A 144,179-nucleotide genomic window follows, 5' to 3' on the forward strand; every position below is an offset into this window, starting at 1 on the left:
GTCTCTTCTGACATAACCGTTTTAGAAGTTTCTCACAGGCTGCTCATCATTGATTCCTTCCCACTCCCCATCATTTACAGTGAACACACCAATATCAATTAGTCTTGAGCTGCTTGTTATTTTTTGACCTTTAAAAAGGCCAAGTCCTTCCATTTATTTGTTTTCAGCTGTGTACTTGACAATGTTGTTTCCCTGATGGAGGGTCATGGGTCGATTCTGATTTGATAACTTAGAATTTTTCCTCTCAATTTTGTAACTCAATGAATTTTTGACAATTTCAATTTATCGACTCTGTGCACATGTTCCTTGACTTGAGCTTCTTCTTGAGTTTCTGATTTTATACTGAAATATAGTCGCGCTTGGGAATCATTCTGAAAAGTCATTATATCTGCCTAATTCTTACTCAAAACACTGCACTCTTTCTTCATCCTCTCACATTACCAAGGTCACACCATCTCATATCTTCTGCATAGACTACTATTCACTATCTTTAGAAAACTAAAGATTTGAACAAGTAAACTGACTCATAATCAGAGGGAACACAATATTCTTCATTCATTGAGGGTACCTACTTCTTTGCAAATTTCCATTGATATTGCACTTGTCACAAAAGACGAGTTCAAAATGTTGACCATTGCCACCGTATATCTAGCTCTATGTGATAGAAAAAGGTTGAAGAAATTAGTGCACTTTTGGGATTTTAACCTTTTGTGTTAGATTGAATTGTATGAAATGTCTGCTTTTATAATTCAAAAACAGTTGAACATCAATGATTTATTATGGCCCTATACGACCTACATTTTAATGATGCCTTAATACTTACATCCATCTATACCTTACTCCAGACACAATATTAAAAACCTAATGCCAGGTCTGTAGCTCCTAGCTAGATTTCCTGTAGGCACTGTATTCATCTTCTATTAATGCATTATAAATAACCACAAATTTAGTGCCTAAAATAATACCCATTTATTATCTTGCAGTTCTGTAGGACACACAGTTCTGTAGCTTGACTGGCTGTGCTGGGCTCTCTGCTTAGGTTCTCACAGAGCTATTATCAAAGTATTGTCTGGGCTGTACTTTCATCTGGTGGATCTGAGGAAGAATTTGCTTCCAAGTTCATGTGGTTTGTTGGAAGAACACAGTTCCATGAGATTGTAGTACTGAGGTACCCATTTACTAGCTTGCTTTCAGTCGGGGTCTCAGTTTCTCTAGGCTTCTAGAAGCAGCACACATTTTTGTTATATAGCCCCTTCATCTTTAAACTAGCAATAAATCCTTCTTTAACTGAAAATCTTTTTGACTTCCCCTTCTGCCACCATCCAGAGTACTCTTCTTTTAAAGGGTGTGCATCTTCCTTTTCCCAAGTGATATAACATCATCATGGGAGTGATGATATATCATCATATTCACAGATTCCACCCATACGCAAACAAAAGGGAGAGTCTTTGGGGGTCAATCTTAGACTCTTGTCTACCATAGGCACTTTACAATCGATACCTTCAAAAGTGAAGTATTGACCTCACTCAAAGAGCATCAGTCCTATTATTCTGCTCTTTTCTCAGTTAAGTTGATAATACTATCAGCAGAGTTACCAGTGGCAGAATTGAAGGAGTGAGTCCCTATTTCCTCACTTTCTCCTGATTTCAACCAATTAATCCTTCACCATATTCTACATACTTAAAATATTACTTGAATGTACCCTCTTCACTTTATTGTTATTGCTATTGCATTCAACCTAGCCCTCAGCATTTATCTACCATATTGCATTATTCCAGCATATCTTTACCTTACTGCCAGAATAAATATCAATACACAAAACTAAGCATAGCACACCTCTACCCTAAGTCACTTGATGAATGGTTTTCAGTGGTATGGTGCAAGAGGTATATCAGAATAAACTTGGGATATTTTTCCAAATGCTTCTGCCTCCTTACCCCACCCCTTTATTCTTATATTTTAACCCAGTCTCACACTGATAATCTGCTTGATGATGGCTGTTTAATGGTTCTCTGATTTTTAGATGAAGTTCAACTTTCACAGAGTCGTAATAGAGCCTCTATGATCTGATTTTTGTCTCTAGCTTGATTTTCTACTCCTCCACGTCTGATATTTCACTATTTCTGGTACTTATTACAGTTATGTCATTATATTTAAACTTGGCATTACCACTCATAAAGTTTACTTTCTAGAATTTCTTGGCTCTCTTGTCTTTTCAGATTACTTCTCATTTTGGGTGGTTACTTCATATACTAACTTCTCTAGGTTGATATTCATGATCTCTTCTTCCATTTGTTCTCCATAGAGCAAATTAGGTCCCTCTTGTCTATAGTTTTCATTTTGGACTGTGTTTGTCTTGGGTCTTAGAAGTTTGATTGGCATTTCTATTTATTTCAGTCTCTGTGGTGGTCAAACTCTAAGGTGGCCTTCAATGGTCCCCAGTGCCTGGTGTCCATGACTTTATGTAGTCCTCTTCCTTGGATGTGGGCAGAGATGTGAATTTCTTCTAATGAATAGAATATGGCAAAAGTGTTGGGGTGTCACTCTCATTATGTTATGTTATTTAAGATCCTGCCTTGTTATAGCAAGCTTGCCCTAGTGATTTTCCTTGCTGACTTAATGAAGTAAGTGGCCATGTTGAGAATGCATCACGTGGCAAGAAACTGTGGGAGCCCTCTAGGAACTGCAGATAACCTTTAGAAGCTGAGGGTGGCCTCTAGATACTGAGAGCAGACTCCAGCAGGAAAAATGCATTAATAAGTCAGAGCCCTCAGTCCTATAACCTGAGGAAATAAATCTTCTCAACACTTGAGTGATTTTGAAAGCACTCTAGTTAAACATAAGATAAAAACACAAACTGGCTGACACCCTGCTATCCACCTTTTGAGACCCTGAGAAGGGGATTCTTCTAAACCATGTCCAGGTCCTGAACCAGACACTGAACCACAGAAACTGTGAGATAGCAAATGTATGATTTTAAATCAAGCTGCTAATGTTTGGCAATTTGTTATGCAGCTATAGGAAACTAATGCGTCTCCAATGCTAAATATTGACATCCTCAAGAGTAGATTTTTCTTAACCATTGTTGTGTATCCACTATCTGCAGTAGAGTCTAATAAACAGTAAATGCTGTGTGAAGGATTTTTGAAAGGATATGAGTTATACAGAAGACATAGACACTAGCATCCTTTCTTCTGTTTTCTGTTTAAAACCAGTTCATCCACCCAGAACTTCCTGTCTTTTAAATGCAAAGAGCCCTGAACCTCAACAAGCTCAATGCTGACTTTCATATGCTTGTTTTTATCTTTCTGACCTTGATTCTTGATTCGAATCTATACCTTAATGTTTCCTTCAGTGCAATACACTCAGACTTTTGTCTTAACTTCTTGAGATTTCGATTTCCAGGATAATGTCATAACACCTTGATTTTAGATATTTATATCGTGTCACTAAAGAAACCTCCTGATTCCAAACCCCTTTCTTTCAGAGCTATTCTGCTTGCCAGATGGGATACAAAGGGAATTCAGATAGCTGTTTCCTGATAATCCATGGTTCTAAATTTTATCATTTTTCTCTGAGAGTCAGCTGTTCTTCAGTCCATCTCCATTGAAAAGAATTTGTTATGGGCAAAAGAGCACCATGAACAGATGCTTATATTTATACTAAAGAGAACAGATGTGAATATAAAGTAGTTGGTGCTGTGTTTCTAGTCACCACTGACCTAAGTGCCTCTTTTCCTACTAGATGCAATCAGAAAGGTGTGGAAAAAAGCCATACTATTATTTTTTTTCTATAATTACAGTGATATAAGAACACAAAAGTCTATTGTTTTTAAGGGACTCTAAGCTGATGGGTTTCTTCAAATCTCACCAATTTAATGATAGACCCCTCCCCTATCCATTACTCATGCATCCCCCCAACAACTATATTGATTAGGATTTCTAGTTGTTTAACACTGAAGGATACACAGCAGAAAAAAAGGCTTGATGGAGACCTGAATATACTGATTTTAAAACAGACCCCTTCTCAAGTCAGAAAAGAGAAAACCCACAATCTTAGCTAGCTACCTGAACCTTCTTCCTGATGACAAACATAGAATACGTATACTACCATATTAGTTGGTAATATCTGCATTTTGGCTTGAAATATCCCATCTATAGAAACCTCTGACCTAACTCTTTAAAAATCCCACACCCTGTTCTTCCACTCCAAGTAGTGCTAATAGCATAGCCCTCAGGTCTCATCAGTTTTAGTTTTGTTGCTCCCCTCTTGATCCTAAACAGGGAACAGTTTGACATAACAAGAACTTGGCCTTTTCCTAGGATTCATAGAATAATGATATTAGTCTTTTCTCTATCTACTTTTATATTCGTAGGAACTAAATTTTCCTAGAGAAGGATGACCTTATTTTTCCCCCAACTATGGCTGTGGCATTGCTTTTCAAATTCTGATCATTCCTGCCCCAATCCTGCCCTGTCCTCGACATGCATTCTTTCAACCTTACAGTGAAAGTTACCTTGTTTCAAGCTAATTTTGCAAAAGAAACTTTGTGTATTCACTTACAAAATGGTATCCTGGTATAAATTATCACACTTGGATCATAAAAAGCTGAGATCATTGCTGTCTTCAAGTTTAGGAGGGATTTACCCACAAAATTTTACGCTAGCACCATGAAGATGTCATTCTCTTTGTCTTGCCTAGATTCCCCATCTATTTTCTCTGCAAGAACGCCAAGACAGTTTTTGAAAATACTGTTCAAAGTCTTCTATATATGCATTTTTTACATTCCCATTGTTCATTACCTGCAGATTAATAGAATTTCCGTAGGATTTTGTTAGCACACATGCTCTACAGAGTCAAGAAAGAACATAATAAATCCACTTAACTTACCAAATCAGAATTGTATATACCAATTGACCATAGTCTTCTGGCAAATACATTCTACTCCACTCAGTTTATGCCTTCTCTGCTTCCTCCTTTCAATAGCAAACAAAACCACCAAAATAATAAACATAACATCTGTTCAGTATATAGTGATTCTTTATGACAAAAGAGCAGGATACAGAATGTCTTACATATTCCAAGTCATAAATTATTTTTCTTTAGCTTGTCGTATTTTGTTTTCTCAAATGTTGCTTATTAAACACCTAGCATCGTAGCATATGTCCATGTATTCAGATTCATAAACTATTCGTAATAAACTAAAAGAATCCATGTGATATTGACCAAGATGACCTTAACATCCTCCTCACCTTGACTAAACTTTAGACCAATTTCTTCCTGACTCTAGATCTCTGGCCACTGTTTTCTTACAGTTTTACTTTAGAAGACGTGTAACTGCAAATTCTTTTTCAGCTCCTTTGAAATGGAGATAAATCCCCCAGTTTATTGTCAGTTTTATAACCCAGGAATGTCTTTCTCAAGGACCTGGGAGCTATTCCACTGAAATTTAACCATCAAGAAAGATAGGATTCCTCTCTCACAGTCTCTGTGTAAGGGCAGGAGTCTAACTTCAGTAAGTGCCAATTAGCAAAAACATACGGCCTAATCACACTGACCAACCTTCTTCCTAGTGTTCTTCATTACTTTTTCTTTTTCACTAGCTAACCCAGGGTTTAAAAACTATACTGTCTTTCGTTTCAATGGAGTTGAGTTCATTCTCTCTTCCCTATTACAGTAGTCTCACTCCTTATTGCAATAGTCTTGAATAAAATCTTCCTTCTTTATTTAACTCTATCCAGTGCAAGTTTTCTTTGACAGTATCCATAAGTCCTTATAAATTTAATAACATGAAATAAGTTTTCCATTGTGTGATGAGAAACTAATAAATCTAGACTGTGTCTATGGAATAACTATCAGCAATTTTATTCAGCGACTGATCTTATATACAGTACTTAATCTGCAATATTTTGTACAATTTCCATATTTAATTATTATTAGATTTAATTATATTTTGATTCCAAATTCTGCATTTATGAGAGCTGATAACATTATAACCTAAGTAAAAGCACTACAGAGCCCTTACTGAAGCTAATTCCAGATGGGCCATGGAAAATGGTTAAAATGCAGTCATGTTAATGAAAACAAAAAGCTTTACCTAGTCAGCTTTCAGAATATACAGCACAAGCAAAACATAGTTTGTCTAGTTTTTTTGTTTTGGATAATAGCCAAATTAAGTATAATTTGGATACTAGTAAGTTTAGTTGTTAGCCAAAGAACCTAATTTACTTTTAGAAATAGAATTTTCTTCATATTGATGTTATGAGAAAGAAAAATTAATAGATTTATATCCTCTCTTTAAAAAAGAAAAGGCTAGGGCTTCCCTGGTGGAGCAGTGGTTGAGAGTCTGCCTGCCGATGCAGGGGACACGGGCTTGTGCCCTGGTCCGGGAAGATCCCATATGCCACAGAGCGGCTAGGCCTGTGAGCCGTGGCTGCTGAGCCTGCACATACGGAGCCTGTGCTCTGCAACGGGAGAGGCCACAACAGTGAGAGGCCTGCATACCACAAAAAAAAAAAAAAAAAAAGAAAAGGCTAGTCTAGGCTATAGGTAAACCAACTTTTACTATACCTACACCTAGTTGATTGACAAAATATGCCTCTTTTGTTTATGTGGGAATGTTTGGTATCTAAAATCATTACTTAAATACTCAAAAATAATTTTATTATGCTTTTTAGAAAATACTAAAGGAAAATACTAAAATTTTAAATTATGCTATATTTAAACTGCTCTAAAATATTTTGAGTGGGGCTCTCTATATAATAGGAATTGCCTTTTCATTTTCTACATATATCGACTGTGCCAAAGAGTAACTTACTGAATGTCTTCAGACATAACTAGAGAACATAAAGCCTTATCTTACAAGTATTATCTAAACATTCCTCACTGGATAAAGGGAGATAGGCTAAGAAGTTATAACCTTCCAACCATCAGGATTTAAAGAGCTATCGTTTATCTCGTATATGACTGGCACTGAATATTGATCTATGCATTAGAAAGACTTAACCACGTTTCTCAGTGATATGTGTAACAGGTGTTGATGGTACTTAGTAGAACAGCTTTTTGACAAGAAAATTACACATGTCTAATATAATCATTCAGATTCTGACAGTTCAAACGCTTATCCTAACAGAGATGACTTTGCTCTTGCTAGTAAATGAAACTGACATATGGGTTGCTGAAGGAAATAAAATATGCGGCATTCCAATTTCAATGTTAAAAACAGTCTTCTCATTTTGCTTAAGAATTCTGAGATCCATATGGTGATTAAAAACCTAGAAAATTTGAAAACATTATGTTTTGTTTCAACCTACACATTTTAAATATTCACTGAGTAGTCAAAAGGATTTATAGTAATACAGGAATGTCTGTGTAATATATTATGATAAGATTCTTGAATGAATTTGGAAAAATGCAAATGAATAAAAGGTTTGAAATCATTCAAAATCTGGCCACATATTTAGAGGTTGAAGTTCAAATATCTCTCCAGATACAGAGAGCTTTTGAGAGTTAGTTGAGTATCTTAATTTCTTAAAATAATCTGTGATTGTAAATAAAGGACAATTATATGGATATTAGAAGATGACAATTATTATTGGAGATTAAATTTTCAGAGAGAATCCCTATAATTATTGAAGACTTAACTTTTAGAATAGTTAATAAGTGTACTGAAGGAGAAAGTTAGTTTAATGGGAGAAACGTATTTTCAGTACAGGCATACCTCCTTTAATTGCACTTTGCTTTATTGTGCTTCACAGATAGTGCATTTTTTAACAAATTGAAGTTCTGTGGCAACCATGCATCAAGCAAGTCTATAGGTGCCATTTTTCCAACAGCATTTGCTCACCCTGTGTTTCTGTGTCACATTTTGATAATTCTCACAATATTTCAAACTTTTTAATTACTATTATATTTGTTATGATGATCTGTGATCATTGATCTTTGATGTTACTACTGAGACTTGGTGAAGGCTCAGATGGCTAGCAGGTTTTTAGTAATAACGTATTTTTTAATTAAGGTCTGTAATTTTTTATAAAACATTCCACGTAACAAGAACAGAATATATAGTCTTCTCAATTGCACATGTAACATTATCCATTATAGACCATATTATGGGCCATAGAGCAAAACAACAATTAAAAAAATAGACATCATGCAAAGTGTGTTCTCAGACTATAAAAGAAACTAGAAGTCAATAACAAAATTATATCTGGAAAATTTGGCAATTATGAATAAAGCTGCTATAAATATCCTTGTGCAAGTTTTTGCGTGTACACAAATTTCAGATTTCTTGGGGCAAATACCAAGGATCACAATTGCTGGATTATATGGTAAAATTGTGTTTAGTTTTGTAAGAAACTGCCAAACTGTCTTCTGAAGTGGTTGTACTACTTTGCATTCCCACTAGCAATGAATGAAATTTTCTGTGGCCATCCTTGCCAGTGTTTCATGCTGTCAGTGTTCCTGATTTTGGCCCTTCTGATAGGTGTGTAGTGGTATCTAATTATTGCTTTCATTAGTATTTTGCTGATAATATATGATATGGAACATCTTTTCATATGCTTGTTTGCCATCTGTATATATTCTTTGGTAAGGTGTCTATTAAGGTCTTTGATCCATTTATTAATCAGGTTGTTTGTTTTCTTTTTCTTACTGCTGAGTTTTAAGAGTTCTTTGTATATTTTACCCTGAGAAAACCATAATTCAAAAAGAGTCATGTACCACAATGTTCATTGCAGCTCTGTTTACAATAACCAGGACATGGAAGCAACCTAAGTGTCCATCAACCCATGAATGGATAAAGAAGATGTGGCACATATATACAATGGAATATTACTCAGCCATAAAAAGAAATGAAATTGAGTTATTTGTAGTGAGGTGGATGGACCTAGAGTCTGTCATACAGAGTGAAGTAAGTCAGAAAGAGAAAAACAAATACCGTATGCTAACACATATATATGGAATCTAACAACAACAAAAAAATGGTTCTGAAGAACCTAGGGTCAGGACAGGAATAAAACACAGACATAGAGAATGGACTTGAGGACTCGGGGAGGGGGAAGGGTAAACTGGGACAAAGTGAGAGAGTGGTATGGACTTAACTATACTATCAAATGTAAAATAGTTAGCTAGCGGGAAGCAGCCGAATAGCACAGGGAGATCAGCTCGGTGGTTTGTGACCACCTAGAGGGGTGGGATAGAGATGCAAGAGGGAGGAGATATGGGGATATAGGTATATGTATAGCTGATTCACTTTGTTATAAAGCAGAAACTAACACACCATTGTAAAGCAATTATACTCCCATAAAGATGTTAAAAAAAAAGAGTCCTTTGTATATTTTAGATAAAAGCCCTTTATCTGAAGGGCTGTGTGTTTTTTTTTTCTTCCAAATATTTTCACTCAATCTGTGGCTTGTCTTCTAATTAGCTTGACTTTGTCTTCTGAAGGGCAGATTTTTTTTTCTAAAGTCTTTATTGAACTTTTTGCAACATTGCTTCTGTTCTGTGTTTTGGCTTCTTGGCCACCAGGCATGAGGGATCCCAGCTCCCCAACCAGAGATCGAACCTGCGCCCCCAGTATTGGAAGGCAAAGTCCCAACCACTGGACTGCCAGGGCAGTCCCGTGAAGAGCAGATATTTTTAATTTTAATGAAGTCTTATTATTTCTGATATTTTGTATCAATGACAGATGAAACTGGTACATAAAATCCTAGATTTCTCCCAAACTCAGGACAGTTATGATGGGCCATCCCAGCTGAGTGCTTTTCATGAAATTGACTAAGACCTTAGGAGGGCCTACATTACAGCTAAACTTTTCTCTCTGTTCAACTCTACTTACTTGCCCTCCTTTCCAAATGTGTTGATCCATAATATTTTACATGTTAATTTGTCTCAGATTTCACTTTTCCAAGAAAACGGCTTGAAATGGAGATTATCAAAACAGCGGGTCAGCTTTTCAGATTCTTGTCTAATGATTTTGGGATTAACTAGAGGAAGATGGCTGGGTTTCAGCCTTCTCTTTCTAGTCTTGATCCTTAAACCCTACAGTGACTTATCAGCTTCCCAGTACCTTTAAACAAATTTTTAAAATAAATTATTCAGCTCTTCTAAATAACATTAGGAAGAGGGCCAATCAAAATGACCTAATCTTCCATTCCCATAAAGCTATTCCTTTATTCAGCAAAGCAATTTAAAATTTAACTCTAGTATTATACATGTTTAGATAACACAGTGTATGTTGGTGCCATTGTCAGTATTTAGATGGATAAAATATAGATCTGATTAATGTCTCATATTCTTATGCATGTCCTCAATAATATTTATACCAAATGTTTTTTCCTTTTATTCTAATATAAATTTTTAATTAAAACTAGTATAATTGTTTGTAAATACAATATTATTTGTTTCTGAAAGAGAACTTTGGAAACCTCTATTTTATGTAAGAATTTAGGTCACAATTTTAACATGTATATATATTTTAAAATAAAATAGATACATATATATTTATACACACAGATATTCTCTCTCTTTCTGCATTTATGATGACCTTTCTTCCCTTTCACATCTTAGATTTTAAAGCATTATCTGTATTACCTTCCTTAGGACCCTACTGTAAGTAAAGTAGGAATTGTTTTGTTTATATTGGCTTCTTTGAGTTTTAGTTACCTGTTTTTCTCATATTCATGTCCAGAAAAATTTAGCTTAAAAGTAAAAATTGCATTTGGTTTCATTCTTGAATCAATTAGCTGTTCATTTTTGAATTATTAGACCGTTGTTCTTGGGATCAGATAATTGTCACAAATTCAGTACATTGCCTCCTATAGAATTTTAATTTCTCTTTCTTAAGTTTAAAAAAATATTGTGTGCATATCTCTGTTTCTTCAGTTTCCTCCAACTGCCCCAACTCCCAGACACAGCCCTTCCATGCACATATAGCAGTACCTAGAATTTAGTTTGAAAAGAAGTAAGTGATTACATATTGTGTCTTTATGAACTGAATTAAAGGATAATGACTGACTATATGATTGTCAGGGAGCACCATATATTTTAATTAGCACTTTTTACAAAAGGATTATAAATGTTGAAAATGATCATGAATAATGTGCCTATTAGACAACAGTACTTTATTCTTCTAATGTTGATAGCAGTCATAGTGCAACAGAAATTCATTTAAAGACGTTGACAGATTATGTACAGAAACATGTCTTTTTACTTAAGTATACAATTGTAAGCATTAACGAGTTTTGAGAATGTTTTCTATGTTTGTGTTTCTCCATATCTACATAAAAATTGACATTGCATGTTGTCATGTATCACCTTGACTTCTTTAAATAGATAAAAATGGAGCTTCTTTCCTAGTCCTCAAACAAGGAGGAATTGTCCCTTACATATTGACTCCCTGTCACATTTCATAGGCCATGACATAAATATCCAGACTCCATAACATTTAATTGGAATAATCAGTCGTATGCTCTCTTTTTGATGAAATTCCAGTGAATATGTAGGTGTACCATTCCCAGAATAAACAACAATAAATTTAATGTTATAACACATATATTTACTTCATATAATTTGGTTTCATAATTTTTTCATGTCAAAACTACTTTTATAAACCTTAAAAAATTTATTGTAGAATTACATAAAAAATATTCACTAGGAGAGAACATGTTAAACCTTTTAAAGTAAATAATTTAATCACACAAAGAAATAATTTCCATGTCACATGGGTACAGTACTAATATACTCAAAGTAGATACATTAAATTTTCAAAATTTTAGATTTTAATTCTTTTAACTTCAGGACCTATAATTTATTAAGTGAAGCACAGTGTTTTTGGCTGAAAAACACTCTTCAAGTTGGTATTTATTTTATATTTCTATGATGGCTCTTGTATTATAGAAGAAAAACTAAGAAGGCTATTAGGTCACAGAATTGAGTTTACATTGTAGGTCTTATTAATTCTATGACCTTGAGTAATTCTGAGGCTTTTATTCTTCTATAAGGTAAAGATAATAGAATCTGTTGGTTTTTTTCTAAAAGATTTTGTGGAGACCAAATGAAATAATTTATAAAAAGTTCTGTAATTATTAGATGCCACTACTACTAAGTAATAAATTTTATCAATAATAAATTTGCATTATCCTTAATGCCTTCTATGTTATAAACTAGCAAAACAAATAGAAAATTTAGAGTATATTTAGTTAAGATCTTATTTTTAACATACTGACTGTATCTTTTCATTCTGTGGTTTGAAGTTAGTAAAACTTCATGGTTATTTTTGAAGGAAAATATAAAAGCATTTAATTAAATTCAAAAACATTGACTGAAGGTCCATGAGACACTATGAGATATATAAACATATGCAAAACTGAATAACGTGTTACTTCCTTCAAAATTACTGAGTATACTAAGAACGTGATGATGAAGAAGACAGAGATATGTCAGTAAATAATTACAATAACAAGTTCAAAAGAAAGAATTGCTCAATAATATGAAGCTTACCATAATGCGACTGAGCAAGGAGGCGGTATTTTTTAATATTAAAACTAAAGGAATATTTCCTAGAAGTAATGAAAATTTACTTAGACTGTGAAAATTAAAAAAAAAAAAATAGTAGAGAGCATAGGAGAGAAACAAGGGAAAACAGAATAAAGCTTTAGTGAAGGTAGGACATTACAAAAGTGCTTATCCAGAGAACAATTCTGGTGTAGTTGGAGAGAGGGTATGATTTGCAGAACTGGAGTAGCTTCAAAGATATGAATTTGTCTATTTGCTAGATGGCCATGCAGGTCCTATTAAGGATTATGAACATTTTTTTTCTATAAAGAATGGAGAGCTATTGAGAATTTTAAAAAGAAGATATGGATTTTTTGTTTGTATTTGTGGCAAGTAACTTAAACTGGGGTCAATAAAAATTGGCAAATGGAATATTTGGGTAAATAAAGTCAAGTGAGGAAATTAGTACAGTAAATCAGTTGTGAAATAATGAGATCTGAATTGGAATTTAACAAGAATATATAGTTGACCAATATACATTGTGGAATTAATGTCTGACTGAATTGCATAGGGATGAAAAAGAGAGAGTATTTGAAGGTAGCTTTGAAATTGCATAACAATGAGAAAACTTTAAATGATGTAGGAAGTAGTAAATAAAAGAAGAAACTTGGGGTGAAGAGAGGATGAGGAATGATTAAAAGTATTTACTTATTCATTTTACAAGTATTTGTAGCACTCCTAATATATGCCAGACAGCTTATCAGGCCTTGGGGATAGATGGCAAAGTGTATGGACTGCTGTTAGCTGTGTCTCTATCTTCTGCCATGTCCTCATTGCCTGAAATGGGCCAGGAAAAGACTCAATAGCCATATTAACAGACGACAGGCCCAGCATTAATGACCAATGTTAATTAGTGACCAGAGGCTTCACTTCCTCTTGCTCCATTCCTGTGTTCTCATGTTACATAAGCCTCAGGAAAGAAGCTACACAAATGACTATTTTGAACTCCCTTGTAAAGTTTGCAAGTGGGAACACAGAGCCAGATACAGTCAGTTTTATGTAATAAAAAAAAAATAGCCTACATTGTTAAGATATAACATAGTAATATTTACCTGTTACACATTTTAAGCCTAAGTGACTCTAATTTGACATTTTCCACATCTATTTTCCGAATATAGAACTGATCATTTTACATCAGAAAAAATGATTGAAACACATATTTTATGGTATTATTATGAAAGTACAATTTACATATAAAATATGTAATGGCAGTATACATTAAAGATAAGGTTTGAAAATATTTAATTCTTTTTTTCCTCTCAAGTTTAAATTCTAATAAATAAAATATGGTACCAAAGAGAATATATGTATGATAGTGTGTTGTATTAGTTTGCTCAGGCTGCTATAAAAAAAAATGCCATGGACTGGGTGGCTTAAATGATAGACATTTATGTGCTCCCTGTTCTAGAGGCTAGATGTCTAAGATCAAGGTTCTAACTGATTCGGTCTCTGGTAAGAGCTCTCTTCCTGGCTTGCAGGCAGCCGTCTTCTCCCTCTGTTCTCACATGGTCTTTCCTGGTAAGAGCGCGCGCGCGCGCGCACACACACACACACACACACACACACACACACACACAGAATGCTCTGATGTCTCTTCTTATGAAGACAATAATCCTATCAGAGCAGGGCTTCATCCCTATGACTCATTTAACCTTAATTACTTCCTTAGAAGCCCTACCTCCAAATACAACCACACACTATGCATTAGGGCTTTAACATGTGAATTTTGAGGGGATACAAACATTCAGTCCATACATGTGTCTTGAAAGTGAATAATTGATTTGAGTTGAAATTATTTAATCTACAGTGAGAATTATTCATTTTTAATAATTTCACTATAGTGTTCTCCAGAAGGTTTATTTTCTTGAAATTTATTTTTCTTTATAGAGTGTTATATATTGATGGCTGTTATATCTCATTGTTACTCCTGGAGGAATAGTAAATATAAAGTTATGTTATATTTTCTTCATCATAAGGTTGGAAATAAAGAATGTTTCCTAAATTCACGGCATAATGATAAGTGATTATACTACATTATAATATCATTGTACGTGCCCATGCACTTACTCATGGATCTTCCCATAGCATTGTAAAATGAAGGCATGATTCTTTTTTTTCTCATGTACACTGTGACATATTGGGGGCCTGAAAGGTTTACAAATGCAATTATTTGTGGAGACAGCAGGCAGCCTCAGAACAAATTCAAGAAGAATGTATACTCTCAAGGATGCTCGTTTTGGAAGTTCACTTTTCTTGTTTTGTTTTGCTTTTCTAATTGGAGTGGTTTACATGGAGGAAAAGATAGGCATTTAAATTGAAGCAAAGCCAAGTGTAAAATTTAGGTATTAGTTCATTGTCAGTCTGAGATCAATGAAAGCCTTATCTAGAAAGAGATTCAGAGAAGACAGAAGTCAAGAAAGAGGAAACAAGATGCAAAAAAATAAACACACACACACACACACACGTACATATGTATTAAGTTGAGAGATAGGAAACCAAAAATATATCAGAATCAATAGTCAGATGGCAAGCACAGAGGTCTGATTTTAGCAATGAAATAAATTGCTTCTGACAAATTCTCCAAGATTACAAGAGTAAAGAATTTGTCTTGGAGTGATTCCTATACACAACTATCCCCATATACAATTGTGATAATAATAGTGTAACATGATTAGGTCTGGTGCCGTGACAGATTATTTCCCATTTAGTCTCAGAGACTAAAAGTGACAACTGAAAATAAAGCCACTAAGTGCACTGCATTCAATGACTCATAAGCTCCTAGTGTCACCACCTGCAGCAGAACGTCACTACCTTAGTTTTGTCATTTCAGCAGATTTGGTGCTCCAGACTCCTACTCCCCATTATTGATATAGGAAGAGTACTTGATGCAAAGATAGGCTATCCTCTGGGAGAGCTCAGTGTTAGTGTAGTCATTTCCTTTCATTTTGGGAGGAGGGGTGATCACTGAGTAGTTGCAAACCCAAAGAAGCTAAGGAGGATCCAGGAGAATCTCTTAAAAGTTAGAGTAAATCGGATGCAAAGAGAGATTGACATCCAAGTCCTTGAGTGACCGGCTGCTCAGTCATCATGCTTACAACCATTCTTTGTGGTACAGAATTGGGAAAGGGCTTAGAGGCAAATGATATGATGGTATATTCAGGTAGAAAAGAGAACAGTCCCACACATGCAAGCTCATAGTTTATGAAAAATATGGTACCTGGAACTCATATGTGCATTTGATTTCTAAAAGTAGAGGAGTACAAGAGATATTCAGTGAGACTGTGGGCTGCAGGTTTTCTTGTAACAGCCAGAGCATGGAACAAAAGGTTAAGCACATGAGAGAAAGCAGGTGCATGGCCACAGGACTATGAAAAAAGAACCATTTTTACCTAAGAGAGTTGCAGGGAACTAGATTGGAATGTCTAATAAAAGAGACTACTATTGATGGACATCAAGCTTTCTGGCAATGAACTATATAATGAGCAGTGATCCCAGCAGACTTTACTATAACCTCATGATAGCATTCATTTGAGGAATTACATCATGCCAGTCAAATATAAGTAGATAAGCAAGAAAAAGTATATATATATAGATATATATAAATATATATATATAATTTATTTATATAATGTAAGTATATATAACAGATAAAATTTTCTCTTTCTTCAATATTACCCTTCCTGAATTATGTAAATAATTATATTGAATCTTAATTACTTGGTGATAGAAAGGGAAACAAGAATCTATTAATAAACACCCCCTTTACTTTTTCCATTGTTGGTTAAAGGCAGGGATTATCTCTCCTCAAAAATAGTAACTTCACCAAAACACCAATATTTTATCAATTTAAACCCCTGTTTATATCATATAAAATCCATCATAACATTTAGGACTTTCTTCTTTCTGGTGTGTATAAGAGATGAAGAGAGGGGATAGCAAGTATACAGTGTAATGCCAGATGCTGCAAAAAATAACTCCACAAAAACCCAGTAAAACCACTAAGGTCTAAAACATGTCCTTTTAATTTGTAGGAGGATCTTCTCTGAAGTATAAATAAGATACTCGGTATTAATGCCTCTTTGGCTCCTCCGATACATAACTTCAAAGTTCTCTGTATTGCTTTGCATACAGCTAGCTGGAGAAAAGGAAATGGTATGATGATCAAATGTGGAAGATAGTAGTAGGCCCTACTCTGAGACAACACTTGTACTCATATTCCAATGGCTAGAATTAAGGTATATGGCCACATCTTATTGCGAGGGAAGCTGGTAATTTCAATCCAACTATGTGCCCAAGAAGAAGAGGAAAAGAACTAGAATAACCAGTTACTCAGTTTCTTCTCTGGTTTGCCAGTTTGTCTTCCTGGCCTCTTTATAACCCGTACAAATGATATTCACTTAATTCTCAAGGGACTCAAGCAGAATGTATCAGAATAATTTAGGCTATGCTCATTAACTGACAAAGGCAGTGTCTCAGTGGCTTAATGCCACTTAAATTTATTTGTCAGTCCACAATACATGCCTGATCCAGTTCAGCAGAGGGGTTCTGATTATAGTGATCACTTAGGGAGTCAGTTAGGTGGAAGCCTCATAAAGACATATACTTCCATGATCAGAACATGGCAGGGGGAGCAGAACATGGAACTCACACAACTTCTGCCAGCATTTCATTGGCTAAAGCAAACTACTTGTCCATAACAGCTTCCAAAATTGCAGGAAAATATGTGCCCAAAAGGAGGAGAAATGCAATATATATTTTAGATCTTTATGATCTTTCATAATTCCAGTTATTACATTCAGTTCAAAGTCCCAAATATCCAGTAGCTGTGAAGCACTTTCCATTAGGTCATTGTTTGTATGGTTCCTCATGAATTGTCAAGCTGTGAACTAAAAAGAAAAGTTATTTGTCCTACTCACCCAATATGTAATGGTGAACAAAGAGAAAATGACCACTGTGCACACTCCCTTTCAGAAGAGTGGAGATGGGAAATCACACACAGCTATCATTTGTTTATAACAATCAGGAAATCCTACTGAATAGCCTTTGTAAAAATTTCCTTCCCTGTGGGCGGTCTCTAGTTCTTTAACTAGATTCAGATTCTGCTGTTTGGAAGGAATAGCATTGTCAAGTCTCTTCAATGTCGTGTGTGTGTGTGTGTGTGTGTGTGTGTGTGTGTGCGCGCGCGCGCATGCGCGCACGTGCATGCACACACGTGTGCGTGTGTATACCCACCTTAGTTATACCCTTCCTCACTCATCTTCCTTTATGGCATCATCTAAAGTGGTTACTTGGAAATATGTTCTCATTGGGGTCTGCACAGCTTCCACTGCTTTTATCCTACCACTGAAAGTTTGGGGTCAAAGGAATAGTTTAATACTTAATAGACAAAGACACTTTTACATTAAGCTCTTGCTGTTCTTGGTAACACAGTTTCTTCAAGAAAAAAAAAATAGAAAGCTTTGTCTGTTTTCTTCTAGAAATGTTTGTGTTCCAGTAAGCATTTTTTTCCCTAGACATAGGTTTTAAGTTGGCTTTATTTCTCAACTTCTTTAGATCTATTCATTCTCTTTCAACACAAGGCTATTTGAAATTATCGATTTAGGTGGGAAGGAAAGACCCTTAGTTTGTACTTTGTTACAAGGCTGAGTGATCTTATTTAATGGGAAACTTAATGGACATTTATCACTCAAACAACTTTTGTCTCATTTACTAGATTTTGAGGCCAGAAGCAGCTGGGTTTTCAAACTGGCAAGCCCACACATTTCTGGACTTTATTTATTCTCTTACATTTCTGCCTGAAAATCATCAACTATTTTCTGTGCTTGAGCTCATTTCTCTTGTTTAGTACTCTGGTAAAAGCAGGAAATAAATGCCAACAAATACTATCATTCCATTTCTTTCCAAACACTTCCCACAGAGCTGCAAGCTTGTTAGGAACATGGACTGCCTTCCAAGTTACCAACCGTAATAATTTTTCCAACTGTGTTGTTTCCACATAAAATGGATCTTTTGTTTTCTAACTGTTGATACCAGTTTCCTCACAGATCACTACTAAAATGCTTTTCTAATTGTATCAGTTACTATGGTACTCTGACCATCAAATAATTTCTTCATTAGTTAAAGAAACTCTGAAGCCTGAAACAAATAGCTCCAACATGAATAATGGTACAAACTGCACAAAACTACTTTCTAACTAATATGTTCTAAACACATATTCCTAGTCTGTAGTGTATTCTTTAAAAATATGTTTGTATTTCCCAGGAAACCAAGTATATATCAGCTGATATGAACAAACATTTTATCTTTTCAACACAGAGCACAATATGACACAATACAGTTTTTATCCCACCATCTCCTTTGTGCTGTTATTCACAAATATATTTCTATATGCTATAGCCCCAGCAATGTAGTATATGCATATAGTTTTTTAAAATTGTTAAATCCATTACAAGAAGAATGAATAGTTCCTTTATCATGTCTTTTATAATTATATGATTACCTGTACTGTTTTTCTTGTTTTTCATGTGAATTCATATCACTGTGTGGGGTCACTTGCTTTCAGCCTAAAGAGCATCCTTCAGTATTTCTTATAAAGCAGATCTGCTAGCAGTTTTTGTCCATATGGGAATGTCTTTATTTTTCCTTCATTTTTGAAAGATAGCAGATAGCTTTCCTCAGTATAGAATTCTATTTGACAAGTTTTGTTTGCTTGCTTTTTCCCTTTGAAGACTTCGAATATGTCATCCCACTTTTTCATGACTTCCATTGTTTCTGATGAGAAATAAGCAGATAATCTTAGTGGCGTCCACTTTTAAGTGAGTAATCAATTCTCCTACTACTTTCAAGATTTCCTCTTTGACTTTGTGCTTCAACATTTTTACTACAATGTTTCTACTTGCAAATATCTCATTCATCCTACTTGGAGTTTGTTGAAGTTTCTAGATGTGTAGGTTAATGTTTTTCAAAACATACAGAAGTTTTATTTCTTTAAACATTTTTCTACTTCTTTCCTTCTCTCATATCGGGTACTACCATTATGTATATAGGCATACCTTGGAGATATTACAGGCTCAGTTCCAGACCACCTCAATAAAGTGAATATTGCAATAAAGCAAGTTACACAAATTTTTTGGTTTCCTAGTGCATGTAAAAATTATGTTTACATTATACTGTAGTCTATTAAGTGTGCAATAGCATTATGTCTAATAAAACCAATATTTTCATACCTTAATTAAAAATAATTTATTGCTAAAAATTGCTAACCATCATCTGAGTCTTCAGTGAGTCAAAATATTTTTGCTGGTAGAGGGTTTGAAAAATTTTAAGAATTACCAAAATATTACAGAGATACAAACTGAGCAAATGCTGTTGGAAAAATGGCTCTGATAGACTTGTTCAATGCAGGGCTGCCACAAACCTTCAATTTTCAAAAAATGCAATATCTGAAAAGTACAATAAAGTGATGTGCAATAAAACAAGATATACCTGTATGTTGATGTGCTTAATGGTGTCCAACATTTTAAAAGTTTCTTTTCTTTTTTCTTCATTCTTTTATCTCTCTGTTCTTCAGATTGCATGATCTTCATCACCCTATTATCAAGTTGACTAAATCTTTCTTCTATCAGTTCAAATATACTGTTAAACCACTCTAGTAAATTTATTATGTTTCTATTTTACTTTTCAACTCTGTAATTTCCATTTTATTCTTTTTGAGTTATAATTTCTACATTTTTGTAGATATTCTTTATCTGATATTACACTGTCATTATACCTTTCTTTACCTCTTTAAGCATGCTTTTCTTTAGTTCTGTAAGTATATTTATACTTGCTAATATAAAGTCTTTCTTTAAATCCAACATTGGATGACTCTAGCAGACAGCTTTTGTTGCCTGCTTATTTTCTTTGGTGTATGGGTCATACTTTCCTGTTTCTTTGGCATATCTCTCTCTTTTTTTTTTTTTTGATTGGAAACTGGACATTTTATATAGTATATTATGGCAATGAAGTGTTTTAATTTGCTTTATGCCATCCAGTCCACTTCCAGGGAATTTAAATCTTGCTATTCTATTTTATCATTCTTACCAGTTTTACTTGGGAGCAGAACCATGGAACTATGTCTTTATATAGTATATTATAGTATATTATGGCATAATATAGTATATTATGTATTTTATATAGTATATTATGGCAATTTTAAGGAATTTGAGGCAACCTTAGGTAGAATTCCTCCCCCCAGTCTGGGCCTTGTTATTGTTATTTGTTTATTTCCTTGTTTAGTGACTGACTGGATTATTCTGGTGAGATTTATTCCAACTCCCTCCACCCTCCAGTGTGAAGCATCTTATGTTACTCCTAAGGGGTATATCCTAGGGTATGTCCATAGTCACTGTAGAATGCCAGTGATTTTGGCAGAGCTCTCTTCAACTGTCTTTCTCTGACCATATTAATTGCTAGCTGGTTGCCTTATTGTTTTTAACAGTATTCTGGGGCATACTGTGCTTCACAGACTAATCCAGTCAAATTAAGGCTCCTTACAAGGGAAAGTTTCAAAAGTCAGTATTTGAGATTTGTTCTGATCTCACAAGTGCTCTTCTCAGCTATGTCTTTCACTATTACTCTCTGAAAAACTGGCAGGCATACAGTTTAGCCTATATCTCCAATGAATCTATACATTTCCCTTAATTACTTCTTACTACCACTCCCACCATTTCTGAGGGTAGTGTTAGGCATAAACTTCTGCACAGTCTGTGTCAAATGAAGCCGTCTCTTTTGGAGAGTATTGCACCTGTTTGTTCTATGGCTTTTTCTCCGCCCAGGAAAATTTTCTAAGCCATAGCACTGGTGCTGTGGATGGAGAAAATGCCATTCTTCTCTCTAAGTGACACTCCTGCTTTAGGTGCTGAATGCTCAGTTCATGGGGGAAACAGTCTTAAGTCTCCTTAGTTTGCCTATCTTGGCATGGGACTCCCATATGATTAGCCGAGCAAAGGGTAATCAGTATCCGAATATTACCAGTTGCATCCTACCTACCTTAGGTAGAATTTCTGTTACACAAATGGGGGATGGACAGAATTAGAGAGTCCCCACCTTTCGGTTTTATTTTCTAGAACCTAGCCTGAAAGCGGGTTACAAAATGCTGATATCTTTCCCCTCCTGAGCAGATAGTCCTCTGACTGGGAGGTAGAAGGGAGAGGGAGCCCTGTCTTACTGGCTGTAACCAGTCTAGAGTAGAGTTTCTGCCTCAGTGAGCTCAGAGGAGGAGGGATGGCATGGGTCTTGGTTAATATAGAATAGACTCTTACAGTTCTTACTGACTTTTAGTATATTTTCTTGGACAAGTGTTTTAATTTGCTTTATGCCATCCAGTCCACTTCCAGGGAATTTAAATCTTGCTATTTTATTTTATCATTCTTACCAGTTTTACTTGGGAGCAGAACCATGGAACTCCTTACATGATCATGGTGCAATTATCTTTTAAATGAAAATTTCCCAAATGCCTCACTTACTGCTGTAGTTACTGGAACCAGGCTTCAATCCATAAGAGACTAAAATGTATTTCTTTAATCATTATATACACATGGCCCATTGACAGTGACAGAATTGATGCTCATCATATTCAGTTCGTTAGCAGCTCTCAGCTCAAACTATTTATGCTATTAGGAAGCCAAGAGACTTACCCCAGGTCCAGGGTGACTCCTCGGGATGACAAATTCTAATTATAGTCTCTGAATGAAGACTTTTTAAAATATGTTAGAAGAGACCAGTTTAGATGAACAAGTTAAAATATGTGTGTTTATTTTAGTGATTTTAACAGCAACCCTTTCAGATCAAAAAACATTTATTTGATTTTGATAAAAATATGCAGATTGAACTTGTCTTTAACACATCTCACTTCCAAACTTCTAGATAAATGATAAATGGGTGGTAGAGGCACATTGGGACTAATATAAAAGGAGAGGAAACAATAGTGGAAAACAAATTTTAATAAATTGGGGGAATATATAAAAGATGGAAGAGTAAGTGGTAAGTGGTGAGCACAATGGGGAAACATATCTATAGGGAGATGTTAAAGTTCATCTACATTGTAGAACACTAAATTTTAAGGAATTTGAGGCATCAGTTTCCATTGGAAGCAATAATAAGAAAGGGTTTAAACTTTAGGTGATAATTTGGATTTATTGTGTCCCTCTAAAATTCACATGTTGAAGCCCTAACCTTCAGCACCTCAGAATGTGACTGTATTTGGAGACAGGGCTTTTATGGAGGTAATTAAGTTAAAATGAGGCCACAATTCTGAGCCCTAATCCAACCTGACTGGATTAGGACATAGAGAGAAACATCAGGGATGTGTATACAGAGGGATAGCCACGAAATGAGGCAGCAAGAGGGTGACGGTATGCAAGTGATGGAGAGAGTCTTCAGGAGAAACCAACTGTTTTGGCACCTTGATCTTTGACTTTGAGCTGCCAAAGCTATACAAAAACAAATTTCTGTTGTTTAAGCCATACAGTCTGTGGTGTTTTGTATGGCAGCCTTCACAAACTGATACAAATGATGGGGTGAATTTTTTTTTTTTTTTTTTTTTTTCTGTACGTGGGCCTCCCCGTTGCGGAGCACAGGCTCCGGACGCGCAGGCTCAGCAGCCATGGCTTACGGACCCAGCCGCCCCGCGGCATGTGGGATCTTCCTGGACCGGGGCACGAACCCGTGTCCCCTGCATCGGCAGGCGGACTCTCAACCGCTGCGCCACCAGGGAAGCCCGGGGTGAAATTTTTGTACACAAAGGTTGATGATATGCAGCAAGGAATTATCTCATTCTCCCACTGGTTCTTTCCTATGTAACAGAAATGAAGAATACCTTCCATAGGCTTATTAAGAGGCTGGACGTGGCTAAGAGAATCTCTGAGCTAGAGGATATATTAATAGATCCCTTGAAACCCAAAAGCAAAGGGAACAAAGACTGAAAAAAGAAGCCAAACAGAATATCCAAGACCTGAGTGACAACTACAAATGCTGTAACATTCACATAATAGGAACGCTAGGAGAAAAGAGAAAATACCAGAAGAAATATTTCAAACAATAATGGACGAGAATTTTCCCAAATTAATGTCAAACACCAAACCATAGATTCAGGAAGCTCAGATAACACCAGCAGGATTAATGCCCCCACCAAACGGCCCCCTACAAAAAACAACAACAACAACAAAAAACCCACGACTCCTAGGCCTATCATTTTCAAACTATGGAAAATCAAGGAGAAAGTTCTGAAAGAAGTCAGAGGAAAAAACACTTTACATATAGAAGAATGAATTTATTTATTTATTTTTATTTATTTATATTTTTTAACATCTTTATTGGAGTATAATTGCTTCACAATGGTGTGTTAGTTTCTGTTCCACAACAAAGTGAATCAGCTATACATATACATATGTCCCCATATCTCTTCCCTCTTGCATCTCCCTCCCTCCCACCCTCCCCATCCCACCCCCCTAGGTGGTCACAAAGCACCAAGCTGATCTCCCTGTGCTATGTGGCTGCTTCCCACTAGCTATCTCTTTTATGTTTGGTAGTGTATATATGTCCATGCCACTGTCTCACTTTGTCCCAGATTACCCTTCCCCCTCCCCGTATCCTCAAGTCCATTCTGTAGTAGGTCTACATCTTGATTCCCGTCTTGCCCCTAGGTTCTTCTGATCATTTTTTTTTCTTTTTTTTTCAGAATCCATATATATGTGTTAGCATATGGTATTTGTTTTTCTCTTCTGACTTACTTCACTCTGTATGACAGTCTCTAGGTCCATCCACCTCACTACAAATAACTCAGTTTCATTCCTTTTTATGGCTGAGTAATATAGAAGAATGAATTTAAGACTCACTTCTGACTTCTCCTCAGCCCATGCAAGCAAGAAGAGAGTGGAGTGAAATAAAGTGTTGAGAGAAAAAAGTACAACAATCTAAAATTCAGTACACTGAGAAATTATTCTTTAAAAATGAAGGAGATATAAAGACTTTCCCAGGCAAACAGAAAATGAGGGAATTTGTTGCTAGTAGATCTGCCTTACAAGAAATGTTAAAAGTTCTTTAGAGAGAAGGAAAATGGTATGTCATAAACTTGAATCTACATAAAGAAAGGAAGAGCATCAAAGAGTAAATAGATGAAGGTAAAATATAAACTTTAATTTTTTTCATCCTTAATTGATCTAACAACAGTTGGTTCAACATAATGATACCAACAATGTGTTTGATTTTGTAAGCTATGCATGTCACGAAAAAAATGTGTTAATGTACACTTATTGTAGGTGAAATGAATGATAGCAATAAAACAAGGGATGAGAGGGATGATATAGGATTATTTTGTTGTTATTAAGTCCTCACACTACCTGTCAAGTGATGTAGTGCAATTTTAAAGTAGACTTTGATTAGCAACACATATAAAGGTAAAAATAGGAACTATAAGAGATATTGTAATAAAGGAGAAAAAATGGAATCATGTAAACTGTTAAACCACAAAAGGCAGAAAAAGAGTGGAAGTCGAAAATAGAAATGAAGAAAAAGAACAACAAATGAAAACAGTAAGAAATATGGCAGATCCACCAATAATCATTTTGAATGTCAATGGTGTAAATGCACCAATTAAAGACATTGTCATAGTGGGTGAGAAAACAAGACTCAAATATATTTTATTATTATTATTTTAAATGATGAAACAAGGAGTGCTTCCCGTGTGGCCAAGAGGTATTAACGTAGACCAGATTTACCCTCCCATGTAAATCAACTAAAAAACTCCAACCAATCACACACACAAAAAAGGCAAAATACTTGAAATAATGTAATGTGTGTTATATGGTCATGTAAACAAAATAATCTAAGGTAGAAAATGAAGAATCCCATGAAGAGTCAGATGTGCTTCATATGTTATTTGAATTTTAAAGGCGGGGTTTAATTGATAGAATCGCTGTTACCTGTTGGTGTCGTGTATGTGTAGATTATGGAGGGATGACAAATAGCACCCTTTTTTAATGCCCAAGTTTGGAACCATTTTGGAGCTAGAAGAAAAATCAAAATTTAGTTTTTTCCTGATAAATCTAAACTGGAGAAGGTGTAATGGACTTGTGGCCTAATGGGCCTCTTGATGTATATTTCAGACAAGAGAACTACTATGCCCCAGACAGTGCTGGACTGCTGACTGTCACCACAGATCCCAAGTACCCTCTCTGCAGGCAGGCAGTTTCCAAAGAGAGAGCTCCCAATGGCACAGTCATATTTACTTCCCTCTCCAGTTGCATGAATCAGCTAAATAACTCATCCGTCCTGGGAAAAAGTGGAGGCTTAGAGTCTCTGGAATGTTCCTCTCCTGCTGTTCTTTCCTGAAATGGAATGAAAAGTCCCTTCTCATATTGCAAACACAGGGGTAAGGCTTGTGTCCTCTGTCATGTGTAAAGAGAAAATGCTGACTTGTCTCCGAAGTAAAACACAAGAAGCCAAAGTCAAACATTATTTACTTTTTCTATTTCTTCATGTAAAAAAAAAAATTCTTAAAAGAGGTACTTGGGAGGTCAAATTCAAGTTATTATTTCATCTTATTTGTCACATACAAAGCTACCCTTCGTTTAATTATTTTTAATTTTTCCCCTCATGAAGATGTAGTAATCTTTTTACCATTAGTTACTTTAATTTGATTTTGTTGGCTTTTGTGCTTCGAGCAATTTGAATTTGACAGTTCACTTATGGAGAATTAATAAGGAGAGTCAGTTAAACATCTGTCCAAATTATCCCTTATATATACAGCAGTGGAATGTAAATTTGCATTACAGTAAGATTTATTAGAAAAGTTTAGCTTGCTATCGCCTACTCTTACTGCCTTTTTTTTAAAATGAGAGATTCAGCCAAATGCTGTTAGAGTTGATGAAGGCAAATATTATAAAACAATATATTACAGTCAAATACACTAAGTGTTATTTTAGAGGCTATCGAAAATATATATTAGTTGAAATGATGATTTAAAATCTTTCCTTATTCTCTGCAGTTGTTCTTTCAAGATATCTTTTTCAGTCACCTAAAAACATATATACATTAGCACACTTGTTTGTACAACTCAGACAGGTTTTTAAAACTCTCAGCTTAGTCACTATAAGTAGCTACCAGAATGATTATCAGGTTTCCAAAAAAAATCATAAAAGAATATTAATGTCAAATTGTATCCTTGAGTTTCACGTGATGGAATGACTTTTTCTTTCATGTATTGCTTTACTCAGCTGAAAATTTAATTTGTTTCCACCAGAATGATTTCAGATTCATTAGTTCATAATGCCTTGGTCCTTCTATATAAAATATGATTTGAGGATTTGTTCATTCAAATTCCTGACACATGAAAAATTTTAGAGTCTCTTCAGAGGTGCCTTTGAGTCCATAACTACTTGTTAGCTGTGCAAAAACTAGGAATTGTTGTCCCTATTAAGCCTTCAGATATTCTGTGTATTCTCTTCTAACGTAATGTGCTCATCCCCTGAGCTTTCCCCAGATGATGAGTTTCATGAGGGCATAAACCTAACTTTTGTAGCTTCAACATCTAGCAGTGTTTGCATGTGTTAGATGACCCAAACATTTACAGAATGAGGAATGAGTATGTTTAGCCTTGTAACTAGTCATCTCTTGCAGGTTGCTGAGTGATTTATATGCCTCCCTTTTAAACCTTTTGAGATTGACGAAGAAATATTTGTTATATAGGTCCATTGGATTTCATGCATTTTTCTCTTCTTTATTGATGTTTAACTTTGATGCTTGAATGGTTTCTACTTAAGGAAGACTTCCAATCTAAATGCTTTAGTCTGATGAGGCATAAACCTCAAACTCTTCAACAGCACAATAAAATATGTGAAAGCACTAATCTTTTTTCATGAAAAATAAAATATTGGCATGAAATACTATTCCACTACATAGATATACCATAATTTGTTGCACTACTCCCACTGTTTAATATATAGTTTTTTCCCATTAGTTTGCCCTTATAAATAATTCTGTAATGTGTGTACATAAATGTTTGCTGTATTGACTTGCTATTCAGAGGTTTCCAGCCATTGGTATTATTGGGCAATATTTAGGGACAGGTTAGAACTACAGGGTGTCCAATTTTATTAAATTCACACCAGTTCATGGATGCAGATAGGTGTTAAATGTCTAAATTTTTTTTTGTTTTTTCTAAACTGTTATTTAACCATTCTTTATATGCATGTAGCATGTGAGACTATTGCCTATCATACACAAGAGGTGTACAAGACTTAAATTATATTAATTTAGTCTGCCTTTGGAGAGTAGCTGCTCTGAAAATTAAATCTGAAAGCTGCTGAAAGCCATAAATAGCTAAAAAATATTAAAGTATTTCCATTTAAATTCTGCAGGGATAAAGGTTTGAATTTTATCCTAAATAATATTAGACATGAGCAATCACTGAAGTAATTCCCTCAGTTCCAAGATCATAAAATAACAATCTATCAATCAAAACAAATTCTTGCTTGTTATTGTCTGTTTACAGCTCCATAAAGGATTACATTAGTGATCAAAGGGCACATATTTTGATGCTGACACTGAAAGCCAAATATTCAAAGAATTTACACTTTGAGGATGTGATATCCTTCAGATAAGAGACTGACATCTTGAAACATGATAATGGTGTATGACAGTTTGAAGTGCAGGGTCCTGACTGTATTAAATACAAGGGTTCAGGGGGTTTTAAGTCTTTTATGCTAACTGGCTTGTCAAGATGACATGTCTTGTCAAAGAAAGGTTGGAAAACAGATCCTGTGGTAAATTAAGACAGTTTTAATTTTTTATCAATATTTCTAACCCACTGGTTTGATGTTTCATGATTTTTATAAACTCATGTTAAAAGAAACTCGGATTGTAATTTAAATTTATTCTGAATATATTAAAAACATTATAAACTTTTATAATTAGGTTATAAATTTTTAAAAAATTTTTCTCAGAAAATGTTTTACAGAAACTTAAAGTCTGAAGGCAAAACCAAAAAGATGGAAGCCACTTTCCTTAAAGTCGTGTATAACCATAACCATGAACTTGAACAAATTTACTATTTTCAGTCCATTATTCATTTATAAATTAGTGAAATGCAGAAAATCTTAGAATATTTACTCTAGAGGAAAAATTTCCTTTCCTATTTAAGGAGAATAATGTAGCTACCAGATACACTGCTTCTAATTTTGATACCTTCTTCACAAAGCAATTATGATAATACTGCTTGGACTTTTAATTTTTTCAGCGTGTATATACACCTAGAGTTTTAAGGATAAACTCATGCATTTGTCCATCATGAGACCATTATTAAAACTTGAAGAAAATAAAAATACCTGATTATATACACTTAATACATTGACATATCAATCACATACCATATCAAAACAAATGTTTCTTTTATGGCAATACATGCATTATATCAAACACATTTACTCAAATAATATTACCTCTAGACTCGTGTATATTCACACAATGATTTACCCTAGTGTATTCCTTTTCTTGGTTATTATTATCACTATTCATCTAATTAATGTATGCATCATGGGACAGTTTGCATAAAGACTCACTTGGTTAATCATGTGCCCTTCAGACAATCCTAAAGTAAGGAAAAGCTAAATTTCACTATTGGAAATAAAATGATGCATAAAAAAGATGTTTAAAATATATATCAAGGGACTTCCCTGGTGGCGCAGTGGTTAAGACTCTGTGCTCCCAATGCCGGGGGCCTGTGTACCATCCCCAGTCAGGGAACTAGATCCCACATGCATGCTGCAACTAAGAGCCTGCATGCTGCAACAAAGGAGCCCACCTGCTGCAACTAAGGAGCCCACCTGCTGCAACTAAGACCCGGCACAACCAAATAAAATAAATAAATATAAAAATAAATAAATAAAAATATATATCAAGGGTTATACCTGTTAATTCAAGTTTTGAACAGATGATTGCATCCTAGTCTCTTACCTTAAAGAACATGATGGAGAATGGAATAAAGCTAAACATATCAGAATGAAATTGGACTCTCCTACTTTATAAATTTATAATGAAGTACACATAATCTGATAGAATAGATAAGAACAGAACTTCGTATATAGAATCTAGCAGGCAAAAATGAGAAGATTCTTAAATTCAAATAGTTTTACATTTTATTCTCAGAAGGTTCACAGACATATGCTTGGTCAGTCATTCATATACATGCTTAAGGCAGGATTTCGTTTCTATTCCCTATTTGCACAGCGTGGAAGAAAGGTAAACTATTCTCTGTTTTACATAGAAGTGATTAAGATTAAACACACACACACACACACAAATAAATAGCTCAGTAAACAGTGGAAAAGTACTTTTCTATTCTATTTGTCTGAGTTAATGGAGAAAATTTCAGTTTAAATACCAAAGACAACATTTGGCAACTAGATACTTTTTAAACTGTTGGTTCTCCACTCATGCTACACATCAGGATCAACTTAAGGAACTTTATAAATATACTGATGCCAAGACTTTACACCAGAGGTTTTTATCCATTGTTCCTGGGCCTAGGTCTTTATTAGAATAAAGAGTGAATGTACAGGCAGGTTGAGAACCACTGTTTTAAGCCATTCTCAGGGGTAGACAATTACTTGAAATATTACATATAGTGGGAAACACCTTAGAAGCAGGATCAATACTTGTATCTGCTAAGCTGCCAAGTAAGTGTGTGGCCTTGGGCTAGGTAGGACCTGTTCTCGTTGGGCCTCACCTTCCTTATGTTTAAAATAAATAGTTTGAACTAAACGATGTTTTAAAAATTCCAGCTCTAAAACTTCTGATGTTGTAATCACTTATACATACATTTACAGTATTTGATAGGAGCCCAGTGACAAATAAAATTGCAGATAACTTATAACTTATTAGCAGTTGTTGACATGGTTTGTTTATTGGCAACACTTTGCTCTGAAAGTTACTAATATTAAGTATATTATATTTTTATAGGTGAGAATTATGATGAAATAAAAAATTATATTTGGCATCATAAGACTGGTTTAAATTTCAGCTCTGCCATGTACATCTTATACAGCCTTGTATATGTGGTTTGATCTTATTAAACCCTGGTGTCCTTATCTTTAAAGTGGTGGTGGGTAGGATAATACATGGCATAATTATTCAGAGAGCTGTTATGAAAATGGCAATGGCATTGTATGTTTAAATTTCTTTTATAAATTATTAGAGTTGAATTTTTAAGAATTGAGAGAGTCTTACAAGATGGGAGATAGAATGTGAAACTCTGAAGATTAAAAAGTAAAACAGTAGTTTATAAATTGGTAGACAGTTCATTTGGAAATGATTTATTGATTGCAGCTTTGGGCTTTCAAGGGAAGGTTAATCGAGCAACCCTAGACAAGTTTTTAAGATCATATAAAATATACTTCACCTATGATTTAGTTTGGGGGCTGCTTTTATTGTCTTTAGTTTTATTTATTTTATATCAGTGGACATATGATATTGGCTTTGTGGGATCAATGTATCTCAGAATGAAACAGGAATAAGACCCTCAAGTAGTTGTAAATATGTTACCTTGATGATTGATGAGTACAAAAAGAAGATGTTTTTCTGGATATATGAGTATGTTCTTAAGATCTTTTGGTCCAGCCACAACACATCTGTGAAACACTATACAAAGTGAGTTATGATGATAAAAATAATAAGTTCATTCATTTATTTGTTCTTTGAGCGATTATTGACTAGGCACCTACTATATACATTAGGAAATGAACAAACAATATACAGGGTCCCTGATCTCATAGAGATTTCACAGTAGAGGAGGAGCTAGACATTATCATAAAATCATTAAAATAAATTTCCAATTTTAAATGTTACAAGTGCTAGGTAGTAAAGTGCTTGAGAGCATGAGGGCATTTATGAAGAAGAGATAGTGTAACTAAGTTCTGAAAACGAGTAGGAGTAATTATTTGAGAGGGAGGGGAGAGCATCCTAGATAGAGGTACTTCACAAATCTCTACCTGGCTTCAGATGGCTTCTGCCCTCACACTCTGCACACCTCCATTTCCTCTTTGGTGTCCTGATACCTTATCTGGCTTGTGTGCAATAACGGAGTGCCTGATGCCTCTCTCTAGGATCCAACTCTCTTTCAGTTTACTTTATCTCAACCCAGAGAAATTTTTATTTTTAATGGAGAGGTGTAGTATTTCCCGGGAAATTTTCCAATGTTTTGCCCATTCTTTTCTCACATACTTTAAATTGATATCCTGAATTTTCCAAGTTTTGCAAAGTGAACGCAAAATCCAAAAAGAGCTCCACATTTATTTTCCTCTTTCTGCATTTCTGATCCCTCACTTTAGGCAAGGTACATCTTTGCTTGAAAGGCAGGAAGGGAAGTAGACTAATACCTGCTAAAAGAACATGAATATATCAAAAACTTATTCTGCTAAATAGCTTGAAATGCCTTTTGGACATTTGAGTGAATATGTAAAATATGCAATTAAAAATATAAATACAGAGGTCAGAAAAGAGGCTTAGGTTGAATATAGAAATTTGTGTTGATTTTGATGTTACCTATATTTGTCTATACAAATACAGACATTTGTGTTGATGCCAATGTTATATATTGTTGATGAAATATATATCTCTATATATACATATATATTTTTTAAATTACCACATCAGTACCTCTGACTTTGCAATGAATAATATATTATGTACTATAGCATACATGTTTAGCAAGACTAATATAAAATTAGAAGACTACTCAGTGTTCAGAGTGTTCTAGGAGAATCTTTGAGAGTGATGATAATATCCACGTTCACTCCTTTAATCGTACAGAATTTCTGACCTTTGAAGAATATATTGGATTATAGTTGTTGAACATGACAACCAAAGTAATGAACACTCATTCTCCTGCTCGAAGTAAGAATTAGTCATTAATGATATGAATGATGTACTATTAATAAAATTTCAATACAAAGTTTATAGTTACTACCTTAAGTTACTTCTGATACTACTGTGTCACTCTGGACCCCTTTCCATAAGATTTGTAGCTCTCAGGAGCCTGGGTATCTCATCATTCCATCCTCACTCGCACCACATGGATCATGCCTCTTGGCCAACCATTCTGGTGCTCAGCTCTTTTGACACTCCTTAGGAAATGGTAAGGAGACATCTTTTATATTCAAAATTATTTTAAACATTTTCAGAATAAGATTATCAACTCTACACAAACTAAGGCTAAACTTAGGTGCAGTTTATTTATTGAGAAAAGCAACCTGCTGGCAGCAATTTAGGGAAAAGGAACATGATGCAGGGGAAAAGTAAAATCTAACACACACACACACACACACGCACACATGTATGGAATTGAAACATGCTGAACACTAAGTCATTTATAGAATTGAAATTTATAAAATTTTCAGCCTAGAAGTATATTTTGTTTTTCAGGGAAGAACATTATAATACAACCTCTGTTCCTCGATACTAGGCCTCTAGACTTGGCTCTGCCAGTTAACTGTAAGTTCTTGCTATATCACTCAACATTTCTGGGACTCACTTTTCTTCTTTATTAAATAATATATTGATTGGATTACTGGCTTCTATCACTGGTTGAACAACAGAATCACTGAGGAACTGATATTTTAAAAGCCCAAACTGATGTTTTGAGGCCCAAAATAAGTTCTACTGGATAAAGTAGTGCCTAGTAAACTGTATTATTGCTATTTTGAATTTCCAAGGTTTTTGAAATGAGCCGTCTCTTTTGAGACTTCCTAGACTAGATTACTACTACTACCACTTCTGTTCTCAGCATCTTAGGAGTCTGTGACTGTGCTAGAAATAAGAAATTAATATCACTACACTGTTAAAATTACATGCTTCAAATGCTTCTTATCATTGGTGTCACAATATTGTACTTTTAGCTTTTGAAATAAAAAATAATGATAAGAAAGTTGAATGTTTATACATACAACCTGTTTTAGACCCATTTCTTCTAGGACACAAAGGGTCTGTAAATTGAGAGCTACATGTATATACAATGCCTGTTTACTTTCAGCCAATGGGATTTGAAATTCTCAAAGTATTATACTTCTACAATTTTACTTTATTAATTTGACATTAATTCAAAGCACACAATATTAAATAATTTATTTAAAATATTTCACATTTGAAGGAGTGAATTATGCCAATTGGACAAACCTAGCCTAATAAACAAAATTTTAAGATTATTTGCTTTGTTTTGAATCCATTTGTTTGTAACTACATATATAAAATTAGTAAGAAAACACATAATTAATCTAACCTAGAGAGTAGTCTCCACATCTGCACCTATTTCCACTCAAGTCCATTAAAATGGAGTTACTTTTAGATGTCATCACTATATTCTATTTGCTCTAAAATCTTCCTAAAAAATCTGATGAATTAGAATATAAATTGTGAATCCACCATGCTTCTGTTTGCACCCAAATATGAAATATAATATTTTACTCTACTGCAAAATACAATGTTATATCCTGTATCTTTAACAGCAGTTATGAACAGATTTACATATTAATGTATGTATAACAGAACATATACTGAATGATCAATTTGCTTTTCTCTGTGGATAACAGACATATCTAAATGTCCCTTGCATTCACACAAACAAAAAGATTGCCTGTATGGTATTTGAAAGGTTGCTGAAGCTCAGTGAGGTGCTCATCGTTAAAGGAGAACCCACGCATAAAGCTCTCATAAATGTAATAGAAGTGAGAAATATTTTACTCTATTTAGCATTTATGCAGCACTTTTGAAAAGTACATTTTATTTTTTCGGTATGCGGGCCTCTCATTGTTGTGGCCTCTCCCGTTGTGGAGCACAGGCTGCGCAGCCATGGCTCACGGGCCCAGCCGCTCTGCGGCATGTAGGATCTTCCCGGACCGGGGCACGAACCCGTGTCCCCTGCATCCGCAGGCGGACTCTCAACCACTGCGCCACCAGGGAAGCCCTGAAAAGTACATTTTTATTAGAGTCTCCTCACAACAGTCTTGTGAGCTTCATCTCGTTGTATTATGCTCACTTAGAAATGGATAAATTAAGGGCCACAGAAGCCAGGTATTGTTCAAGGTCATGTGGCAGCCAGGCAGCAGAGGAAGCCCAAATGATGACTCTGAGACCTGACATTTCCTTCATGTTGTTTTTCTTCCATGAGGCACACTACCCACTTTTTCCTCAGAGGAAACATTTTTAGGTAAAATCAGAAATATAGCATTTATATGTAAAGTTGGTAATTTACAGGTAACTGTTTTCAAAAAGGCAAATGATGGCAAACTGTCACCATTATCACTTATGTGTGTAACACCTATTCTTAGCTCATGGTGACTCTTCTAATCGTAGATCTAACAGCTTATTGTATATTTTAAGGTAATTTATAGGTTTTATATATTATTTTAAGGTACCTTAGAATATCTGCTTCCTTTGGGGGAAACAGTAAACAAGATTCCAAGACAGGAACTGATCATGCAAGTGAGAAAACAAACAGGCAATATTGGAGGCGGACTGGTAGAAAATAATCAGTCTTAAAAACTGGAGTGGTTGGGCTTCCCTGGTGGCGCAGTGGTTGAGAGTCCGCCTGCCGATGCAGGGGACATGGGTTCGTGCCCCGGTCCGGGAAGATCCCACAAGCCGCGGAGCGGCTGGGCCCATGAGCCATGGCCGCTGAGCCTGCGCGTCCGGAGCCTGTGCTCTGCAACAGGAGAGGCCACAGCAGTGAGAGGCCCGCATACTACAAAACAAACAAACAAAAAAAAAAACAAAAAAACAAAACTGGAGTGGCATATTTTTCTGGGTTTTAATGAGGTCTAATATACCTTTATGAGCCACTAGTGATTCTGAAGAATTGATACAGCATGCAGATAAATTCCAGTTTCTGCAGTGCCAAACAAAAGTCCAAGAGAGTCTGTTAGTTTTATTCAGTAATGTAAGAAGCATGAGCACAATAATGCTTCTTGTGAATGGCACATTTCTATATTGACCTGAACAAATGTCTCTTTTAACTTGTGATAGTCCTCATATGTCTGCCATAGGAGACAGATCTTGAAATTATTTTTTTCCTTAGCATAAATGCCTTCTACTTTTGAATTCTAGCTTCATTTCTTAGAACAACCGTTATTCTTTGGCCTACTTTCATTCATTTTTACATAAGATACGACCTGGAGCAGGAAGAATGTGAAAATATTAGTCCTTATGGAATTACTTTTTTTTCTTGATAACTCGTTCAAAGATTTTTATTATGGGGATACTGCTTTTCTGTGCTCAGTTGTGCTTTTTACTAAATTTTCTTTTTGCCCTCTCTACCTTCACTTTGGTAATTCCTAACTCTTTATCCAAACTTTGAAATATATAGAACTTACAATATAGTTTTAAGCAATAAGGATGTGCCAAACACATACCTCATAACTGCACTTTGGTTCTCTAAAGGGGGGGTTTTCAACCTCAGCACAATTGGCATTTGGGGCCTAATAATTTATTGTTCTGAGAGATACTTTCCTGTGCATTGTGAGTTGTTTAGCAGCATACCTGGCCTCTACTCACTAGATGCCAGAAGCATTATCCTTCCCCCTTCCCCAGGTCATGATAATCAGATATCTTCAGACATTACCAGATGTCCCCAGGTGGAGAAAGGCAAAGTCTCCCCAGACTGAGAACCTCTTTCTAAAGGTCATTCCAGCCTCTTCTCTGCAATTCAACTGCTTATCATGTACTATCACAAGTTCATTTACTCAAAGATTATTATATCACATGTTGGCTTACTTATGATTAGTTTATTTGTACCTGACAAGGCCTTACACAATGTGGTTCTTGGTTATTTCTCTGACATTTTCTTTGCTTTTAACTTGCTTTGTTACAGCCTCACTAGCCTCTTTGCTTTTGTTTAAACATGGCAGGCAACTGAGAGTCTTTGTTTTCCAGCATCTTAAATACCTTAGTCCCAGTTAGCTACATGGCTTAAGGACTCACTAACTTCAAACCTTTGCTCCAATCGCACCTTTTCAATAAGGCCTACCCTTAACGCACATTTAAATTATAAACCCTCCCACCCGTATTTCCAAATTCATTTATTTTACACAATTCTGTCTGTATTAGTTTTCTGTTCATTATACTACATAATTTATTAATTCTAACGTATTATATAATTTATTTATTGCTATTAACAGTCTCACCACATAGGAATGTAAGTAAGCTCCAATATTTTCAAAATTTATGTCTGTTTTTTTTTCACTGTTGTAATCTGAGTGCCTACATTAGGTTCTAGCCCACAGCAGATGCTTAATAGGTATTTGTTTAATTAATTAATTAACATAAAATTTTGGACCTCATTCCCCATCATTCACCTTGAGCTAAGTATAAGTCAAACATCAAAAAATTCTCTGAAAGTACCATCCCTGTCTTCTTCTAGGAGACAAAGTGCACACACATTTGGTGACTGAAGTAGTGGCATAAACTGTTGCATGGTGAAGGATGAAAGGACACGAGGGAAAAATTAAGCACTCAAAAAAAAACTCTACTGATTATAGCAGAAGGACTGACACTAGTGATGTTACTCTGTTCTTTAAAAAATGGATGAAAACAAGTATATGCATATCCTATAAAATCATTTAGTCCTGGACTTGAGAACACTCTATTTGGATTGCACACTTTCACCAAGTTGCACTCTTCAAAGGCATGCACTACCTGAAATACATCTATAATACTGATTCCACATTCCTTAACAACTCTAGGAGTTAAGTAAGTCAAACAGCTACATTTCTGTTCTCAGGGAGCAAACATTGTAAAAATCAACAATGAGCATGAAAATAAAAGATGATCAAGATTGTTGTATACGGTGGTGAGTGTCATGAGAATGATTTCTGATAGAAAATGAGGAGGTATTATTGGAGCTGTTACCAGAAGGGCAAGAAGGGGCCAATCATATTTTCATAGGGGAGTGAGGGATTGAGGAGGAAAAGCACTCCAGAGAGGAAATAGTACTGCTAAGGCCCTAGAGCAGCAGTGAGCATATCTTCCTAGAATAACTGGCCAGAGCATATTTAACAAAGAGTATTAGAGAAGTGAGCCAAGGGCATTTTATAAAGATATATTTTATTACCATTGATGTGAATGAACATTCATCTTTTAATATCTTAACTAATGACTCATTTCTCAAATGATGAATAATTTTTTAGGGTAAATACAGTCCCATTACAAAGGTATTTTATTTTTTAGTTTATAAACCCCTTTTGCAATCCTTATGTGTTTTAAGTATCTGCAACAAAAATGAGTGTGTATAAATATTATTCTCCTTTGGCGATCTGAAAAAGGTAAAGGGAAGAGCAAATTCCTCAGAAATCAATTCTCTCAAGAATTTAAATCAAGAACTATGATTCAGAATGAAAAGTACTTAAAAATAAAACCTATATTTCAAAAATAAAAGCATTAAATCATTTAAGAAAACAGTGCATCATAGGGTATTTTTTTCCTTAGAAATTATAAAAATGTAAAAGGTCCTCTTAGTACTAAATGAAAACTATAAACAGCAATAAAAGAATATCTCTAAAGAATTAAGGAAATTTCCAACAATATTTTTTAACATCTTTATTGGAGTATAATTGCTTTACAATGTTGTGTTAGTTTCTGCTGTATAACAAAGTGAATCAGCTATATGTATAAATATATGCCCATATCCACTCCCTCTTGCAACTCCTCCCACCCTCCCTATCCCACCCCTCTAGATGGTTACAGTGAACCAAGCTTATCTCCCTGTGCTATGTAGCTGCTTCCCACTAGCTATCTATTTTACATTTGGTAGTATATATATGTCAGTGCTACTCTCTCACTTCATCCCAGCTTACCATTGACCCTCCCCATGTTCTCAAGTCCATTCTCTAAGTCTGCGTCTTTATTCGTGTCCTGCCCCTAGGTTCTTCATGACCATTTTTTTTTTTAAGATTCCATGTATATGTGTTAGCATATGGTATTTGTTTTTCTCTTTCTGACTTACTTCACTCTGTATGACAGACTCTAGGTCCATCCACCTCACTGCAAATAACTCAATTTGGTTTCTTTTTGTGGCTGAGTAATATTCCATTGTACATATGTGCCGCAGCTTCTTTATCCATTCATCTGTCAGTGGACACCTAGGTTGTTGCCATGTCCTGGTTATTGTAAATAGTGCCACAATGAACATTGTGGTACATGACTCTTTTTTGACTTATGGTTTTCTCAGGGTATATGCCCCATAGTGGGATTGCTGGGTCACATGGTAGTTCTAATTTTAGTTTTTTAAGAAACCTCCATACTGTTCTCCATAGTGGCTGTATCAATTTACATTCTCACCAGCAGTGCAAGAGGGTTCCCTTTGCTCGACACCTTCTCCAGCATTTATTATTTGTAGATTTTTTGATGATGGCCATTCTGACCACTGTGAGGTGATACCTCATTGTAGTTTAGATTTACATTTCTCTAATGATTAGTGATATTGAACATCCTTTCATGTGTTAGTTGGCAATCTGTATATCTTCTTTGGAGAAATGCATATTTACGTTTTCTGCCCATTTTTGGATTGGGTTGCTTGTTTTTTTGATATTGAGCTTCATGAGCTGCTTGTATATATAGGAGATTAATCCTTTGTCAGTTGCTTCATTTGCAAATATTTTCTCCCATTCTGAGGCTTGTCTTTTGGTCTTGTTTATGGTTTACTTTGTTGTGCAAAAGCTTTAAGTTTCATTAGGTCCCATTTGTTTATTTTTGTTTTTATTTCCATTTCTCTAGGAGGTGGGTCACAAAGGATCTTGCTGTGATTTATGTCATAGAGTATTCTGCCTATGTTTTTCTCTAAGAGTTTTACAGTGTCTGTCCTTACATTTAGGTCTTTAATCCATTTTGAGTTTTTATTTTTCTGTATGGTGTTAGGGAGTGTTCTCATTTCATTCTTTTACATGTAGCTGTCCAGTTTTCCAAGCACCACTTATTGAAGAGGCTGTATTTTCTCCTTGTATATTCTTGCCTCCTTTATCAAAAATAAGGTGACCATATATGCGTGGGTTTATCTCTGGGCTTTCCTGTTACATTGATCTATAGTTCTGTTTTTGTGCCCATACCATACTGTCTTGATTACCATAGCTTTGTAGTAAAGTCTGAAATCTGGGAGCCTGATTCCTTCAGCTATGTTTTTCTTTATCACGATTCTTTTAGCTATTCGGGGTCTTCTGTGTTTCCATAAAAATTGTGAAATTCTTTGTTCTAGTTCTGTGAAAAATGTCATTGGTAGTTTGATAGGGATTGCATTGAATCTGTAGATTGCTTTGGGTAGTATAGTCATTTTCACAATGTTGGTTCTTCCAATCCAAGAACATGGTGTATCTCTCCATCTGTTTGTATCATCTTTGATTTCTTTCATCAGTGTCTTTATAGTTTTCTGCATACAGGTCTTTTGTCTCCTTAGGTAGGTTTAGTCCTAGGTATTTTATTCTTTTGGTTGCAGTGGTAAATGTGAGTGCTTCCTTAATTTCTCTTTCAGATATTTCATAATTAGTGTATAGGAATGCAAGAGATTTCTGTGCATTAATTTTGTATTCTGCTACTTTACCAAATTCATTGATGAGCTCTCGTAGTTTTCCGGTAGCATCTTTAGGATTCTCTATGTATAGTATCATGTCATATGCAAACAGTGACAGCTTTACTTCTTCTTTTCTGACTTGGTTTCCTTTTATTTCTTTTTCTTCTCTGACTGCAGTGGCTAAAACTTCCAAAACTATGGTGAGTAATAGTGGTGAGAGAGGGCATCCTTGTCTTGTTCCTGATCTTAGAGGAAATGGTTTCAGTTTTTCACCATTGAGAATGATGTTCGCTATGGGTTTGTCACATTTGGCCTTTATTATGTTGAGGTAAGTTCCCTCTATGCCTACTTTCTGCAGGGTTTTTATCATAAATGGGTGTTGAATTTTGTCAAAAGCTTTTTCTGCATCTATTGAGATGATCATATGGTTTTTCTCCTTCAATTTGTTAATATGGTGTATCGCATTGATTGATTTGCATTTATTGAAGAATCCTTGCATTCCTGGCATAAACCCCACTTGATCATGGTGTATGATCCTTTTAATGTGCTGTTGAATTCTGTTTGCTAGTATTTTGTTGAGGATTTTTGCATCTATGTTCATCAGTGATATTGGCCTTAGTTTTCCTTCTTTGTGACATCTTTGTCTGGTTTGGGTATCAGGGTGATGGTGGCCTCATAGAATGAGTTTGGGTGTTCCTCCCTCTACTATATTTTGTAAGAGTTTGAGAAGGATAGGTGTTAGCTCTTCTCTAAATGTTTGATCGAATTCGCCTGTGAAGCCATCTGGTCCTGGGCTTTTATTTGTTGGAAGAATTTTAATCACAGTTTCAATTTCAGTGCTTGTGATTGGTCTGTTTATATTTTCTATTTCTTCCTGGTTCAGCCTTGGGAAGTTGTGCTTTTCTAAGAATTTGTCCATTTCTTCCAGGTTGTCCATTTTATTGGCATATAGTTGCTTGTAGTAATCTCTCATGATCCTTTGTGTTTCTGCAGTGTCACTTGTTACTTCTCCTTTTTCATTTCTAATTCTATTGATTTGAGTCTTCTCCCTTTTTTTCTTAATGAGTCTATCTAATGGATTATCAATTTTTTTATCTTCTCAAAGAACCAGCTTTTAGTTTTATTGATCTTTGCTATTGTTTACTTCATTTCTTTTTCATTTATTTCTTATCTGATCTTTATGATTTCTTTCCTTCTGCTAACTTTGGTGTTTTTTTATTTGTTCTTCTTTCTCTAATTGTTTTAGGTATTTAGGTATTGCTTAAAGTTGTTTACTTGAGTTGCTTCTTGTTTCTTGAGGTAGGATTGTATTGCTCTAAAGTTCCCTCTTAGAAATGCTTTTGCTGCATCCCATAGGTTTTGGGTCATCGTGTTTTCATTGTCATTTGTTTCTAGGTATTTTTTGATTTCCTCTTTGATTTCTTCAGTGATCTCTTGGTTATTTAGTAGCATATTGTTTAGCCTCCATGTGTTTATATTTTTTACTGACCTTTTTCCTGTAATTGATATCTAGTCTCATAGTGTTGTTGTCAGAAAACGTACTTGATACGATTTCAATTTTCTTAAATTTACCAAGGCTTGATTTGTGACCCAAGATATGATCTACTCTGGAGAATGTTCCATGAGTACTTGAGAAGAAAGTGTATTCTGTTGTTTTTCAATGGAATGTCCTATAAATGCCAGTTAAGTCCATCTTGTTTAATGTATCATTTAAAGCTTGTGTTTCCTTATGTATTTTCATTTTGGATATTTGACCTGACCAAAACTTATTTAACAAAATAATGCTAGCATACAAATATGTATAAGGAAATTATGTTTAAAAACTAACAAAAATCTTCTAGTATTGAATTGATATCTCCCTCAGGTGTCTGTCAGCTGGAGCTGAATAGCACCTTCCTTTTTTATAAAGGTGGGTCAGGAGAGCTTTCCACTGGTTTGCACAGTTATGTTACCCACCAGGCCCTGTAAGCATTTGTATAATCCCATTCTCTGTCTGAAAGAGCTCTAAACTGATCCAAGAATGGAAGTACCTGCAATAAAATTAATGTTAAAAAAGAATCTCTTCAGACCCTGGGATGCTTTCTTTTATCTGATAAAAAGGTTTATATACTACATTATTTCTTTTTTTCAGGTTATCAGAAATTTAAATGTAACTATAAGCAAAATAGTGTACTCTCTACTGTATTAATTCATCATTTCCCATGATTTTATTGTATACTTAATAGTTTTATTCCATGTATTATCTTAGTCATCAATCAACAATATTTCCTGTGTACCTACTATGTGCTAGGGATTGCATCTATGCCTTTAACTGTAGTGTTTCTATAAATTTTGTTTGGAAGAGGAAAAGAATAAAATACAACTTGTAAATAAAACATTTAGCCAATGGTATTTTGAATTATATAGATTGTTGACACAATCTTTGTTTTCTTTTCTCTCCCAGCTTGTAGAAAGCCATTGCCACAGTCATAATATCCCTAATGTATCCACTTTAGAGAATAAGCTGTGACCAATCTGTGTGGCTTTGCTATGTCTTATGTGGATGGTGAGGTCATGTGTGAAATGGTCTGCTTTCCTTGAGTGCACTTCTTCGATGGGCCCTTGAACATGTCAAATTCAGTTCATTGAACACTGATATAGAAGGTTCAGACACTTCACTGAAATACAACCCGTTTTCTAAATATGCTTTTATCAGTTATCCAAACTGCAGAGATATTAACATGGAGGAGTTTTATCTTGAAGGATAACATCTTGGATGTGTTTGCTCTGTGCCTATAAAACCTAACTACTCTTGACATTATAGGCTTCCTGAAAATCTCAGTTATTCCTGATTATGTAGGATATACAATTGCAAGAGGAGTCAATCAAATGCTCTCGATGTTATAATTTATAACTATGTAGGATAACAGATAAAATGTTGCCTAAATATTAAAAATAATAATCCAATAGTATTCATATTTATATCTCCAGAGTTCAGAATAGTTTCAGTCTCACTGTAGATACTCTAAAATATTTGATAAGTATTTTTAGGTCTTCACAATGCATCAGCCATGCAATTTATTCTTTACCCTAGTGTCTAAATCCATGTCATACCCTTAACATGAAATACCTTTGGTTCCATTCCTAACTGAACTTTTGTAGCTCTATTACCTCCTGTTAGCATTTTACCTTGAATTACAATTTTTAATATTATAGATGTGGTTGTTATTATATCATTATCACCCTGGAGACAATATCTTGTTCATTTATTTACCGTTGCCATTTAAGCGGCTAGTATACAGAAATTATTCTGTTTAGTATTTATGAGCTTGCGCTTTGAGCCTCCTGTGAGGATTAGAAAAGATTCATTTATTCATTCTTTTTTTTTTTTACTTACTCAAAAGTGTTTATTCAGTAATTACAGTGAGTGAGGTACTATTCTATGTGTTTTCTATACATCAGTGTACATGCAAGGAAAAGATTGTTGTGCTTTTGGGGCCTGCATTCTAGCAGGCAAAACAGATAAAAACAGGAAAACATGGTCAATAATTATATTGTATGTTAAAGGTGAGAAGAGCTGCAAAAAATTAGAGCAAGAAAGGCAGGCAGGGGGGATGTTTCACTGTTAATTAGGTCAACCAAGGTGTTCTTCATTGAGAACATTGAGGGATTTGAGCAAACCTTGAAGAAAGTGAGAGAGTTTACCAAGGGGATATTGGGAAAAGAGCATTCAAGGCAGAGGGAACAGTTATTTAAATTCTCTAAGACCTGGGTACACCTGGGTACAGAAAGGAAGCTGTGGGTTGGATGAATGAAATCAGAAGCTTATGGGGGGCTGAGTTCATAAAAATGTAGGGAATTTATAAAATTGTTGGGATTTTGGATTTTCCTTGAAGTGAAATATGGAACCACCAAATGCTGAGCAAACTTAACATGGCCTGTGATTTAAAATTATCAAACTAGGTGCTTTATTTGAGCTAGACTCTGGGGAGGGAGGGAAGGGAAGAAAGAGAAAACATATCAGGTGGCTACGACAGTAATTCAGGTAAGACGTTATAGTGAATTTATTAAAAATAATAAAAAGTAGATGGGTCCCAGACATATTTAGAAAGTAGAGATTCTAGGATTAATTTTAAGATTAGGGGAATAGCCAAGGATAACTCAAAGGATTCTGCCTGGCAGGTTGAATTGCCATAAATTGAGATAAGAAAAGATATGTGTGAGGTGTGGGAAGATGGTTTGGGAAGAATTTTGTGTGGGAAGATGGGACATTCAGTTTTGGATGTGTTGACATCGAGTTGTTTTTAGATTTTAAAATGATTTGTTGCACAGGAATTTGAATATATGAATAGAGATTGGGTGAGAGGTCTTGGCTAGAGATAAAATCGGGAAGTCAACAGCATAGAGGTGGCATTTAAAAACATGAGACAGAATGAGATCACCAATAGAGCAAGTGTAGATATTAAGAAAGTTACAAGGATTGTCTTCTGAATTTTCAAACTGTAACAAATAGAGGAGACGGAAATGAACCAGAAAAAGACTAAGAAAGCGTCATCATAGAGGAGAAAAACCAAAAGTTTATTGTCCTGGAATTCAAGTTTTCAAGGTGGTGTTTTTGCTTGGTTTTCTTTGTTCTTGTTTTTGCTAGAGGAGCAGAGCTATCTGACTGTATCTAAAAATGTGGTAGGAGAAGAGAAGATTTCAAGATGGATGTAATACCTACAAAACATTACTAGAAACACAGCTAATCAAAATATAGAAGAGGGAGGGAAGAATTTCTGGAGTGATGCCCTTAAGTAGGTCAGAGACACATAAGGGAAGGGATTGGGTCTATGTAGGACAGAGCATACCTCAACTTTGGTTATAGGTGAAATGGGAAGGCAGTTGCTGGTAGGACAGTACATGTAGTGGTGGAAGTCAAAGTTTTTCTTTGCTTTAAGTTTCTCAATGAAGAGGAGATCAAGGTCATCATCTGTTTTTTATTTGAGAGGAAAGTGAAATTGTTATTTAGGAATGTGAGAGAGCAGTACTAAGATCTCGTAAAGCATACTGTGGTATCCTGGCAGAATTATTGGCGTATGTGAGCTTCAGGGTCATTAATTCATACTAGATCAGTTAACATGGTTGTGTTTCTTTCTTTATCCAGTTTCAACTGTGTCGGTGCATGTGAAAAGAAGGTAAACAATAGCATTTAAGCTGAGTGGTGGTGCTTCCACATAAATGCAACAAAGCCAGAAAAGTAAATCATTTTATGTATTAATATTCTGGAGTGTTTGAGAGAGGGTAAGTGAGAAATCCATACTTAGAATTTAAGAACTCACAAAATGGGAAAATTACAGAAAACCACAAATAATGTCAGCTATCTACTCAAACAGATAGTTCACAAAATGATACACAGAAGTGAATGGAAACTGCATATCCTCCCTGTACCTGTCTGTAAGTGCTACTGAAGAATAATAGTTTCTCATCCTCTCCAGCCTCCCAAATATTACATGAGGGCCTCCTATTGATGAAAAATAATCAAGAGTCTGCTCAGAAGATAGCAAGAGAGAAACTGCACTGGGGAAAAATAGGGTATGAAGGTCAATAGGATACATTTAACATATATGCATGAATTATATCCAAGAGCACAGCCATTAATTGTTTTGCTTGAACTGGACATATGCATTCTGATATTAAAAACACATGAAACAGTGTTCTGAAGTTGACTTTAGAGCACAATTTTATTCATTCTTTCAGTTAATATTTTAGATGGCCTACTATGAGCTGAGTATTGCTCTAAGCAGTGTAAGTACAGTATTTAACAAAACAAATTTCCAATGCTCATGCAGGTTACACTTCACTGGGAGAAGATGCATACAACAATCACCATATAAGTGAATTATATGTAATGTTATCAAAAAACAATAAGTAATATGGAGATAAAGAAAGCACAAAAAAGGAGGTGCAGAGGAGAAGGGGTTTGGAATTTTAAATAGGCAATATTTAATCAAAAGTCCAAACGGGATGGAGTGAAGGGCATGGAGACTGCCTGGAGAGCCTTCCAGGAAGAAACGAGGCACAGAAGAGGTGGTATGTCTTGTCTGCTCCAGGAACAGCAAGGGCACCAATTGTGCCTGGGAGAGAATGAGCAAGGGAGAATATAGTAGGTATTATGGGGAGAAAGGTACCACAGGGCCAGATCATCCAGAACAGAAATGTTTATATTGATATAGTCTAGAAAGGAGCCTAAGAGGTGGTTGTTTCATGAGGAAAAAAGGAAGTCATTGCTTTAGAGAAAGAGAGATTGATGAAGGATCGCATTGATATATGGATAGCCCTATATAAAATACACAGTTTTCATCTGTATGCTTTGATGAGTGCCAGATATTTAAAAAAAAAAAAAGAAAGAACAAGATAGCAAACAAAATGAAAGCCCTGTCATTCCTTAGAAGAGACTCTTACCTAGGGCATGGAATAAATAATACATTTCTATTTACAATAAAGCCATTAGAGGCCACTCTGAATAGAACCAACACAAAATATTCTAAAACATTTTTTTAAACTATGCATTTTCAAGTTTCAGTAATTTCTGTTCTGTTCTTTTGAGTACGCTATATTCTGGTATTAAAGGCATGTGATATAATTTATTTGCCATTGCTTATTAACTGTAACACTATGGGATATTTGATACTTTTATATTGCATTTTAGTTTCCTAGGGCTGCTGCAACAAATTACCACAAACCTTGTGGCTTAAACACCAGAAATTTATTCTCTAATAAATTCTGGAGGCTGGAATTCTGATATCAAGTTGTCAGCAGGTTTGCACTCCCTCTGGAGGCTCTGGGAGGACTCCTGTGCCTCTTCTAGTTCTGGGGGTTGTGGCATTTCTTGGCTTGTTGTAGCGTAACTATAATCCCTGCCTGTCTTCGCGTGGCTTTCTCCTCTGTGTCTCTTCATTTGTGTCTAAGAACACGTTATTGGATTTAGGATGTACCCTAATCCAGTACCATCTCATTTTGAGATTCTTACCTAATAACATCAGCAAAGACCTCATTCCAAATAAAGTAATACTCTGAGGTTCCAGATGGACTTATCTTTTTAAGGGACGCTATTCAACCTAGTACATCTTATTATATCAGTCCTCTATGTTGTTCTCTTTCAGAATCAATGCTTCTTCATTATGATTAAACCTTATTAACCTAAGGTAAAACATATTGAAAGTATCAGTAATATATTCAGTGTTTCCATTAACTCTGTTTCCAGTTTGCATATATTTTACAAAGATATAGAGCATCAAAGGTCTGTAATCTGTACAACTGTTCTTATTCACAGGCTTTCCCTAACAGGTCCCATCCCTGTGACAGTGGTGCTAAAAGCCTTTCCATGTGAACAGCACGATCCTTCGAGTTAGCAACTTTAAAAACGAGGACTTTGCATACATCAATCTTTTCTCAATCTGGTATTGGCATTTTCTACACCTGCTTCACTCACTTTGTCACCAAGACCACTCTTAGTGACCTGGGTTTAAAATCAGTTTTACTCCCCACCCTTAATTAAGATGCCTGATGATCTAGTATTTTAATACATACTTTGTAAGTTTTGTCATTTCCATAAGTAAAATTCAAAGACTAAAAGGGGGCAAATCATGATACAGAAATAGCTGAATATTAGTGCCATACCAATCCTAAAAAAACAGTGGCATCATACTTAAGAGTGCTTCCCATGAATAGCTTAGGGACAGAACATTTAATTTTTGCACACTTTTTGGTATTTCTATGCTAAGAAATAAGACTATATAGGTTATAGATTTTACTTTGTTGTCACATTAAAGTAAAAGAAATAATAATTTGTTTTTTGAAATATACACAACCTTACTTTTCTAAACCATATTTAATATAACTTTAGACCACCACTGCTATCATGGTGGAAATCTTAATCTGTTATCATTGTGCATTCTATTGCTTCTTGAAAAGATCTCAGATTTAAAAGTTTTAAACGCCTAAGGAAGGTCCTTCTGCTCTTTAATCCACATAGGCTATTCTTGGATCAGTTTGTCCAAATCCATGTGATCTTATACACTTGATTGGTTATGGGTTGTTTGCTAAACTGGAATAAGGTTGGTAGCTCTGATTCCCCAAATGAGTATCCCTAGATGAGCAAATCTATCTTGAGAATATCTTCCATTTCCCTACTGTATTGCTTCTGTGCCCACCTGTCCAACCATGTCTTTCTATTCTGGCTTTCTGTGGAAGAATACAGTATATCAGTATATTTTCTTTCAGTTGTTCTTGAGAAACCAAACTGGTCATTTTCTTTTAATGGAAGATGGAGGATACAGACAGCATTTCTTTAAAAAAAAAATATATATATATATATATAAAATCTGTCAGGTTTTATAACTTTATATACATTGATATATTTATTTCTTTCATAACTGACCTCTTCCTGAATCCCTTCCTCTATTTCTTGTATTGTTAGTCCTATAAGCTTATTGTTAGTCTCTAATGAATCAGTTAAGTTATTGTGAGTCTAGGAAGATCAAGAACATGTATGATATCTCCTTGATGCTGAAAAAGAACAAAACAGTCCCCGATGTCAGGGAACTGATCTGACCTCATATCTAGGCTTCAGTGTTATTCCAGTTGATATGAGGTTTACAGCTAAATCATATAGTTCTCCTGTTGGACATAAAGAATATCACAGAACACCTGTATCAAACGAGACCACTCTGAGACCATGATAAATTGAGACAAAAATGGGATCACTTTTATGAAACCCATAAAATGCCAAACATCCCTTCCTCTTACTAATGAGTGACTGCTACTTCTTCAGAAATCAAGGTTTCATCCTTACTCTAGTATTCTCTCCCTATAGATAAGATTTATTGAGATACCTAGTCATAAAATTGGCCTCACCTTCTGATACCATCCAATCCAGAGCAATCCCTCACATACATAGACTCTCCCAGAAGCTACCCAACCAAGCCACAAATCCTATAACAGGTCTTGATATGACTCTATTTCTGAGATGCCCAGTAGTTCCCCATGGTGTATGCTCTCCCTTGCTGCTATCAGTACTAAACCCAATGTGTTCAACTGCAGGAGTTGCTGGTAGCTGTTAGTTGAAGGGCATTATCAGAACAAATCACAGCATTATACCAATTCAGAGGAATGCAGTGCCTATTTCACAAGGAAACCATTGAGCAAACAATGAGGTCAGTTTCAAACCAATCTTTCTGCCAACAGAACTGCACCATGTAATCCATTCTACATACCAAGGATTTAATTCCTTTTCTAAAATAAAGACATAACATGTTACTTCCATGCCAATTTAATTTTTAAGATTTCACCTGCACATGGTGGCAGTGCTATTAAAATGTTATTCAATATCTGTAAGCTGAAAAGTTTTGACTATAAAGAAAATATAAGGGCCTTTATTGACTGAATTGAAAACTAATGTGTATATAAATATACACAAATCTTGGGTCTGCTGCTTGTTACACTTTTACAAAATGAATATATCTGTATAAGCACTAGCCAAATATAAAATATTACCCACACTTCAGAAGCCTTCTTCCTTTAATGTTCAATAGCAGCTTGACCATAATATTCCTAGGGATTTTTAATATATAGATATTATCTTCTTTGGTGTTTATAGCAACTCTTGACTTTGTGGCTTGTTATCATATGAAGCTTGGGGAAATTCGTAGGCAGTATCTATTCAAATATACTTCTGCCTCATTCCCCTTAACTTTGATACTGATATTCAAATTAGATGTACATTTTTACTTTTACCATGATCCATATTGTATTTTATGTTTTCTCCTGTATTCAGTATCTTTTTCTTGTATGCAGTTCAATTTGGATTATTTTACACTGATTTATCTTTTAGAAATATGAATTCCCTTTTCTGCTGTGTCCAACTGAACTGCCTTTAATGTATCTATTAAATTCTTTCAGTTTCTTTATTTTTCAGTTCTAGTATTCTCTTTTGATGTATTTCTTAAACATTACAGTTCTCTAGTAAATTGCTTTATCCTTTCCTCTACTTTTATATACACATTAGTCTTAGTTATATTAAAGCCCACTTTTACTAGTGCTAATACTGGAGTTATTTATGCTTTTATAATATATAAAAATATATACAGTTATATGTAATAATTATGAATTTATTTACTGTCTCTTGTTTTTTCTCTTGGATTTTTTGTTGTGATGTATCTGGTAATTTTATTATATATGTAATATATCAAATATGAGATATCTAATATATCAATATATCAAGTGTGAGATATTATGATTGAAAATAGAGTCTCTAGGTGATATTATATTCTTTCAGACAGGATTATTTTTCTTCTGGCAGGCAGGGAATATGGATAGATGCGATTGATCCAGTGAGAAACTGAAATACTTTCAGGCTGCATTTCTGGATTTTTTTTTCTTTTGATGGCTGGTACATCTCCACTTTGCCCTTACTCCTGGGGCTTAGGCTTTTTGAGTTCTCAGCTGAAAGCCAGGAGTTTTTAACTGGTTTGCTTTTTCTTGGCAGACCCTTAGCTCCAGTTGTTGAGTTCTCAGCAATGAGAGATGGCAAAAAAAAAAAATCTCAACTTTGCTTTGTAACCCCTTAATACCTATTTTCTGTTCAGTTTTTCAGCCTCTTATCATGGTCCACGTGGAGATTAGAAATTCCTAAATGCCTTGAGGTAGAATCATGTGCAGAATATTTTATTCCTTTCTCTGAAATTTCATTTTCTGTAAAACTCTGACTCAAAATATTTTGTAGCCCTGTATGTGTTTATCAGTAAGTGTTTTGTAGAGGAAAAGCAGCAGTGAAGAGAAGGTCCACATCACTGGACTTACTTTCTGTCTGAGATCTTGGATTCTCAAGTCTTGGGTGCCTTGTTTTTTCTCTGATACATTCAAAGAGCTGTTTCTGTATTTTTTACATATATTATTTTTATTATCAGCAGAAGTGTTATTTGATATCAACCATCCAGCTATCACTGAATATGACCATCTTACATGTTTTTACTTAGTCATATTCTGTAAATAAGTGGTCCCCGGTATTGTTCTACAAGTTGAACATTAAGGATATTGGATCTTGAAGTCTTCTGAGTGTTAGGTTTGAATCATAGGGTGCCCCCTCGTGGTTATAAGATAGCTAATCTAGCTTTAGATGTCATGGCCTCTCATAACAGAACCGGAGGCCAGAATGGAAGAAAAGAGAACAAAAAAGGATTTTCACTTTGTAGATTTCTTTCCTTTAATAGAGTGAAGATTCCAGCATTCTGAGAAGTCTACAGTAGACATACTTGGTCAGAAAAGTTTCACCTCCTCTTTCAGGCCAATAACTAGCAAAGAGGAAGGGGCTACCATATTTAGTTTAGACCGATTATAATTTATTCCCTGGGCTAGGCAACTTGCTAGCTCCTGAACATTGGGTTCAGTTAGCAAAGAAGAAATGAGAATGACTATTCATTAGGCAAGCAGACCCTGTCACACAAAACATTTCACAAGCTTTACTTATTCCATTTTTTCCAACTTCATCTTCTACTCTAATTGCCATGTCTCCTGTGTTCTAGATCAGTTGTTCAACCTTGGCACTGTTGACATTTAGGGCCAGATAGTTCTTTGTTGTGGTTGTCCTGGTCATTGTAGGATGTTTAGCAGCATTCCTGACCTCTAAACACTAGATGCTAGTAGCATTCCCCCCTCACTCATTTGAGAAAGCAAAAATATCTCCAGATGTCACCAAGTGTCCTCTGAGAGGCAAAATCTCCCTTATTTGAAAGTCACTTATTTAGATGGTTAGAGTATAATGAAATAGAAAAGATGTCTTGAAAAATGGAATTTGTCAACAGAATTAAACATCCATCCAGAGGATATATGTATATATTTATAGAATAAATTAAAGCACTTTGAAAAAAAAGATAACTCTGTGCTTGCTGTTTCTGAATAATAAACTTTTCAATCACACAGAAGTAGTAAAATGCTTAATCCATTTGCTAGCTCAGCCTGCTATAGATGTTAATGGGATGACTCATTCACCAATAAAGGAATATATAAGAAAAATACTTGACAAATCAAAATTAGGAACTGTGGGAACTCTGGAGTTCCAGTAATCTCCCTTTAAGGTGAAGGAATCTAAGAGGAGTTTAGCAGTCCTAGACCTAGACTGTTAACAGTCTCTAGGAATATATTTTCCATTTTGCATACTTAGAAAGTTACGTGGCGTCTAGTCAAATGCCACTACCAACTTTGGATACCCTATGGCAACATACAGTGGTCTGCCAGGCACAGGTCTTCCCAATGTTTCCACTACTACCTGCTAAAGTGTTAAGAGAAACATAATTTAGAGAAGCAGTCCAGCAGTCATTTATTATGACTCTTGAAATGAAAGTCCGGTAATTAGTTTCAGAATATATCTGCCCAATATTTAGACTCAAATGTTCTCTGTTAGATAGATTTGAAGCAAAGGTACTCTGAAAAACACCATTTATTCATCTTGGACAGACACTAGTTCAAATTTTCAATTATATGGGAAGAGATCTGCATTAATTTGTACAAAGTATTACTAAGAATAGGGAAAGATGTTTCCTACAAAGTTTTATATACTACTCTAATAACTTTTACTTTTTACACATGGAACCAAAGTTGTTGCTTAGTGTCTAATGTTTTTATGTTTGAATTTCAGTAGTTCTTTTTTAAAATTGATTTACTTCCTCCTGTTCTTTTCTTTATCCTCCTCTGAGAGAATTTGTTTGTGATCTCATTTTATATTTTTATTTTCTTTACATTAATCTTACAGTATTGATGAATAACTTCCCCTTTAGCATACTTTGTAAGCTAGTGAATGGTATGAGAAATTCCTTACATCTTTAATCGTAATTCCCTTCACGATATTTGTAACTACTTACCCTTCAAAATCCATTGTTATGTAACTATCGAAAGTCCCATTTACAAGGAACTTATAAGAACAATTATTGGCCATGAAAACAAATAAGAAAACTACAGATGATAAATGCAGTTAGTAGTCTTATGGCTATATAAGCTCCATCCAAGAATCTTGAGATATCCATTCACAAAGGGATTCTTTTTATACATTGATTTAGTTTTAGTTTTTTTCCTCTCATAAGTATGCATTTATTTTGGGGGTTTGCTTAACATCTGTTTTCCTAAGAGGTGGAAGTTCCTTAGAGAGCTAGTTTTGGCATAATACCATTATAAAATAAGCATTCGATATATTTGTTAAATGAATAAAGTATAGCTTAACCAATCATACATTTGGACTGTGGATAACTCAGTTTGTTCTTCTGTGACAGCCTATAGATTATATGCATGTTACTCTTAATACCATTTGTTCTTATATTGCTATACTTTTTTATTTCTTATATATGATGCCATTTATCAAACATATGACAGTCAGTGCACTAAGGGAATCTCCTATATTATTCAAAGTAATCACATAATGATTAACTTATATACTAACATTAGAAAATGTGGCTATAATTTCCTATTCACAGATGAAGAAAAGAGGCTAAGAAAGATTGTGTCTTGCTAAGGGTATGCAAAAGTATTGGAGGTGCTAAAATGTAACCTAGGCAATTTGATTCCAAAACTAGCACTGCATGCATTTACCAGTTTTTGCAATCCAAATGGATTCTTGGAAAGATCACACTAACCAAAGTATTGCTTGCTAAATTCCACTTTTAGATTACATCACCGATCATATTTATATACCCCTTAACCTGGTAAGATTAATTTTAAATCATCTTTCTCATACCTCAAGAATATTTTTCAATAAGAATAAAAAGGAGAAGGAGAGGGAGAAGAATCACTCCAGTATGAAAGTAGAAATATCCCTGACAATCCCTGGGTTCACATTGCAATGGAATTTTGTCGGAAATATTTTTTGATGGAATATCACAGTTAATTCCAATGCAGTTTAAGTGAAACTATTCAGACTACTAACAGTTGCCATAATCCAAATATCACATTGCATTGCACCTTCAGTCATCTTAGAAGTAGAATAAACCCCACAAAAGTAGAATGTGTACATCATTTGTATTTAAGTGCACATACACAGAGACACACAAATGCACATGTGTATGTGCAAAACCATGAACTAATTAGAAAGAGAAAATATGATTAATTTTTATTCTTTCAAATATGCTCCATAGACTTTTTGTGAGAGACACAGATATAACATTGATGACTACACCATAAAATATTAAAAATAAAATATATAAAAATGTATTTAATTTTGCTAAAAATACCTTTAAAATAACTAATAAGTCATTTCAGTTTGGAATGATTTCAGAAGCGAATGCAAGAATTGAGCTTCTGTAAACAAGTGTATAAAGTGTTAGCACAGAATCCACATTCTAAAGCAATGTTCTTAACTATTAATCTGTGATATTTGGACCTATAGTTCAACTCCATGTATCAAATCCTACCAGATCCTTTTGTATTTCGAATGTGTTCACAGTTGTCAGTCTTCATTAAAACATTCTTTCCTGTATCACTAGTTTTACATTTTGTGTTACATGCACCTGTCTTTCACCACAGGATGTTTTCATGCTTGTTAAATCAATCTCACCAATAGGAATTCTTCCTTGCTCAGTTTAAATTTATGAAATAAGACATCAGCCTTTCAGGACTGTATCCAGCTATTGAGAATTCCATTTATTCTGTCCAAATAACATTCTTCAATTACATGCCATAATTTCTATGACCTTTTTTTTGGAGAAGGATGGCAATATAATACAGAGCCATTCAAAAAGTACACAAAGTTCCTATAACTAATGACAATTTTAGTCTCACATAAATTACATACCTCTTCATCTGTGGTTTTTATTTAGGTTTAAACAGCTTCCTGCTCCCAGTAGAAAGAAAAGCTATCAAATAAACAGGTTTCTTATTCTTCCTTCTACCCTGAAGCAATGAATTTCCCAGGAGACAACCCACTGGAGCTTTTGAAAGTTCTCTTTTCCTCTGTTGGCCCACTCGCTGTGGGTGTTGAGCAAAGCTACATCTTTTCATCTTATCCCCCGTGAAGATTTGTACTTGAAAGGTTATGGCAAATGAAAAATTAGTCTATCCCTCTCCCTGAAAGTTGTGTAGAAGCAACTTTTCTCCTTAGAAGGAAACATGAAAAAATGGTATTCAAACCAAAAAAAAAAAAAAAAATTAAGTACTATTTTTTTATTTAGAAGGGCATATCATATATATTTTATTTAGAAGGATCATGCAGCTCATATTTTGTCACATCTGATACTTTGCAAAGATTTATTGATGTTAGGTAATTAAAATATATTGAGTATTCTCTCATTTTAATGAAAAAAAAAAATCTACTCTGTAACCAAATGGTCTAGAAGTTAAAGAAATGGTGCAATGTTAGTTAATAATTTTTGATCTCCAAAAATGCATGGTTTGCTATACTATCAGAATCATAATTTCTTAGTAATAAAATAATATACAGTTAGAACAAGTTTAGGAGCAAATTGATTTCTTAGGTGTATATTGAAACGCTATTTTTTACTAGTGTGAATATTTAAATGTAAATTTTTACTTAAACTCATTGAAACATATTTTCATTTATTTTTTGCTTTATTTTATTTTAAAATAAAATTATATATAAGGTGCACAACATGATGATTTGACATACATATACATAGTGACACAATTATTAGTCAAACTAGTTAGCATATCTCCTCATATAGTTACCAAAAATTTTGTGTGATTACAGGAACTGAAATATACAGTTTTAGCAAAATTTCCAGTATTCAATACAGTATTACTCAGATATAAGTATAGTCTCCATGCTGTAATTTAGATCCCTAGACTTATTCATCTCACATAACTGCAACTTTCTATCCTTCATTTATTTTTGACAAAATATTACTTCATCCTGTAAAATGTAAAACTTAGAATTTCATGGCCACCAAAAATGAAGAAAATTTTATTTTATTTTTTTTATACTGCATGTTCTTATTAGTTATCCATTTTATACATATCAGTGTATATATGTCAATCCAAATCTCCCTGTTCATCGCACCACCACCAGCCCCCCCGGCCACTTTCCCCCCCTTGGTATCCATACATTTGTTCTCTACATCTGTGTCTCTATTTCTGCCCTGCAAACCGATTCATCTGTACCATTTTTGTAGGTTCCACATGTATGCATTAATATACGAAATTTGTTTTTCTCTTTCTGACTTACTTCACTCTGTATGACAGTCTCTAGATCCATCCCCGTCTCTACAAATGACCCAATTTCGTTCCTTTTTATAGCTGAGTAATATTCCATTGTATATATGTACCACATCTTCTTTATCCATTCGTCTGTTGATAGGCATTTAGGTTGCTTTCATGACCTGGCTATTGTAAATAGTGCTGCATTGAACACTGGGGGGTGCATGTGTCTTTTTGAATTATGGTTTTCTCTGGGTATATGCCCAGTAGTGGGATTGCTGGGTCATATAGTAATTAACTAAAAATGAAGAGAATTTTAAAGTTTTAATGTAAATTTTAAAGTTGAAGAAAAATAGTATTTAGTGACCAATAAACTTTTGATATTTTTATTAGGGTAAATTCAAGGAGTAAAAGTAGTGAGTTAAAATTTACAACTGTTAAAGAAAATATTTTTATTTTATTTCAAGTAAATAATTGTTTGAATCAATTTGCTATGGAATTTAGATTCTGCTGGATACATTTTATGGTAAAGAAAAGTTTCTTTAAAAATGTCAGTTTTTTTAAATATGCAGATATTCTATTATTTGCAACTATTTAAACTTCAAACAAAAAAATAGAAATCAATATAATGATGTCTGAGGACAGATACAAATTTCCACAATTATTTTTAGAAGGCACGAGAGAAAAGATTTTGAAGGTCCTTGTATTGTCTCGCAAAATGTTGCTTCTATCTCCTAAATCAATCACAAATGCCAACTCCTGTCTATTCCCACTTTCAGAATTTTAATTCGAGTCCATATTATCTAATTTCTCACACTGATTATTAATGTCCTTCACGTGAACATCCCTCACATTCTTGCCAGAATAAACTTTTGCATAGGAAGTATGAAAATATAACTATGTTACCTGATGATCGGGTCTTTATTTTTTCAGCAGCATTCTCCCTTTTTCAAAAGCAATTGTGCACAAATACCTAGTTATGTGTGTACATTTGTACCCAAAAAATGTGGAAATTGGTTAAATTGAGGAGTGAATCCTAAAACTGCACCTGTTCATCATTTTTCTCACATAAGTTAGAGACCCTGAGAGGCTTCTGTGAAATAACTGGATTCTATGGAAAATAATTAGAAAACCACTCTTTATACTGATTTGAAATCCAAGCTTTGAGAGCTAGAAAAGGACTTTCCTAATCTAACTCTAGGAATATGTTCTACTTCATTCTTGCCACTTCTCCACATAAGCCTCTGTCACAGCCAGGCATAAACGGTTCTATTTTCCAAAACGTGCCACAGTGTTGTGCGTCTCCTAGCTTTTATAAGTGTTCATCCTCTGCCTTGAATGTAATTTTCTCTCTTGTTCCACTATCTTAAGTTGCCTTTAATAGTCGGTGCAAATGGCTGATGGCCCTGCCCTAGTATATGTAGGAAAGTTAAGTATACTTCTCTCTTTACTCCTTCCAGACCTGTCCATAACTATATTTTTAGCATTTACTATGCTTTGTTTTCATCTTTATCTTCCCTGATATTACAGATCTCCTGAGAGAATTATGTTCTAATTATCTCTGTGTTTCCAGCAACTGGTGGAATTCCAGATACTTCATAAGACAATAAGTGCCTAATAAATCAAGTAAATTTTGATTTTAAAAGGCAGTGTTCTTTAATTTGAAGGCATTCTCTTTCTTGTTAATTTATTCAATCTTATATAGTCTATAAAATAATGGATATATCTAACTAACAATATACACAAATCAAAAATATTGAGCACTGACTCTATGCCAGGCATTCTGATGTACGTTTTATATGCATTAGGACATTTAATCTGCTCCAGACATTACGAGGTAGATGCAACTAGTAACCATAGAGAAACCTGAGGCCCCTGAGGCTATCTAAATTACCCAAGGCCACACAGGTAGAAAGTGACATAGTTGGTATTTAAACATATCTTGTCAGATTACTGAACATGCTTTCACCACTACTGTCTTCTCTAAATCACAGAGCACCGAATTTATGGCACGCTGTAGAGGCTTAATGCCATTTGTTTCAACAAAGAATCAAAACAGAAGTAATTTACCAAACCACTTTTACATTTATTTCCTAGTTTGGTCCATTTTATCTCTGTTTATAACAAGTTCTAGCCAACGCTTTCATCAGGAATACTGTCTGCAGTAAATCAGGGGCACAGTTATTGAACTTGGTTCAATGCCTTAATGATGTCAGTTACAGTATCTTCCTGATTCCCCTCAACTAATTTTTTCCTTCCAGTTAGCAAAATGATTTTCTAGCTTCAGACGTTAAATCGATGCTCAAGGTCAGGTGAATAAGAAAGGGCAATGATAGGTAAGTCTATTTCTTTTATCAGTAGAGCAGAACATTTCCCAGAATCCTTATTAGACTTCCATTTTCATCTTATTGACCAAAACTGAGTAACATGGCATCCAACTATGAGTTGAAGCAGGTTTTCTTTATCATCTATCTGCATTTTATATATTTGTTGGTTCAGTTCATCAGCCCTTATTATTTTATTTTCCCAGAGCATCATCCTTTTAGGACTCTAGAACTTCAAATGACAGATTTGTTCCCTGAAAATTCATCAGACTTCTTTTACATTACCATTAGTAACTTCATTAAGAGGTTTTTAACTTTTGTGTAAAGATTCCTGTCTACAATAGGTTCTGCTTCTGCTCAGTTGACTTGCAAAGTAACGACTAATGTGTATACAAACACCTCATTTATCTTGAGATTTGATAGCAGTAACCTCACAATAGAGGCAAGAGCCCCCCAAAAGAAAGTTATTTTTAACTTCAGAGAAGGCTAATACAATGCCTTCCTATTCACTAAAAATGTGTACTCATTATGGTCATAGACATTGCTTTCAACACCTTATGGAGAGATTCTAACTAGATATATTAACAGTATCAGTCATGAGTTTTATTTGATTTCCAAGTATAGAACATTGTAGAGGCAGATTTGAAAAAAGGCCAATTAGAAATAAGCAGACATTATTATCACAGAAGCTAGAACAGTGCTAACTCATAGATGGAAAAAAGAAAGCAAGTACGTGAATTTTAAAAGCACCAAAGTATGCTAAGATTAAATCTAGTCTTTTGTTATAGTATAAAATACACACATTCCAGCAAAGCATTATAAGCAGTGTTCATTAAAATAACATAATCACCAAATAAAAGTCAATTGCATATTTGAGAACTTCTGAAAAAAATCATAGAAATATTTAACATTTTAGAAATATTTTCATAAAAATAGTTGATAATAATACTGGGCTTCAGGAGTTAAAGTTATTAAAATTCCATTTTACAAAAAATTCACTTTTATAAAACACCTTTTTCTTGGGATGACAGACCATTGTGACACTATTGTGGATAATTTGTGAACTCTCAGTTCTCAAAGGAACTCATAGTAAAAGCATAATGTATAATTCCTCATCTGATGTTACTAAAAAAATGAATAAGACTAATGAAGCAAAGGCATGGTAAATTGATTTTAGTTAAAGAAATCATGCATTTTTTATTTGATAATGCAGTAGAAATTTTCAAGTTTTCTCAAAGTAATCTATGTTATTTTAAATCCAATATGCTGGATTTTATAATATAATATCCTATATAATGCATATTTAATACTATTAACTATTATGGTCATTTAATTAGTTTTATATCATAAGAATTTAAATATGCCCAGTATTATAAAAAATATTAAATTCCTCTGAAATATTTAATGACCTAAAAATGTCATCAGTATAAATAAGAAAATAATGGATCCATTTCAGATTGTTTCGTGTTTTCTGAAACTTCAATTTTTGTAATAGCTTTGATGACTCAGCTTTCAAAGTGACTAAAAAGAAGAAAAAATGTCCTTGGTATATTTTCTAATGGCTTTACAACAGTATGTGTGTCTACTATCTAGGAGAAATTTCAAATAATTCATGTTTTGTTTACTCTGGACAAAGTCAAATGAAAATATGGTATCCACTACAAAAATGGATCTTGGCCTCCAGTAAGATATATTGTTTTTATTTTATTTTTATTGTATTTTTTTTTAAAGAATAGTTTTTTACTTACAATCTGTGACTTCCAGGTTCAAATACCAAAGAGCAAACTAAGTATCCTTCTCATTTTAAGATGTGATAAAATAATTTAAGAATACCTGTATTTCCCCAACACCGGCATATACCTTCTATATGCCGGTTTCAGAACACTGTAATGGTTTCAGAACACTGTAATAAAGTGAGTCATTCAATTTTTTTGGCTTTCCAGTGCATATAAAATTTATGTTTACACTATGCTGCTATTACCTGAGCATCCCTGTGATTCTTCAGTAGGAAGTGGAGACTGCTACCTTTTTCATGCTACCTGAAAATAGAGATTCTCCAAGTTTAGAAATGACTTCATAGCTGTCATAGAGCTCAAAGTAAAGAGTGATTTTTGTTTGTATGTCACTTTTTCCTGCCCATCTTTGTATTTCCACTCACCAGCATCAGTATGAGATTTTACTTTCTTCCAAATCTTTGGAATAGTTTTTCTTTTCAATCCATGCATTTTTCTTCCTCATCCTTGAGTTTAATTAATAATATAGAACTGTGCCTTAAGTTATTTCATCTCCTTTAGCTGATATACACACAAAAAATTATCTAATACTTGGAAATGAAACAAATGATGATTGTGAGGCTTTTAATATCATGCTAAATCGTACCCTAATAAGCCTCTCTCATAGCCATCTGTCTCTTTTATGGAATTTAACTTTGTTGGAATAACTTCAAAATTGATTGGGATTATGCTATTTCACAACCCTGTATAGTTATAGCTTAACTTTGCAGAAAAGTGTAAGGGGCGATTTTTTTTCTTTCCCGTAGAAAAAAGGAAGTCAACAGTCCAGTTAGCCTACAGGCCATTAACCAGTTTGTGCACAACTTAGTAATTGTATCCTGTTACTTTTCCTAGTTAACTGTACATCTCTGTGTTTCAAAAAATTTTGGGAACATCTCATGTCATTCTGCTGAGATCATCACTTAATGAATTCAATGAATCTTCAATATGTACTCACTATCTATTTGTGTGAAAATTAGGTTGTAACAATTTGAGAAATATGCTTTTGCAAAGCTCTTGCAATATATAGTGTGTATAACAGGAGATTATAAGTAGGATAAAAACAGATCCGAAGTCCTTCATGCCGCTAGAATAGTTCCTTCAATGACCACACTGCATCTCAAATTTGAAGTATAATTCCTTCAAAATTTGTCTACCAAACTGGCCTGAAATCGCCCTGAAGTCAGCCTTAGAGATTACAGTTCTGATATAATATCAACTTTCACAGCTCATCTATACAAAAACTTCTTAACAACAATGTTCCAAGTCACTTCATTCTCCTTCCTTCTTTCCTTTATTTTATTTTGTCCTAAGGTTCTGTGTTTTGGGGACCTCAGTAATATGAGAATTTCTAAAATCTACTGAATGTATTTCAGAGGCTTAAGTCATGTGGTTTTCCTTCCTCTAAAATATGAAAACAGTAAATAGCATTCCAAATTTCTTCATAGTAAGTATGTAAGAAATACCATGTTGTGTAAAATTGATCTAAATTTCTCTGCAAGGAACTTTTAAACATTTTTAGGGAACAGCATAGAAATAGCCTTACAAGGTGAAATTTTCCAAAGATGAGGAATGTACACCTTTTGTAATATTCTGTTGTGGATCTGTTATGGCTTTTTCAGTTCCTTCTTGAATTCATTTTTATAAGGAGCTTCATGTACCTTTTGAAGCTTATAATTCACAGAGTAAATTAAAATTTATTTTCACTGACCTCTAAAGATGCACCAACGTGTGTTTACCCCATGTGACACACTGACTAAACTCTCACACAGTCAGAACATAGGTTACTCTTTCCTTTTCCTGGATCTCATGGTTAATAGGCACTGTATTAGTCTAACTCTAGGTAAACACAGTGAAAATTTCATGTATAGTGATAACAAAAGAAGCCTTCCTATGTTGAGACTATTTTAGCAGTGCTTCTCTGGGTTTTTCCTAGTTCTGTTACGACTTCCTAAGAAGATATCCAGGGCTCCATGTTCAAAGTGCATTGACAACAATACTTTGTATCATAACATTTTATTTTCTTGTAATAATGTTATAGCACAATGACCCAAAATCAAATTTTTCTCTCAAACAAGGATTTATCCATAAAAACTAAAGGAAAAATATAAGGAATACTTATGGAATAAGTATAAGAAATACATACTGGAATATACTTATGAATATACTTATGAAAAAGCAGATCATTTTTAGATATCACAGATTATGCAATGATAAGAATTAACGTAAGCAAAATGAATACACTGAAAGTAACTGAAGAGGAGATGCGATCCAGGCTAGGGATAGGCAAGGTAGGCTTCCTGGGGCAGGTGGACATTTTGCTGAAGTTTAGAGAACAGTCCTGGGAAATAGGAATGTCCTAAAAACCAGAGGGGATTGCTAATAACAACTGTCATTATTTGAGAACTGACCACATGTCCCATGTGCCACGTTTGTTCAATATTTATATAACCTCATTTAATCTTTACAATGACCTGATAAATTGGGGACAATTATTCTTATTTTAAAGAAAAAAATAAGATAGATTAAATAACTTTTTTCCAAGACAACTCTGCATTTAAATGATGTCTCTAAGAATTGAACTAAGACCATCTAACTCCGATGATTATATTCATTAGGACTCGGTTCAGTTTCATTATTTAAACATTTACTTGTTATCTTTTATGTCATAGCCACCGACCCTTCAGTTCTAGAGAAATGAAGGCAAGTAAGATGGAGTCATTGCCTGGAAGGAACTCATTAGTGTGGCTCATTCTGTCATTGTATTGCCTGCCCATTTTGAACAACTGAAGAAGTCAATTCAGTTTAAAAATAAATGTTCATTCAGTTTTCAAAATACAAAACAGGTATACTTCAGTTCATCACAGTAATTTGGGAATGTGCTTAATTATTTGTGTGATTTTAATAACCTCTTATAACATTGTTCATAAATTATTTCTATGTATAGCCATTTAAATCATTCTATTATTTTCTCCTCTTTTATTTTGAAATTCTTGGTAAGCCCCATGGTACTTAGGACTTTCATATCTAGCATATAAACTAACATCAAAAAACATCGCTGATGCTAACGTGAAGGTATTATTATCATTCTTGTGAATAGCCTTTCCAACCCATTAACAGCTTGCTTGCATTGCTACATTTTTAAAATTCAGTACAGATGATTATCACTTTGTTTGCTTCAAGGCTCCCATACTTGATTTCCCCAATTTAGATGAAAATGTATGTGATTTGAAAGTTTTCAACTTAACACTCCTTTTATTATGATGTGATTCCACACACATTTGTAAACACATACTGTAGAGTTATGGTTTGCCTTAGGTGACCAGTTATTTAAAATTATGCAAGTGGACAAGGCTGACTTTTTTTTTAAATTGTAGACAGAATTTAATCTTTTTATTGTGGTAAAATATACATAACATTTAACATTTTAGCCATTTTTAAGTATACAGTTCAGTGGTGTTAAATACATTCATAATATTGTGCAACCATCACTGTCATCCATCTCCAACACTCTCTTCATCTTGTGAAACTGAAACTCTGTACCCACTAAACAACTACTCCGTATTCCCCCCTCCTCCCAATGCCTGGAAACCATTCTGTTTTCTGTCTCTAAATAGGATTTTTTTCTTGGGGGCGAGTGGTGGTGGCTGTGCCGTGGGGCTTGCGGTATCTCAGTTCCCTGACCAGGGACTGAACCCGGGCCACAGCAGGGAAAGCTTGAATCCTGCCACTAGACCACCAAGGAACGCCCATCTAAATAGCATATTTTTAAAAACTGATTTTAAAAAGGAAATTAAACATTTAAAAATCTTAAGACATGACCTTCGAGGCTGACTTTTAGGGTGCTGAGACACCGTGTGTTTCCTCTCTCCCAGAAGAGAGGCTTTTCCCGTAATCATGCTGTGGGAGCAGACAGGGGTCAATGTAAATGGCAAGGAATCATGGGAAAATGACACCCCTCTAGAGCTGTATAGCATTCTCATTTATACAGTTGCTGTAGAGCTCTGGAGTTGTTTTGTTGTTGTTTTTCTTCTGTTTTTTAACACAGTATCTCATGTTTTGATGGCCTCATTCTTTCCTTTAATTCATGAGGAGAGAGCTACTCAGCCTCAGTTGCCCTATGAACCACACCTCTTCTTCATCGGAGGCCCTTGTATAAGCAGCAGATCTCAGGATCCAGCTGGAGCAGTGTTTTCAAGTACATTTAATATATATTTGGAAGCTACAAATAATGATTCGGTATTTTTAGGCCACTTCCTCACAAATGCCTTTTCTTCCTTCTCATAAGCAACCGTCAGTACAAAAGACACATTTGCGCACAAGAAAAACAAGTGAGATCCTGTTTTGAAATATAGAAAATGTTCTTGAAGGTGTTTTGTTTAAAGCTGACTCCTCTGATCATGGGGCTGAACCTGAACACACGTGTGTTCTTAGCCAGCATATGGGCCATTTATACTAAAGCACCCATACTCAGATGCTGGGGTCTTCTTCACTCATTAGTCATATTCGGTTTTAGTATGGATAGATGTGATAAGTGGTAACTAGTTCTGTCTCATGTTGAATAGAAATTCTGAAGCAATTGTTGCTGCCTCTCAGTGACTCCAAAAGGGTGGCGTTTTCCTCATGAGCGACCTCTGCAGTGTGGAGCCCTGCTTTGGGAGTTCTGCACTCACCCCTACTTGCTTTGCTTACAAAATTGCTTAGTAAATAGTTCTGAATAAATGAACAAATCATATGAATATCATGTTTTTAGTATTTTCTATGTATTTTAACCTGAGTCATTTATTTAGCTATAATTATAAATGCCTAGTTTGCTGCTAAACTGGGAGTTTGGGATATCTTAGGAAAACAGACAAACTCTTACCCATCCAGATGCTTCATTTCTAAGAAACCCTTATTTGAATTCTTGACTTTTGAAATAATCTGATAAATGAATTTAAGTCAAGCAAAAGAGATCTGCATTCTTACAAATCAAAAAAATTAAGTCTTGAAAAGTATGTTCTTATGTTTGTCTATTTGATTTTGAAATACTTAAAAGACATCTTGAGACTGAGTTTACACGTCAAACTAAAAGCAAAGACATTTCAGAACTTTTTTTTTCTTTTTTTGGTTAACTCTCCATAGATATGGTCACCCCTCTTTTCGTCAGGTTGCTGGAAGTGTTGTCTCAATTAGGTTACCATGTTGATAGAGACAATCTGTTCATTAAAAAGAACTACTGGAGGCACCCAAGATAAGAGGATATACAGCTACCTTTTCATCATTAGTGCCTGTTGAGAAAAGTAGCAGAGACACTTATAATTCAGAGATTTTTTTTATTACTTTTTTTAGATCAGTTTTAGGTTCACAACAAAATTGAGATGAAAGTACAGAGAATTCAGATACATTCCTTAGCCCCACACATGCATAGTCTCCTGAAATTTCAACATTACTCACTAGAATGTCACATTTGTTACCAAGAGTAAACCTGCATCATTGACACACTGTAATCACCCCAAACCCAGAATTTACTCTTGTTGTTGTACATTCTGTGGGTTTGTACAAATGTATAATGACATATACCATCATAATAATTTCATATGAAGTAGTTTCACTGTAATGAAAATTTTCTGTGCTCTGCTTATTTATCCCCTTTTCCTTCCTCACCTCTGGCAACTACTGATTTTTTTTTTTTTTTTGAGTCTCCATAGTTTTACCTTTTCTGGAATGTCATATAGTTGGAATTATAAAGTATCTATTATTTTCATATTGGCTTCTTTAACTTAGTAATATGTATTTAAGTTTCCTCCGTGTATTTTCATGGCTTGATAGCTCATTTCTTTTTAGTGCCAAATAATATTACATTGTGTGGATGGACCACTGTTGATTTATCTACTCACCTACTAAAGGACATCTTTGTTCCTTCCAAGTTTTGGCAATTATGAATAAAGCTTATATGAACAACTGTGTGCAGATTTTTGTGTGGACTTAAGTTTTCAACTCCTCTGGGTAAATACCAAGGAGCACAAGTCCTGGATCACATGGTAAAAAATATGTTTGGTTTTGTAAGAAACTGCCGAACTGTCTTTCAAAGTGGCCGTACCATTTTGCATTCCCTCCAGCAATGAATAGGAGTTCATGTTGGTCCATGTTTCATCCAGCATTTGGTGTTGTCAGTGTTCTGGATTTTGGCTGTTCCGATAGGTGTGTAGTGGTATCTTGTTTTAATTAACATTTCCATGATGATATAGAAAGTGGAGCATCTTTTTACACTTTTATTTGGCATATGTATATCTTCTTTGGTGAGGTATCCATTAAGGTCTTTGGCCCATTTCTTAATTGGACTGTTTGCTTATTGTTAAGTTTTAGATCTTTTTGTATATGTTGGATAATAGTCCTTTATCAGATGTAACTTTTGCAAATATATTTTCCCAATCTGTGGCTGTTCTTCTCTTGACATTGTCTTTCACAGAGCAAAATTTTTAAATTTTATTGAATTTAAGCTTTTCAATTTTTTTCATCAATAGTGCCTTTGGTATTATATCAAAAAGGCATTGGCATACCCTAGGTCATCTGGATTTTCTTTTATGTTATCTTCTAGCAGATTTATAGTTTTGAATTTTACATTGAGGTCCACGATACATATTGAGTTAATTTTTGTGAAGAGGGTAAGTTCTCTGTCTAGGTTCATTTTTTTTTAATTTATTTTTTTCTTGTATGTGGATGTCCAGCACCATTTATTGAAGATACTACCTTGGCTCCTTTGTATTCCTTTGCTCCTTTGTCAAAGATCAGTTGACTATATTTATACAAGTCAATTTCTAGCTTCTTTATTCTGTCCCATTTATCTATTTGTTTATTATTTTGCCAATACCACACTGTCCTGATTTTTGTAGCTTAATAGTAAGTCTTGAAGCTGAGAAAAGTCATTCCTCCAGCTTTGTTCTGCTCCTTCAACATTGTGTTGACTATTTGAGGATCTTTTGCCTCTCCCTATAAACTTTAGAATCAGTTTGTTGACATCCATAAAGTAATATTCTGGGATTTTGATTGGGACCGCATTGTGATCTATAGATCAAGTTGGGAAGAACTGACATCTAGACAATACAGGCATACCTCATTTTATTGCACCTTGCTTTTTGCAGATACTGTTTTTTTTACAATTAAAAGTTTATGATAACCCTGCATTGAGCAAGTCTGTCAGCACTATTTTTCTAACAGCACTTGCTCACGTTGTCTCTGTCACATTTTGGTAATTCTCACAATATTTCAAAGTATTTTTATTATTAATATATTTGTTACAGTTACCAGTGATGAGCAATCTTTTTTTTTTTTGTTTTTGTGGTACGCGGGCCTCTCACTGTTGTGGCCTCTCGCGTTGCGGAGCACAGGCTCCGGATGCGCTGGCTCAGCGGCCATGGCTCACGGGCCCAGCCGCTCCGCGGCATGTGGGATCTTCCTGGACCGGGGCACGAACCTGTGTCCCCTGCATCGGCAGGCGGACTCTCAACCACTGCGCCACCAGGGAAGCCCACGATCAGCAATCTTTGATGTTACTACTATGACTCACTAAAGGCTCAGATGATGGTTAACATTTTTTAGCAATAAAGCTTATTTTAATTAAGGTATGTACATGGCTTTTTAAGGCATAATGCTATTATACACTTAACAGACTACAGTATTATATAAACATAACTTTTATATGCACTGGGAAACCAAATAATTTGTGTGACTTGCTTTATTGTGATATTCACTTTATTGAGTGGTCTCGAACTGAACCCACAATGTTTCCAAGGTATGCCTGTATTGAGTCTTCTTATCCATGAATTTGGACTCTCTCTCCCTTTATTTAGTTCTTCCTTGATATCATTTATCAGAGTTTTGTAGTTTTCCTTTTATAGATCTCATACACATTTTGTTAGGTTTATACCTAAGTATTTCATTTTGGGGGGTAGTAATGTAAATGGTATTATATTTTTAATTTCAAATTCTACTTGTTTAGTTTTAGTATTAATGCAGAGATTTTAAGACTGAAAATCTATTAGAAGTTATGAGTTCTAGCCCATTCTCACTTCATGGCTTTTCACTGGCCACATAATTTCCTTTGCCTCCTGTCATTGCTGTTTATAGCTAATGTGCATCTTAGTTTCAGACTGTCAGGAGTCTACTGAGAATATAACTGGTGAATGAGGGCTAAGAGTGTGTCCCCTCCTGGCATTTTTTTGTACTTATTCTTACATTACTAACTACTATAAATTGAATTGTGTCCATTCTCAATTCATATGTTCAAGCCCTAACCCCCAATGTGACTGCATTTAGAAAGAGAGCCTTGAAGGATAAATTTAAGTTAAATGAGGTTATAAGGGTGGAGCACTACTATCCAATATGACTGATGTCCTTATTAGAAGAGGAAGAGAGACCAGGGATGTGTGTGTATGGAAACAAGGCTATGGGAGGATACTTGAGAAGTGACCATCTGCAAGCAAAGGAGAGATGCCTCAGGAGAAATTAAACCTGTCAACACCTTGATCTTAGACTTTCAGCTTCCAGAACTTTAAAAAAAAAAAATGTTGTCTAAGCCACCCAGTCTGTGGTATCTTATTATGGCAGCAGCCTCAGCGAGTGATATACTAACCTGTTGATGACATCCAGATCCTTAGTTCTGCTCTCCTGACTTAAACATGAAACACTAGTTTTCTTCTGGCTCTGACATTGTATGGGTCTTTGAATTGCTTTTTATTCCTCTCAACATCATCACTCCAATCATCACTTCCATCAGGATTATTGGAATAGGCCCCAGTAATCTGTATTGTTTAAGACCTGACAGCCAGACATTAGTATTAAGTCTGAAATTCACCCAGGCTTTCACTGAAAGAGATCAGCCACAAATAGGTCTTGAGATATTTTAGAGGTTCTGTCTTAATATTTACCATTGGATTTAATCTTTATGTAAGTACCTTTGTTTGTTATGGCATCGTGGTCTTTCCCTTCAAAACAGTTATCAAAACTTTTAATTATTTATCTGCAAGCCTATTTGCAACTAGCCATAAAATATAGTTTTCAGTAATATATATAGTATCTAACATATCCTTTCAAAGAGTATTTTTAGGATAAGCGGAAAAATAAGACACTCATTTAAAATTGTGTGAAGGCTAACAGTATTTAGTAGAGTAACATATACTGCAATGACATGAATGTTACAGCAGTTATGGTATTTGAGAAACAAATTGTTTAATAATCACTTGATTACACTTGAACCTTTGGCTTTTGCCTTTATAAGGTGAGCATAATTTGAAATGTTTTCTTTGAGTAATCTGTGCAATTAAATTTTGATTCTTGTAAACATTCTGATAGGTAAATACTTAGATTTGAACTATCCTGGGAAACATTGCTATATTAATAATGCGTTTCAAATCGTTAAAGAGCTAATCTAACCAAATACAAAAGGATCATTAAAGTTGTTCATTTTATCCCAGTTTTACACACATTTATACACCATAAAAAGATAGGTTAAATTAGCAAAATATCATGAATATAATAATCAAAGTAATTTTTCACATCAGACGAGTAATAAAACATAAAAAAAAATTCTGAACTTATTAGACTTAATGTGATGCTTCATATTAAATGAAATAGGTAATAAAATGCCTAGAACAGTTCATGCCACAAAGCAGATTGTTAATATTTGGTAATCATGGTCCCATTTTATGAGAATTACATATATGTACGTATATATATATACATATATATTACAATCAATAAATTCTTTTCTTTAAAAGATAACCATAAATATAAATTTATATATAAATATAAATTTATATATATATATACACACACATATATATATACACATACATATATATATGTATATATAGATATACATATATACATATCCATAAAACTTATATATACCTATGGGTAAGTTTTGTGGATATACACATGTTCATTTATACTTATGGTTATCTTTTAAATGAAAAGAATTTCTTGATTATTATTTATGGCCTAAATGAAATGTTTGTGAAAATACCCAATATCATTTTTTTTAATTTTGAAGAGACTGAAAGACCTACTATTTATTTATTTTCTAGTTACAGACTTAACTTATGAATTGAAAAAATATAGCAAAAAACGAATTTGTTTCTGTTCTTTTAAAAAATATTTATTATAGAGAAATAATTGAATGGGATCAAAGCAAACTTTTTAGTCACATATAAAGAACAATTAGGTATTGCTACTAGAAGTAGAAACCGACTAATCTCAGTTTCATTGCAACAATGCACCCTGTCACCAATTAAAGCAGACCATTGACCAGATCAAAAGATATGGGGAAATGCCAAACTTTTAGCAATTGAGTGATAAGTCATTTACTTGAGTCTTTTTTAGGAAAAACAATACATAAGTTGTACAAAGACATTTTTTTAAACTAGAAGTCTAGATACAGCTCCAGGTATTATTTCAATAAATTAAAAGCACTGATGGCAAAGAAGATTAAGTAGGATTCTGTGCCAAGAAAAAGACTAACTTTCATACATTTATTTTGTTGTAAAATAGTATGACTGAAATTAAAATATTATTGTTATGTATGATATAAATACCTAAGTGATGCAAAACATCAGTATATACCTTGAAAGACAATAAATAAGGTCCTTTGAAATATAACAGCTCTTTTTACACTATCTCATGCATCTACGTGGTTTAATTTGTTGTAAATTAGAACTCATTTGATAGTCTTTTAAAAAAAATTTTAAGTAATTAACTCATCTCTAAGAGTAACTCAACATGATAGGTACTAGAAGTTTTTGAAGACATTTTGATGCCATTAGGAACTAGTGTAGGATATCTAAAGGTGAAATGTGGCATATTTTATATGACTTACATGTCAAGTAAACCCTGTTAGTTATAAGGTACAGAGATGTTGATTACATAATAATGAGACACTGAAAAGTAGAACTTTAAAGTAACACTTTAATTCACCTCTGTGTAAATGCTCACATCCTCCCACAGAGCTGGTAACTAGGACTGATTGATTCTGGCCCCCACTGAATTCATTGCCAGCTTGTTCTGAAGTTATTTATTGCCACAACCAAGAAGCAAAAAGAGACAACAAAGCTTTCAACAAAGATCAAACCCATGCTTAGAGAATGGAATGAGCACCGGGATCCACTTGTTATAAACCACCCAAAGTAATGTGACAGTCAGACTATCAAAATGTTTTAGTGGGCACCAGCTAGTGAATGACCAGGGCAGAATTGTCCAGAAAGTTTATAATGTACACCCAAGAAATGAAGAAGAACGCAATATGCTGCCATTCTGAAGCCAACCAATCAAAATATATCACAGTATATAGACTAGAAATGGACTAATGATTTATTACTGAGTATTCTATGTTGACAGGTAGATTAAATAAACAACATGTCACAGATTGGAGTTGACTATTGCAAAAGGAAATCTGCTAACTGAACTTGAAATTGATGTTATCAAAATGAAGTTTCAGAGTTGGAATTTAACCAAATGACCAATGGAGATGTCTCTTCTGGTGCAGAAGCAGAAAGCAAACATTATAATGAAGAAGGAAGTTGAATAAAGGAGGAGCCAAGAACAACCAGTGAAAAGCATGAGCGTTTAGTTGTACATCCTTTCCACTAAGCAGACAGCTTAAAAGCACCAGCCACGGTCTTAAAGTATAAGTCCAGCATCATACAGTCTCATATTTGAATTCCAGGGATAATTTAAAGTTCTTGTCCAAATCGTGAACAAATAGTATATACCAGAGAAAGATACCTTAGTATTTTTATAAATGCCATTTGTATGATAGGTGAAAAAAATTATTTGAGAGATTTACCATTAGCAAGGAACAAATAATTCAAGATTTGCTATAAGAGAAATCTTATAAGTAGCCTGACTTCCTTCCTATATCAGCCTAATTACATTGAGTAAGTAAATTGTTTAATGTATGGCTAAAATTTTTAAAAAGTGCTTGGTAAAACTGAACAGGATGCTGCAGTGTTTCATAATGACAAGATTGTTAAATTTACCATGTGAAATTAATAAAGAAAATAATGTATTGTAAAGAACTATAATTATTTTCTAAATTAATATTTAACAAGACACATTAGGAAGGCAAAGAAAATAAGATGAATATAATGTTTTAAATGTTTACTATCTATTTATAACATTAATATTAAACATAATTGGAACAAGATAGAGTAATATCTAAGCTCTGACTACTCTCCTTGTTTCAATGTCAACACATTAATTTTGCCTCAACTTTAACTTTTATGGAGACATGTAAATGCATGTATTTACTTTAGGTGTTATGCTCTAATAAATTATGTAAAAATATTGCACAATTATGGGTCTGTATTGAGAAATGTAAAGTCAAAATAGTATCCAAATGCTTAAGAATTTACAGCATGCCCTTCTATGAAGTCACTAATTATTGTAATAAATCAAGGGGACGTTGCTTTTTGTTCTAGTGAAAGAGGTAAAGCAAATATATAACTCTGAAACCATAACGTTAGTATATCTTTATTAAAATTGGGATAAATAGAGATGTCTGACATTTTAATAGTTGGGTATTTTTTAATGGAAAGAATAGTTAAAATAATCCAATATGTAACTAGGAAGTTGTACTCTAAGTTTTTATATGAGTCTGCTTAATAAGGATGATATGCTTATGAGTTCATCTGAATTAAGAAAAATACATTATACTCATACTTAAAGTGTGGAAGTGAACAAAGAATTTAAATAGTTTTCTCATAATTATAAAGTGATGTTTTATACAAAAAATTCTGCTACTTAGGACATTTATATTTATTAAAAACCAAGTGTATTGCATGCATACTTCCCATTTTTTGTTACAATGAAAGAAATATATTGCAAATATCTTGGTTTGTGACTTTTCTGTCTTGTACCATCGGGTTATAGGATACTATTTCCTGTTGATGAGAAAATTATAAAATGTAGTTCAGAATGTGACTCATGATCTGATAGAACATAATTAGTTTTCAGTGATTATCTAGATTCCTCTCTCAGAAGTCTATCTACAAACTTCATGGAGAGGCCACAAAACGCCTTTGTGAACCCATAAGCACTTACTTAAACATAACGTTTTAGCTGAGGTTCACACAGAAATTAAACATCAAAACAAAGACTTAGCCAAGCAGTAGAAAAAAATACTTTCACAAGACTTTTAAAAATATACCTTTTACTTTACTTGGAAACACTTCAAATAGGAATAGAAGGGATGTGGTATGGTATTTTAATCTCTATTGCCAACCCCCTCACATGAAAGCAGAAATAAAGATGATCTATTAGCTTGAGTGTAGGCTTGAAAAATCAGGTAAATGACAGGTAGATCTGACATCCCATTTCAAACTGGAGTTCATTTGGAACATCACACTTTCCATGAAATTTAAATTTTCAGAAAACCTGTTCCTAATAACTGAAGTCCAGAAAATTACAGAAGAATTTACCAAGATAGAAGTAGGGACTAAAATTTAAGCAATAGTTGGGAATTATGATCAGTGGAAAATCTTTATTGAGGTTCTGATAAGTCTGTGCTATACCATATGAAATCTTACGAAGCAGAAAGGTAAAATAAATACCTTGCTGATTGCCTAGGGTTCCAAAATCACTACCATTTATTCAAATCAAGAAAAAATGAGAAAATAAAGTTTTCATTTAAGCTAAAGTAGGTTACTGCTTGAGGGTGAGGAAGCCATGAGTAGTAAACCTTGGGAGAAATCAAATACTTCTTGATGGAATTAGATGTCAGGGCCATTAGTACTACACATGGACCATGAGAATTTGACTAGATGTTCCAGCAGGAATTGCAGAATACAACTTACAAAGGAAAATTCTCTTCTGTCTGATGAGATATCATCTTCTATTAACAATAATGCTTTGGAAGATATCCTCAAAGAGTGATAGGAAGAACTGGAAATCAAGTAGCCACATCAGAAACCAACATAGGAGGTAAATTGAAAGGGACATGTTACAACCAGGGAGGAAAAAGGAAACAAAATAAATTAAAAAATCCTACTTAGATTATTGATTCTGTAGAGAAATAAACATAATTTGCTGTTTCTCAAAATCTGTGGAGTAAATAGATATTTATTTTATCCTAAATTTGAGATTGGTAATAATAATACCAACATATTATACTCATTAGTAGAATTTAATATACTTTAAATTATTTAGTGTTATTTTCTTGATTCTATTACTTGATGATGTACCATAGTTAAGAAAGCCAGATGAAATCATTGATATAAAAATACTCTGAAAAGTTGAAAGTATTGTGCAAAATTGATATTTTTATTCAAATGACTTGAGTGTTACCTAGCTGTGAGTCCCTATGAGTTTGCCAGTGACCCCTTAATTTCACAGAGCAACCCCCCTGAGTCTTAGGCTGACATGACCAAAGTCATCATTTTGCTCAATACAGTTTTCTGTGGAGCAGAATGGTTTACAAGTAAAGGGAAGCACAACTATAATGAAGTAAGCACTTCTTCAAACATATTTTACAATTGCACTGATGTTCAGAATATTTTCTACTGCTGAATATTTGTCCCTTGGGCTTCAGCTAAAAAAAAGAAAATTAGCTTTCTTTAACGTATAATGTTTTCTATCAGTGGTGGCTATTGGATTGCTTTCCTTACATAACTATCAGCAAGAAATGTGTGGTGTGTAAAATAAAGTATTCTTTCTTGCCAAGACATAATTTCTCTTCCAAACTGAAGTTGTAATTCAAAGTTCTGACCCAAAGCAACTATATTTTGTAAAGTTCCAAAAGTTAGCAGTGTAAAGCTAAATGATAAAAATCATTAGTGAATGATGTTTTCAGTTGTGCATTTTAGTTACTTTAGCAGATGCAATATTGGCTTCTTCATTTCACAGTAAATTAGATATGCAATTACTAGAAGCAAGAAGTAGATTTAAATTATGTAAAAATGGTTTTCATAAGCTTAATTATGAACAGAGAACTAAAAATGTGCCAGTATTGAAATAGCACTACCATGGGGACATTCAGATCCAAATGATTAAATTAGCCTTGTGGCTAGATGATAACTACTGCCCAGTCATCAAATTAGTAAAATGCAGGAATCAAAAGTGATGACTTTTCTTAAAATAAGAAGACTGATACCAGGTTTTTACACCTTTATGGGGCAGCATATGATTTTATCTGTTATGAATTATTCTTTCACCATTTTATTCATATATATTCATATAAAATTATGATAAGGCAAACTAGAAAGTTTGTTCAGTTACCTACGATCTGGTTTCACAGTCTTGCTAACAGTTATGATTTAGATCAGTTCTATTTGGAACAACTTGGACAAAATGCATATTTTAATTTTTATAAATCCCACTTTATATATTTCCATTTCCTTAGTCTTAAGGAACACATTTTATATGTGGGAAACTGGAGGCATTGTAAAATTGATTATGACCATGCATTCCTTGCACGGTCCATTGCCACTAGACGTAGATCACTAGACATAGATCTCTTTAGGCCTGAACAATGACTGTATTGTTCAATGTGATATTTTCAGCAGCTACAACACCTGACAAATTTGTTCTATGAATTATTAAATTACATAAAATAATATATTGTGATATAATGAGAAATATGTTATAAAGTAAATACCTCCTTTGCTCTAGCACGGTTCATGTGACATAAAGAAAATTCACTTTTATACATTTTCACTGTCATATTTACCCTTATGCTATATTGTGCTATATTGATTTTTATTTTAATAAAATTCTAAAATTTCACACTGAGACTATTCAAAAATCACTATATTAAAAAAAAAAAAAAAAGACTACACTTTAATCATTCCAAAAAAGTAGATTCTCGGGCTTCCCTGGTGGTGCAGTGGTTGAGGGTCCGCCTGCCGATGCAGGTGACACGGGTTCATGCCCCGGTCCGGGAAGATCCCACATGCCGTGGGGCGGCTGGGCCTGTGAGCCATGGCCGCTGAACCTGCGTGTCCGGAGCCTGTGCTCCACAATGGGAGAGGCCACAACAGTGAGAGGCCCGCAAACCACAAAAAACAAAAAAAAAAGTAGATTCTTTTTTATTTACTTGTGCACTGAATATTATTGAGTGTCTACCATAAAGCACCTACCATAGAAAGCTTCTTCTAGGCTCTGGGATATACCAGCAAACAGACAGACAAAACATCTCAAGTTTACATTATGAAGACAGAATATGAACAAGGAAATCAGTAGACCATATAGTTGGGGAGATGGCAATAAGAACCATGGAAACAAAGGAGGGTTAACAAAAGGAGTGATGGGGAAGGGGGAATGCATTTTGCAATTTAAAGTAGTCAGGGAAGGCCTCATTCAACATTGAAACATAGGCCTAAAAAAGAGGGGAGATGAGCCTTGGTGATACCTGGAGAAAGAATGTTCCAGAAAGTATAATAGGAAAAACAGGGTAAAGTTCCTGAGATATGAGCATTCCTCGCACTGTCCAGATATGAAAAAGAGGTTAATGTGACTATATATTTGTAAATGAAGTGGAGAATAATAAGAGATGAAGAGAGAGAAGAAAGAAATAGGCTAAGAGTAATGGGGTAATGGGGACAGCCATCATGGAGAAAAAATCATTGGAAACACTTAAGAGTAGAAAGATACTTGGAGCCACTAGCATTGTTGAGCACAGAAGCGACATAAACGGACTTAAGGTGTTTTTTTTTTAAAGTTAAATATATATCTCTGTATGTGTGTGTATACATATATACACACACACATATACATTTATATATACACATGTATTAAATTATCTCACAATTAAATAGATGTTTTTCTTTAGAGTTTTATGAATTTTAACCATTATATATTAATATGAAAACTACCACAACACTTAAGGACTTTTAATGGATCATTCTGGCTGCTTTTCTAAGAATAAAACATAGGGCAGCAAAACAAGAAGCAGGAAAAACAATGAGGTGTCTATAGCAATAATCCAAGTGAAAGATGTCAGTGACTTGGACAGGAGTAGTAGCAATAGAGATGTTTGACAGCAGTCAGATGCTAGAATTTTGAAGATAGTTTCAATGGCCTAGATGACATGAAAGAAAGAGGAGAATCAAACGTGCTGCGAGTGGGGCTTCCGGGGCTTCCCTGGTGGCACAGTGGTTAAGAGTCCGCCTGCCGATGCAGGGGACAGGGGATCGTGCCCCGGTCCGGGAAGATCCCACGTGCTGCGGAGCGGCTGGGCCCGTGAGCCATGGCCGCTGGGCCTGTGCATCCAGAGCCTGTGCTCTGCAGCGGGAGAGGCCACAACAGTGGGAGGCCCGTGTACCACAAAAAAAAAAAGAATAGGAAAAGGTAGTATAAAGTAGTTGGGCATATGAGCCTGGAGTTGAGAAGGCAGGTTATGCTGGAAATACGAAGATAAGAGTCATTATTTATAGAGAAAGACCATGAGACCAGATAAAATCACCAAGGGAGAGAGTATAGATAGATCAAGAAACAAACAAATAAATAAATGCATGACTGTTCTAAAGATAAAATTTTGGAAAAATGAGGCGTAAACAGCAAAAGAGACTTATTTTTTTTTTAAATTTGCTGCTAAAGTTAGATAAAATCAGGACAGCAAGGTGAGAGAAATCAACTTTGTCAAATGGTAATGACAGTCCAATATTGACATTTATAAGAGTACTTTCCATGAAATGCTGAGGGCTTTTCCATGAAAAGCTTCACAGAAATTGGCTTGAGAGAAAGAGGAGAGAAATTAGAAGTTGAGATTCTATAGTCAATTATTTCCAGAAATTTTGCTATAAAGAGGAGCAGAGAAAAATGCAGAAACTAGAAGGAAATATGGATGAAGAGTTTTTATGGATCGTTGTTTTAGTTGTCATCAAGAAATGGTCTGCTTTCAATCAATCTCTCAGTACAAGAAGGTGAAGGAAATGTCTAAAGATAAGGTTGAGAATATAATTCTTTGTGCTTTCCACAGAGCATGGTGAAATAGGTTTAGGAATCAGTGGCAGATGGGCAATGGATCCAGAAGTGGAGATTAAAAAGGCTTGATTAGAGTTTGAGGCGAGGGGAGGATGACCAGGCTGTCCTCATAATAATTTTCATTTTCAGATTGTTCCCACATAACATAATTAAATCTTCAAATTCAAATACCTTTCTGTTTATTATTTTTTGTCCTATATGTTTGCCCAAATACAGAAGTGTGATTTAATATTAGTGCTATTAATTTTTTTGATATATAGTTGAATTGATGTGTGGGTACAGTAGAGGTGCTGCTGATTAGTGATTTTGCAAAAATAAAAACATTGCAAGTTTTTCAAGTAATTACAAATAAGGCTTATGTCTTGCATTTATTCTCTATCTTTTTCAGCATGTAGTATGAATATAATTTGTATATCCTGGTTTAGTAGCAGACAGTTGGAATTGACAGGGAATTACCGGGGTAGGATCTAGGACAATCAGCAAGGTGATGTAAAATCTCAGGGTCTTAGTATTAGAATATGGTCATGACATACATACTTAGAGACAGATCTACAGGATATGACTTGGTAAAATAAATATGCAAGTAGGTCAATCCAGGAGGTGAAAGAAGTCTGACCTCAACCGCCCAGTCAAACGTCACCAGAATATTACCTTTGTTGTAAAGCAACAGGATTATGTTGTAGGATAGTGCAGTTAAGCTAACAGAAACTCGATATTAAGCAAGAACAAAATTCGTGAAAGAGAAAAGCTTCCTAATGAATGCATCACTGATGAGCAGTAAGACTGAAACATCTCATTTTAACCAGAGTCTTCTATAAATAGTCTATATTTCTGATTTATTGGTTCCTTTTTTTCAAGATGTATTTTCACATAAGACTCTCCACTACCTTCTGTTTTTTATTGTTTCCATTCACATTGAAACCAGTTTTTTAAACTCCGTATTAAATATTATGCTAATTAAAATGACAGCTAGATGTTTGTTTTGAAATTTTGGAACTAAAGATTCTCTATGATAGTGAACATTTAAGATTAGGCAATTGATTATGGGGGGAAAAAAGTGAGGTAGATTTCATTCTCCTACTTTAAATTATATTGTAAACCTAGAATGGTAAACTAGTTCAGTGTACTTGGACAAATAACCAGAGCAGAAAAATACCCAGAAATAGATTTCAATATATATTAGAGGTAATGTTAGAAGTGACATTTCAATGTGGGGGAAAATGATGTTATTTGGAAATAAGATAAAGCTGGTTTCTAGTTCAGTCCTACACCAAAATGTATTCTAGAGGGATCAAAATTTAACATAAATTTGCAACTTTAAATATAAAAAAGAAAATATGGGGGAATATCTCCTTATGTTACAGAAGGGAATACCTTTATAAGCATAACAAGGAAAAGGTGATAAACTTTACCACAAAAAAATTTAAAACTTTTATATGGTGAAAAAATATCACAGATAAAAATAAAACAACCAACCCAAAAGAAACACTGAAATTTTTTTGCAGCTCATATCACATAGGAAAAATATGCTTAACATTAAAAGATATCAAGGTAAATGTGAACAAGTTCACAGAATAATAGCCAAAGAATATCTAAGCAAATCAGTGCCTCTATTAGCTATTGTGATAGTTTGCTTTGAATTAGAAAAAGCTCCCCTTCCTCAGGCAGCAAAAAACCCACCACAGCACATAGGTTGGGAGGCTGTTTGTAGCCTACATTTCAGCTCTAAGTCATCCTCTCAGCTGGGCATCTCTGGGTAGTGAATAGTAATGGTGGTCCTGAAAAAGGTGCTCAACTTCTTTTATAATCAAATAATGCACATTAAAACAATATGATATTTTTCACCTATCATATTGGCAAGACCAAGAAGCTTGGTAATACTAGGTATTGGTGAGGTTAATAAATATTCTTAGCCTGGGTAGATGGTAGAATTAATTGGTGCAAGTGAAGGAAATTTTGGTAACTATCAAAATTTAAGAAAAAATGTATTATTCGATTGAGCCATTCCATCTCCATACACTACCTGTAATTATAATCTCATATCTATGCACATACATATGGTACAATGAAGTTTATTGTAGGATTGTTCTTAAAAGCAAAACTTTGAATCAAACTATCCATCAACAGAGGACCAGGTAAATAAATTATTTGCATCTGTTTAGAGGAGTGCTACTGACAGTAAATATATAGATATGTGCATTATTCAGAGGGGTTCTATTGATAGAAAATATCTACACAAACATATATATATGTGTGTGTGTGTTTATATAATTTGAATATAGTTAAATCTTACTACTACTTCTAAAAAGTCTTAGAGGTCTACTTTGTATTTCAGTGCGTTAAATAAAAATAAAAATACACCAAATCTATATAATGTAATCTCATTGTAGACTTAAAAATATTCCTGTTTACCTTACAAAGGAACACTTAATAGGATTACTATAGAAGGAAGTAATTAAAAACCTGACATGGGGAGAATATGTTTTACAGTGTTAATTTTTATTTGAGTAAAACAATATTTCAATCGTATATTCTAATTACAAAATCATAGCATATTGTATTATATTTCTACTTAGCATCTTTCTTCCAATTTTTATGGACAAGGTCCCCGAAACTTAAATTAATCCAATAACATTTCAAAACACTTCCTTTTATAAATGAATATTAAAATTTATTCTTATTTGTAGAAAAATCATTTTACTTATACATTTTCATCACATAGCTATATATATATTTATATATATATATATAGTGAATATATATATTTCACAATACAGTATATATGTAAACAGTATAAGGACTTTCTTCTCACTTCCAGGTCCTCCTCATCTCTTGCTTGGATCCCTACTGCATCAACCCTATCTCCCTTTCTTTAGCTTTGATCTTATAATCCATGTTCCAAACAGCCTTCTGGACTGATTTTCCTAAAATGTAAATCTCATCATGTTACCCTCTATTTAAAATCCTCGCTGGTTTCCAACAGCTCTCAAATGAAGTCTAACAATATTAGATTGGTCCACTGGGGTGTCTGTGATCTGGCCCTGGCTTATATCTTCAATTTCATTATTTCCTTCTTGATAATTCGTAGGAAACTTCCATGAAAAAACTTGTTCGCTTCCAGGGCTCTGACAGTTCTATTTCCTCAGCCTGGGAACTGTTCTATCCTTTCTCCCTACACTGTCATTTCCTCCACATTGCATAGCTAACCATTACCTATCCTTTTACTTTCACTTTCATGTTACTTCCTAGAGAACCCACTAATCAAGGTAAAATGCTTTCCTATGTTCAAGAGTTCCATGTTGATCCTCTAGTAGAGTATACCAGTGTGTATAATAATTATCTTTTTACTTGCCTCTCTCCTCCACTTGAATATAAGCTCTTGAGAGCAGGACTCTCACTCATCTTCGTATTTCTAGAAACTTGCCCTTTGCATGACCAGTAGGCATGTACAAAATTAATATGTTAAACAATTTACTAATTCTTTTTGTAACATTTCACATTCTCACACCAAAGCTCAAAGGAGACACATTAAAGAAAAATAAATGATCAGTAGAGCAGTATTTTTCAAAGTGATATCAGAGAACTCCACAAAGAGAGTCCCGTTGGCAAATGTTGGCAAATGTTGGCAAATAATGTTGTTCCCTTCTCCCCATTCCTCGTTCCCCGCTTCCTCCTCCTCCTTCCCCCTTTACTTTTCCTTCTTCCCCCACCATTTTCCTCCCCCTCCCCCTCCCCCTCCCCCTCCTTCTTCTTCTTCTTTTCTTTTTTTCTTTTTTTATTTTTTTAAACATCTTTATTGGAGTATAATTGCTTTACAATGGTATGTTAGTTTCAGCTTCACAACAAATGAATCAGTTATATATACACATATGTTCCCATATCTCTTCCCGCTTGCGTCTCCCTCCCTCCCACCCTCCCTATCCCACCCCTCCAGGCGGTCACAAAGCACCGAGCTGATCTCCCTGTGCTATGCGGCTGCTTCCCACTAGCTATCTACCTTACGTTTGGTAGTGTATATATGTCCATGCCTCTTTATCGCTTTGTCACCGTTTACCCTTCCCCCTCCCCATAGCCTCAAGTCCATTCTCTAGTAAGTCTGTGTCTTTATTCCTGTTTCACCCCTAGGTTTTTCATGACATTTTTTTTTTCTTAAATTCCATATATATGTGTTAGCATACGGTATTTGTCTCTCTCTTTCTGACTTACTTCACTCTGTATGACAGACTCTAGGTCTATCCACCTCAATACAAATAGCTCAATTTCATCTCTTTTTATGGCTGAGTAATATTCCATTGTATATATGTGCCACATCTTCTTTATCCATTCATCCGATGATGGACACTTAGGTTGTTTCCATCTCTGGGCTATTGTAAATAGAGCTGCAATGAACATTTTGGTACATGACTCTTTTTGAATTATGGTTTTCTCAGGGTATATGCCCAGTAGTGGGATTGCTGGGTCATATGGTAGTTCTATTTGTAGCTTTTTAAGGAACCTCCATACTGTTCTCCACAGTGGCTGTATCAATTTACATTCCCACCAACAGTGTAAGAGGGTTCCCTTTTCTCCACACCCTCTCCAGCATTTATTGTTTCTAGATTTTTTGATGATGGCCATTCTGACTGGTGTGAGATGATATCTCATTGTCGTTTTGATTTGCATTTCTCTAATGATTAGTGATGTTGAGCATTCTTTCATGTGTTTGTTGGCACTCTGTATATCTTCTTTGGAGAAATGTCTATTTAGGTCTTCTGCCCATTTTTGGATTGGGTTGTTTGTTTTTTTGTTATTAAGCTGCATGAGCTGCTTGTAAATTTTGGAGATTAATCCTTTGTCAGTTGCTTCATTTGCAAATATTTTCTCCCATTCTGAGGGTTGTCTTTTTGTCTTCTTTATGGTTTCCTTTGCTGTGCAAAAGCTTTTAAGTTTCATTAGGTCCCATTTGTTTACTTTTGTTTTTATTTCCATTTCTCTAGGAGGTGGGTCAAAAAGGACCTTGCTGTGATTTATGTCATAGAGTGTTCTGCCTATGTTTTCCTCTAAGAGTTTGATAGTTTCTGGCCTTACATTTAGGTCTTTAATCCATTTTGAGCTTATTTTTGTGTATGGTGTTAGGGAGTGATCTAATCTCATACTTTTACATGTAGCTGTCCAGTTTTCCCAGCACCACTTATTGAATAGGCTGTCCTTTCTCCACTGTACATTTCTGCCTCCTTTGTCAAAGATAAGGTGACCATATGTGCGTGGGTTTATCTCTGGGCTTTCTATCCTGTTCCATTGATCTATATTTCTGTTTTTGTGCCAGTACCATACTGTCTTGATTACTGTAGCTTTGTAGTATAGTCTGAAGTCAGGAAACCTGATTCCTCCAGCTCCATTTTTCGTTCTCAAGATTGCTTTGGCTATTCGGGGTCTTTTGTGTTTCCATACAAATTGTGAAATTTTTTGTTCTAGTTCTGTGAAAAATGCCAGTGGTAGTTTCATAGGGATTGCATTGAATCTGTAGATTGCTTTGGGTAGTAGAGTCATTTTCACAATGTTGATTCTTCCAATCCAAGAACATGGTATATCTCTCCATCTATTTGTATCATTTTTAATTTCTTTCATCAGTGTCTTATAATTTTCTGCATACAGGTCTTTTGTCTCCTTAGGTAGGTTTATTCCTAGATATTTTATTCTTTTTGTTGCAATGGTAAATGGGAGTGTTTTCTTGATTTCACTTTCAGATTTTTCATCCTTAGTGTATAGGAATGCCAGAGATTTCTGTGCATTAATTTTGTATCCTGCTACTTTACCAAATTCATTGGTTAGCTCTAGTAGTTTTCTGGTAGCATCTTTAGGATTCTCTATGTATAGGATCATGTCATCTGCAAACAGTGACAGCTTTACTTCTTCTTTTCCGATTTGGATTCCTTTTATTTCCTTTTCTTCTCTGATTGCTGTGGCTAAAACTTCCAAAACTATGTTGAATAAGAGTGGTGAGAGTGGGCAACCTTGTCTTGTTCCTGATCTTAGTGGAAATGCTTTCAGTTTTTCACCATTGAGGACGATGTTGGCTGTGGGTTTGTCATATATGGCCTTTATTATGTTGAGGAAAGTTCCCTCTAAGCCTACTTTCTGCAGGGTTTTTATCATAAATGGGTGTTGAATTTTGTCGAAAGCTTTCTCTGCATCTATTGAGATGATCATATGGTTTTTCTCCTTCAATTTGTTAATATGGTGTATCACGTTGATTGATTTGCGTATATTGAAGAATCCTTGCATTCCTGGAATAAACCCCACTTGATCATGGTGTATGATCCGTTTAATGTGCTGTTGGATTCTGTTTGCTAGTATTTTGTTGAGGATCTTTGCATCTATGTTCATCAGTGATATTGGCCTGTAGTTTTCTTTGTGACATCCTTGTCTGGTTTTGGTATCAGGGTGATGGTGGCCTCGTAGAATGAGTTGGGGAGTGTTCCTCCCTCTGCTATATTTTGGAAGAGTCTGAGAAGGATAGGTGATAGCTCTTCTCTAAATGTTTGATAGAATTCGCCTGTGAAGCCATCTGGTCCTGGGCTTTTGCTTGTTGGAAGATTTTTAATCACAGTTTCAATTTCAGTGCTTGTGATTGGTCTGTTCATATTTTCTATTTCTTCCTGATTCAGTCTTGGCAGGTTGTGCCTTTCTAAGAATTTGTCCATTTCTTCCAGGTTGTCCATTTTATTGGCATAGAGTTGCTTGTAGTAATCTCTCATGATCTTTTGTATTTCTGCAGTGTCAGTTGTTACTTCTCCTTTTTCATTTCTAATTCTATTGATTTGAGTCTTCTCCCTTTTTTTCTTGATGAGTCTAGCTAATGGTTTATCAATTTTGTTTATCCTTTCAAAGAACCAGCTTTTAGTTTTATTGATCTTTGCTATCGTTTCCTTCATTTCTTTTTCATTTATTTCTGATCTGATTTTTATGATTTCTTTCCTCCTGCTAACTTTGGGGTTTTTTTGTTCTTCTTTCTCTAATTGCTTGAGGTGCAAGGTTAGGTTGTTTATTCTAGATGTTTCCTGCTTCTTAAGGTGGGCTTGTATTGCTATAAACTTCCCCCTTAGAACTGCTTTTGCTGCATCCCACAGGTTTTGGGTCGTTGTGTCTCCATTGTCATTTGTTTCTAGGTATTTTTTGATTTCCTCTTTGATTTCTTCAGTGATCACTTCATTATTAAGTAGTGTATTGTTTAGCCTCCATGTGTTTGTATTTTTTACAGATCTTTTCCTGTAATTGATATCTAGTCTCATGGCGTTGTGGTCAGAAAAGATACTTGATACAATTTCAATTTTCTTAAATTTACCAAGGCTTGATTTGTGACCTAAGATATGATCTATCCTGGAGAATGTTCCATGGGCACTTGAGAAAAATGTGTATTCTGTTGTTTTTGGATGGAGTGTCCTATAAATATCAATTAAGTCCATCTTGTTTAATGTATCATTTAAAGCTTGTGTTTCCTTATTTATTTTCATTTTGGATGATCTGTCCATGGGTGAAAGTGGGGTGTTAAAGTCCCCTACTATGAATGTGTTACTGTCGATTTCCCCTTTTATGGCTGTTAGTATTTGCCTTATGTATTGAGGTGCTCCTATGTTGGGTGCATAAATATTTACAATTGTTATATCTTCTTCTTGGATCGATCCCTTGATCATTATGTAGTGTCCTTCTTTGTCTCTTTTAATAGTCCTTATTTTAAAGTCTATTTTGTCTGATATGAGAATTGCTACTCCAGCTTTCTTTTGGTTTCCATTTGCATGGAATATCTTTTTCCATCCCCTTACTTTCAGTCTGTATGTGTCTCTAGGTCTGAAGTGGGTCTCTTGTAGACAGCATATATAAGGGTCTTGTTTTTGTATCCATTCAGCTAATCTGTGTCTTTTGGTGGGAGCATTTAGTCCATTTACATTTAAGGTAATTATCGATATGTATGTTCCTATTCCCATTTTCTAAATTGTTTTGGGTTCGTTATTATAGGTCTTTTCCTTCTCTTGTGTTTCTTGCCTAGAGAAGATCCTTTAGCATTTGTTGTAAAGCTGGTTTGGTGGTGCTGAACTCTCTCAGCTTTTGCTTGTCTGTAAAGGTTTTAATTTCTCCATCAAATCTGAATGAGATCCTTGCTGGGTAGAGTAGTCTTGGCTGCAGGTTTTTCTCCTTCATCACTTTCAGTATGTCCTGCCACTCCCTTCTGGCTTGTAGGGTTTCTGCTGAGAGATCAGCTGTTAACCTTATGGGGATTCCCTTATGTGTTATTTGTTGTTTTTCCCTTGCTGCTTTTAATATGTTTTCTTTGTATTTAATTTTTGACAGTTTGATTAATATGTGTCTTGGCGTATTTCTCCTTGGATTTATCCTGTATGGGACTCTCTGTGCTTCCTGGACTTGATTAACTATTTCCTTTCCCATATTAGGGAAGTTTTCAACTATAATCTCTTCAAATATTTTCTCAGTCCCTTTCTTTTTCTCTTCTTCTTCTGGAACACCTATAATTCGAATGTTGGTGCATTTAATGTTGTCCCAGAGGTCTCTGAGACTGTCCTCAGTTCTTTTCATTCTTTTTTCTTTATTCTGCTCTGCATTAGTTATTTCCACTATTTTATCTTCCAGGTCACTTATCCGTTCTTCTGCCTCAGTTATTCTGCTATTGATCCCATCTAGAGTACTTTTAATTTCATTTATTGTGTTGTTCATAATTGCTTGTTTCATCTTTAGTTCTTCTAGGTCCTTGTTAACTGATTCTTGCATTTTGTCCATTCTATTGTCCATTCTATCTCCAAGATTTCGGATCAACCTTACTATCATTATTCTGAATTCTTTTTCAGGTTGACTGCCTATTTCCTCTTCATTTGTTAGGTCTGGTGGGTTTTTATCTTGCTCCTTCATCTGCGGTGTGTTTTTCTGTCTTTTCATTTTGCTTATCTTACTGTGTTTGGGGTCTCCTTTTTTGCAGGCTGAAGGTTCGTAGTTCCTGTTGTTTTTGGTGTCTGTCCCCAGTGGCTAAGGTTGGTTCAGTGGGTTGTGTAGGCTTCCTGGTGGAGGGGACTAGGGCCTGTGTTCTGGTGGATGAGGCTGGATCTTGTCTTTCTGGTGGGCAGGTCCACGTCTGGTGATGTGTTTTGGGGTGTCTGTAGACTTATTATGATTTTGGGCAGCCTCTCTGCTAATGGGTGGGGTTGTGTTCCTGTCTTGCTAGTTGTTTGGCATAGGATGTCCAGCCCTGTGGCTTGCTGGTCGTTGAGTGAAGCTGGGTGCTGGCGTTGAGATGGAGATCTCTCCGAGATTTTTGCTGTTTGATATTATGTGCAGCTGGGAGGCCTCTTGTGGACCAGTGTCCTGAAGTTGGTTCTCCCACCTCAGAGGCACAGCACTGACTCCTGGCTGCAGCCCCAAGAGCCTTTCATCCACAGGGCTTCTTAATTTGGGATGATTCCTTGTCTATTCAGGTATTCCACAGATGCAGGGTATATCAAGTTGATTGTGGAGCTTTAATCCGCTGCTTCTGAGGCTGCTGGGAGAGATTTCCCTTTCTCTTCTTTGCTCTCACAGTTCCCAGGGGCTCAGCTCTGGACCTGGCCCCGCCTGTGCGTGCAGGTCGCGGAGGGCGCCCGTTCCCTGCTCAGACAGGACGGGGTTAAAGGAGCCGCCGATTCGGAGGCCCTGGCTCACTCAGGCCGGGGAGTAGGGAGGGTCACGGAGTGCGGGGCGGGCCTGCTGCGGCAGAGGCCGGCGTGACGTTGCAGCCTGAGGCGCGCCCTGCGTTCTCCCGGGGGAGCCGTCCCTGGATCCCGGGACCCCGGCAGTGGCGGGCTGCACAGGCTCCCCGGAAGGGCGTGTGGCTAGTGACCTGTGTTCGCACACAGGCCTCCTGGTGGCGGCAGCAGCGGCCCTAGCGTCTCATGTCTGTCTCTGGGCTCCGCACTTCTAGCCGCGGCTAGCGCCCGTCCCTGGAGCCCTCTCAAGCAGCGTTCTCAATCCCCTCTCCTCGTGCACCAGGAAACAAAGAGGGACGTAAAAGTCTCTTGCCTCTTCGGCAGGTCCAGACTCCTCCCCGGACTCTCTCGCGGTGCACTAACGCCCTGCAGGCTGTGTTCACGCCGCCAACCCCAGTCCTCTCCCGGCGCTCCGACCGAAGCCCGAGCCTCAGCTCCCAGTCCCGCCCGCCCCGGCGGGCGAGCAGACAAGCCTCTCGGCTGGCGAGTTCCGGTCGGCCCGATCCTCTGCGCTGGAATCTGTCCGCTTTGCCCTCCGCACCCCTGCTGCTGCGCTCTCCTCCGCGGCTCCCAAGCTCCCCCACTCCGCCTCCCGAAGCCTCCACCCGCGAAGGGGCTTCCTAGTGTGTGGACACTTTTCCTCCTTCACAGCTCTCTCCCGCTGGCGCAGGACCCGTCCCCATCCTTTTGTCTCTGTTTAGTTTTTTCTTTTGCCCTAACCAGGTACGTGGGGGGTTCCTTGCCTTTTGGGAGGTCTGAGGTCCTCTGCCAGCGTTCAGCAGGTGCTCCGCAGGAGTTGTTCCACGCGTAGATGTATTTCTGGTGTATCTGTGGGGAGGAAGGTGATCTCCGCGTCTTACTCTTCCGCCATCTTCCCGGAAGTCCTTTCTTCTTTTCTTTTTCTATCCTACTTTATAAAATCAAAATCTCTGTTATTGGGGATCTAAGGGATTCTATCCAAGTATTATGCATACAGTTTTTTCAATAAACTTGTAACATTTAATTTACACTGGCATTCTATAATTAATTCCAGATGTTTTTAATGTAATGAAGAATGAAAATCGCTGAATAACTGTCTTTACATAAATGAAATAGTATTTAAATTGTATACGATTCAGGTGTTTTGAACATTATTTCTATTTCCTACATCTGGAGGAAACATATAAGGACACATCATTCAATAGAATAAAATGAAAAGTTATGAATAATTACTCAGATTATTCTTTAAGTTTCCAAAAATGGTATCCTCAGACTATGTGTTTCACCTATTTCTTCCAGCTAAAGTTTCTCAAATCATGAATATATATCAAGTAGAGACAAACCTCTTCTGTCAGTATCTTCAGTATAGTTTCTCAACTCACTTTTCGCCAAGAGCTCAAGATACAAAATATGTACATGAATATGTACAAACTAGCAAATATGCATATATACCCACATAAACAGATAAAATTGTAAATATATCTTTTTTTTAAATCCCCATTACAATATCAGTAGTCCCCCATTAAGGAAATATACTGTTTTCCATATCACTAGTCACATAAAAAAGTAGACAGTGGCTGAGATATATTGTTATCATTTTGGGATGTTTGGGACAGCTGATGAATATAAATGGGAAAAAAAAATGAAAGGAAAAAAACTAATCATATATAGCCCTTTATCATAAAGTAAGAGGAACAATGTAGGCTCAGCTTGGAGAGTACAGTCAAATTCGTGTTCAGCAGGCAAGAACGAGGGTATCTATGTGTATTCCTAGAGGGTGTGTTAGAGGAGAATGGACAAGATAAATTTACATGGCACACAGTAAGATTGAAACAAAGAAAACTAAAAATGTTTAGGGCTGTTTCCCATTGGAATAATTTCTGTGGCCTGCTTAACGATTTGAATCAAAGTGTCAATATGGTATTGTCATGTATTTAGGATTAACATCATGGAGCATTATTGACTCACAGAGATATTTCAAGAAACCTTGAATGTATTCTATTTTCTTGAAGATAGGGCAGCAGCCATGCATTTTGAGGTTGCTTTCTAGTGTGATTTAACAACTGTTGTCTTTCAGTCAAGCTAAATAGCATTGTTTGTTAGTGTTTACAAAATTTGATTTATGTAGTTTCTTAGCAACTGGTGTATTTTAATGATGGTCTCTATTATATTATATGAGTATTCTGATCATATGAGCTGAAAGAATAAATTCCAAGGCTATGGAACAATAGAACATACATATTATTTCAGTATGCTGGGTTTTTTCTTAACACAGTTATAAATATTCTTCATCAATAAAGCTAAAAGCTGATGTTTAATTATTTATATATATATATATATATATATAAACACTGTACTTGCTCTAGGAACTTCTTTCTCTTTAGAATTACTTTCCAACAAAATCAAATAAGTGACAAAAATAGAAACAGATACATTTTAACAAATGTAATTGATAATTACCTGATCTTGAAAGATTTGAGGACACTCTATGAACAATTTACTTCATCTACAATTGTTGCCATAACAACAATTTTACATAATACTGCACATTTTTTCAGGTAATGTTTAAATATCCAGGGATATATTGAAAAGACAATGAGAAAATTTAATAAAATAAAAAGTAAATGCTTCCGTTAGAATATTGCATACCAAGTAATTAGAATATTAGCCTGAGACTGATGTTTTAAATAACAACAATTAACCTTGGTGAATTCTTAAAAGCATAATATTTTTAAAAGCTACTCAGCAATTCCCAATTGGTTTCTTTAAATCAGTTGGAAATTGTTCCAAGTTGATTGAGCAACTCATTTAGAATAGGGTGCTAACTAGATTCAATTCTGTTTTCAAATAAATGAAGCTAATTTACCATAGTAAAATGATTAAATGTTTCAGTTGTTTTTTTAAAAAATTTTATTATATTCCTTTCTATTTTTAATTATTAAAAAATACACTTTATGGCTTCCCTGGTGGCACAGTGGTTGAGAATCTACCTGGTGCAGGGGGCACGGGTTCGAGCCCTGGTCTGGGAAGATCCCACATGCCGCGGAGCAACTGGGCCCGTGAGCCACAACTACTGAGCCTGTGTGTCTGGAGGCTGTGCTCCGCAACAAGAGAGGCCACGATAGTGAGAGGCCCGTGTACCGCGATGAAGAGTGGCCCCCGCTCGCCACAACTAGAGAAAGCCCTCACACAGATGCGAAGACCCAACACAGCCAAAAATAAATTTAAAAAAAATACACTTTATAATATATCTCTTACAAAATCTAATCAAATCCAAGTTTGGTTTAGTTAATGTAATACTTAGGATACTTTAAAAAAAAAACTTTATTGGAGTATAGCTGATTTACAATGTTGTATTAGTTTCAGGTGTACAGCAAAGTGAATCAGTTATATGTACATATATCCACTCTTTTTTTAGATTCTTTTTCCATATACTTGAGTACAGAGTATTAAGTAGGATTCCCTGTGCTATACAGTAGGTCCTTATTAATTATCTATTTTATATATAGTAATGTGTACATGTCAATCCCATTCTCCCAATTTATCCCTCCCCTCCTTCTCCCCAGTAACCATAAATTTGTTTTCTACATCTGTAACTCTGTTTTATAGATGAGTTCATTTGTACCCTTTTTTTAGATTCCACATATAAGTGATATCATATGATATTTGTCTTTCTCTGTCTGACTTACTTCACTCAGTATGACAATCTCTAGGTCCATTCATGAGTTGCTGCAAATGGCATTATTTCGTTCTTTTTTGTGGCTGAGTAATATTTTATTGTATATATATATATCACAACTTTTACCCATTCCTCTATTGATGGACATTTAGGTTGCCTCCATGTCCTGGCTATTGTAAATAGTGCATCAATGAACAGTGGGGTGCATGTATCTTTTAGAATTATGGTTTTCTCCAGATATATGCCCAGGAGTGGGATTGCTGGATGTATGGTAGCTCTATTTTTAGTTTTATAAGGAACCACCATACAGTTCTCCATAGTGGCTGTAACAATTTATATTCCCACCAACAGTGTAGGAGGGTTCTCTTTTTCCCACACTCTCTCCATCATTTATTGTTTCTAGATTTTTTGATGATGGCCATTCTGACCTGTGCGAGGTGATACCTCATTGTAGTTTTGATTTGCATTTCTCTAATAATTAGCGATGTTCAGAATCTTTCCATGTGTTTGTTGGACATCTGCATGTCTTCTTTGGAGAAATGTCTATTTAGATCTTCTGCCCATTTTTTGATTGGGTTGTTTGTTTTTTTGATATTGAGCTGCATGAGCTGCTTTGTATATTTTGGAGAGTAATCCCTTGTCGGTCACTTTGTTTGCAAATATTTTCTCCCATTATGAAGGTTGTCTTTTCATTTTGTTTATGGTTTCCTTTCGTGTGCAAAAGCTTTTAAGTTTCATTAGGTCCCATTTGATTATTTTTGTTTTATTTTCATTACTCTAGAAGGTGGATCAAAAAAGATCTTGCTGTGATTTATGTCACAGAGTGTTCTGCCTATGTTCTCCTCTAAGAGTTTTATAGTATCCAACCTTACATTTAGGTCTTTAACCCATTTTGAGTTTATTTTTGTATGTGTTGGTACGGAGTGTTCTAATTTCGTTCTTTTACATGTAGCTGTCCAATTTTCCCAGCACCATTTATTGAAGAGACTGTCTTTTCTCCATTGTATATTCTTGCCTCCTTTGTCATAGGTTAGGTGACCATAGGTGCATGGGTTTATCTCTGGTCTTTCTATCCTTTTCCACTGATCTATATTTCTGTTTATGTGCCAGTACCATATTGTCTTGATTACTATAGCTTTGTAGTATAGTCTGAAGTCAGGAAGCCTGATTCCTGCAGCTCCATTTTTCTTTCTCAAGATTGTTTTGGCCGTCTGTGGTCTTTTGTGTTTCCATACAAATTGTGTAAAATTTTTTGTTCAAATTCTGTGAAAAATGTCACTGGTAATCTGATAGGGATTGCATTGAATCTGTAGATTGCTTTGGGTAGTATAGTCATTTTCACAATATTGATTCTTCCAATCCAAGAACATGGTATATCTGTCTATCTGGTTGTGTCATCTTTGATTTCTTTCATCACTGTCTTATAGTTTTCTGAGGAGAGATCTTTTGCCTTCTTAGGTAGGTTTATTCCTGGGTATTTTATTCTTTTTGATGCAATGATAAATGAGAGTGTTTCCTCTTTCTAATCTTTCATCATTAGTGTATGCAAGAGATTTCTGTGCATTAATTTTGTATCCTGCAACTTTACCAAATTCATTGATGAGCTCTAGTAGTTTTCTGGTGTCATCTTTAGAATTTTCTACGCATAGTTTCGTGTCATCTTCAAACAGTGACGGTTTTACTTCTTCTTTTCCAATTTTTATTCCTTTTATTTCTTTTTCTTCTCTGAATTCCATGGCTAGGACTTCCAAAACTATGTTGAATAATAGTGGTGAGAGTTACATCTTTGTCTTATTTCTTATCTTAGACGAAATGCTCTCAGTTTTTCACCATTGAGAATGATCTTTGCTGTGGGTTTGTCATATATCTCAAGTGTACATGGAACATTCTCTGGGATAGATCACATCTTGGGTCATAAATCTAGCCTCAGTAAATTTTTAAAAATTGGAATCATATCAAGTATCTTTTCCATACACAACTCTATGAGATTAGAAATCAGTTACACGAAAGAAAAACTATAAGAAACACAAACACATGGAGGCTAAACAATATGTTACTAAGTAAGCAATGGATCACTGAATAACTCAAAGAGGAAATAAAAATATACCTAGAGACAAATGACAACAAAAGTACGACAATCCAAAACCTATGGGATGCAGCAAAAGCAATTCTACAGGGGAAGTTTATAGCAATACAATCTTACCTCACAAAACAAGAAAAATCTCAAATAAACAACCTAACCTTACACCTGAAGCAGCTAGAGAAAAAAGAACAAACAAAACCCAAAGTTAGTAGAAGGAAAGAAATCATAAATATCAGAGCGGAAATAAATGAAACAGAAATGAAGAAAATAATAACAAAGACCAATGAACCTAAAAGCTGGTTCTTTAAGAAAATAAACAAAATTGATATACCTTTATCCTGATTCAGCAAGAAAAAAGGGAGAGGACTCAACTCAATAAAATTCGAAATGAAAAGGGAGAAGTTACAATGGACACCACATAAATTCAAAGGATCATAAGACACTACGACAAGCAACTATATACCAATAAAATGGATAACCTAGAAGAAATGGACAAATTCTTGGAAAGGTACACCTTCCAAGACTGAACCAAGAAGAAATAGAAAATGTGAACAGACCAATCACAAGTCCTGAAATTGAAACTGATTAAAAGTCTTCCAACAAACAAAAGTCCGGGACCAGATGGTTTCACAGGCGAATTCTATCAAACATTTAGAGAAGAGCTAACACCCATCCTTCTCAAACTGTTCCAAAAAATTGCAGAGGAAGGAACACTCCCAAACTCATTCTATGAGGCCACCATCACTCTGATACCCAAACCAGACAAAGATATCACAAAAAAAGAAAATTACAGGCCAATATCACTGATGAACATAGATGTAAAAATCCTCAACAAAATACTAGCAAACCGAATCCAACAACACATTAAAAGGATACCTTTTTTTTATTCTTAATTTTTTTTTTACTTTTTAGTTTATATTAGAGTATAGCCAGTTAACAATATTGTGATAGTTTCAGGTGTGCAGCAGAAGGACTCAGCCATAAATATACAAGTATTCCTTCTCCCACAAACTCCCCTCGCATCCAGGCTGCCACATAACATTGAGCAGAGTTCCCTGTGCTATACAGCAGGTCCTTGTTGATTATCCATTTTAAACATAGCAGTGTGTACATGTTGATCCCAAACTCCCTAACTATCCCTTCTCCCCATCCCTCCCCCACTGGTAACCATAAGTTCATTCTCTAAGTCTGTGAGTCTGTTTCTGTTTTGTAAATAAGTTCATTTGTATCATTTCTTTTTAGATTCTGCATATAAGGGATATCATACAATATTTCTCTTTCTCTGAGAGAGAGAAGTGAAGTAAGTCTGACTTACTAGGTTCATCCATGTTGCTGCAAATGGCATTACTTCATTCTTTTTAATGGCTGAGTAATATTCAATTGTACATAGGTACACATCTTTATCCATTCTTCTGTTGATGGACATTTAGGTTGCTTCCATGTCTTGGCTGTTGTGAACAGTGCTGCAATGAACATTGGGGAGCATGTGTCTTTTAGGACCATGTTTTTCTCCAGATATATGCCCAGGACTGGGATTGCAGGATCATATGGTAGCTCTATTTTTAGATTTTTTAAGGAAACTCTATACTGTTGTCCATAGTGGCTGTACCAATTTACATTCCCACTTTTGAGGATAGTCTAAAACCAAAAGCAATAATTTGGTTGATATAATGATTTTAATCATTTAAAGAGAAAAAAACACTTTTATATTACATTTTTTCCTGGAATTCTGTATATATCCATAACTAGGAAATTAAAAGAAGGTGAAAATAGTGTCTGTCCAAATCTAGGATAGATAACTGTTTGATATTTTTAATTTTTATTAAAATGCATAGTCTGAGTCTGAAGTTTAGGAGTTTACCAGTCAGAATTTCTCAACTCTTTTAGGAGTTCAAGTTGTTGTTCTGACCATCAGCATCCTAAATAAATAACCACTACCAGCTTACAAGCTGTGATTATAAAATCTATGTTTATAGGGTCAATAGTCAGAACTATACAGGAAGACTGATTTCAGAGGTCTACCTATCATGTAGTCAAAGCAGAGCAGATAGTAGAAAGGAAAGAGGAGAAAGAATTTGAAATCTTAGAGATTTAGAACAGTTCTAAATGATTACAAGTGTGACTGACATTTAGCTAATATATAATAAAATGCATCTAAACGTTCCAGCACCGTTTGTGTTCTAGTATGTGAGTTGCCTTTCTTCTAACATTTCTACTATAGAGAGCATAGTGGTTTGTTATTTTCAAGCTATACCATTCCACAAACAAACTGCAGATGCAGGATGGCTATATAATGATGTGATAAATCAGTCAATTTGAAACTGACAGAATATCATTAGTGTTGCTTTTATTTAATAGTGGGAATAAGAGGGTTTTTGAAATTGACCCCCCAGGTAATGACTAAAGATAATTGAGTTAGTATTGATTTTTGCATAGAATGTTAAAGTGCAAATAAAGAAAACCACTAATCAAAAATATAAAATATTTCAAAATTATTTTTTAGACATTTTCTAAAAAATTATTTAAAATTTAAGTTTTATAGCATGGTGTTATCACAGTATTTCACATTTCATATTGAACATTTACTCTTATTAAGTGTTCTGAGTACACTTTGACAATGTGATGTTCTTTAAATGACATTGTGCAAGGCCATTTTTCCTTTTCTTTTTATCTCCAAAGTGTATCAACAATATCATATTTACCTGCCATAAAATGTATTTTTATATAATTCAACACTTTAGAATCTCTAACTTGATGCTAATATTTTTCACCTGACTTAACATTGTAAGGTGCTTATATATATACATATTTATCTATGTAAAATGTAAATATGTAATGAGCGAGACAGAAACAGAGAAAAAAAGACCTGTTTCTTATGCATTTTCTAACAGATTGTGTTGTGAATCTTTGCTTATTATACCAATTATTCCAAACTTGGAAAATATTTTTCTTTGGAAATAATGAAGTACAAGGTGGTCGGTTCTAAGATAATTCTATGAAAACAAATTTAGTCTATGCTGTAGCCAAACAGAAATCCTACTAACACTAAGTACTATCAACACAAATCTTTTTTTCTTTTTCTTTTTTAAAAATTTTCTTTCTTTATTTTCTGTTTCTTTTATTCTTTTTTCCCCCTGTGAAAAATACATCGGTGCCTTTATGGTTCATATCAGTCTTCACAGTTAGAGATTCGCTCTTGTCTGAAAAGGAAAAGAGATCCCTCTAAGACTGAAAGCAGTGTTCCTTTGTTCTGATTTGTTACTACTGTTTTTCAGTAAATTACATGGAAAAAAAGCCAAAACTGGTATGTGAGCTATGGAGTAAAGGATTCCTAAAATTGTTTTTAATTACCTCCCCTTGGGATATAAGAGAAAGTCAATGAGTATCTCTCAGTTTATCAATATCATGTACTGTGCTAAGTGGGCAAAAATAAGAACTTTGTATCGAACAGCAGATGTTGACTTCGCAAATTTTATTTCTTAAGGTAATTAAATTTTACTTTATTCAGCAAGATATGCACCTAATAAGTATATATTAGCAGTTTATAATGAAAAGATAAAACAAACAAACAAAAAAACCCAAAACCCCCCTACTTCCACTGAGTTCTACTTCCAATGATAGAAACAGAGTAGAAACTCACTGAGTAGCTTTAAAAATCTTCTTGTACTATTGTGGTGTTCATCCACATTGATCAGATGATACTTGAGACTTGTTGTTTTGTTTTGTTTTTAATTAATTAATTAATTAATTTTTTTGGCTGTGTTGGGTCTTTGTTTCTCTGTGAGGGCTTTCTCTAGTTGTGGCAGTCGGGGGCCACTCTTCATTGCGGTGTGCGGGGCTCTCACTATCGCGGCCTCTCTTGTTGCCGAGCACAGGCTCCAGACATGCAGGCTCAGTAGTTGTGGTGCACGGGCTTAGTTGCTCCACAGCATGTGGGACCTTCCCAGACCAGGGCTCAAACCCGTGTCCCCTGCATTGACAGGCAGACTCTCAGCCACTGCACCACCAGGGAAGCCCAAGAGACTTGAGTTTTTGAATTCACACTTGAACACCTGACAAATTGAGAGCACAGTAGTTGACAAGACAAAATCTTTTTATTATATTCTTAGCCTTGCATTCACCACCAGGTACTTCATTCCATAGAGAGGATGTGTGATCTACCATGACTATATTGAGACATGAATGTGGAATTTTGGAGTCAATAAATTCTGTGTTCACTGTGGCCCTAATAGGTAGAGGTGCTATTTAGACTCTGATACAAATAGTACTTTCAACCCATTTAGATGAGTTTGAAAGACTTTCCTTTACCCTTCTTCATCTAGGTAACTCTTGGTCTATGTCAAGTCCAAGATGCCTTTTCATTGTCATAAAATTTGCTTTATTCCAATTAAAGAAGTGAAGCTGTACCATACAAAATGTATGTCTGCTAAGTGTGAAGCAAATTAATATTTATTCTGTTACTTTTTACCATGAAATGTTTTAAGAAAACACACAGTATGTGTCTCATATAGAACTTATTTGGATGTATTGGGGCTGTGTCATTATGACATTAATGATTCACTTATTACAGAACATATCGATGGAGATAAAGTTTATAAGAATAGTTCATTACCTACCTGGGAGTACTGAGAGACATTGCAAAAAGGATCTATATCCAAGACTATTTCCCCAACACACCAACTACAAGTATCTAAACTATGGTAGAGATTTGTTCTCTTGGCCTGTGGCTTTTCATTTCATTTCCTATTGAAATGATTTCCTATTTAAGTAAAAATATAGCAGAGCAAAGCTGTAACAATATTAAGATAATAGCAAGTTTCTGTAAGTTCATTGGAGAGGAGACTAGTAAACAAATTGCTTCAAAAGAACTAGAGATAGAACAGAGTAGATAAACATTCATAATGCCAAAGGAATTCTAAACAAGCAGGGGAGCTGAAGTTCGTTCAGAAACCCGTGAACCAGGCAGTAAGTTGTGTACTTTATTATATAAAGTATGTTTTAGTTTGGTCTTCAACCAAAGTAGACCCTAAAACAAGAAGTTAAATAAAGATAGGTAACATAATTGAGAGAGAGGGGAAAGTGATACAGGGAAAGAACAAAAAAAACCAATAAGGGGTGCATTAACAAACACATAACTCATATGAGAAATTAGGGTTTCATTCTGCTGAGGTTTCTCTGAGGAGCTATATAAAGCATGCCTTAACGTTTTAACACCAAGACATCTTTTATAAAGGAGAGAAGAACGTAAGAAAATAATGATAATAAAAGACAGGGTCTACCACAGAGTTTTGCACGCATTGGGCACAAAAACCCTACATTGCTTCTGGCATAAACTAACACAGTGCAGAAATTAACAGTGAGGCAAGTAAGCAATGATGTAATAAACACATGGCAAAGGAATGAAGGAAAGGTACAATCAGATTCCTGAATAAAGTCACCAAAGATTTGAAGACTCATTGTCTCCCCACTTTTAGTAGATTAGAGGAGAGCTGGCATAGCAGGTCTAGGTGAGGTCAACAGAAAAACAAGCTGACACATGGCAGTAAACTTCAGAGATTCCTCCTTTATAATATGTTCACTTCTCTGACCAGTGAGTTCTTATTTTATAACTTATGGATGTTGTCTCCTCTCTAATCCAATGAATATGTAGAGTGTTACAGGAAAGGAGACACTTTCTACTGGACACTCTGTGTTGGCCATGATGACTGTATATGTCTGGCCTAAGCTATGGGACAATGAGTGTTGGGGCAGGCAGAGGGGTTATGTGTTCTCTACTAGATGTCTGATTATATTTTTTCCCAGTAAACTCTGTGTTATATCTCCACTAATGGTGTGTGCCTTGAGCCATTTGCACAGTAGTTTTCGGTTCTTCCCATACTCATTCTAGTGTTTACTAGATGCCTTTTGCATTGATCACTTGAGCTGAATTCTCAGTAAACTGTTGTCTTCAAAATATGTCTTCATTTCTCAAATATCAATCTTATTTCTCTTCAACCGGATCCCAGGACACCCCTTTATTTATCTAAAACAGATTACCTACCGCCAACATCAACCATACCTGGGCTGTATTATCCAGAGACCTTGAAAAGATGATACACTAGAAAAGCAAAGAATTCACTGAAATATTAAACAATCATTGTAACTTTCTTCTCCTAAAATCTGTGTTTTATTTAGGGTCCTTTGTGAATTAAGTCAAAGGGGCAAATAATTTAAAATTTTAAATGATCATAAATGGGTCAGTAATAGAAATGTGTTTGGCTTTGACATGGCTTTTTAACAACTAGTCAAGATATAAGATACTGTATAATAAACAGCCTTGGTTTTCCTCTTTCTTGGATGGTCTTCGAAAGCTATTCTGTGTATTGCCAAAGCAGTGCTATGTTGTGGCAGTTCTGCTGATGGAATGAATCGGAAATTGTTTGGGAACTCCAGACAGCAACTTGTGAGCAGTTGCTTTTTCTCTTTGCCTCGGTTTTAATTAACCACAATTCCAAACCTTGTAAGCTATTTTCTGATGAGCCAGTACATAAAGTGGTTATCAAGAGTACAGTGCAGCTGCTGCAGATCTGAAAGCCGTTTAATTTCTCATGCAGATCTATTCAATATGTTTCACATGTAAGCAAACCAAGTGGACTTCTATTTTCATTTTAATTGCTTGCACTGGCCACTTTAAGGGAGGAACCAATTTTTTGATTAAACTAATTTTTCAGACACTAAAATAAATTGCAGTGAAGCATGCAGCCTTTTCAAATCTATTTTTTAATTGTCAACATAGCACACCATAATTAAATGTCAGAAAATGTCATGTGAGTTTTGCTTCACTAATGATTTGTTAATTATTCTACTAGGGTACTTAAAAAATATTCAGATATCATAGTCTTTGCTTCAAGAACCTCAGACTTGCTAAGTATAATCATTAGATAAGATTCTGCTCTTCCTTTAGGATCTTTATCTTCTGATTCTTTAAGCACAGGAGAACATCAGCACGACCAAACCTTCAAATACACCAGGTATATTAGAGAAACCTGGCTCTTTTGTGTATACCTTACCAGATAGAAAATGACACATGAAATGAATCAAAGTGAAATATATAAATAAATAAATAAATATATATATAGGTATACACACAGGTACACGATGATTTATTTAATCCAGGGTCATGAGAATTTTGGTTCTTGGATTTAATATTTCTTTCTTTTTTTTTTACAACATTTAAACCAGCTTAAATGTTGAGAGAGTGATCGTTTCTTTATGTAATTTTAGTGAAACAGGAGGGACCACCTTGCCCTCCTCATCCTCCTGATGCTTGAATTCTTCTAAGAAGACCAAAGTTTTATATTCTGCAATAAAAGGTCAGACATAAAATTCAAATGGATCTGGGGAAAAGAAACACTTTGGTTTAAATTCATACTAACATACAAGTAATTGACATGAGAACCTTTCCGGACAAATTTTGATAAGTATTTGAATTACTTGTTGAGAGAGCATCATAAAGGAAGGGTACAAAAGATAAAATTTTGCTAGAGACAACTCTACATATATTTCATGTACAAAGTTGCTTGCTAGAAAAAAGGTCACTTAATATATTCAATTTTAGAAGATTATGTTTTCTTATTTCTATCTTCACTGCTATTGCCTTGATTTGGGTCGTTGTCATCTATTCACTATGCTTGCAAAACCCAGTTAAATCAGCATTAGAATCTCCTGGTTTAAGAGGTGTACCACTGTGTAGATTTGATACAGGAGATATAGGATGGGCACAGGGTTCTGTAATATTTTAAATCTTCTGGGGTGATTCTAATATACTTTCAGGAATGAGATTCATTCCCTTAAATGCTTTCAATCATATGGTACTACCGCTACTATGAGAGTATTCAAAAGAACAAATCTCACCTAGTCTCTGTCCTCAAGATGTGCTTAGAATTGTTTTATAATTTTTTGACTATCTGGCTTCAACTATCCCAGCCACTCCACACACTTTACCAAAACTACTCACTCCCTCCAAGCCACACTTAACTATTTGATGTTTCCCAAATTCTCCATGCTTTTCTGTGCTCATCTGAAGCCAATGTCCCACAAGTCTTACTGCTTCTCAGAATTCATCCACTCATCTTTGCCCTGCTTTTGGCTCTGCATTTTTCCTTGGCCAACTGGTGCATGGTAAGGCTTTGTCAATTAAGTGTGCTGGAGGGTCACTGAAGGCCATAAGAGGAATAAGTTTCTCTTATTGGGCCAAGGAGCATTCCTCTTTGCTCCTCCAGTAGAGCTGCCAGTGGCTTGAGGGAACCCCAGGGGCACTCTTTCTTCATCCTCTGGACTAACTCCTGCCTGCAGGCACCCCAGTGAAGGTCTCAGACACATAGCCCTGGATCTTATGGACCAACTCTGACCTACCCTCATCCTCTAGTAGGTTTCTGAGTCCCACAGTAGACTGCTCCCATAATCCAGGTTGAGTGCCCCCCTTCTGGCAAATTTCTTCACCATTGGCAAGTTGCTTGTTCACTCTCTCCAGGGAGGTCTGACTCTCAGCCTGGGGTTGAAGTGGGGAGTAGAGAGGGGGTGCATTTTTCCAAATTTGTTGCTTCTTTGGGTACTCTCCCTCAGCCCTTGAGGTAGTAGCTGCTTTCTGTATTTGCCATTTATTGGTATTTGAGTTCTCTTTTTCCTCTTTTAGCCACATTTATATTCTTTATATTTCCCCTGTTCAAATTAACCAATGTGGTTTCTGTCTCCTGACTAGACTCTGATGAATACACTCTTCTTTTTGCCTGGTTTCTTTTTTCCTCCTTGGAAGCTCACATCATTAAATGATGTACATCTGAAAATCTCTCCCAGACCTAAATTCCTTCTGTGTATGTGTCAGCCTCAAGCTGTTAGTTACTCTTCTTTGTTTACTTTTTCATACATTTGTAGTACTTCTCAAAGTGTGCTGAAATTATCTCTATACACATTCCCTCCCCCATTAAATGTGGAGCTCCTGAACACCACTATTACCATGTTTTCTTTATCTTTGTTCCTCCAAAGTTTGACATAACAGGCATATAATAAATACTACTGCATGAAGAAAAACATGAAAAAAATACATTAGAGAATAGCAACTCCCTCAGGGATGTCATTTGATCAGAACGGGACTTCAGAGCCAGCTTCGGATGCTTTGGAGTTTAATGCAACATCCACAATATTTTAGTGACATTTTATAATGTATTATGTCTTTCTTATCATGTATTTTAAGAAGTGCTCTGAGACCCTTACTTGTCAAATTTAAGGTTTTATTTAGGAAGTTATTATTCTACTTTTAACCATATTCTACTTTTTTAGAAATGGAAATGTGTAGACTGTAAAAGACTGGAACTTACCTTTTATTTTCTTCCAGCTCTGGGAAACAATTAGGTATTCAATATATCTGAATAATATGCATTGTATTCCCAGACCTCAAATACATAGCCAAATCTGGTTTTTCCTCCACAGACTCATTCAGCAAATTTGAATCAGTCTGTTCATCTTTGAACATCTTTTGATTACCAGCTATTAACATGTCAAAGCTATACCAACCAACTTGAGTTCAGTAAAAGCCAGAAAGATCCAGTTATTGTGATTAAATTGGTTGGTTGAAGTTTTATACCAATGGGAATCAGTGGAGACTAACTTGAATCATAATTCCCCCTCTTCGTGACCTCCATCCCTGTCACCCATGAAAACTTTATATTCTAAATCTATATAGAGACTCTGAGGCAAAGCTCAGAGAATGGAATTGCCCATATCGCTGTCATTGCCATAGCAGTTATTCAGCTTCTGCCCTAAAAGAAAAAAATACAAAAAGAAAAAGAAGTAGCACAGAGAAAACACAATATTTCCTCATGACCCTAAGAAGCCCCACAAAGTCATGTAAAGGCAGAGCAATCCATCCTGCTATCCTAATTATTAAGGTGCTATAAACACCAGTCAGGCTATTCTGTTAAGTCATAAAATGTTGAAATTATAAGGTGTGAAAAAATGTGGAGGGGATATGATTTACAAAATGTTTTCTGAAGCTATAGTTCAGAGAGTAAGTAAAAGGTTGAGCTGGTTATTTTCTCTTTTAACCTGAATGTATTAATCTCTTTCTGGCTCACAAATCAGATTATGGAATTAAAAAACAAAAACTGTATCCAGAGTAAGAAATTATCCCCAAATGTCTTCAAGACATTAGAATATTTTTTTCTTACACATAATAATCTCAACCGTAACCTCTAACATGTGTCATAAGAATGAAGCATAGACACAGTCTTAAGCAATGGCTCATAATCTTCACCATAACTTAGACCAAAATTCAACTTCTCTAACCCTTCAGAGTTTGTGATTGGTTTTGAACCCCTATATCAATGTATTTATTTATAGAAAATCCTGACTCCTCACCTCTCAAGGATTAGACTCTTTTAAAAAGGTTTCTAACCAGAAGATTTAGGAATTATATAGTCCTGCACTTCAGGTCACCCTGATTCTGCAAAGTCCTAAAAGTGTGATTTCACATTTTAACTTCATCTTTGAGGGCAAAAAACTATAACCCTGTGTCTTACTGCCCATTGAATATTTTATGGTTGTAGCTTTTCTGAATTGCTAAAAATACTAGAGGAAAAATAAGTGAAAGGTCTATTTTCCTTCTTTCTTACTATGTCTGTGGGCCATATTTTACTCTCTATCATCTCTCATCTAATTAACTCTGCATAATTTAGTACTCCTTTGGATTAAGAAAATATTTGGATCAATTTTTCATATCTTTGAAACACTAAAAATACACATTCCTGAATATAATTCAGCTTATGCTTTATATTAATATAGTACTGAACTAGAGTTAACACTTTAGAGGATGTGAGTAGAATTCAAAAGATGCACAATGTGAGAATTGTGAGTTGTTTTATTTGGGGCAAGATGAGAACTATAGCCTGGGAGACAGCATTTCAGATAGCTTTGAGACCCTGCTCCAAAGAGGTAGGGGGAAAGGTCAGTATATAGGTGATTTTGGTGAAGGGGGAGTACATGCAATCAAGCACATATTTTTCTGCAGAAGGTTTCTGCTAGTCTTGTGGTTACTGCTAGTCATGATGAGCAGACGTCACCGTGAAGGATTTTAGTGCTTTCCTATATGTAAGGAGATGTGAGAATTGGGCTCAATAAAATCTTCTGAAAATATCTAACTATCTGAAGACCTGTTCTGCCAGTTTTTTCCCAGAGCACAGAGTGCTTCATTCCTGATCTCCACCCTGAACTCCTTTCAGGGTGTGTTGAAGGTCGACAGCTGCAGCGGCTCGTGATTTAATCCTTGTAGAGACAGATGGCAAGTGCCAATTTGTAGTTGGCAATAGCATTGTAGAAAAGAAGACAATGTAAATGTATAATTGTTCTTCTGCTGACAACTCCCAAAAGGGAAAGGGAGAATTAGAGCACTGTTATTTTAATGGAGCAGGACTCTGGGGCCTTCTGGACACAGGCTTTCCTCTGTGTCCTCTGCTTAACTCCTCTCTGAAGTACCTGGATAACAGTATTTGATGCACATTTCCTGAGTTGTTTTACAGATGTGAACCCCCCACCCCCACCCCCCACCCTCACCCCCACCCCTGCACCAAATGGAAGATGTTAACTTCTTGATGACCTTGAGCACATAGCCCCAGGCTCCTGGAGCCTAAGGACTGATGATGTAAACCGTGTGACACCACTCTGTTACCTCACCATCAACCAGTCAGAGAATTGTGCACAAGCTGATCACATACCCTGCAACCCCTCCCTCAGCTGGCTTTTAAAAACACTTTCCGAAACACTTCAGGGAGCTCGTGGTGTTTTGAGCATGAGCCACCCACCTCCTTGCATGGCCCTACAATAAACCTTTCTCTGCTCCAAACTCTGACATTTCGGTTTGTTTGGCCTCACTATGTATCAGGCACACGAACTTGTGCTAACATTATAATGCACTTTCTCAATTATTAAGTATCCATTTTATAGTTAAAAAGAACTATATGCCATTCTGCTGGAAACCTTAAATAAATCTATCTCAACTTCCTCCCTCTTCCCTATTCCACCCCCAGGGGAATCTCTGTGAGCTTCTTGTGGTAGGTAGAACAATAGCAACCCGAAGATGTCCACATTTGAATCCCTTGGATCTGTGAAGAATATGCTATATCATGACAATGGGGGATTAAGGTTGCAGATGGAATTAAAGTTGCTAATCAGTTGTCTATAAAATTAAGAAATTATCCAAGTGAATCCATTGTATTCACAAGGGTCATTGAAAGTGGAAAAGGAAGGCGGAGTAGAATCAGAGGATGATGTGACTATGGAAGAATGATCAGGATGCAACTTTGCTGGTTTTGAAGATGGAGAAAAGGGGCTCAGAGTGAAGCAAGGAATGTGGTTGACCACTGAAAGCTAGAAGCAGCAAGGAAATGGACCTTCTCTAGACCTTCCAGAGAGGAATGCAGCTCTGCAAACACCTTGAACTTAGCCATTTGAGACCCATTTCAGATTTCTAACTTACAGAATTATAAGGTAATATCAATACATTTATATTGTTTTAAAGTCACTAGGTTTATAGTAATTTGTTACAACAGCAATAGAAAACTAACACACTTCTCAAAGTGAATTTTTGTGTCCTTTGCTTCTCTCCATAGAGGTGACTAATCCAGCACCCAGCATGTTCCACAAACACCACTATTAGTAGATCATTACTGTATGTGCTACAATTATAATTCTTTAAATCAGCAAATCTTTATTGAATACCTATCTTGTCATGCAAGAAACTCAGACTCTGGGGAACATCATGACATCAATCAGACAGAAAGTCTGATATCAGTGGGGATCAACAGGTATAGGCTACCATGCAAATAGATTTGAACCTTTAGTATCTCATGTTTTGATGTTAAAAGTTTGAAAAAAGTTTATAAAATTGTATAACTAGGCTTTTGGTGTATTATAGTAAATGCTGGCATGTATTAAAGAGAGTGCATCTGGAATATCTACTGTAATGAACAATTATTGGTTTTGCCTTCCCTATTAGTTTGCTAGGGCTGCTGAACAAAGTACAACCGACTGGATGGCTTAAGCAACAGAAATTTATTGCCTCACGGTCATGGAAGCTAGAAGTCCAACATCAAGTTGTAAGCAGGGTTAGTTCCTTCTGAAAGCTATAAAAGATAATCTGTTCCATGCCTCTCGCCTGGCTTGAAGTAGTTTTCTGGGAATCTTTGGCATTCCTTGGCTTGGCTTGTAGAAGGCACATACCACTCTCTGAGTTTATCTTCACATGGCACTCTCCCTGTGTGAATATCTCTGTGTCCAAATTTCCTCTTTTTATACGAACCCCAGTCACATTGGATTAATGCCAACCTAATCATCTCATTTTAACTTTGTATCTGCAATGATCCTATTTCCAAATAAGATCCAAATTCAACCCATAACACCTTCCCACAATCTGTTCCTCCTGGTTATAGCAACACTAGTTCACTTTCTTTTTAGGAACCAATTTCAGATGCTTGAGTGTGAAAGAATCTTATCTACTTTTGCAGAAATGGGTGTATAATTTAGGCCAGGCTAATCAGTGCTGCATCCCCAGCCACAGTGACTGTTTTGGAGACTGGAATACGGCCAAGCTAAGCTAATAAGTACCATCTCTTGAAGTTTTGGGGATACAAAGTATGGGGATAAAGACACTCTCATGTGGTTTGATGTTAGAATGAAACCTTGGAGGAGCTCTTGACTAATTTATTTGTTCTACCATGTGAACGCAGGTTGGCTGATACTGAAGTCAACACAGAGAAAATTGGAGCACTGAAAGAGAAAAATAGCATCATGATACATTTAAGTGTTTGTATCTGTCTGTATCTGAAAGCTTTCCCTTGAACTCTCCATTATAAATAAATAAATTCCCTCTATGTATTGAAAAAAATATGATTTGGATTTCTGACATCTAAAACTGAGAAGTGCTCTGCCTAAAATAATTTCCTAAGTGACATGATAACACAAAAACTTACTCAGATAGAATATCTATTTGACAGTGAAAACTCAGTGACATGATTAAATATACAAATATCATTTGAAGTGGTTTGTGTAAACATTTCATATCCTTTTGATGTTCAGTCTCCTACTCAATTTTCAAAAAAAAAAAAAAATTACATTTCCAAATAAAATGGAGGACACTTGAAGGTCCTTTAATGTACTATATTTTATTTAGTTAGCTATTTGCCTTAACTGTTATTATGGGAAAACTAATACTATTCTATTCCCTTACTACATTGTATATTTTTATATTAACATAGAGCCAACCAAGAATTGTGTTTCCTAGAATCTGCTTCCCCTCTATGGTTCTGAGTTATAGTTGGCCAAAAGAAACCTTGCAGAAGATTTGGATGGTAATTTTAAGTAGCAACTATTATTTTTTTACACATTTATTGGAGTATAATTGCTTTACAATGTTGTGTTATTTTCTGCTGTATAGCAAAGCAAATCAGCTATACGTATACATATATACCCTCCCTCTTGAGCCTCCCTCCCATCCTCCTTATCCTAGCCCTCTAGGTCATCGCAAAGCATCGAGCTGATCTCCTTGTGCTATGCAGCTGCTTCCCACTAGCCATCCATTTTACATTTGGTAGTGTATATATGCCAATTCTACTCTCTCACTTCATCCCAACTTCCCCTTCTGCCACTCTCTGTCTCCTCAAGTCCATTCTCTACATCTGCATCGTTATTCCAGTCCTGGCCCTAGGTTCATCAGAACCATTTTTTTTTTTTTTAGATTCCATATATATATGTGTCAGCATACAGTATTTGTTTTTCTCATTCTTACTTCAATCCGTATGAAAGACTCTAGGTCCATCCACCTCACTACAAATAACTCAATATCGTTTCTTTTTATGGCTGAGTACTATTCCATTGTATATATGTGCCATGTCTTCTTTATCCATTCATCTGTCAGTGGACACTTAGGTTGCTTCCATGTCCTGGCTATTGAAATTAGTGCTGCAATGAACATTGTGGTACATGACTCTTTTTGAATTATGGTTTTCTCAGGGTATATGCCCAGTAGTGGGATTGCTGGGTCATATGGTAGTTCTATTTTTAGTTCTTTAAGGAACCTCCATACTGTTCTCCATAGTGGCTAAGTCAATTTACATTCCCATTAACAGTGCAAGAGGGTTCCCTTTTCTTCACACCCTCTCCAACATTTACTGTTTGTAGATTTGTTGATGGCCATTCTGATCAGTGTGAGTTGATACCTCACTGTGGTTTTGATTTGCAAAACCAAATCAAATGATTTTGATGATTAATGATGTTGAGCATCATTTCATGTGTTTGTTGGAAATCTGTATCTTCTTCTTTGGAGAAATGTCTATTTAGGTCTTCTGTCCATTTTTGGATTGGGTTGTTTGTTTCTTTGATATTGAGCTGCACACGCTGCTTGTAAATTTTGGTGATTAATCCTTTGTCAGTTGCTTTGTTTACAAATATTTTCTCCCATTCTGAGGGTTGTCTTTTCATCTTGTTTAGGATTTCCCTTGCTGTGCAAAACCTTTTAAGTTTCGTTAGGTCCCATTTGTTTATTTTTGTTTTTATTTCCTTTTCTCTAGGAGTGTGTCAAAAAGGATCTTGCTGTGATTTATGTCATAGAGTGTTCTGCCTATGTTTTCCTCTAAGAGTTTTATAGTGTCTGGCCTTACATTTAGGTCTTTAATTCATTTTCAGTTTATTTTTGTGTTGGTGTTAGGAAGTGTTCTCATTTCATTCTTTTATATGTAGCTGTCCAATTTTCCCAACACCACTTCTTGAAGAGGCTCTCTTTTCTCCATTGTATACTCTTGCCTCCTTTATCAAAGATAAGGTGATCATATATGCGTGGGTTTATCTCTGGGCTTTCTATCCTGTTCCATTATCTATACTTCTGTTTTTGTGGCAGTATCATACTGTGTTGATTACTGTAGCTTTGTAGTTTAGTCTGAAGTCAGGGAGCCTGATTCCTCCAGCTCCATTTTTCCTTCTCAAGATTGCTTTGGATATATGAGGTCATTTGTGTTTCAATACAAATTGTAAAATTTTTTGTTTTAGTTCTGTGAAAAATGCCATTTGTAGTTTAATAGGGATTGCATTGAATCTGTAGATTGCTTTGGGTAGTAGAGTCATTTTCACAATGTTGATTCTTCCAACCCAAGAACCTGGTATATCTCTCCATCTGTTTGTAGAGTCTTTAATTTCTTTCACCAGTTTTCATAGTTTTCTGAGTACAGGTCTGTTGCCTCCTTAGGTAGGTTTATTCCAAGGTATTTTATTCTTTATATTGCGATGGTAAATGGAAACGTTTCCTTAATTTCTCTTTCAGATTTTTTGTTATTAGTGTGTAGGAATGCAAGAGATTTCTATGCATTAATTTGCTTTCCTGCTACTTTACCAAATTCATTGATTAGTTCTAGTAGTTTTCCGGTAGCATCTTTAGGATTCTCTGTGTATAGTATCATGTCATCTGCAAACAGTGTCAGTTTTACTTCCTCTTTTCTGATTTGGATTCCTATTATTTCTTTTTCTTCTCTCATTACTGTGGCGAAAACTTCCAAAACTATGTTGAATAGTAATGGGAAGAGTGGACAACCTTGTCTTTTACCTGATCTTAGAGGAAATAGTTTCAGTTTTTCACCACTGAGAACAATATTGGCTATGAGTTTGTCATATATGGCATTTATTATGTTGAGATAGGTTCCCTCTGTGCCCACTTTCTGGAGGGTTTTATCATAAATAGGTGTTGAATTTTGTCAAAAGCTTTTTCTGCATCTATTGAGATGATCATATGTTTTTCTCCTTCAGTTTGTTAATATGGTGTATCGCATTGATTGATTAGTGTATATTGAAGAATCCTGGCATTCCTGAGATAAATCCCACTTGATCATGGTGTATGATCCTTTTAATGTGCTGTTGGATTCTCTTTGATAGTATTTTGTTGAGGATTTTTGCATCTATGTTCATCAGTGATATTGGCCTGTAGTTTTCTATTTTTGTGACATCTTTGTCTGGTTTTGGTGTCACAGTGATGGTGGCCTTGTAGAATGAGTTTGGGAGTGTTCCTCCCTCTGCTATATTTTGGGAGATTTTGAGACAGAGAGGTGTTAGCTCTTCTCTAAATGTTTGATAGAATTCACCTGTGAAGCCATCTGGTCCTGGGCTTTCGTTTGTTGGAAGATCTTCAATCACAGTTTCAATTTCAGTGCTTGTGATTGGTCTGTTCATATTTTCTATTTCTTGCTGGTTCAGTCTGAAAAGGTTGTACTTTCTAAGAGTTTGTCCATTTCTTCCAGGTCATCCACTTTATTGGCATTCAGTTGCTTGTAGTAGTCTCTCATGATCCCTCATATTTTTTAGTGTCAGTAGTTACTTCTTTTTCATTTCTAATTCTGTTGATTTGAATCTTTTACCAATTTTTCCTGGTGAGTCTGGCTAACGGTTTTCAATTTTGTTTATCTTCTCAAAGAACCAACTTTTAGTTTTATTGATCTTTGCTATTGTTCCTTCATTTCTTTTTCATTTATTTCTCATCTGATATTTATGATTTCTTTCCTTCTACTAACTTTGGGGTTTTTTGGTTTGTTTTTCTTCTTTCTGTAATTGCTTTGGTGTAAAGTTAGGTTTTTTATTTGAGATTTTTCTTGTTTCTTCAGGTAGGATTGTATTGCTATAAACTTCCCTCTTAGGACCGCTTTTGCTGCATCTTGTAGGTTTTGGGTCACTGTGTTTTCATTGTCATTTTTTTCTAGGTATTACTTGATTTCCTCTTTGATATCTTCAGTGATCTACTCCTCGTTAGTAGCATATTGTTTAGCTCCATCTGTTTCTATTTTTTACAGTTTTTTTCCTCTAATTGATATCTAGTCTCATAGTGTTGTGGTTGGAAAAGATATGTGGTACAATTTCAATTCTCTTAAGTTCACCGAGGCTTGATTTGTGACCCAAGATATGATCTATCCTGGAGAATGTTCCATGTGCACTTGAGAAGAAAGTGTATTCAGTTTTTTTTTGCTTGGAATGTCTTATAAATGTCAATTAAGTACATCTGGTCTAATGTGTCATTTAAAGCTTGTGTTTCCTTATTTATTTTCCTTTTGGATGATCTGTCCATTGGTGTAAGTGGGGGGTTTAAGTCTCCTACTATTACTGTGTTACTGTCAATTTCCCCTTTTATGGCTGTTAGCATGTGCCTTATGTATTCAGATGCTCCTATGTTGGGTGCATAAATATTTACAATTGTTATATCTTCTTTCTGGATTGATCCCTGAACATTATGTAGTGTTCTTCTTTGTCTCTTGTAATAGTCTGTATTTTAAAGTCTATTTTATCTGATATGAGAATTGCTACTCCAGTTTTCTTTTGATTTCCATTTATATGGAATATCTTTTTCCATCCCCTCTCTTTCAGTCTGTATGTGTCCCTAGGTCTGAAGTGGGTCTCTTGTAGACCACATATTGATGGGTTTTGTTTTTGTATCCATTCAGCCAGTCTGTGTCTTTTGGTTGGAGCATTTAATCCATTTATATTTAAGGTAATTATCCATATGTATGTTCCTATTAACATTTTCTTAATTGTTTTGTTTTTGTTTTTGTAGGTCCTTTTCTTCTCTTGTGTTTTCTACTTAGAGAAGTTCCCTTAGCATTTGCTGTAAAGCTGGTATGGTGGTGCTGAATTCTCTTAACTTTTGTTTGCCTGTAAAGGTTTTAATTTCTCCGTCAAATCTAAATGAAGTTCTTGCTGAGTAGAGTAATCTTGGTTGTAGGTTTTTCCCTTTTATCACTCTAAATATATCCTGCCACTATCTTCAGGCTTGCAGAGTTTCTGCTGAAAGATCAGCTGCTGTTAACTGTATGGGATTCCCTTGTATATTATTTGTTGCTTTTCCCTTGCTGCTTTTAATATGTTTTCTTTGTATTTAATTTTTGACGGTTTGATTAATATTTGTCTTGGTGTGTTTCTCCTTGGATTTTTCCTGTATGGGACTCTCTGCACTTCCTGGAATTGACTGTTTCCTTTCCCGTGTTAGGGAAGTTTTCAACTATAATCTCTTCAAATATTTTCTCAGACCCTTTCTTCTTCTCTTCTTCTTCTTGGACCCCTATAATTCAAATATTAGTGTGTTTAGTGTTGTCTCAGAGGTCTCTGAGACTGTCTTCAATTCTTTGCATTCTTTTTTCTTTATTCTGTTCTGGGGTAGTTATTTCCACTATTCTATCTTCCAGGTCACTTCTCCATTCTTCTGCCTCAGTTATTATGCTATTGATCCCTTCTAGAGTATTTTTAATTTCATTTATTGTGTTGTTCATCATTGGTTTTTTGCTCTTTAGTTCTTCTATGTCTTTGTTAAACGTTTCTTGTATTTTCTCTGTTCTATTCCCAAGATTTTGGATCATCCTATCATTACTCTGAATTCTTTTTCAGATAGACTACCTATTTCTTCTGTATTTGCTTTTTCTGGTGGGTTTTTACCTTGCTGCTTCATCTGCTGCATATGTCTCTCTTCTCATGTTGTTTAACTCACTGTATTTGGGGTCTCCTTTTCGCAGGCTGCAGGTTTGTAGTTCCTGTTATTTTGGTGTCTGCCTCCAGTGTTGAGGTTTGTTCAGTGGCTTGTGTAGGTTTCCTGGTGGGGAGGACTGGTGCCTCTGTTCTGTTGGGAGGGGCTGGATCCTGTCCCTCTGGTGGGTAGGGCCACATCCGGTGGTGTGTTTTGAGGTGTCTGTGAACTTAGTATGACTTTAGGCAGGCTGTCTGCTAATGCGTGGGTTTGTGTTCCTGTCTTGCTAGTTTTTCGACATGGGGCATCCAGCACTGGAGCTTGCTGGGGGTTGGGTGGAGCTGGATCTTAGTGTTCAGATGGAGATCTCTGGGAGAGCTCTTGCTGATCAATATTACTTAGGGCTGGGATGTCTCTGGTGGTCCAACTTCCTGGACCAGGCTTTCCCACCTTGGAGGCTTAGGCCTGACTCCCGGCCAAAGCACCAAGGCCCTGCCAGCCACATGGCAAGACAGAACCCCAAAACAAATGGTAAAAGCAAAGCTAAGCAGACATAATCACACTAAGAATCATACACACTCACAAAATGGAAAAAAAAAAAAGGGAGCAACTGAACAAGTAAACAAACCCACAAATGAAAACAAACACTAAAACCTAAACTAAGATAAACATAAAACCAAAAACAAGTCAAACACAGAAGGCAAACCCCAAGTCCACAGTTGCCCCCAAAGTCCACTGCCTCAATTTTGGAAACACTCATTGTCTATTCAGGTATTCCACAGATGCAGGGTTTACCAAGTTGGTTGCGGGGATTTAATCCGCTGCTCCTGAGGCTGCACAAAGAGATTTCCTTTTCTCTTCTTTGTTCGCACAGCTCCTGGGGTTCAGCTTTGACTTTGGCCATGCCTCTGTGTGTAGACTGCCCTCAGGCATCTGTTCCTCACGCAAACTGGTGGGGGTTAAAGTAGTGACTGATTAGGACTCTCTTGCTCACTTATGCTGGGGAGAGGGAGGAGTACATTAGTCATAATTGGGATGTGGGAGTGCCTGCGGTAACAGAGCCTGGCATGTAGTTGCAAAAGCCTGAAGCATGCCATGTGTTCTCCTGGGGAAGTTGGCTCTTAATCACAGGGCCCTGACAGTGGTGTGTTGCACAGGATCTGGGAGGGTGTGGGAAGTGACCTGCATTCGCACACAGGACCCTTGGTGGCAGCGGCGGCAGTGGTAGAGGTCCATGCCCACCTCTGGGGTCTGAGATGATAGCCACGGCTCACGCCCATCTCTAAAGCTCACTTAGGTGGTGCCCTGTTGGCTGTGGACACATGGAGCAGGAAGCCCCTCTCCTCACACACCCTGAAACAATGGTCTTTTTCCTCTCCAGTAAGTCCAGACTTTCTCCTGGACTCCCTCCCAGCTAGCTGTCCAGACTTTCTCCTGGACTCCCTCCCAGCTAGCTGTGGCATACTAGCCCCTTTCAGGCTGTCTTCATACAGCCAACCCCAGTCCCCTCCCTGGGGTCTGACGTCCAAAGCCTGAGCCTCAGCTCCCAGCCCCCACCCACCCCAGTGAGTCAGCAGACAGGTGTCTCAGGCTGGTGAGTGCTGGTTGGCACCTATCCTCTGTGCAGGAATCTCTCTGCTTTGCCTTCTGCACCCCATTGCTGTGCTCTCCTCTGTAGCTCTGAAGCTCCCCATCCCCCATCCCCACCAGTGAGGGGGCTTCCTAGTGTGTGGAAACTTTTTCCTCTTCACAGCTCCCTCCCAGAAGTGCAGGACCTGTCCCTATTCCTTTGTCTCTCTTTTTTTTTTTTTTTTTTCGTTTTTCTTTTGCCCTACCCAGGTACGTGGGGATTTTCTTGTCTTTTTGGAAGTCTGAGGACTTCTGCCAGCATCCAGTAGGTGTTCTGTAGGAGTTGTTCCACATGTAGATGTATTTTTGATATATTCATGTGGAGGAAGGTGATCTCCACGTCTTACTCCTCTGCCATCTTGAAGGTCTCTCCAACAACTATTATTATTGGAAGGCTATTACAGTCAGATGCGGTGACAGACCCACAGAGGTATCTAGCAAGTCACACTGTTCCATGTCTTTTCAACTGTCGAACCTGCTTTCCTACAGTGTCCCCAGTTTCACTACTGGATGCTTGGATGCAGATGCACAAAAACAGTAGTTATACAGGGGCATCAACTTCCCATAGAACTTTTTATTTTTTTTGCGGTACACAGGCCTCTCACTGCTGTGGCCTCTCCCATTGCGGAGCACAGGCTCCGGACACACAGGCTCAGCGGCCATGGCTCACGGGCCCAGCCGCTCCGCGGCAGGTGGGATCTTCCCGGACTGGGGCACGAACCTGTGTCCCCTGCATCGGCAGGCGGACTCTCAACCACTGCGCCACCAGGGAAGCCACCCCAGAGATCTTTTTACAAGTTTCCCTTTCTGAATTCATTGCAGGGCATAGAGTGACTGGTGTCTCAGATATCCCTAAGTGTCTTACCTATCTACCCATACTAGTTCTTCAGTTCACCCATATTGACTCATTTCCTGATCCTCCTACATTTCCTTTACCAGCTCTTTTCACATCTGTGTAAGGTATAATTTTCATTCTAAGTCACTTACACTCATTCACTAATAGTAACCATGCTTTCTTCACTGAACCCTGACTGACAAATGTACTAAAATTCCTGTTCACTGGGAAGACATGCTAAATTTTAATGCTCATGCTCTCACTTAATCACCATGCTTGAGTTATTTGTCTGGTTCTTCTTCCTAATGCTTAGAAGCACAGATATTTGATAAAGCAAGTTTGTTTTAGTTTACATTATAGTTTTAGTTAAATATTAACTACCTAAGGACAGCCTTTATCCCCATGGGAACTGACAATGTCTTGCTTATTCTTTCTTTCTGGATATTTAATTCCAAAGAAAAATTGAAGGCAAGAATTTAGAATATAAACTCAATGAGGCCAGAGGCCTTATTTATATTGTGTATTACTTTATCCCTAATACTTACAGCAGTATCTGGCCTATAGTAGGAACTCTATGATTTTTTGTAGAATGAATAAACCAGATGAATTAGATTTTGCTAATTTTAAAGTAATTTATTGAAGGAAACTATACACATTTTAAAAAATACAACTCACTCCCACTCCTAGAAATAACTATGTTTTTCTTAGTAAAGCTTCACTTCATCACTTTAAACAAGTGATTCATATGTGAGCTACCATAGTCTAGTTATCTGCCATATTTTTTTTATTAAGACTTGGTTTTGTGACTCAGTTTGAGCTCCACTAAGGTGACTAAAGTTGTTATCTGTGCAAGTGCAACTGAACAAAAGTAACCAAATCAGTGTGTTCTCCTAGATTTTTTTCCTTCTTTTACTAAGTAAAGGGAGGCATTTGGGTGACAGACATTACATGTTTAAGGTTGTGTAGCTCCCAGAGCCATGTTTACTCCCATGTGGAGGAAGCCTGTTGGCAGTGAAATGAATAGTGTCACAATATGGAGAAGCAGAGATTAGAGGTCATGCACTTTTGAGGTGTCCAAAACACTTTTTACAGTTATCCTTAAGGCCCATCTGTGTCCCTACATTCCCTGTAGTTGAGATGATAGACCATTCAAATGAAGTAAACTCAGTATCATTGTGATACTTTTCATTTATTTTACTTACGTTAATTCAAATTAGGTTTCTATCCCTTGCAATTGAAGTAATATGGACTCCATTAGTTAGAACAGAATAAGCTATGCTGCAATAACAAGCAAACCACACTATCTCAGGGGCTTGACCAAGGGCCTAAATTCTCTCCAGTGCACTTCCCTTTCAGGAAGTGATTCAAGTTTTCAAATCATATCAGTCTTATGGATCAGTACCATCTTAATACATTGATCCTGACCTCATTCTGAGAGCTGAAGTAACAGCAGAGAGAACTGAAAACAGCTGTTATGTACTTGAATTAAAAGTGGCACACATTACTTCAGAAATAATGTTCACATTACTTCTGTTCTGTTCATGGCACCCAACCTAACTATAAGAAAGACTCAGAAAGGTAGATAAGCAAATGGAAAATTTGGTGTCCCTAGTCTCTCTTTAAATGAAAGGAAAAGGCTACTGTCTTATTTATGTTTATATCTCTGGCATCTGGTGAGATTTTAAAATTTAGTAAATGTTGATGCTTATTGAAGAGCTTCACTCTTCTTTATATCTGTAATATAAAGAAAGAACTTTTCCTTTAAAAACTACAACACATTTTAAACAAAAAATTTAGAAAAAAATAGTCATTTTTATGTTATACTAAAGCTTATATTTGTGTATATTCATATGATTAAATACATCTGTTTCATAGCCAGTGATTTCCAGTTGAAGATTTCCTCTTCAACTCCCACTCCCAATTTAATATTAAATTAACAGGCCAGCTGACCCCCACCTCTCCCTGGGGGTCTCAGTGAGAACCTTTCACTGCCCCTTTACCTACTTTTTCCTTCTTTAATCTCCGTACCATGATGACTCCACTTCTTCTGTATCCACTAACTTGATTTTTCACTTTGCTTCATCTCTGAAACTCCTTCCCTTCCCCATTCTACCCCTGCCATGCATTGAAGGGGCTTTTGGGATGGCCTGTGGGTGTAGGGGTCTCAGCGACCCTGGATCTTTGCCCACCTCCTCCCCAGATTCCCCACTGCAGGGGACATAGCCCTGGTCCAGGGCTGTGTGTGGAGGGAAGGACCGGTTCCCAACCCAGTCTTTCTTCCCAGCCGCTACACATCATAAAAATCTGCCCCACACCCTTCTCTGCCTTTATTTTTTGATTTGTGCAGCTTGTAACTAGGTGTTCATGGAATAAAGGAGAATGGAGAAAAGAAAAAAGAAAAAAATAAAACCATAAAGGTAGGCAGTGTGCGACCTCTTCAGAAAACATATGCTCATTCTGCCAGGGAAGGAGGAGGATGTGGCCTGACAACCCACATTGTTGGTTTGATTGGCACTGCTTAGTAAGCCAGTGTTCCTGAGAGGAGGATGTATTAAGGTATATCATGGCAATCAAATGATGAAGGACCACTTTATTAGGCTATATATAATTTCATTCCTATGAGAAAATACACGGGAAACCATTGACCATTAAAATGAACATGTAAATGGGGTAAAATTTTAAACATTTGATCACAGAAAACAATAAATTAATACTCCTAAAATATACATTTTGAATAAATAATGCTATATTTTATATAGTTATTAATTGAGTTTTGTGCATTTATTGGATGATGGAAATTTGATTGTTTCATTGAAGAACTCAAGGATATGTTACCCCATTCAAGGCAGAGAAGAAAAAACTATACTCCCCTGAAAGTGTCATTCTCTGAGGATCAATTTTCCTCTTAAGTCCCTATTGAATAGGAATTATAAAATTAGTCATTGGAATGCTAATATAGTTGTTTCAATAAAAATATTTTATCACTATTTTCTCCATAGAATTTATTTGCATTTAACAAAGCTTATTAATATCTGTGAGAAAATATATATTTCCACATTTTTGAGAAAATTTAAACTTTAATTAATACTACTCTTTACTCTGTGAAGAGATTCTTAATGTTATATATATTTAAACCCCAAGTCTCCCCAGTAAACTGAAAATAATTCATTTTCAAATCATTTTTAGACACAGCAATTGACCACTTATTTATTAGGTAAATATTATTTCTTTTTTCACTACTATTTCTACAATTTGATAAGGAAGTCCATTACATTATGTGATTTTATTATAATCATTAAAATTTATTTACATGTGTATTTTCATAAGCACAAAATATGAATAAATCCAGAGATAACTCTTTTAAAACTTACAATTTTGATCAAATAGTATCCATAAGTAGGCACAAAGTAAGCACTTAATCCAAGGGAAATGCTGCTCATTGACTTTTACTTCAAGATTGAAAAACAGAAAATAAAATTGAAGGCAAAAATCTCTTTTCTTTCATCTGTTGGTATGATAAAATGATTAAGCTATCAATACAATCCCATGGGCTGGTTAGGTCATATCTAATATTTGGGAGGAAGTAATAGCATTTCAGAGAGCCCTGCTGCCAGCATCCTCAGGCTTGATGATATTTACTCATTTACATTTAAGATAATCCAAAAGAAATTCCAGCTTAATACACAACCTTTGATATTCTGCTATCTTGGCCCAGTAGGTTTATCTTTTTTTTTGCATATTTGAATTCATCTATGTCTACATGTCTCTTGATAACCTGCTATCATTGAAACCTGTCTGTTTAAATGAGATAAGCTGGAGAGAATTCATGTTCTAGCCTTCAAATAGAGCCTAGAGATGTGGTAAAGTAAAGCTTTCAATGAGTCACGAATTTATTCCCTTAACCAGGAGCGATATCAAGCGCTTCTGAACCTCTATGAAACACAATGAGTAGTTTTCTGATCCATAACACTTGCCTACAAGTAATAGAGCACAGATCACCTTGGTCAAATTCATGTTAAGTCTTAAAATTCCACCTGAATGAAACTACAGAGGGGGAGAAATCAGATGCTTTGTTCACAAAGTCATCAGGATTCGAGAGACTGATGTTTATCAGCCCTTTTTCCCAAAGGAATCTCCTTGAGGGAGATAGAAAGGGAACTTAGAGCTTCATAGCAGAGGTACAAAGCTGAATCTGAAGTATATTTGTGGTTATAATCTGCACAGATCATTTGGTGCTCTAACACCATGCTCTTGACCACAGCATAAATCAGACTTTAATTTTAACCTTTTCAGTTCATCAATAGATTCAATATCAAAAATAATTCAGGACTGACACTATTGGTTTACAGGTAAGTTTACAAGAATGGGGAGGCTTAATGATGTATTAGTTGCCTTGTCAAGTGAGACATAAAGATTCATGATTCTTAACTTATGTTTCCATCACAAATTCAGAGCTATAAATAATGCAAGCAGCTAGTCAGGCATAGAAAAGTTATATAGCATCATAGAAAATCAGTTATTTGTACTGTTCAAGCTTTTAAACATGTATTCTATGTAAAGTAATCCCGTGTCATAGCTCATTAAGGATCTGTGGTATCTCACAACCCATAGCAGTATTTATTTTAAAAGTTTTATTAGTTCCATAGTATAGCATTATTTTTCAAACAGTAACGATCTGTTTTAGACAGAATAATTTAGCTTAAAGTTATATTATGACTTACACATAACATTAATTGCTAAGATTTAAAGTGAATTCCAAAGTAATAATTTGTAACTTCTTTTCTTTTTTCATACTTAGAAGTTAGCAAAAGAATTTTCGACAGATAGCAAAATGAAATAGAAGCAAATGCAAACTTAAGAGACTGATTGAAAATTATGTAGAGGGCTGACCATTTTTTTCTCTGAACCTATATTAGTTTCCTAGGTCTGATGTCATGTAACAAAGTAGGTGGCTTAAACAACAGAAATTAATTGTCTCACAGTTCTGGAGGCTAGAAATCCTAGATGAAGGTGTTAGCAGTTATTGGTTCCTCCTGAGGTTTATGAGGAACAATCTCTTCCATGCCTCCCTTCTACCTTCTGGTAGCCTTGGGCATTCCTTAGCCTATAGAACACATCCTTCTTGTGCCTTCACATTTTCTTTCTTCTGTATATGTCTTCCAAATTTCCGCTTCATATAAAGCCACCAATCACATTGGATTAGGGTCCACCCCAATGACCTCACCTTAACTTGATTACCACTGTAAAGACCCTATCTCCAAATTAGGTCACATTCTGAGGTACTAGGTTTTAAGACTCCAACACAGCTTTTGTGGAGGACACAACTTGACCCATAGCAGACTCCAGTGGGCCATCATTTTCTTGAAACATTGTGTTCAGTGAAAACATACATGATACAAATATAAATTTGTCCATCTGAGGAGAGCAGGCAGGATGATAATTGTGGAACCAAGTGGGTATATTTCACATGGGAAGGAGAATGATACTGTTTTCCAAATTTTATTTCAATCCTTCAACAACAATTATCTATTGGGAGATTGTAAGATCACATCACTTAGTTACAGTTTTTGGAAGTTTACTGTTATATAATTTTTATAATGTTTACCTATTGATGTGATAATGAAAAAGAAAAAAATGGAAAAGAAGAAAGGGAGCAAAGAAGGAAGGAATTCAATATATATGTACATATTGATTGCATTTTGTGATGATAGTTTTCTTTGTTGAAATTATTTTTTTCAGTGATATGCTAATGTTCAATCTTTGCACTTTACATTAATTATTGCCTAATTATCCCCCATTATCCTATTTTAAAATGTAAAAAATAAACACTCTTAATAGTCTAAACTATTGACAATTTAACTATCTTTCTGAGACAAAAGACTATATATTATTGGGAAAATCTGTACCAAGCCCTGATTAAATTCCAGGCATGGTATTCCCTTCTCCCCATAGCAGAAATACTTGGATTTTTTTTAGCTTAAGCCCAGTCTTGACTCTAAGGCCAAAGGTTCTCTGATACAAAATACCCTGAGATAACTGCAGTCCAACATTTGAATCTCAGAATTGAGACATGAGCTTTTCCAGCTTCCTCTTTGCATCTCAGAAATGATGACTGGATTTCAGCATTGTAGTGAATAGTGTTATTCAGGATACAGTGTGCACTTTTAAAATTATTGGTGTGTATTCACAAAAGATCCAAGTTCCGATCACCTCCTGCACGAATCCATTCCTTACCACTTCAACAACCAAGATTTGGTTACTTGTTATCCTGAAGTCCTGCATAACCTACCCTCGTCTTAGTTCCATGTGTAATTGTTCTCTTATAGTCTGTCTCTCCTACTGGACTTTGAGCTTGTTAAAGGCAGTGAATGTGCATTAGTATCCTTAGAATAATTAGTATATAATACACTGGATAGTACATGATATATAATAAATCTCTTTTCAGTAGAGCAATTTATTTACTTGCAGATCTTCCCATGGTATTTAAACTTCCTTATATGAACTTAATAAAATGGTAAAATAGACATGCTTGTGTATATATATGTATATTTATGTGTATTAAAATAATATGTTACATATTTAGTAAGTAAAGGTTGTAGGTGGGTTCATGGTAACTTCCTTTCCCAGTGTCACTTTCCTGGGTCTATTTCTTGCCTTATTACTTACAAACTATACCAGACTCTCTAGCTCAGGGCTCTTCCTTACTTTTTGCATATTCCTCCCCCACAAAGAACTGAATTTGTCCTAAATTCAAGTCTGATAGATGAGATACTGTTAACCGCTGCCCCAAACTTATAAATTTCTTGACTCCTAATTTCCCTGTCTCTGGGTTCTCTGGTCCTCCTAGAAAACCCTCTATAGTCCTTTGATTTGAACCCCATTACCTTTGACCTGCTTCAGCAAAAGTAGCTCTTTCCATATCATTTCATCCTCAACTGAACTGATCTCCTGGCAAAATATACATTTGAAAATCTTTTCTAGATATCTGTCTGGGACCTGGAAATAGTTCTTGGGTTCAGTTCCCAGATTTTCCCAATTTTCACTGTCCACTGGAATTTTACATGGCCAAGCTTGGTCACATTTCAAGAAAGAGTCCACCAAAAGTTAACTTTAAAATTGTACCTAGACTCACCATTATCCTTTCTCATTTAAGACATGGAGACACATATGAGAAGTGTACTTATGTACACAGTACACAGAAGTGTACTGGGCCCTGCAGTAACTTTGAAGAAAAGGCAAAGAGCACATGGCTATACAAGTGTCTAGTATTTCATGCAGGAAAGGACTGGAAAAGGAAACAGGTAAGGACTAGTGTGCTGGAATGGATATGAAGATTTTCATGATGTGCTGGAAGGTGTCTGACACACTGGTTTTCAGTTGGGAATCATTGTATTAAATGAATGAATTGTCCAAATTATTCACACCTATTTATAAAAGATGGCTAACTTTGATATACTATGTATATGAAATTTTAGAAGAATAAGAACCAACATACTTGAGCGTTTAATGAAATGCTTCCTGGGCCAGAAGATTTAAACAGAAGGACAGGACATTGACAAGAAGATGCCTATGAGAAGGAGATACAGACCTCACTGCCTCTATCCAGCAATGGGAGACAACTCTCAAATAACTATTTCCAGGGCAACCCTCAATTTCTTTTCCCTGGGCAAATAGGAAAGAGCAAATACACAGCAAGAAGAATGATAATAGATGTGATATTCATCTGGAATTTAGGGTAAAAATTATTCCATTCAATTTAATTTCTCAAAACATTACTGGAAAATATGTGTTATTATTAACTCCACTATAAAAATGAGAAAATTCAAAGGGCAGAAATCCAAAACTATTGCTGCTTCCAGAGGAGGGACGTTACACCCTTGTTTGCTCAGAAAGGTAATGGTTTATGAGTGTTTATGTGAAATTATACAGTAGGTATGAAATACTTGGGAAATAGAGGTTGAACAGCCCAGCTGTAGAAAAAGAAATATAAATTATCTTACCAAAATTGTTGTCATTTTCCATAGTTTAAATCAGGGAATGGATCTAAGATTTATAAGACCAGAAATCTATAAAATGATGAAGACTTTTTTAGAAAAATACAACATTATGAGAACAAAATTAAATACAAAGTGAGTATTTTTCTACCTTTGGAAAATAAACTAGAACATTTCAAAGTTTGGCAATATTACATAATATATTAATTTACTATGGGATGCACTTTTACAATAATTACTTTAAATGTTACTGTAATCAATAATTCTGAAAGAACATACAAAATCAATCTCAAATTATAGCATAGACAAGAATAATTCAAATAATTTTTAAATTGCTACTATGTTGTTTTGATCTACATAATTTTTAATCTATTAATCTTGTAGTACCTACACTGACTTCTTGACAAATATGTGTAGGAGATTTGTCACTGGAATACTTCTTTCTTCAAACTGTATTACCACACATGGTGGCAATTTGGCATGTTGTTTCGAATAGGCACTCTTCACCACAAAGAGATGTATTAGATACACTAAGATATGATCTGACATGTCGAGATGCAAAATGCATGAAACTCTATACACAGGTTTGCTGTTTATAGAACTTCCTAAACTCAGTTTAGGACTAAACTGAGTTTTGATAAAACTCTAAAACTCAGTTTTGATAAGCTTTATTTTTTATAATAAACATTTGTGCATGCATGTGTGTCTGTGTGTCCAAGTGTGTGACATTTATTGCTATACATTTTATATTCAGAGTATATTTCTGACTGGAGAGAATTTCCATTCTGACTAGAGGTTAATGAAAACTGAATCCTCCACTTATAATTTTACACACCTGTTCATTGGAAAAAATTTTCATAGACCGGTTTCTCATTCTTTATTTGTCAAACCTTGTTTCTCCTCCACTCCTCACATTATTCTGATACTTGGGTCTGTAGGTCCTGTTCACATTGGAATATGGCCTTTGGCACTTCACTTTCAAGGCACGTGATATCAGATATGTCTGAACAGTGTGCAGAAGATTTTCTATAAGACATTCCTACACCATGAAAATATATGCAAAAGGGACACCAAGGCATCTAAATATAGCTTAGTAAATGTTAAATGTGCTTCCAACTCAAATTATGCTATATCCCAGAATAGCATGTAGCTGATCCAACATCAGACAACAAGAGGAAAAAAGTGGTTAGGAGTGGGAAGAGAAACAGAGATCAATCTTAAAGTATGGTGGGTAAAGTACCCTAGTTTTGCAAATTAAAAAAAAATTGTGAATACATTGCTAGAACTACCTCTAGGACATTGGAAAAGTCAGGTGCAACTGAAAATATTTGGAGCTTAAGCTTCACTTGTATCACAGAAAACTTGCCACTGAAATAAATCTGCAATTGTTATTTCATTCCATATGTTGATCCTATTTATTTTGGGGGAAAACACTTTTGGAAGCAATGAATTTAAGAAGACAGAAGAGTGAGTTTAATAATTATGCACTAAATATATTTTTTCTCAAGAAATTTGATGATGCAAGTATAATTAGTAATGTATTAATAACCATGTAAAAACTAAAAGACATAAATCTATTAAGGAAGAATCACCAAAGACTTCAAAATTAATAGCACTTCAAAGGAGAATGTGTTGGAAGCTGATGATTTAACAGAGCTGCAGGAAGCATTTTGACACATCACCCTGTAGAGCATCGCTTTCCATTTAGATCAAAGGATGCTCTACTGAGTACATTTTACTAAACTAGTCCATGGTTTTTGTGCTTTTACAAAAAGTGAAGCCATAGCTGTGAAGCGTTGGCTCTACTGGAAGAAGGGCTTTGCAAACACTTAAAATAGGGCCAGTGTCATCAGGTTCCAATAGAAAATCAATTTATTCTAATAATGGTTCCATCATTTCATACAATTCATGTACTCAAAATAAAGCTTTCAAAGTTGATTTGGTCAAAGAGGAAACATTTGATATTATTATAAATGCTACTGAAAATTCATCTAAAAAATTCAGCATAGAAAAAAATACAAATTTTAAAGGAATTGTGCTCAAGATAATGTTATGTTACAAACTCAATATAGTATACAATGTATATTAAACTGGTTGTAGTACACTAATCATTTGCTATTGTATTTAATAAAGACATAATAACCAATCAAAATAGGAGCCATAATTTTCAAAATGCACAAGTATGTATAACATAGAAAAATATAATATTTTAGTTAGAAAAATTCTGCAACATATTAGATATTGAATTTAAATGATATGTTTTAGGAGGTCAATATTCACATGGTCTTTTTGCTTCCTATCATCAATACTTTACAAATATTTGGGGGTTTTGACAAGGTTTTTTTTCTTGAATTTTTTGTCTTATTGGAGTATAGTTTCTTTACAATGTTGTGTTAGTTTCTGCTGTACAATGAAGTGAATCAGCTTTATGTATAAATATATCCTCCTCTCTGTTGGACCTCCTTCCTACCCCCCATCCCATCCATCTAGGTCATCACAGATCACAGAGCTGACCTCCCAGTGCTATACAGCAGGATCCCACTAGCTATCAGTTTTATTGAGCTGCATGAGCTGCTTGTAAATTTTGGAGATTAATCCTTTGTCGGTTACTTCATTTGCAAATATTTTCTCCCATTCTGAGGGTTGTCTTTTGGTCTTGTTTATGGTTTCCTTTGCTGTGCAAAAGCTTTTAAGTTTAATTAGGTCCCATTTGTTTATTTTTGTTTTCATTTTCATTACTCTAGAGGGTGGGTCAAAAAAGATCTTGCTGTGATTTATGTCAAACAATGTTCTGCCTATGTCTTCCTCTAAGAGTTTGATAGTGTCTGGTCTTACGTTTAGGTCTTTAATCCATTTTGAGTTCATTTTTGTGTATGGTGTTAGGAAGTTTTCTAATTTCATTCTTTTACATGTAGCTGTCCAGTTTCCCAGCACCATTTATTGAAGAGACTGCTTTTCTCCATTGTATAGTCTTGCCTCCTTTGTCCTAGATTAGGTGACTATATGTGTGTGGGTTTATCTCTGGACTTTCTCTCTTGTACCATTGACAAACCCACAGCCAACATCATCCTCAATGGTGAAAAACTGAAAGCATTTCCTCTAAGATCAGGAAAAAGACAAGGATGTCCATTCTTGCTACTATTATTCAACATAGTTTTGGAAGTTTTAGCCACAGCAATCAGAGAAGAAAAAGAAATAAAATGAATCCAGATTGGAAAAAAAGAGGAAAAACTGTCACTGAATGCAGATGACCTGATACTATACATAGAAAATCCTAAAGATGCCAGCAGAAAACTACTAGAGCTAATCAATGAATTTGGTAAAGTTGCAGGATACAAAATTAATGCACAATTATTTTTTAATTGTAATTTTACAGTGGCATGGATATTTTCATAATTTTCCTAAATTTGATTGCAGTTTGTTAAACATATGCAAAATTTTTGAAACAGACTATTCACTTTATGGAGCTTTAAAAAACTTAATCTTTTGTAGATTCTAGTGAAATGTAATTATTGGAAACAAAGTTTACAAATGGGAAGACCTTAAAATTTATCTCTACAGAGCAGAGTGAAACCAAATTAAAAGATGATAGAACAGATTGTAGACAAGGTTTAATTTTGCAAATCTATAATTAAACTTTTGAATTTCTCAATATATTGAAAGAATCTTGATGGATCTACCACTCTTTATACATGGTTTTCAACCAAAGGCAATTTTGTCTCACAGAGAACATTTGGCTGTGCCTTGGAGGTGTTTTTGGTTGTTACAACTTGGATAGTGCAACTGCCATCTAGTGTGTAAAGGCTAAGTATGCAGCTAAACATTCTACAATGTACTTAACAGACCCGCATAAAAGAACTACATTACAAAATATCAACTATACTGAGGTTGAGAAACTCTGTTTTTATTGGATAAATGTATCACCTATACCAGAATTGAGTGAAATTAAGGCCCAAATTTTGACACATCTAGTGAACATTCAAAAGACTCATACAAAAAGACAACTTATTTGACAAATGTTATCCTATAAAAATATTTGTCAGAGACAAATTTTCAAATGGAAGGGTAAAGTTAGTAGCTCTGAAAATACACTGAACTGTTTTCACAATAATATGTAAAAATTAAAATGGATATTTGTCTCCATTTTTGCAGTATTTTCTTTGAGCTTCAGTATATGTGTCTGATTATTTCATTAGGAAAAATACCTAGTCTTGTAATCAGAGTCATAGAGTATAGACATGTTCAGTTTCACCATATCCAGAGGTTTCTCTGGTTTCTCTATGAAGTCCTACAGATTAGGGTCTAATGCCTCAATCATCATTGTATTCCTCTTACCTGGTAGAGTAAATATCTAATTAATTCATACATTGAATAAATTACATATAATATAATATGTAATGAGAGAAACATATAAAATATGTCTATAGTACAATCAAACCCAAATCATGGGTTTGTTGAAACATGTGAATACTAAAAATAAGAAGTTAGAGTCTTATGTAGGGTCTTATATAGAGTCTTAAAAAATAGTTTTCAGATTTATAAAAATGGTTAAACAAGGGAATGGAACATGCACAGATGGAAAAGAAAAGGAATACAGTATATACTTTAAGATACTTGAGATCAAAAAATTTAAGCCAAATTTTTAAAAAATACTAAAAACTTTTTGAATTAATTAAAAATTAACCACTGTCTTCCTACTACCATATTTACATTTTATAGTATAAAGATGGGTAGTTTTCTATTTTTATTATCTAATTGATAATACAAATCATCTGTTTTAAATTATGGCCTCAGTGAGGGTCCTAAAGTTTCTTAGCCAGTGGGGTATCTCTGAAGCTTTCATCCACTCACTTGAAGCTGACTTCAAATCAAGAAATAGAGAAGAAAATAAGACTCCCTGTTGTGTTTCTCCCTACCCTCCTAGTCTTTAGCTCAGGCATTTTATTTGTGGGAATGAATCCCAGTTTCCTCAAGGTAAGGAATATCTATGGGCAACACAATAAACTGAGCCATATTGGCTAAAGTCAGCATGCCATTATTGCCTACATACGTTGCAAGTTTTACAGCAAAGGACATTCACATTTTAGTTTGGAGTCTCTTGCTCCCAAAGCAAACACACAGTTCCTGTCAGGAACTCTGGCTCTGCAAGGAGATATTACTAAAAGCAGCAGATCACAAAAGACAAGAATGTTTGAAAAATTGTGGTTCTACTGATACTCCTTGAGGGAGACTTGATAGAGTAACTTAATCCATAAATGGGGGCTTTTGTTTTTGTATCTGTGTAGAAGAGTTTGAGAGAGGAGAACAAAATAAAATTTCAGTTTGTATTATGTGATGGACACTATGCTACATGTGATCTAAGTTAATCTTTAGGACAATCCTATAAGTAATTGTTATCTCTATTTTAGAAATAATACTACTAGGTGATCTCCTTGCCTTGATTATCCTCCTGTCTAATTTGAAACTCATCCTCCCTTCACATCCCCATTTCTTACAATAGTATTTTTGTCCTTGGGATAAAATCAGTGTTGTCTCCGAAAACTGAAGAAATGCATTTAACAGCATAAATACTTTTTCTACAGTCTTGTGCTTACTTTATTCCATCTTTCAATCATAGCAAATAGAACTGGCTTCCAGGGGACTCTCTCAGGGGATACTGGCTGACCCCTTCCTTTCTGTTGAATGACTTTTCCACTGACGAGTTGGTGACAGTGCTCCCACAGCCCCAAACTCCCTGTAATATTGTCATGCTCCCTGTAATACTGGCCTGCTTCTATCATTTAGTGATTTTGACCAAGATCAGCTCTGACTAATTCTATCTTAGTAGTTTTTGTTTTGTTTTTAGTAATTTATTTACCAATCCCCCAAATAGATTAAGTTAACCAAATGGAACAATTTTGCTTAAAAACACAATCAAATTTCAGTGCGTATATAGGATTGCACATTAAGATAAGTGAAATGCATACCGAATTGAAGAGCTGGGTCAACTAAGTCAGAGGTCCGCGGCCTGTTAGGAACTGGGCCACACAGCAGGAGGTGAGCGGCATGCGAGTGAAGGAAGCTTCATCTGCCGCTCCCCATCGCTCACATTACTGCCTGAACCATCCCCCTGTGCCACCCGCTGTCCGTGGAAAAACTGTTTTCCATAAAACCATTCCCTGGTGCCAAAAAGTTTGCGGACCACTGAACTAAATGACACTGGGAAAATGGAGCTCATCCCTGGTTTGGTGCTGGTAATTGTATTAGTCAAAACCATCCAACGATGCATCTGGGAGGTGTTTAATTAAAACTGTCACCAGATATTAGAATATCATTCTAAATGAGCTTTAGGTTTAATTGCAACAGATGTATGTATTTTAAATAAATTGTTTTCTTTTTTTCTTTCTTTTGTTGGTCTCTATTAATCTTTTGTCCCATTACTATGATGTTGAACAAATTACCCAACGTATATGAGTATCTGTTTTATTACTTCTAAAATAGGAATAATAATGACTTACAGGATCATTTGATAATTAATATCAGAATAAACATGTAGAGCCACGGTACTCTGTCAGTAATTGTTAGTTTTATTTCCCCATAAATACCAGTTGCCATGCTTTTCCATCCTACAACTCACAATTTCTAATTTACATTCATTTTTCAGTTTATACATAGGAACACATGAATCTGTTCACAAGGGTATTTCCTTGTTCCAACAAGAAATATTTTAGTGTGCATATGTGCTAGCAAAGGGGCATTTCTCAATATATGAAGATCATAAATTCTTCATCTATGTACATACAATATTGGGCAACATTTACCATACCCAGCATAAAGCATAATATTTCCATCTTGAATTATATTAAGTCAACATTCAGCCTCCTTATATAGAGAGTTTACGTTTCTCCATGGATAAAAGGTTAACATATGAAAATAATTGACAAAACTAGATTAGTGATATTAAACAGTAGTATGGCCATAGTATTTAAAAGTGTGGTTCTGATGTCAGAACGAAGATCTAGATCCAAACCCTGTGTAAACCATTTGGTAGCTATATGATATTGACAGATAGCTTTACATCTTTAAGCCTTAGTTTTCTCAACTGTAAAATAGAGCTAATTATATTAATAACAACAACTATAATTTATGAATTGGTTATCACATGCCAAGCAATCATTTAATTCTCACAACAGTCTTAATAGTACATGTTATTATCGTTTCCATTTTACTGATAACTAATACACAGAGAGGTAGATAATAGTGTCACAAAGTTCATCATTGATAGATCAGAAAATAGAGCATGTGCATCTGACTCCAGAGCTAGTCCAGTTATAACCACTCTGTTGATTCCTATTGCATTGGATTGATTGGCTTAGCACACAGTCTGGTACAGAATAAAACTCCATGTATAATTATACCAATCAGGTTGTAATTAGCATCATCAATGTAATGATAAGATTGTGTAAAGAGCAAAAAAAATCAGAATGAGGAAAAACTGCTACAAGTTTGTAGCATGGAAACAGTACAACAAAGCAAAGATGAGTAGAAATGGCATTTTATTAGATTATATACAAATCAGCTCTGAGTCTTTCTGTTGAACTATACTGGGTTGTAAACTGCAGAGTGGGATCAAGTTTTATTGTATCCAGATCTATTATTTTACCCAGATCTTTTATTTTTTAAGCATAATCACCCCTCCCCACACTCAGCTCTGAAAAATATACCTTATACCTTTCCCCCATATTATAGCCACCTATATCAAATTAGTCACAAAATATTTAATTATATTTCCAAAGTCTGAGAATAATTTAAGAAATTATAATACTCCCTTTTTTGTGTGTGTTTTTTTGTGTTTTTTGGTTTTTTGTTTTTGTTTTGCGGTATGCGGGCCTCTCACTGTTGTGGCCTCTCCCGTTGCGGAGCACAGGCTCCGGACACGCAGGCTCAGCGGCCATGGCTCACGGGCGCAGCCGCTCCGCAGCATGTGGGATCTTCCCAGACCGGGGCACGAACCCATGTCCCCTGCATCGGCGGCGGACTCTCAACCACTGCGCCACCAGGGAAGCCCCCTCATGTCATATTTTAAAATCAGTCTTTTACATTTTTTTCTTCTCTCAAAAAGCTTAACAATAGAGAATGTGTGAAAATAATTCTCACCTTCCGCATGATGTTCTTTATTAATGTACTGTATAGACATAATGGTTGAACACTGTTATCAAGCTGATGTCTAGGCACTAGAACACTTCTTCTGGACACAGGCATTCTTTAAAATTTGGTAAGAAACTTTACATTACTTGAGGCTCTATGCACAGAATTTCTACATCACCTGCCTTTACCTAAACTACTGTCATACCCTGAAAAGTCACTGTTTGCTACAGTGACTGGTGTTTGAGTAATTTCGCACACTCTTCCAGTTTGCAAGGAACAGAATCGTCCCATTTATTTCTAGAAATGTAGGTTAAGACTATGGATAGCTATGGAAACTTGAGCCTTTTGTTAAGTCTCACAGAGTCTGTACTATCATTATAACACACAGCAAAAGTTATAGCATGTTAATAACAGTTCTACTGATTAACTTCTGAAGAACAATGGTTGTTCCTACAGAAACGTGAAATCCCTTATTGCAAACTTAGTTCTCCACCATTAAAATGACTCAACATGCATATCCTTTTTTTAAAAAAAAATTTGGCTGCCCCGAGCGAATACGGGATCTTAGTTCCCTGACCAGGGATTGAACCCGTGCCCCCTGCAGTGGAAGTGCAGAGTCTTAACCACTGGACCTCCAGGGAATTCCAACAGGCATATCCTAGAGCCTACTTACTTGTGTGCAAATACAGATTTAAGCTACTCACTCTTGGGGATGTGGTAAAGGCAATTCCATTCAGAAGGAATGTGAAACTGCAGAACACAAACAAAACAGACGCCTTCCTAGACCACTGTCAACTTCTGACACCTTAATTCTAAAATATTTTTATATCTCCTGTAATGTTCTAATATGACATAATGTGTCCATTCCAATTCATTATGTTACCTGTTCATACATAGTAATTCTAGTAAATGAGAATTTTTAAATATCTTATGGTATAAAAATTAATGGCCTTATGGATTATCTCTCATTGACAAACAACAAGACTGTTAAAATATAAAAGTGCCTTGCCAAAAATTATGGAAATACAGAAGCACTCTTCTTGATGGCATGAAAATGTTCATTATTCCAAATCAGATTTACTTTGCTCCACTATAAATCTTACAGTTTCAATTTCCTCCTGCTTACTGTTTCCCTTCTCAGCAAGCCAAGAGAATATAATTGAAAAGCCATAGCACTAAGTCTCAAAAGTTCACTTACTCTATAGGTTCTCTTGAAAAAAAAAAAAGGAATAAATTTGAAGATATTTAAATTGCTTCCTTTAGTGAAAAGGAACACTTGCTTTCCTACCCACTACAATTTTTTACAGGTTACATTGAATAAAATAATTCATTAACTAATTTATTTCTATATTAAACACCATGAGATTACTGAGATAATTAAAGGAATAAATTAAGATAGTTCCTACTATTACAACTAAAGTTTAATAAAGGAATGTGTCAGGTTTGTTTGTTTTTTTTTTTCAGGGAGAATAATGTAGGCAAAACCTGTATAACCAAAAATAAGTTACATTTTGGAAGGTATCATATTTTTCCTTGAACAAGAACTGTAAATTATCCTTTATAAACATAGTATACAGTAAAATAGACTACTTTTCCCCCCAGACATTAAATTTGTAGAAATAAAAGGCATAGTAATTAATGGTCCTCTTTCTCATCATCTTTCTCAGTAAAGGTGTGTAAATCAATTTAAGCTGATATTTCTTTTAAATGATTGGGTCTTTCAGTAGAGTTTTTCTTAGTTTAAAAGACTCATCTCTTATTGAGTAAGGTAGGGGTCACCTATTTTGAACACATACTCCCTACACCTCCTTGAGCTCATTAATTAGAGATTTCTCACTTTTAGTTTGCAGTTAAACAAAAATGTAGTAAGTGGTATAGGAAACATCTCTCCTTAATATTTTCATGGACAATCTTTATATAAAGATTAGAGGATAGTTTTGGTGCATTGCTTCTGGGAGGTTCATTGTTCATTATGTGTATAGTGTAATAGTTCTCAAACGTTGTGGGATGGGGAAGAGGAGGTAGGAAATTCCGCTCCAAAATATCTATGTTCATACCCTTATGCCCACAGTGTATCTCATAATTCAGTTATCATGATGAGGAAGCTGGGGATCAGTGTTTTTGTTTTTGTTTTTTTGCGGTACACGTACCTCTCAATGTTGCGGCCTCTCCCGCTGAGGAGCACAGGCTCCGGACGCGCAGGCTCAGCGGCCAAGGCTCACAGGCCCAGTTGCTCCGCGGCTTAGTGGGATCTTTCTGGACCCGGGCACGAACCCGTGTCCCCTGCGTCGGCAGGCGGACTCTCAACCACTGCGCTACTAGGGAAGCCCTCCATTGATGTTTCTTTACAACTAATTGACTGCTACAATACTGTTAAGGGGCAGAAGTGAAATGTACAAAGATAGCTGAGTCATGTCTACACCTGTAGTCAATAAGGGAAGGCCCAATTAACCTGGAAAACTCTAGATTCCTGAAGATTTTTCTTTGAGGCAGAAATACATTTGGTTATCCATGATTGTTAATGACCACTGACATGCTGGAAACACACGGTTTTGAGTACTTTTGGTGGGTGAGGAAATAGGCTGAATGAATAAGGGCTCCCGGAAGATATCTACATCCTCATCCCTGCAACGTGTGAAAGGGTTCTGTAGGTGTGATTAAGTTAACGAGTCTCAGATGGGGAGGCTAGGGTTATCTGGCTCTACTCAATGCATGGGGTTAACCAGCTGTACTCAATGCAATCACAAGGTCTTTATAAGTAGGAGGGAGGAGAAAGGGAGTTGGAGTGGTGTGGCCAGCAACTGGGAAATGCCTGCAGCTTCTAGAAGCTGGGAGGAGCAAGAAAGTGGATTCTCCCCTAGAGCCTCCTGAAGAAATCAGTCGTGCTGATACCTTGATTTTAGCCCTGTAAGTTTCATTTTGGATTTTTGACCTTCAGAACTGAAAGATAATACTTTGTGTTTTGTAAGCCACTCGGTTTGTTCTAACTTGTTACAGCAGCAATAGGAAAGTGATGTCAGTGGGGGCTGTGTGGTAGGGGGGGAGTATCCAATACAGGAAGAACATTGTATCCTCGTATCATTTAATCCCAAACAGTGTATATTTTTCTATATATATAATTTTATTGACAAGTGCTAATGAGTAACAACAAAAATCATTTCTGAGTTATATAATGTTCATTTATTATCCACACATCTGTTGGTTCAAATAATATTTGTTTCAAACACCTAATTGTCTCCCAAATGCAAATTGCTGAAATAAATACTGTGTTTGGAAGACATACTTGGAAAATCTCTTTAGGCTTAATCTCATTTAGTCTTTTTATATATATTCACCAGGTTTTTGTCTAAATTTGTAAAAGTATCAGGCTTAAAATACAAATACACTTGTTACACTAATATAAGATTTTGTTTGAACATTGCTTGCAATTGATTGGTTAATAGCAATATAAAGTGTGGCTGTGAATCAACCAAGCACGTTTATCGGTGCCTAACAAAAACAAACTATACACACAGGAGGCACATTGTTATGCCTGTATTTTCTCTCCAGTAGAACTAAGGCCACTTTGGCAGGCAGCTGACAGAGAGGTTGTCTTTCCTCTGACTGGAGGAAAAGAAAAATTCTAGGATAACCCTCAGGCAGGGAGGCATGTGGGATTTTCCTGGACCGGGACACAAACCCGTGTCCTCTGTATCAGGAGGCAGACTCTCAACCACTGCACCATTGGGGAAGTCCTTCACTGATGTTTCTTTACAACTAATTGACTGCTACAATACTGTTAAGGGGCAGAAGTGAAATGCACAAAGATAGCTGAGTCATGTTTACACCTGTAGTCAATAAGGGAAGGCCCAATTAACCTGGAAAACTCTAGATTCCTGAAGATATACATTCTTGTTTAACTGCAAACAAAAGGTGAGAAATCTCCTCAGGCAGGGAAAATGAGCTCCACTTCCCTTTTCTCTCTGTGACCATGGCCCAGCTGTTGTTAGATGAGACTGTGGAGCATGCCCTTTTCCTGGGCCCCTCCCCTCAATGCCTGCCTTGAACACTCTTTTCAAAACAGCTGAATTGACATCCGGGCACTCACACAAACTCACTTAAAGAGTACAGTCAACCAATATATGTACACAGGTGATAAAAATATGGAAGAAACATGAAAAAATACCTACTAAAGAAATGATTCAAGTTATTCAGGAAGTATTGTATAAAGGTAATTACAGTCAGATTTTAATGGAGATAAAGACGTAGATTAGCAAATACTATTGATCAGAAAGGTAATGGTTATTTGGTGTTAACCAGAAGTAGAAAACGCATGTGTAAGGTTAGAGAGAAAAATAAAAATATGTCTCAAAAAATTTACTTGGAAGAACTTTGCTTTTCTAGTTTTTTAAATATTAAGAAATTTATTTATTTTTATTATCACCACAGTATTTAGGGATATGTGTGTGTGTGTGTATAATCGAGGTAGCATAGTTTAATGGTAAATAATAAATTCTGGAGGCAGACTGCCTGGATTTGTTTCCTAGTTACTACTAACTAGCTGCCCATCCCTTGGCAATCACTTAACCTCTCTGTGCCTCAGTTTCCTCATCTATAATATGGAGATCCTAATACTGCCTACCTCACAGGATTATTATATAGATGACCTAAACTAATATTTATAATATTTACAAACTCAAAATGGATTAAAGACCTAAATGTAAGACCAGACACTATAAAACTCTTAGAGGAAAACATAGGCAGAACACTCTTTGACATAAATCACAGCAAGATCTTTTTTGACCCACTTCCTAGAGTAATGAAAATAAAAACAAAAATAAACAGATGGGACCTAATGAAACTTAAAAGCTTTTTCACAGCAAAGAAAAACATAACCAATGAAAAGACAGCCCTCAGAATCAGAGAAAATATTTGCAAATGAAGCAACTGATAAAGAATTAATCTCCAAACTATACAAACAGCTCATGCAGCTCAGTACAACCCAATCAAAAAACAGAAGACCTAAATAGACATTTCACCGAGGAAGACATACAAATGGCCAAGAGGCACATGAAAAGATGCTCAGCATCACTAATTGTTAGAGAACTGCAAATCAAAAGTACAATGAGGTATCACCTCACACTGGTCAGAATGGCAATCATCAAAAAATCTACAAACAATAAATGCTGGAGAGGGTGTGGAGAAAAGGGAACCCTCTTGCACTGTTGGTGGGAATGTAAGTTGATACAGCCACTATGGAGAACAGTATGGAGGTTCCCTAAAAAACTAAAAATAGAACTACCATATAACAAAACAGTCCTCCTGGCCATTTACTTAGAGAAAACCATAATTCCAAAAGATACATGCACCCCGATGTTCATTGCAGCACCTATCCAGGACATGGAAACAACCTAAATATCCATAAAAAAAGGAATGGATAAAGAAGATGTGGTACATATATACAACGGACTATTACTCAGCCATGAAAAGTAATGAAATTGTGCCTTTTGCAGAGATGTGGATGGACGTAGAGACTGTCATACAGAGTGAAGTAAGTCAGAAAGAGAAAAAAAAATATTGTATACTAACACATATTTGTGGAATCTAGAAAAATGGTACAGATGAACATATTTGCAAAGCAGAAACAGAAACACAGATGTAGATAAGAAACATATGGACACCAAGGGGGGAAAGAGGGAATGGGATGAATTAGGAGATTTGGATTGACAAATATACACTACTATGTATAAAATAGATAACTAATGAGAACCTACTCTATAGCACAGGGAACTCTACTCAATGCTCTGTGATGACCAAAATGGGAAGGAAATCCAAAAAAGAGGGGATATATGTATACATATAGCTGATTCACTTCACTGTATAGCAGAAACTAACACAATATTGTAAAGCAACTATACCCCAATAAAAAACAAATTTTAATTTATAAAATACTTAAAAGGTTACTGACACACTGCGTACTAATGTTTCTTAAATGGATTTGTATAACTTTCTGAACATTTTTAAAAGGAAAGATTACTTTTCCTCAATATACTTCTACTATTTTATTAAGATGTACTCCAAAATACATTTCCATTTAAAAGGAGAAAATAAGAACCAATAAGTGTATATTATCCCTAATCAAACTAAATATTAATCATAATAAACTTTTATTATAAATTTAGTGAACTTTTGAAATTTGATAAATGGAAGCTTTAAGATTTGTTATTAGAAGTAACTATGGATGATATACTATAATTAAATCAAAAGCCAATTAAGATTCATAGGTCTTTTCACTTTCAATAATGCTAAAAACTGCAAGTTTATGTCAGAGCTTCTAGTGCATTCTTCAGTTCTGAATACCCTGCAAATGTAGATTTTATTTAAAGGAACAAAGAACTAGCAGATGTATGAAGAAGCAGCAGCTAAACAATACTGTCTGTGAATTTCATGAACTTATTTGGTTCAAGTTTGTGCTCATTAACTAGAATGTGCTCTTCGACTTTGATTTTAAAAAGTGTGACAGGTGAGAAATCCAGACTGTTTCCTTTATACCACAGTTTGAGATGCTGAAATGAGAAGTGACATTTGGAATAAGTTCAGTGGCATGTCCCCTTTCAGGATACAATTTATTGCTCTGTGAATGCTCATGTGAATAATATTAAGCAAGCTAAAACCATGCCTCCATAAATATGCCTACCCAGAAAATGAAGAGCAATGAACAAAAACTGCTAGCATACTCTAATTCTTATGTATATGACTCAAAGGAATGGTGGATATACGGAAAAGTCAAATGAGGGAAAGCCAAATGAAAAAGAGAAATATATTTGCCAAACTGAGTAAAGCCAAGTATAATACATTAATACTAATTCTCAGTTTCTGTTTTGTCAAGAACAGTATTGTTCCAGAATAGACTTTTGTAGGAAGAGCTGGCAAATACATCAAAGTATAGTTACTTTAATAAGCAAATTGTAGAACAGTATGCAGATGATCCCATTAGTTTAAAAAAAAAAAGACACGTATATGCTTGTGTGTGGAAAAATAGTATTTTTAAATATAAAATAGGTGAAACTTGAAAAACCTACTAAAAGGAAGGAAATGACAAATACAAAATTTATTTTATACCTGGAAGCTGGGGGATGGGCACAGGTTTATGTCCTTCTAGGATCAGGTAGTGAATGAATAGGTGTTCATTATGTTAACATGCTTTAAAAATTACCTAACTGTTACAGTATTATTTTGTATGTTTCAGATAGTCTTCTTTATAGTTAAAAGACTGAACTTTTACCTCTGGAAAGAAGTAGATGCACTTTTTCCTATTCCTCCCCCTAAGTAGAACTAAAATCACATGGGCATTATACATAAAACAGACATATGGAAACTCTGAAAGGTAGAGAGAAAAGGCATACCAGCGAGGGACCTCAGGATCTGGGGAACAAAATGATGGTGGGTCCCCTGGGTTTTCACTTTTCTTCATATATCCTAGCCTCAATGTTAGAGAAACCAGCAATCTGGAAATACCAGTGGGCTAAAAAGCCCCCAAAAGACTGGTGTGTTTAGCCAAAGGAAAAGGAAGAATAGGTCTGGCAAGACACAAAACTTCCAGGCAGTAACTACTCTATTCCAGCCAAAACACCACAGAAAAAATCATGAATCCACATCCACCAGCAAAGGCTGAATAAAGAGCCTAGACTTTCTCTCTTGTAAGACTGTTAAAGGCTTGTCACACACTCACATGTGAGTGCACACACACACAGGCATGCATCTGTGGTGCATGAAGGCCAAGTGTGGAACTAGGACTATCATCCCTGCTGGTTGGCAAAAAGCCTCCTTCCACTTTCAGTGCCATGGAGACTAAGTGGGGAGCTTGGAGTTCCACTCTCACCTGGCAATAACAGTTCTCCTGGATGGCGTCAGAAGAGGCCCAGTGGAGGGTTAGGGCTTTCACCACTGCCTGGGAGTAATGGGGCTACCCCTCACCATGTCAATGGACGTAACACTGAAAGCAGTAAAGAGGCATTCCTACCCTTCTCAACCAGGGAGATATCAGTGGAGGCCAAGGTGGGAGCTTCCACCAACAGTAATGTGTTCAAGGAAGAAACTTGGACTTCCTCCACATCTATGAGTAATGAGACCACCCGCCTTTGTTCACCGGTATGGTACCAGAAGAGACTTGAAAAAATGGAATCTTTAAATAAGAGGCAGAATCTTACAACATAATTCCCTCAATATCCAAGATTCAATTGAAAATTACTCATCATTATAAGAACCAGGAAAAACCTAACCTGAATGAGAGAAAAACTATCCACAGATGCCAAGACCTAGACGACACAGACACTTCAATGAGCAATTACACACACTTGAAATAAATGAAAAAATAGGAGGTCTCAACAAATAAGTAGATTCTAATACTGAAATATTTTTATGTAGACAATTTTATATTGTAAATTTTATAAATATTTGGTATATAGACTGGAAAGCTAATTACCTTCTTTTAAATTCTTAATATAAAGTATCATTGATTTGCCACAATGACCTTGATGTAGGTATCATTATTTCAAAATTGAGAATTCAACTGTTGAATGGGTGAGCAGCTTGCCTAAATTACACAGCTGGCCAGTTGCTAGATGTTTAAATATTTACCACTGTGGGATTTAAATTCTAGGGTGTGTCAACTACTCAAGTTGCTTTATCATTAATGATGTTGGAAACATTGTTTCCTACATCACACACACACATACCTCTTCTTGAGGAACTGTAAAATTTATATTATAATTTATACTTAGAAAAGTAATTTGCCCTCATCTTATGGACAGTATGAATTATGTAATTCATATTGCTTCCAAATTAACTTTGTGACTTTGTACAGAAAAAAAGTAATCCAGATCCTAATAAGAATTCTCACTTTAAAATTGTTAAATACTACAGTATGAGTTTTGTGTGCCAACTGGCTCTCTAGTTCCTCTTTAGAAAGTTGACTTTAATTCTCCATCATTCAGGTGTTATATCACCTATCTATCTAATCTATCTATTTAATTTATTCTGTTGCAAATACTTAAGTCACATTAAAAACTTTTGTTGGATAGTGACAGAGAATAAATGAATACGTTCAAACCAGTTAGCTTTAATGTCTGCTATGGACTAATCTATAGTACAACATTATATACTTAAATAAATTAATCCCTAATTTTAAAGAGTACCCTTGATTTTCTCTTAATTATTTATTTCCCTTTTTAACCTCTATACACTTGACTTCAAGAACGTGAAAGTGCTTTTTACTCACCTGCTTAAAAGTATGAAAAGCTCTTGCTATAAATTCCGTTCTCTTGAACAAATGACTTCTTTCTAGAGTTTTATTTACATGGGGATAAAAACTGAAAGAGAACATGATGCAGAGACAACGTAGCAGGGACAGCTATGGTTCTCCAACACTCACTCTCCACTTTCATAGATACAGTCTTTCATAGATACAGTATTCCAAATCTTACCAGTATACATGGCTGTCCAGGATAAAGCCTACATTTCTCAGCATGATTTGCAGCTAGGTCTGCTTCATGTTTGGGTCATTGGGATGAGAGCGGATGTGGTTTTTGAAATGTCCAGGTTGTGTCCTTAAAGGGAAAGAGAATGTCTTTCCTTCCCTACTCTTTTATCAGATTTCTGGACCATGTGTTTTTGTGGTGGAGACCTTTTAGGTCATGTGGACAAAGTATCCACTTTGGGGTTGATAATGACACAATATGGAAGGAGGCTGTATTCTAGTCAATGTTGTGTACTATGTCAAAATACCATACTTTTAGGGTCTAGACTGTCATATCAGATAGAAATCATTTATATGGTTTATGATAATGCTATTTGGGATCCCTGTTCAATGAAGTTAAAACTATGTGCTAAATAATCTATGAAGAGACTCTTCAATTTCTACTCAAAAATGTGTTAACCTTTTTTCCATAACAAGGGTGCAAAATTTCATGCCAAATGACATAAGTAGAGGTTTAAATAATGGTACTAAGATATTTTTCTTTACATTTTCACCTTAAATCATGAAAGACAATCTATTTCATTTTGATGCGATTTATTTAGTATCATTAATTAAAGTCTGAAAACTTGAATTTGGTTAGAGATGAACACAAAGATTGTGAAATTTATTTGCCGAGCTTAATAGGCAAAAAAAAAAAAAATCTTTTGCTACACTTCTCCATTAGTAAAAACTCCTTTTTGCCATATTTTTTATACCAAATCATATTCTTAATACACATACTGTGGATATTTTAAGCATGAATTGTTCAATAGATTTAAAAGAAACATTTGAAATAAAATAGCTTCTTTACTTTTCTAATTTGTCAAAACCAAGCTTGACCAACTTTCTACTTTTAGTTAAATTTATCTACCAGGCTTTATCTAAGGTAAATTATTCCTGGTAACCCATAATCAGAATAAGCACTGGATGACTAGGAGGAATTTTGCAGGAAACAGGTATAAATTGTTTTATGATATTTGAGTTGCAAGATTTATGGCATTTATTCAATTTAAATCAAACTTGGCTCTGAGTTTCCACTTGCAAAGTTTAGTGAGAAGTCCACAGTATGTGTCCTTTTGGTATTCTCTCTTTCCCTTAGTCTATACTAGGATCCTGGGGCTTATACAACAATAAAGTAAAATGGGGGAGGATCTACTGACTTGTAGTAAACGTTAGTCACTGTTGAGTTACTTTTTGTCCAAGATCATATAGCATTTTCCATGAGAAGGACTCTTTCAGTGGCATCAATTTCTTATAAGACCAGATTCACTAACCTTCACTATAGCTCATGTAACAAAATTGGAAAGACTATCATATGATTTTGAAATTCTATAGTGGGATTTTGAATTGAAGACGATTACAAATGTTTAATTATTTTCCTGTGGAGTTACTTAGTGATATAAATAAATGCTTCGAATTCTTCCCTTGCATCAGTCTTTAAACTTTGTCAAAAGTTTTGTTTTGTTATATTTTCACATGCCTACTGTATGGGGGCAGGGCAGAAGAAAATAACCAGCTCTGAAAGTTAGGGTATGGACAAAAAGTGGAGTGCTCATTTCTTTTTCAAAATCAATTGGTCATCTGTGCTTACGTTTTCCTACTTGGGAATATAGGCTTCTGCTGCATTTCCCATTTTCATTAGCACAGCACTAAAGTAATATTAAAGTGATCTTATGGGATGATGAGAAGCATCTTCTCTTGTCGATCTAATGGATTGTTTGTGAAATGTGTTCAATAACCAGCTTTATTATGAGGAGATATTGTAGATGAAATATATGTAGCAAATATCGTCAATTTTCATAGTCGAATGGGATACTTTCTTAAATAACGGAATTACTCTTAAAGGATTTGCCAAGGAGACACCATACTGTGTCCTTTCTTCTCTTGAACTAAGTATCTGATCAACATATTACCAAGCATATACATTCACATATATGCACTTGTGTACTGCACATATAGTTGAAAGCATACTTGCCTTAAAAAACGTATTTAATGTTTGTTTCTGTCAAAAATCACTCTTTATTTACCCTTCCCATAACCTGTCTACTTCTTGCAGTAAAGTCAAGTCTTGCTACTTCTAATTCATTTACTGACATCAACTTGCTTATGCTAGTAATGTTTACTACTACTAGGTTTCCCAGAAGTTGAGGTTAATATAACATAATGAATATTGTTGGGAGATTCTAGCTTTAATTATTATTGTCCACATACCTAAAGGACTGCTAGATAGGGAAAACCCTTAGTCAAGTGATAAGAAACTAGATCTTGGCAAAATTAAGATCTTGGGAAATAGCATGTGAGGAGTTTTGCATGGGCCATTCCATTGGATATTGTAAGTTTTCATTTTAGAATATGAGAAGAAGGCTTCTCTCTCTACCACACTAATGAACTCTGCTATCAAGGGTTTACATGACTTCCTAGGTGCCGAACCAAGTGGACCCTGTGGACCACTTCTTCCAATATACAGTTACCTGACAAAGCCACTGTTGCTCTTTAGTCTTGCCCCCTCTACTCTCATTTTAATTTTTTTTTACTTATCTCCTGAACATTTATATTTTTCAAGGGTTCCATTCTCAGCCTTATCTTCTGTCTGTTGTAATGGAAATTAAACCAATTATATAAATCTCATGACTTCCGCTTCCATCTCTGCCTTCATTATTACTCAGTTTAGTTAGATAGCCCTCTACCCTTCTCCTGACCTCTAATTCTTCCTTCTCCTCCGCTTTATTCACTTTTCTATCCTTTTCTTTTTCTCCTTCACTTTCTCCTCCT

Source organism: Globicephala melas, chromosome 4, assembly GCF_963455315.2.
Source record: "Globicephala melas chromosome 4, mGloMel1.2, whole genome shotgun sequence".
Taxonomy (NCBI): domain Eukaryota; kingdom Metazoa; phylum Chordata; class Mammalia; order Artiodactyla; family Delphinidae; genus Globicephala; species Globicephala melas.